Here is a 115,836-nt window from a genome sequence, read left to right as displayed (position 1 = left end):
CTCTTGTGATATAGGTTTGAATTTAGGGCTTAGCTTGCAAGGAGTTTGCATGTTCTCCCATTGTTCACAATCCAAAGATGTGCAGAAGACGACAATGGTTAGCCACTTCACTACTCTGAAAAGCACAAGACTGGTCACCGTGATTCAACTTGACAGCACTTACCCTAACTTCCCCCAAGAACCATGTTGTGCATGACCGTTCCAGTGCATGGCTCAGCAGATGTTCACCCATAGTTTGTCAAAAGTTGCACAAAGAACGAAAGAAACAAAAGACGGCTTTGGGGTAGGGGAATTGTGTTGCTCTGAGGTTGTGGCTCACTCTTGCACACATCTCTAACAGTAACAGGATCTACTTCCATCTGACACAGGGCAGCTCACATGGGCTCCAAAGATATGGCAAAACATGGAATCAATCCACATTAGCTGTAAGGTGATTACATCCATCTGCTCCCCAGTGGCAAGCTGCCTGTGTCAAGCTGAGACCTGACTTTATTGACCGACCGGCTCCACGTTACATCGCCGTGCCTTTGTTGATTAAACAGTACACCTGGAATATGTCGATAGCATCTCGGCACTGGTAAAACCGTGGCGTAGTGTCCAGGACCACCCGCTAAATCCACCGTTGACCATTCCCTACATACTGTTTAAGCACTTCATATGTCAAAGTTACTCTGGTCATTATACGGGTGTTATAATCCTCAAAGTGTCATGCATTACGTAATTTCAGAAATGTTAATATGAAATTATTTTGTGTGCTATTGTGCTGAATTGCTTCTGTGATGAGAGCGCTGTTAGAGTTGTTTGGTTGAGTGATGTGCTGAGCAGGTGTAGAGAAGGGTATAGTTATGAGAAGCTCTCCCGTGTCTCAGGGTGGTGTGATATTAGCTGCAGCTGGAGGGAAGGGGACGTTGGTGGATGGGGGCAGGATGTTCGGACTGCGGGAAGCAGGCTGCAGCTGGGTTACCTGGGAGGCTACCCCCCCAGCGGTGGTTCCTCTCCTCCCCGTGTGACCCTGACCGTGTATTTGTGGAGACGAGCCGCTCCCAGGGTGCGTCGGAAGGCGTGTAGAAACTAAATCGCAGCACAATGCACCTGTCTTTCCACTACCTGCCAGTCATGGGCTTTTCTGTCCATATGACTCATTGCACCTGCCTGATTTAGCCACCTGTTATTTTTTTTTCCCCTCCTAAAAGCTCAAGATCTCTGAACAATAGAGTGACTAAGTCTGATACACTGCAGTGAAATAAACTCAAATTGAACAATTTTCGTTAGTTACTTGCTAATTTGGTGTTTGATGCAAGTGGATTGAGCTTTACTTCTTTACTTAAAGTACAGTGAGCACATGTGCATCTGAAACTGCATGAATATGTGAAAGTGAATTCATTTTATGAATGTTTCATTTAACATGGGCGAAGTGGAATGCTGCAGAGGCCCAGCGCTGGAACTGGAGAGCTGAAAAATTGTATTGTCATTATTTTCTTGTTCAAAAGTTTGCCTTTCTTGCATTGAACTTCATGCAGGAGGTCCAGCTGAGCGGTTGGAAAGCACTGAACAGCATGCAGAATGCAGAGATCTACACAACATTCTTTACAGCCTCCTTACATTTTTTTGCTTATTTATTTAGCTGACACTTTCCTCCAAAGTGACAGTGTTAAGCTTCTTACAAATTTTGACCTGTTTATACAAGTTTTATTGTTAATGTTACATTTAGTGTACTTACTATGAATTAAAAATTTGGCCAAATAAATAATCCTAAAATTACACCAATATAACCAAGCTTATGATAAATATATTTTACTATGAAAATGCTTAAGAGGCCTATGACTCAACAGTATGTGTTACTAAGGTAAAATTTTTAACTTTACTGTAACCTCTAACCAGGTTAGGCTCTGGTTCGCCGCGACCCCGCTTGGGACAAGCGGCTTCAGACAGCGTGTGTGTGTGTGTGTGTGTGTGTGTGTGTGTGTGTGTGTGTGTGTGTGTGTGTGTGTGTGTGTGTGTGTAATCTCTTGACCTTGGGCCCTAGCTCTATGTATATGGACATAAAGTATTTGCAATCTCTCACTGTACTCTCTTTACCTCTATTTTATTGTAACCCTGTGCTATCAGATTTAAATTTAACCCTCCCCCACTCAAAAAAAAAAGTCTGTTCAGTTATAAAGCAAGGGTTTACATTAAATTTGTGTGTCAGCTGGTTAGCAAAACAGTAAGCTATATGATCTTTTAATATCCCCCATTATTCATGATTGGTGAATCATCATTGGAAGGATGACATTACAGTGAATGTATTGCTGTGGTTTAGCATTCTAAGCGTATCCAAATGATTGGGTAGTTTTTTTTTTTTTTTTTTTTTTTTGATTAGGTCAGACAAATAAGATGTGGTATTGTCTTTTTTAAAATGTAACAAAATGTTCAGTTAGCTAACAATATACATGAATTATTTAAACTGACACGCTTCTACGGTAACTGCCTACTCTGGCCCAGTATGATGCTTCATAAATCAAATCTAGACAGAAAACCATTTAAGGTATTTCTTTCCTCTTAGATGATTCCTCGTAGCAAATGAAAAATAATCACTTAAAAATGGTACACGGTAAAAAGGAAGAAAGATTACATGCTACGGGGAAAAAAAGACGCAGCATTCTCAGGCTAATGTTAGCTAACGCCCCGGCGTTGCCGTGAGCGCAAAGCTTTCCTCCCCTAGGAGATCAACCTAATTCGTGGAGCTGAAAAGCTGCGTTTGTTTCCTTTTTTGGTGCGCGTGTGTTGGTGTTTGCGGAGATCGCTGCTCAGATACAACAGCGTCTCCCTTCAGCGAGATGCTAACAGTGGGGTATTGATGTAAGCCTTGCATCTCTTTCCCCTCCTGATGTTTACCTCCGGCTGGAGCGCTGCGGACTCGGGCCGCGAGGTCTTCCCCGCAGAGCGCTCGTTCCACTTCGGCTGCTCCTATACATATGCATGGGATGCTGAGGGGACGCTGAGGGGACGCATGCTATGAGAGCACGAGCAGGGAAAGGTCAACTTTGAGGCGGTCGTTTTCGCTGTCGGGATCTGAGCAACGTGCACATGAGAAGCACCGTGCCTCCAGACAGGTATGGGAAGAGACAGCGCCTGGAGGCAGAGACGGGGGGTTTGAGCTACGGGCGTGTGCGCGCGCGTGGCATCCTTTCCACGAGACGGAGACACAAGGCATTAATGTGACGTCTAAATCTTAGTGACAAGTCTTTCCAAGAAACTGGGACTCTGGCGTCCTTTGAATTTCAGCGTCTTGCTCCAAATGCGCGGTCTCCCTCTCTCTCTGTTGCGTACTCCTCGTTGGTTGTTTGCGATCTCTCACTTTTTCCAAGTCTTCCTTTTCGCCCGACCGCTTTGCAGAGGCGCGGATGCGAGGACGGGAGCGCCGGGGAGCCGCAATCGCGCCCGCGGCCGTGCTCGGAGGTGCGGTTTTGCACCGCGAGTGTTTGCCGCTGCTTCCAGAGATGACCCGTAGCTAGGGTGGGTCAGGGGTCCCAGCGATTCAGAACTGCATTAAAGATGCCCCCCCGTCTCTGGTCAGCAGGGACCATATTGACTTGATTAGTTGCTAATTAACAATAGGCAGCCCAGCCAGGCGCAAGGGAGACGGCTCAATTAGTACAATGTCAGTGAATCTAATTTTCCCGGCTCTATCACACATCTATTCTCTAATGAATAAGGGTGAGCTGGAGGGATTCTTCCAAGGTGATCTGACAAATTCCAGAAGCCAAACAATCTGCGCCTTAATCTCCATTTAACAAAGCCGCTTTATTTACCTAACAAGCTGCCTAAGCTAATTTACACCCCGCTAGCAGCGGAGTAGCTGTCAACGCCATTTCTCCCGCTAAGCGGCTTGAGAGAGAAGACCCTCGGAAAGGGGAGGTAAGGCGTCAGGGTGCTCGTGTGACTCCGGTGCGGAAACGGGAAGTTTCCGGAACCGGTACGGGAAGCGGGTGTGCCGCGGTGTCCTGGATGGAAAGATCACGCCACTGTGGCTACCGTGCTCGCCGGTTTATTGCCACGTTCTCGCCACAGGCCAGCATTTCCGATGCCTGCCAGCGACATCTCCACGGTGACCTCCCGTGTGGGATGCGTTTATTAAATCTTCCGGACACTTTCATTTCGTTGATTGCGCGCCGCTGTAGCGAGAGACAAATTCTCACGATACTCGGTTTAAACGTGCGCTTCTCATCAGCACTTTTCCGTACAGATCTGAAGCACGAGAGCAGCAGAAGCCGACTCTCTAACTGTATTATTCATAACACAGGCCTCCTCCCTGAAACCGTGTCGACGCGTTACGTTTACCGCGTGACCCATTTTGCGAGACAGCAGGGTTTTGCGTAAAGCAGAAATTCCTGGAAAAAAAAAAACTGGTGACCAGCGCAAGAAACGACTGCAGATGGGCGTTCAAGGAAACGGGTATTTGGGGAAAATAACTGCTGAGAAACATGGCTCTGCTTCGGAGGTGGGAGAACAGAGGCCCTTTGTTTCGTGTTGTAATATTCAGTGATTCGTAAACACAGTTAATCGGAGTGTGTCGACCTCTGCGTCAACACAGTAATCTAATCAAAAAAGGCCTCTCTCCCCCCCAAATTGCACATCATTAAAATGATTCATGACGTGAGCTCAGCGGTAAAAGAGGGGAAAATACCCGGCGCGTCCGAAAGCCAGGGGGACGTGTCCCTCGGCTCCTTCTCCCGAGAACCGGGCTGGAGCTGGGAGCCAAGCGGGCTCGGGTGCAAACCATTATTAAAGACTTTAAGACGGGACCGAAAGTGCTGAGTGCGGAGCGGTGGAGCGCGATGCGCTGAAACGGCATGTGCTCTCAGCCTGAAAGAGTGTTTTCTTTAATTACAGCTGGTTTTGTGTATTTTCAGCACCGACACCCAGGAAGCCGCTTTCCTCGCTTCCTGATCGTTGGCTTCCTTCGTTCTTGGTCTGCGTACCTGACAGCGGTCAATAAAATGGGAAGCCTGAGCTGCCTTTTCCCACGACAAACACGCCTCAGCGTACCGCAAACTCCCGAAATCACCACAGGGACCTCGTGTTTGTGTACGCAAGATAATTTGCATATTTCGCACGCTTCCTTCGACGATAAACTCGCCATCTCATTAAGAAGGTATCATACCAACAGACAAAAAAACAACAGAAAACTCCTTCCATACACACACGTAATATCGGCACAGCTAATGGGAATGCAGTTCGTAATGATAAAATGTTTATTTCTTGTAGCTTTATTGTCAGATCATTAAGGTATTGAATGTTGTATAGGCTAAATTAGCCGGCAATTACAGTTCTTCAGGTTCCTTATTAGAAAAATGAGTGAATGCTCATTTACACACAATGCCATCAGTTCTTTTGTCAACTGTTAAACGCCATACGCTGATGCTTTGATAGGGTAATCCCATCACTGTACATTTGCAGCAGAATGTTCATTTTAACCAAATTTGGCAATGCTACATTCATGAATTGTGTCACTCTTCAGGTCCGAAGGACGGATTCCGCCACCGTGGTGCTCTGGGGCATCAGGAAATAGTTTGTGCATAAAGAAAGAACTCTACAAGTCCATTTCCTTTCGGGTCTTGTACCGCTGAGATTTTCACGTGTGAAATCGGCATTGGTAGGACAACAATGCTGTCCAAAAACCTTGTGTCAGGCAGGTAATGTCTGGCTGCACTGGACTGAGCGGAAGATAGAAACCAACACTGTAAGATATTTAGCTCACTCGTGACTGTGTTTGAACTTGGATTTTTCAACCTAAGGCGGCCATTTATTGTGGAAAAGCTTCCCGGTTTTGGCTTCAGCTCTTAAGAAAAAAATCAATCATGTACTCTTTATATTTTCAGTCTTTCGCTACGGAATGTAAATTCAATGTATTTGACCCTTAATTTTATTAAAGAATCTTTTTCATCATATTATAGGAAAAAGTGATCCCTGAGGTCACCGTACGGCTTAACGTGAAATATTATCTCTGCATCGTTTTTGATGCTTGCTGCAATAGTGCTATTGATCAGATGTTTTTCAGTTTGCGGTTTGAAGGGTGCCGATGACAGAAAATGGCTTTTAAGATGTCATGGAGACACCGATGACTTGTATTTGCCTGGAAAAAGCAGTTCATTGCTCTGCCATCTATTCCGAGCGTACGGGAGCGGCCCTGCTCGGCGGCGCCGAACAGCATCTCCGTGTAAAATACTCTTTTGCTTCTGACCTCATGGGATAATTGTAATCAATGGGAGTGGCCCTCATTCATTTCTGTCATCTCGTGAGCCTGGAAGGGTGCCATCGACCGCTGCCCATGAGTCCCTCCTCTCTGCAACTGGCACAGCTCCACCGGGACCCTATAAATATGTAATCCGACAGACTAATGAAGTCAATCAGTAGTGAAATGGGAGGGGAGACGGGGTGAATTGTTGTCACGCGTGTCCTCCATCCCATAAGTGACAACGAGGGCCGTCGAGATTAATGCCCGCATCGTGACGGAAAATTCCGTGGAGAACAGAGGTGACCGTCGCAGTGCGCATCGCACCGCCGCCTCTGCCTCAAGCCGTCTCCAGACACTTATCTTTAAATGGGACGCAACGCCGACCGGACAGATCTCAACCTTCGGCATGAACGAAAGGCACTATGTCGTGAAAATGTGCGCTATGTAAATTCCTGATAACGGAGCGAGAACGGATCGACGTGAAGCGGCACTGCTGCAGAGACTTACGCCGTGCGCCTTGGCACGTACCACGGCGCTCTGTAGCGTCTCGCCCTGCCCGCCCCGCCCCGAAGTCCACCATATTTTAACGTTATGCGCACATCAGGAAGACATAATTAACACGGGGTGCCACAAAAGGCCTTTCGCGGATTTGCGTCGCAGCACAGCTGCGAGCTGTTTGTCACATTGCCGTGGTTCGGTCTCAGGCCGTGGTGAAGCTGGTCCTCATTAGGTTGGCCGGTGGTGGACATCACTAACTGCTTTTCATCACCCCCTCCATCAGCAGTGTGGTAATAACAGGGCAAAGTGTGCCAGCAGTTACTGCCAGAGGCGTTTGAATCCTAGCCGGTCCAGACGGGACGGCGTTCCAGCTGGATAGGAGGCGTTCCCGTCCTACAGAGACAGTACAGCTCATTGGACTTTATCACACTGAGGTAATTGTGTCTTGAGTGACGGCTGCTGCTGGGTCCCGCCCGTCTAAAGCCGAACACCGGCCCTCGGCGGCGCACGGCTTTTATTCCTCTTTTGTTTGCTTTGAATTTATGAATCTCGATGGTTTTGCAGCTTTTTTTTTTTTTTTATGTTGCCTTTTGAGTGCAGGAGGCTCAGATTCTGCAACATGAACAGTTTTTCCTCCTGGCTGCTGAGGCTTATGTGTGGCAGCGGTTCAGGGCGAGCCTTTTAGCGATGAGCAGCCAAGGGGACTTGGAGCGAATCTGTTTGTTACTAATAAAAATTCCACTTTCTAGAGTACATTCGCTGGTAGCGAAATGATTGTTTCGTTTCAGTTTGAGTCTGAATACAAGCCGTCAATCATTTTTTGTTCAGCCGTCGTTCGATAGCGGCAGCATGTTTTCAATATTGAAAAGTGTGGAATGAAAACGACTGGGGGATTGAGGCTTACGATTCCGAAAATTTAAAAAGTGGCAAGCGTCACAGCTGTGATGGTGTGTTGTGATTAGCATGGGTGAAATTTAGTCTCCAGGCAGCTTTTATGATCACTAGAGGGAATGTCGTTGCTCTTCGGCGTACACCTGTGTGTATGCATGGTACGCACGGTGTGCTTCACCTCTACTCGTTGGCTTCTTTTAGTTTTCATATGAATCCTATACTGTGACCTGTTTCAAGATGGTCATTGTTCTAAGGCTGTCCCCCAACTGATCTCAGATCACCTCGTTCACATATTTCCTATAACTGAATTGTGCTGGCGGAGGCGCGGTGGCGCCGTGGGTTGGACCGGGTCCTGCTCTCCAGTGGGTCTGGGGTTCGAGTCCCGCTTGGGGTGCCTTGCGATGGACCGGCGTCCCGTCCTGGGTGTGTCCCCTCCCCCTTCGGCCTTACGCCCCGAGTTGCCGGGTTAGGCTCCGGCTCCCCGCGACCCCGTATGGGACAAGCGGTTCAGAAAGTGTGTGTGTGTGTGTGAATAGTGCTGAGGAACTAAATGCAATGATTAGACTTGTAATCTGTATCAGTATCTGTCCCTTCAGGCATCTTGTTTCTGCAAAAAGATCTAGTAATGATCCGCAGGCTTCACGTCTGCATCTTCGTGCGGTTTCTCATGCCCAAGAACAGTATGACTATTAATTATATCATCAAAATATAAGCTCTACATTCCATAGCCGTTAAAATAAGAGAACATTATATTTCGGTGGCCCAGTTCTGATCTGTTTTTACATTATTGTTTGGCATCCAGCCCTCCCTCCCCCACCATATTACCATTTTTTATACACCTCTTTTTACTGAACTTGAGGCTGGGCCAGATTAGGAAGTGAACTGCTGATCAATGGCTGTGTTTGTGAATTTCAATTATGAAAAGGACAGAAAAATGATCCAGGAATAAAAGAAATATGCCCTTTATGAGGGCTGAGTGATTTTGGATATTACTCCATTATACAACAGTTTTTCTTTTGTGCCGTGCAGGAAAATAATGTTCTCTCAGGTCGTACTTCTGTGTTTTAGTGTTTTTTAAAAACCCACGAAAAAAGCATTAATATATGAAAAATAGCTGCAATAGCAGCAATTTTGCAAATTACACTAGTAAACAAAAGAAATTAACCAGCTATTGGTGGGCTGCTTTACTGTCATATTCTGATTTGTGGGAAAAACTTCAGATGTACTGCGATAGCCTGGTCGTCAGAGGGCACATCTGTAATATGGAATGGAAATGAGGTACATTAATCAAACAAATGTGTCACGCTCAAATAGATTACGGGGGCCTTTTACGTGTCATTTGCGTTCTCGGTTCTCTTGTGCATCACAGACTGTACGTGTAACACAGACAAGGCCGGAAGATATGAGAAAGAGAAATTAGAAACAAGAAAACTGAGCGCTTTTTTTTTTCCCCCCCCCCAGAAAATTAAACGTTTAGTGTCTCAATAAAAAGTATGAGCGCTGACAGATAAAACAAAACATTCTAAATACGAATTGTTAATCGTATTCTGTATTCCTCTGGAGAATGAGATTTGCATAGAATTTAAATTTGAAATACAAAACAAAAACAAAATTTCGTGTATTCTTTTGGTTTCCTTTATTAGACCAGGAAAAAGGGGGGAAAAAAGGAAAACTTGGTGAAATGTAACAAATTGCCTAAACAGTGAGATGCTTTAGGTGAATCTGGAATATAAGGTATAGACTGTATTTTGCCTGCCAGTGGCCCTGATTAATTTGAAATTATGCATTGTTGTACTTGTGATCGTAGAATTTTTTTTTTTAATTTATTTATTTTTTTTTGTTCAAGTTGTGCAGGCCAATAAAGTGACTGATTTTATTCCAACTCATGTTTTCTATTGTCATACCGCATATTTCACAAACATGACATCCCGTACTCACCCATGTGACACATCTTTGACACTCCAATGTCCTGCTCACTCTGACGGAAAGCAGGCACGTAAAAAAAAAATCTAGCGGAGATAAATGCGTCCAATTTTTCAATTAAATCTTTTATACCTCGCCCAGGATAGAAACGTGGCATACGGAATTGGAGCGAATGGATTTCTGATGAACGTGAACAATAGGATGTCGGTGTACAAGAGACAAATCTCATGACCGTCTTTTGCTGCGTTTAAATCCCCAAAAGCACTCAGAAGTGTATTGTGCTCCAAGCCAGTGAGTTACATCATATGACTTAACCCACAAAGAAGAAGCGGGGGAGTGTTTTGTTAATTGAAGGTTTTTTGGTGACTTCTCCTCTCATCTCCTATGTGCTTGAAAAACGTGTACTATGTCGTCTGTTTAATCATTTAAAAAAAAAAAATAAAAAAAAACTCCTATGCAGTAATGTAATATATACTGGTTTATACGGGGGAATGTGACGCATCGGCTGTACTCTAGCATCACGTGTCTGCATCCAACTCTCTCCTTCTGTTCATCTAATGCACTTTTTGTCTTGTTCTTTGAGATGTACGTTGCTTTGGAAAAAAGCGTCAGCTAAATGAATATATGTAAATTGTGGTAAAGGTGTAAACTCGGCGCTGCTGAGAACATCTAGAATTTGACTTGTCCCAACACGAACAAAAAATCATATTAGGTCAATTACAATTTTAGGAGGCATACTAAATATCAAATTATATGGGGTATACAACTTAAATACCTTACCCATATTATAAATTACACCTATATTTATTCATATAGCAGACACTTTTCTCCAAACCAACTTCCAGTGAGCACTATTTAGTAGTATAAGCCCACAACTTTGTCACCCAAGGTGACTTACACTGCTAGATACATTACGCACAATGAATCTCTCTTCATGACTCACACTATGAGTGACTGTAGAGTCGCCAATCCAGCTGAGCAGCACGTCTTTTAACTGTGGGAGGAAACCAGAGCACCCAGAAGAATCCCACACAGACATGGGGTGAATATGCAAACTCCACACAGACTGAGCAAGGCTCGAACCCACATCCTCTTGCACCACCCAGGTGCTTTGAGACAGCAGCACTACTTATACTAAAATATTTACATTTATTAATTTAGCTGATGCTTTTCTCCAAAGCGGCAAAGTGTTAATCTATTTACAATCATTTACCCATGGGTAGTTTTACTGGAGCAATTTAGGGTAAAGTACCTTGCTCAAGGGTACTACAGCTGGAGGTGAGGCTCAAACCTGCAACTTTTGGGTCTAAAGGAAGCAGCTCTAACCACTGTGCCCCTATTTATAATGAATTACCAATTTATACCCTATCATTTGAGAGTGAGCACCATGTTCTAGGTATTTTAGGAAGGAGGCAGGAATGGAACAGAGATTCTTTGATTGCAAGGGGGTAACGCTAACCCCTACACTTCTTACTGCCCCATCTACTATGTTTAATAATACAGAACACAGGAGTGGTTTTAATGTGCAACGTGTTTACGTATCATGAACGATGTAACCTACCATAATACTGCTGAGTGTGTCCTGCTGTTGGCACGGTGAAGCGACGCCGTCAGCGCAGCGCCGTAAAACACGGTACAATTCCACCCCGGCCGCCGAGTGCGGCCGTGTCCGCTCCGAGCGCTTGCACCTGCCGGACCGCGACGGCGCCGGCCGCCCTCAAGATTGATTCCGCGGGCCCGTCTGAAATATGGCCTCGAGCACGTGGGGTTGACAGAGAGGAATTGGAACATTTGCAAGCCTGGTAATAAAGGCCTGATAACTCTCCATTTCCACGGCGAGGGTTAATTGCAGCAAAACAGATAAAGTGTAATAAATCGCCGAGCGTAATTGCGAGCGACGCGGCCGTGTCCTGTCCCTCATTCGTCTTGCGCGTTTGAAAAGGATAAGAGGGATAGCGAAGTCTTGCTGAAAAGCGTGTTTGTGTTGTCCGGAGCTTGTCTCGGCGTGAACTGACCGGTGGGCCGTCTGTACCTGTCGTGAACGGACTGAGCGTTGCCGCTCCAGCTGTATTCGGTGATGCTGTGATGCTGTGATTTCCCCCCCCCCCCCCCCACAATCGGGTGGTGGTGTATTTCATTAAAATTGCTCCAGTTGAGAAAAGAGAGAGGGGAAGAAAAAAAAAGTTGTATGGTAGAGAATTGTAAGTTTTACTGAAAAATGGTTTGTAAAAGAAGGAAAATAGATGTAATAACATTAAAAAGGACAGAGTGACGGGTAGTACCGGCGTCCCACAGGCCTTGGGTTCGAATCTGGCTCGGCGTATGTGGAGTTTGCGTTTCCTCCCGCAGTCCAAATACGTGAATTGGTGACTATAAATTGCCTGTAGTGTGTGTGTGGAGTGTGTGTAGCTCTCCTCGCTTTACCCCATGCGCTGTGCTTCCGGGATAGGCTCTGAACCAAGGCGACCCTACACTGCTTATCAATAATGAAACACAGTTATCAATAATGTATAGATGGAATATTACATGTACATTTATTCATTTAGCAGATGCTTTTCTCCAAAGCGATGTATGTCTCAGAGAAAATACAAATTGTGCGTTGTTGTTGTTGTTGTTATTAATAATAACAGTGATGATAATATTGATAATAATGTGATACAGGGGTTAAATTCAGCCATCACCCTTGTGCTGATCACTTCTACAAAACTCCTTCACCCTTTGTACCCAAAAACATGCTGTTACATTTATTCATTTAGTTTCTCCCAAGCGACTTATAATTATTTACCCATTTATAGAGCTGGGTAATTTTACCGGGGTAATTTAGGGTAAGTACCTCTACAGCAGGAGGCGGGAACAAACCTGTGACCTCTGGGTCTCAAGGCAGCAGCTCTAACCACTCTACTACCAGCTGTCCCCACACACGAGGCTATAAGATACCTACTGTAATTGGGCAAGGACCCAAGGAAGAATCGAGATGCTTAGCCGCACCCTCTGAATGTCAACGTCACGCTCGCCTGATTCCGGCAGCGGAAGACGGAGGGCCGGTTCCGGTGACGCGATGCCGGAAAGCAGGGCCGCGTCATCCGGGCTTCCGTCAGCGGGGGGACGCGGCGCCGCGGACGGGCCGGGGACGGGCCGGGGACGAGGGAGCCGGCCGGCGTCGCGCGCCGTAATAAATCGCCGGCGACGTTTTCACCGGAGTCGCATAAACACGTGCCCCGCGCCCACTGAATCATCTGTCCTGTGACTCAGTTTCAATAAGTGAACCACAATTTAGAAGTGGCAAACCGGAGGGGGCATATAGCTATATACCACTTCTCGTGTCACGACCCCCTTCTGTCCTAAGCTGTCCTTTAACAGTCGCTGCTTTATAGTCCTCCCACGCCTCCCTGTCCCAGCTCACCTTCCCCTCTCTCCGCTCTCCGCTCTCCGGCAGTAGACTCTGCACTCTGGCTCTGCGTTCAGCGGGGATTTGACTGTGCGCATGGCTGCTCAGCCTTATTGTATCATTCGTCAGAGAGACACGCTGTTGTTTTAGAGTTCTGCTGGGAGTCCTCTCTGTCTCTGCCCCCCCCGCTTCTTCCTTGTGCTCTTCCTCCATCCCTGCCTTCTATCCCCCCCCCGCTTCCTCCTTGTTCTCTGCCACTGCTTATGTTTGCCCTTCCCTGACACCTCCGCTATCTTCACATCCTCCTGCGCCATCCCCGCTCGCCCCACCCACGCGTCGGGTCCTCACGGTTCTCTCCTTGCCTTCCTGCTGCCGTTCTCATCGGTTCGCGCTCGCAATTTCCCCCCATCCCTCACTTCCTCCGTTTACCTTCTCTCCTACATTCCTGCCTACCACCCCGTTTCGCTGCCTCCCTCCTCCACATTTTCTCCTGTATTCCCGTCACCTCCTTCCACCGTCCTCTTTCTCCACGGTCTCTCCTACGTTCCTCATTGGAATCCTTCACACCCCCTCCTCCCCAATTCCTCCATCTCTCGCAGGCTTCCTCCCGTACGTGGCATGCCTGTTTTTCCTCTTTCCTTGCTTAGTTCTTTTCTCAGGACGTGAAAAATTGGAATCAAACTAGGAAGCCAACCAAGGGCTAATAGGAGAAGATGCTACAAATAAGCCAAACATGAGCTGGAAGTATTGAGAGTTAGTGCAGGTTTTTTTTAACACAATATTCTCCGTGGTGTGTGTGTGTGTGAGAGAGAGAGAAATTCTAGCTGCATCGCATGGGTCGGATTTGTTTATTTGAGCCGCCGGTGACGGCGGGTGCTACAGATACAGCGATCGTGATCGAGTGGGGTCGGCAGAGACTTGCACACTCGAGCGCTGCGGTCCTTTGCATGGAGACGGTGTGCTTTCCCAGACAGTTCCGAAACCAGACAGGGGAGGTCGGTGCTCAGCGTAGCGTCCTTGACACGCTCGGACTCACAACCTGGAGATTAAGGCCAATCTCCATCCATTGGCACAGTCCGTTCTGTTATCTTCATGCTCTTCCAGTCCAATATGTTTCATTTCGGTGTTCCGCCGCTCGGAACAGCGCGGCCAGCTCCGTTCTCGGCAACCTCCGCGTCCGTTAAGGATTAGCAAACCAGTGTAAAATATTTTCAGATAAATATTTTAGTTAAAGTCATTGACCGTTTTCATATGGCTTTCTAAAGTGTACATAAGTGTTACTTTGTTCAACATGACATTGATATATGATTTCCATTTAATATTTATTTGCTAAGAGGTTTCACTGGCTACCAGATTTCATCCGTTCAAAGAGCATCGCTCCCTTTTGACTTGTATATCAGGCTTTACTTTCAGTTTGGTGTGTGTGTGTGTGTGTGTGTGTGTGTGTGAGAGTGAGGTACTGTGCGGAAGGTCCGGAAGATGAATCCAGCCAGTAAGAGTCACTGACTCTTATGGCCACATCCATGCGTTAGCTGGTGAGAATTAGAGCCCCATCTGTAATATTGGTGATAACACTTGATCTGGGAGGACCCTGACCATGGTGTACTTCCAACTCCCCCACCCTCCCCGGGCTCTCCTGGTGGCAGAGAGTGACTTCTCCCACTGACAGATGATCAATGGAGAGGCTGACTTATCTTCATGGGTATTGATACTGAAGAAGAAAAATGCCTGAAGGCTGCATGGCATCAAGGTACCTGCTTGCTGCGCGTGATGATGTATGACTGAGGCTTCTGTGTTTATGGGCGATTGCTTTGACTTGCGTTGGATAGACTGACCCATGTGGCCTTGAAGTGCCTTGGCGCCACTTACTCGGTTCAATCAGCAGTCGTGGCGGGGGGCACAGTCATCCTGAAACTAATTTTCATCCCTTGATGAATGCCAACCAGCTCTTGGTAAAGCAAGCAATGTTCAATCATAGCACTGGAACGTAATGTGAGCCCGGTTGATTATGTTGTGCTTGGTGAGGGTGATGGAATGGGCAGCGGAGGGGAGATGGGCTCGGTGTCTCTGCGACAAGATATTCCCCCCCCCCCCCCCCCCGACTGCCAAGCAAGGCGTACGGAGACATGGCCTGTCTGCGCAGAGCGCACGTCACTGGGGAGCTGAGGGCAGCAGATTCCTGTACCGTTCACTGGCCTCGCTGGAATGATGCTGCTGACAATGACAGTGACAGGGGCTGCACATATGGCAAGGGCAGTGCTCCCAAACCTGAGCAAACAAGTGAAGACACACACAGGTTGAGCCCCCCCCCCCCCCCCCCCACATACAGAACCCCTGAAGTTCAGCATGAAATATTTCTGATGCTCACAATCTAAGACTTGTCGTCAGTTTTTACATCATGCAAAAAACTGCAGGCTGTCATAATATTCCAAATGATTACAAACTGCGTTTATTCGCTCAGGCAGAGTAACGCAAAATGAATCTTTGTTAAATGCATGTAAATTAAACTGTGATCTCTTCTGGTTAAACATGTTCTGAGGGCTTCTAAATTACAGCGAACAAACCCAATAAAAGCAAATTTGTTGAACTGCACAAAGTACGAGTGAATGCGGAATTATGCTAATGCGTCGATCTCGCGTTCCTGAAAATCCCGAGCAAGTTTCTGAAAATAAAGTAACATGTATTGAATCTAATATTTTCATTTACAGGTTGAGGGGAAAACCTTCGGGACTGATGTATCTGTTCGTTGAATTTCATTGCTTCATTACAGCTGAAAGTCGTCCTTTGAACAGACAGGAGTCTTATTCATATGTGCGACAGTCCTAAATTTTAACATAATCATCATGATGATTTATAAAACCAAAAAAAACTGTTAATTCAGTGGGGGGGCACGGTGGTGCAGCAGGTTTGTCCAGGTCCTGCTCTCTGGTGGGTCTGGGGTTCGAGTCCCGCTTGGGGTGCCTTGCGATGGACTGGCGTCCCGTCCTGGGTCCGTCCCCTCCCCCTCCGGCCTTGCGCCCTCTGTTGCCGGGTTAGGCTCCGGCTCACCGCGACCCTGCTTGGGACAAGTGGTTTCAGATTGAGTCGGGGAACAGTCGTGAGTGCAAACATCGCTGGGTTATGCGGATCTGCTACCGGTTATATTTACACGATATGATCGGAAACTGGCATTTTCCTACTCCATGGCAAAGGTAACTGCAGTTGACGTGATCTCGACAGACACCCTGAACCGTGCACCCGTTGGTGACCATGACCTCGTTCGTACGCTGCTCTTACTGTGGCACAAAATAGCGAGAAGCTTGGTTCGTGACAAGACAAGGGTTCCACCACACACCCCTACTCGCCTGCTATTCCCTCGCTCATTTTAATGTATTCATGCGAAGACTGTCATTTACACCAATGCTCCCTAGTCAGTAATAAATGAACCCGTATTGAACTAATTTGCTAAACGGTAGAAAAATCGCGTTCTTTCCACGTGCGGGAGCTCAGTGGCGCAATTTATTTTCCGCTTTTGTGTTTGGATTTCGCGGAGCTCCGACACCTCCTCCTTTTCAAACTGTGATATATCACTCGAATTATTCCAAAAAACAAAAACTGTTATTTGCACTAAAAGTTTACGACTGTGCCCTCAAGCTGTTGATTGATATCTTGAGACTTTCCTCCATGTAAGGCTGGTGGGGAAACGATCCCCTCGCAGCCAGGAGACCGCATCGCTCCAGCTGAATGAATCACTCTTTTATGTGTGAGTACACACATAGCTGGATGATGACCGTTTTTTTTTTTTTTTGTGAACGTACAGATTCTCGATTATGCGTCAGGCTAATAAGTGACGGTGTTCTTTACGCGACGTAGCAACCCTGGGCGACAAAGTGAACGATTCTGGATGTGGTGATTATTATTTTTCTCACCTCACGAGGTGTTATAGGGTTCCGCAAGAAGCCAGTTTCATTTGTCTTTTGAGAAATTAAGTGTAACCCCGGTGACCGAAGATCAGATGGTGCTTCTTTAGCTCAATAGGCCCATTTCAGCTCGGCGAACTTATTCGGGCAAAGCATCCGTTCCACAGCAGAAGGTGCGAGCTGCTTGTCCACTCCTCTGCAGGGCACTCTGGGTACTGCTGAGCTCCTGCAATGCATTACGAAGGAGAAGCGCAGTAGTCGAGGCACCGGTGGACCCCCCCCCCCTTGCATCCGCTCCCTGGGAAGCGCTCTGGCGGGGGGGCTGCCATGTGCCCATCTTACTGTCAGCACCGGACAGCTCCGGCTTCTGTCTCTGGGAGACGCATCCGGCTGTCAGATGACCTGCTAGCACGGCTCTCGCTGCACCCAGCGGTGATAGAAATATGAAATCTGTCAAGTTTATCTCTTTTCAGTCAAAAAGTAAAAAGAAAAAAAATCTGCCTCCCCCCCCCCCAGTTTCGGGAAAGGGTCCGTGGTATTTTTAGGGATCTTATTATGACGCTTTTGTTCGGATGGGAATTTAATTATTTAATAGATTGTACACTTAGATGTATGAGGTCATATAGCGCACATCGTATATTTAGCCCCTGGCGCAATTTCAACCTGGGATTAAAAAGCTCTCGATTGAGAGTTCTAATTTCCACGCTAAGTGTTAACTTAATCTGAAAATTGACTTTCTAAAATCCTAATGCTACTTTAAAGAGAATTTAAAAACTGTTTTGGGTAACTCTGGGGTGAGACATGAGTGTTTTGACAAAACCATTTGACATGGATACCTCCAATCCAGAAGAGAAGTATGGATATGATGATGACAATGATGAAATATGATGCACATTTTATGCAAGGCTGGCATACAGTAGGAGGATGCTGGAGTGACGCACTATAGGAGCTCACTATGGCTTTTCAGCTTGTTTAATCCTTTTTGGAGGCACTTTTTTATCTATGAACCCCTTGGTTTTTAGAGCACTGATCCCCTTTTCTGAAGTGCCTTCAGAAAAGATCAGGCTCCCCTGCATATTCCCCATGAAGATCTGACTAGAGGAAAGGGAGGAAAAACTAAACCCAGGTTTACTCTTATAACTCTCGCATTGTTTGCTATAGATATGGGATGTCTGTGTTGAGTTGCATGTTGGAGGGCCATTCTAACCCAACGTGCTTCAGCGAGGTGACATGTTTAGTACAACCTACATAACAAATGTGTCATTGACAGTTGAACTGAGCGAGGAAATGTTAACAGGCCAGTTCTTGGCTGAAGTTTCTGTGAATTGCAGAACGTTGCTCTTTGGTGCTAGAGGTCTCTGTCATGACCCTACCTTGGCTGTGTTTGTAGGAGAAGGTTATCCTGACCAGGAGAAGTATGGCCCTGCAGCTGTTTTTTTTCCAGGAGACAGAGAGGGAGAAAAACAAGGACCTAAGAAGAAACGCTGAAAGTTTTCGCTTTGTGAAAGTTGCCCTAAATATTTGTCATACAGGTTCTTTTCGATATATAGAACAGAGCCCAGCGTGAAGGACACCTTTGCATTACAGCTAAGATTCCAATGTCATTTCTAATCCGACGAGCCGTGAGCTTCATTACTGCAGAATGTGTAAATGGGCTTATATTGTGTAATCGCTGATGTTCAAAAAAATTAAAATGTCATCAGTGCTCCATAAATAATGACCCGGCAGCACGGATCCCGATGTCGCTGGAGTTGTGGGGGAAAAAAAAGTCGTGCTGAGATTTTTGGGGTGGAGCTTTCAATCACATCAGAGGGGATGGACTGAGCGCTCAATCTAAATCATGGTGTGTGCCGTGGCGTGAGATGGAACGGCTGAGGGACAGACTCCATTTGTCTCCTCTGATCACGGGAAAGTGATTCTAGCAAGCGGAAGGCAGGCTTACGCCTCTTAATGGGCTTACAAAAATTAAAATTCATGCCCGTTTTCAGTCGGCCTCTACGCGTCCCTGGTGTCTGTGTGCACCGCCAGACACTTGGACGGAAACGTTCAACTCCTCTACGACAGTCAGGTTTATCTCGGAAAAACGTGATGATCTGTCCCTTATGAGATCAGTGTCCGTAGAGGGACGGCCTGCATTAAGCAAGAGTCACCTTCCACCCACATTTCCATCTTGGACTGTCTGTCTACGACTCGTGATCCTCTTATACTCTTGGAACGCCTTACCAGTGACGCCGGTCTAATCCGGCCGAAGGGCTTGATCGGCGACCACTTGGGGCGTCACATGGGTAGATTTATTTATTTATTCATTTATTTACTTAGTGTAACGCTGATTCAAATGCCACTTCCTGGCCACTTTGGGAGGTTTCTTCCTCAGCAGCCATCATGACGTGTGTAAGATAAATGGAAGGCCATTGTGTACAACACACACACACACAGTGTTCCACCATTCTTCAAACTGTACTGAGTATGCCAGTCAGAGAGACCTTCACCACCTTAAAGTTTATTTGATCTGACTTTTTGTTTTCCTGTCATGCATTTATTAGCCGTATGTATTAATGTTTACTTTATTATATTGTGTTGTGCTTCGGAGACCCTGCACCGCATTTCTGTGGAAATGCCTTGTAAATGGAGCGATGCAAAAATAATTGAAGCGTATACCTGCATCAACTGTTACTGGCAAAGTGGTATCTTATAGAACAAACAGGAGGCTATGAATAATTATATGTATTAGCATGAGAAAGCTGAAAACTTTAGAGGGTGCCAGTCAACGTTATAGCACATACTGTCTTCCCATGCTGGGCACTATCCAGCTGTCCTTGGAATCGACTCCGCACGCTGAGTCAAGGTCTCTTGTTCTGAATTATACTGCGGAATTTAGCAATAAATGTCATATACCGGATAGGCAGAGATGACCTAAGCACATTGATCATGTCAGTGACAGCATTAATGAAAAATTTGAATTGTAATTCAAGGCGTGCTATATTACAGCCATTTTCAATTTCAAGTGATTAACATTTTTCCAATAATAAGCACCCCGGGGATTATACGCAGGGATACGGCAGTAAATTTGAAAGAGCCAGAACATAATGACGTAACTGAGAGAAAGGAATCTTCTTGCACTTTGCAGCATTTCTGGAAAAGGACCATACGGTCACGCTACTGGCTCGGCAGAGACAGGTAGGTGTCCGACGGAGCAGGTGGTGGAGTAGTTAGAGGTCGCCTAGGCGTCGAAGGACCTGGGTTGGAATCCCACCTAATGCTGCAGCACCCTTGAGCAAGGAAGTTACCCTGAAATGTCAGCATTAATTTACCCTGCTGTATAATTGGGTAAATAATTGTAACCATCTAGGTATACAGGTGTAACATTGTAGGTTGCTTTGGAGAAAGATAGATAAACTATTAATAATAAAAAGACTGAGGATGGACAGTTTGTCTAAATAACTTCCAAGCATGTCCTTGCAGCAATCCTGGAGAAGTGGCCAAATTGTCAAGTTTCTCCATAAATACTCCATAATGCTATTGAGTCATGTTTTTGTATAATACACTGCATGTCTTATTATTCATTCTTCTTTTATGGCACACCCAAAGATTTGCCATTTAGAAGTTATAGTTAACATTCAACTACCCTCCACAGGAATGAAGGGGTTACACCTTTATCAATCAGCTTCAGAGTATCTTCATTAATTTCCTCTTTTGGCTTTTGGGTGGTACCTTTCTTGCTCCTCCAACAAGTGGCCCCTCTTTTATACTATGAAAGGCAGGACCCTTTTTCCTGACATGCTGGAGCTATAAAATATGTTCCTCCATATTTGCAATGTCGTGGAATGTTCCACGATCTTCGAGAAAGCTGCGAGGAGCAGCGGGACCCGTAAGACGAGCCCTCGGGAAGAAGCAGAAAGGAGCACCTTCCCGCACGTGTCTCCGATTATTTCTTCTCAAATGCTTGCACCAGCGCACAACCAAGAACATTTCTTCTCCCTCTCCAGGCCACCTCCTTTATCAGCCATTTCCACCTTGCTGCATGAAGGACAAAATCGGATGATGTGTGTTGAAAGGTTATTTCTGCTCCTTTTAGCTGTGGGAGAGGGGGCGAGGGGGCGAGGGATGGGGGGGTTGTGTCGTCAGGCTAAATTCTGTTGTGCGCTATTACAAGGAGCACTAAAGTTGGGATCCCTGAGGGACATGGCTGATGAGATAGCGGAAGCCTCCATCAATCATCAGATAAAACAGAATCTACGTTGTGTGTTTTTGGCACAACGGGTCTGCTCAACAAGCAGAAAGTTTCCGGAGAAGTTACCAAGAAATTTACCTGGGAAAGGGGTCGTGCCACGTTCGCTTTCCCATCTGTTGTTCTACCGCGGTCCTGTTTTAATGATGATGGTTCATAGTAGGGAGCCCAAGAATAAACACAGCGTTGCAAGGTTATTTTTACTTTTAAAATTCAGCAGTCAAAAAAAAAAAAAAGAGGCATATTTACAACAGCAGACATCTTTTTTTTTTGGTATAATACAATTTGCTTAATTACTTTTAATTCAGTACTTTTCCATTTTATGTAAAATCAAACAAAAAAAAAAAAAAAAAGCTGTTCATGTACAGAAAGTTAAGAGTTGCCTAGACAGAACAACAGCTAAGGCACAGAGTTTCCCTGTGACAGAGGGAACATGGGAATTAAATGATTTTGTGCAACGCTTCCTCAACAAAATATTCCAGCAATGAGAACAATTTTGCATGACACTCTCCGAAAGGGAAATAACTACGAAAGCGAGTCGGCGACGTCCGGATTCCTCGCAGAGCTGTCAGTCTGTCTGAACGAATAACGTATCTCACACATCTTAATATACTAACGTGAGTCTTCAGCCCACGTTTGAATCGCATCGTCTCGTTCCTCGTCAATTAGTATTTACAATATCCCTCAAAACATTTTTTTCCCCCATTACAAAATAGTTGTTATATACATTTTACCCATGTATATCTCTTATGACAAAATAGTTATTTAACACAGTAACTCAGGTATTTCTTCAAAATAAGCGATATTCGGGACAATCGGAGAACGGAGGGCTGCCGCAATCCGAACCGCTTTCGTTGCGGCCTATTGCGGAACTCACCTCCGTTGGACTCTCGGGCATCGCCAACCGCCTCCGAGTTGCTCAGTAACACATCTCTCACACACGTGGGATTACTATCGATTCCCCTGGATAGATGACCTTTACGAAATAACAAGAATGGAAATGAGATGTTTCGTTCAGTTGCCCAGACTCAAAACATGTAAACAGCCCCGCGCAGCTAAATTCTTCCTGGGGCGCGTATCCTTTTGTTGTTCTCTCCGAGCGCGAGATTTTCCCACAGCGAAACGTGAGCGGAGAAAAATGAGGGAGCAGAAAGAGGTTTTGGACTAAGCGAGTCTGATGATTCATTGTGCCGCATCAAAGGATGTTAAGGATGACACAATCAAAAGCCCTCAGACGCATTTACTCCGGTCATTACAACGGTTTCCGCTGTTCACCTGCTAACGGAGATATTTCACACAATGCAAGGAGGGATTCCTTTCTTTTCCCCAAGAATCCCATCCGACAGCGAGGAATGTTCACGAGCTACGAGCGCTCCTCCTCGCTCTCCTGCTCTTGCGGAAATGCTCAGGTTCGCACAACTTCGGTGCTTTACCACACCGCGTTGCTCGCGCCCCCGGGACGCCCCAGCTCCGCGGGAACACGGACTCTCCCGTGTCGCAGTGGGCTCCCGCTGGTTGCTCGTCTGGCCCCCGCGCCCGCACGCAGGATCGCCTACGCTCGGCCTTGCGGCCAGACTTCCCCGAGCTCCGGTCCAAGGGAGGCCGCGAAGCGTGCGGGGGGCGAGCGGGAGCCTGCGTGGCGTGCAGGATGGCATGGGGAACGTGTCGTAGGAAGGGCTAAGCGTCTACTTGCGAGGTCCTCACGCTCTGGATATTTCATGGTTACTGGAGTTTGCCCGTGGGAGAGCGCAGAAAGCCCTGAACCATGTTCTGCCTTCAAACCCATAAAGCTTTGCACGACAAAAATCATGTCATGAAATATACGCAGATTATAGGTTACTGAATAAATACCGGATCTGTGCAGAGCAGATGGGTATGATCGACGCCTACTCTATTCAAGGCACACCTGCTAGAAATACAGCATATGTTTACGCAGAACTATTTAAAGACACTTTATATCTAATTAATAATTTTACCGGTTCAAGGTCAGGTGGCCGACTGAGGTCATACCAAGAATCTTGAGTTTCAGGGACGTATTTGCAGAAGAATCCTTTTTCTTCTCCCTGCCGGTGAGTTCCACCGGCGTCTACAGAGGTGCAGAGCGTAGAGAATCGGCTCCCTCACACCAGCAGAGCGCTGAAAGGTTATCGGTGTTGGAACCAACGACATGACATTTGTCTTTATCAGCTGACAGCTCAGGGCTCCCGCTAACGCCGCAGCCCGTTTCTATCCAACCCGAACCAAATAATTCAAACATACACTGTATCACAGCATCGAAATCGGAGTCACATTCCGGGACCAATGTTCATTTGTAAGAAATTCACAACACAACATTAAACTCCGTGTTATAGGTTTTTTTTTTCTTTTTTTTTCTTTTTTTTTTTTTGCTTGTTACTTGTTTGTTTTTAATTCTGAGATGATGGAACAATTGACATTTTTTCCCCAGCACTTAATTTACATGTGATGTACTCGTGAAACAGCCACTTCAATGACTAGACAAGAATACCTATGCTGACTGGACCACACCGACACAAAGGCATCTGCCTACATACAGAGTTTGGGGCAATGGCCTTTGTAAATAAAGGCAGTTCATTTACAAAAAAATATTCACCAAGCTGCAAAAGCAGCGTGTAGTCATTAGTCATTGACTAAATTATCTGTATTTATATATAAACTTATAAATAAATAGCTAACTTTTTACTCATTCCCTCCATACAGTTACTCCTTTAAAACTTTTCCCTATAGTTCGAAACAAAGGAGTACACAGTAACTAAAATCAAGATCTAAGGATTTTTCTTCCCGGAATACCAGCACAGCTGGCACATCTGCACTTCAAGTTTTGGGCAGTCTGCAAGAATGAAAGAAGAAAAAAAAAAAAATATATATATATATATAAACCCAACCCACTTCTGGAGACTCCTGGCACATTTGGGTTTATGGGTGTAGCACTTCAGTAAAAGGCTGGGTAGACTGCTAACCCATCTACGCACTCCAGACCTCGACGGTCACCAAGAAGTGCTGTGCTATGATCCCGCCACACACCTGTTGCCTGGTTCGTCGAGGCTTGGATCGGAGCTATTTCACTCGATCTGCGTCGCTGTTCTCGGCGTGTGACAGCAAGGCCAAATGGATTCCCTTTTGGTCCGCATATTCAGTGTCCGTTCATTGCTCTTGGGTGCACCAGCTTCGCATTCCCTCTTCCTTTGATTCAGTAGCAAACTCGGATGAGACATTCTGTCATGCTATATTTTTGTCTTATTCAGATACGCGAAATTAAGAATCTTAGAAAAAAAATAAATATCGGAAGGAAAACGGAACAAACCAAAAGAATAACAATCTGAAGACCTAAATTCATTGCTGTCTTTTCTTATGGGATGTTTTCTACCTCATTCATTCAAAAAATAATAAGTGTAATACTGTAATGCTCTTACGTTTACCAGCGATGAGGAAAAAAAATAAAAATTCTTCCATCGAAATATAAAATTAAAACTCAATGTACACAGTAATAGCAGGGGATCCTCCTGGCCGACAGAGGGCGCTACCTGATGCGTCCATCTGCTCGGGGTGGCCCCAGTTGGGATTTGGGATCAGGACTGAGTGAGCTCCACATGGTTTTGCTGCAGGCCTGCATGACGGGACAGGCGCCGGGCCCCGTCGTGCAAACGTCCACCGCGGACCAGGCCTCCCCCACCAGACCGTCCAGCCAGCGCTCCAGCTCGGCACCCGTGAGGGCGGCATTGCGCTTGGCTGCCTCCACCTGGCCCAGGTGTACAGGGATGTTGAGCACCGGGTTCAGGCCGTGGAAGCTCTGCTCCATGTAGCTGTTCTTGGCTGGACCGTTGTGGAGTTTTAGGGCATCGGCTGAGAGAGAGAGAGAGAGAGAGAGAGAGAGAGAGAGAGAGAGAGAGAGAGAGAGAGAGAGAGAGAGAGATTTGCTTTAAGCATTACAGATGGAGAGGCATAATAAGTTTGAAAATGGCCTCCTTCTTATCTGAGGCTTTAATTCCATTTTGTCATGCTGGAATTCAATAAAATAAAACGATCTATGGATGCCCCTGCTTCCTCCATTCTGGTCGACTGCCAGGCCTATAAAAGGCAGGTAAGGCAATATCAATCTGAATGAGAGCTGCACAATACTCCTGACTTCAGTAGAGTTTGGAAACGATGACTAGTTGTTCCTTCTTTTAGTCTTTTCAAAGCCAGACAAGGGGAGGGGAAAAAAAAAAAGAAAAGAAAAAAAAAGATGAGTGCGGGTCCACGGGAAGCAGAGGGTAATGAGCTGAAGGTAAAGATGTAAATTCCACAGCGCTCCTCACACCTACCGCTCAGCTGCGGCCCTCAGTGCGCTCATTGTGTGCCAGTGGCTCGTCTCCCACCTCGCGCCCCCGTGTTACCTGGCACGAGCACGCCTCCGTGTCCGCGTGCTGCAGCGATCCACCAGGCAGACCCGTTTCATCAACTTTTATTAGCTCTGCACGTCAGGGGTACACTTTACACGACACTTCAATGCTGCCCATGGATGTAAACCAGGTAAGGGCTGTTGTAAAGAGGCTCCAAGGCCTCCGGTGTGCAGACGGCGAAGACCGTCTCTCCGCATGTCTGCCGCTGCCACTCGGGCCCTCACGACAGAGCAGTGTTTCGCGGGCCAGCGCCGGGTCGCCAGGGAAACACAAGAGGCCTTTGAGGTCCCAGTAAGTGCGGCACACAAGAAACGTCATTGTTTAAATGAGCAAGAACAAAAAAAAAAAATCTGGCTGTGATTGTACACTGATGTCCACTGGAACAGCTGCCTGACATCTGGATTATGATGACTGGATTATGATACCCACTGGAACAGCTGGCCGCCAGCTGGATTATGTCTTCAGTCTTTGTTGACGCCATTTCTGCATTAAGTAAATGAACTGCACTGCTTGGACTAGATGTAGAGTCTCCCTACAGAGGCCCTCTGTGACACACTAGAAAGGCTACAAAAGCTGAGCTCCCACTGGTATTTGGACATTTATTTTTCTCTCATTGCTTTGGGAGTTTTTTTTTTTTCTTTTTCCTCTCCTCGCTTGCCACTTAGCTTTCTTATGTTTCAAAGCAGCTTTTCTGTCGCAGTGTTTTTCTTCCATCACTTACAATGTAACAGAAATTTTATCATTTCGAGTGTTTGCATTTTCCATTCAGCTTTGTTAGGTTAAACGTACTTTTGACGTTAGTTCGTACTATATGTCAGTTTTTAGAAAAATATTCCACATTCTTGAAATGAACAAATTTTGGCGAATTTTAGCACCGAATATTCCAGTACCTTTTAGGAACTGATGCTTTCTAGAATACTCCGGTACTCTCTAGCAAGCCCTGGTACCTTCTAGAATCTTCCAATGGCTGTAAAGTACCAGACTAAAAGTGACGGCATAGAATAACAACTAATCATAATCAACACAAATACCTACATAACCAAAACTTTGAAAAATTCTGTTGCTTTGTGTTATTGGTGAAGGTGTTCAACTGCTCAGCGCTCTGTGCCACTGTGCCTAACAGAGCTTAATAAACATAAACTGAATTAAAATATGAGTAAAGCAGCGAAAATATATTACCTGATTGGAAACATTTGCCACAAATGACACAATACTCTAATTCCCCTGCTCTTTCATAGTTTATACTCCACTTTTTTCCATAAGCACTTCAATGGTTGTCTTTAAGTGCTTCGGTCTGTTCGACGGGGCCATTAGTCACACGTCTGTAAAATTTGTACTCCAACATCCAGTTATATTATTTTAATTAAAGTATAGCAAATTGATGGATGACTAGACTAAATTAAAACCCAACAAAGCCTGACAAAAGGAGTAGTTTTTCTGCGGTCATTAAAAGGACCCGGTTTTATTTTGATCCGTTCATTCTCCGAGGCTGCTCCTTCCTTTATATTCTTCTGCTTTGCTCTGCGAAATGATCCCACTCGAAAGGCACTCACCAGTCGAGACGAGCGCGCATCGTGCCATTAGGACTGACTTTTTTTTTTTTTTTTTTTTTGGATTGAATCATGAACTGAATAGCAGATTTCAAATTATGCAGGTAATTTCCACACAGACACCTTTAATTGCAGTTCCTGTTGTGCAGCACATTTGAAACGAAACTGGAAAACTGTGGGGGGGGGGGGGGGGTCCGTGTGTTAATGCGCGTGTGTGTAGGACAATATGTGCATTCCTACATACTTTCGTGTGCGTGGGCTGTGCGCTCACCTTGGCGGATGGGCTGATGCTTGCCGTAGGCCAGCGGAGCGATGAGGAAGCGCGTCTCCGCTACGGGGCTCCAGTGGTGCAGTACGCGCACTGTCCACACGCCTGGACGCAGCGGCAGGTTCAGCGGCGGCCTGTAGTGGGTGAACTCGGCGCCGCCATCGATCAGGATGTCGTAGGTTGCGGCGATGACGTTGGTGGGGTCGATCCACACCACCGTCACCGTCACGTTGGGTCCCTTGCCCCACTTCTGCATTCCTATAGGCTCGTCCATCGGTCCCATCAGGCCCCCGAAGTTCCGGAACATCCGCTCTTTGGCATCCCAGTCCGTGCCAATCTGACGTCGAGAAAAAGGCAAACTCATTTCATGAAGAGCACGGACAACAGATACAGCGGCAGTCAAAAGCCTGAGCCCTGAAATTTACCCGAATGCCTCGTTTGTGAAGCTGTTACGCTTTTATTAAGGCGAAGAGGGATGGCTCTCCATAAGAATCCAAATTCTCAAAATATTAAGAGACTTTTTAAAAAAAATTTATTGTATTTACAGAAACTGATAAGGCACAAAACAGTGTGTACGGATTTAATAAAAAAAAAAAAAAAATCTGTGCTATCTATGCTATAGCCAATGGTTGTCCTGTAAGTACTCCAACATTTGACTGGTACTCCAGCTTGGCACACAGTAACTAAATAAAAACTGAACTGGAAAATTTGTACACACTGTTACCAGAGGGGTACTTTCACTTTGCGTATGAACAATGATTACTATAATTCCTTTTGTTCTAAGGTAATACCTTCATTAATGAATACAACGATGCTGTCCCGCTACTCCGCTAAACAAAAAGTCAAGTTCGCAGAAGACGCCCGCATTGTTAGGAACGCGCATTGAGACGTTCCCTGAAGTAGGCTCACCTGAGCTACTAGAGCAGGAAAAAACAGAGAACCTTTAACCCAAAATAAAAATAAAAAAAAAAAAAAAAAAAAAAAAAAAAAAAATTGTGTGATTGCGGCGCAACAAAAGACAGAGCCGATTCATCACTTTTACATTTTCACACACTGCGCCTACTTAATTTCCCAGTTATTATTCAGCGAAGTGCCGAGGTGCCAGGCGAACTGACGGGGCTTTTATGAGCGCGCAACATAAACATTATCGTCCCGGCGATTCCTATTGCTCTGCGCCGCAGAACCGCAAGAACCGTTATTACTGCGATTAACACTCGGACGCAGATGCGGAGAGAGGCCTCCTTTCCGAACCCCCGGCGGATCAGCATCAGACACATGCAATGTAAAAGATCTTGTCAGGTCAATGCGGACGGGTGGACCGCCGCAGCTCCGAGACAGATGGGGCAGCTGGGGCGAGAGTGCTGTCCGAGGCATTAAGAAACTCAAGCCGGGCGACGGCTTTCGAAGCTGATCACCGTCGCGCCGGATGATTAGCAGCATGCCAATCGATGCCTGCCTGTAAGAGCGCTATATAAAGCTGAGCGTGAAGTAAGAGACGGGCTTTATAAATAGGCTCGCATCCGATAAATCGGCACATGCCGACGAACGCGCCACGCAGCATTTCACGCCACGCTTCACGGGCCCGCCCCTGCTTTACGCTCCTGCTCCTTCGTACAGGATCTGGACGACGTGCACCCCAGCGCTCGGCTCCTCCGCCACCGGCCACCAAGGTGATACGGTCAGCTCGTTCTGTCCCTCAGGAGCGCTGAAGCCCTCACTGGGTTCTTGAAGGGTCTCAGAACTCATCTCTTCGAGAAACATTAATCTCCTGTTATCGAGTGCACTTTTCACTCTGAATTATTTGCAGACGTCTGCCAAGTGCACGCACGTAAAGTGAAACTACTCAGATGGACGCGCAAATACGCGCAGGACCCGACGGATGTCGTACGAACAACTGCGAGCATCATATGTAAAAAGCATCGAGGACGATATGTAGGCAGCTATCCATAATCCCATCACATCTCCCAAATATCAGGTGTCTAACCTCTCGCAGGCCTCGACCAGAAGGCAGTAATCCTTGTGCAAGTCAAGACTGGCTATCAGGAATTGTTGCGAGGATTAACGTGCAGCGTCCACGATTCCAGGATGGAACTCGTTCATTCCCGAATTTATCGACCGCGCCGTACGTGGAGATGGCCCTCCACCTCACATTAGAGCATTTCGTAGGCGCGGCCGCAGAAAGGGAGCGTTGGCCCTTGGGTTTGCCGCCGAAACAAAAGCGTGTTTGTAAGACAAGGTGTATTCCTTTGGGTTCGGCTACCACGCGGACTCGAGAACTTGTGGGAATTTCGTATCGGCAAACAGAGGTAATGAGGCTCGAGCGAAGGATTCCACGTGGGGGGAAGCTTATTGCCCTGTGCATAATAGCTTGCCCACCTGGAAGGGTGCCAGGCCATCTCCGGAATTATGGCCTTTTAAATCAGGGAAGTGACTGATCCAAGGTAAAGAAAAGCCTTGGACTGAGTCATGGGCCCGAAGGGAAGTGCCAGAGGTTTGTTTAAGGTCAGAAAACAAAGCTGTCAGAGATGACAGTTACAGCCTCATGCCAAAACAGACCTTCCTTCGCTGGACAGTGCCGTTGCTTACGTAACTGTGCTCTTCATGTCACCGTGAATCACAAATACTGCAAAAATATTGCACCCTTCAGACACTTCAGGTGTGACTGCTGGATACAGCCCGAAAAATAAGAGGCCAAAAAAGGAGAAAGCATCAGCTCCGATATAAAAAAAAAAGTGACATGTTAAATCCCGCGATCGTTCTTTAGAAGCCTATCTAAGGCGCCTTTTAAAAATTCGCCCTCACTCGGGTACTTTCTTTACTGGAGGTTGAGAGACAAGCGGAAATCATGGGCCAAATCAAGGTAGCGGATGCGGCCACGCAAGGAAAGAGCTTCTGAGCTCCTCGGCGATCAACGTGGGCTTAGTGCGCTCTGCTGGGGCCGGCTTCTCCGGTCAACCTGGCGCTCGGCCCTGCTTGGACCGCCCAGTACGGCATCCTTTGCAACCCATCCGGCCAGTCTGATCATCGCGGGCGTAAACAGCTCAAGCCACGGATGAGGTTCATTAGCAGTATGACTTTTATGGCTTCGATGCAACACCCGGTGGTTCTGCTTGGGGCCTTCTACTTGGGTCCTTGTTGGGGAAACATTTCACAAGAGGCCAGAAGGTTCTTCACAGCCCTGCCAAGTGTTGGGAACTCCATCAGTACTCCTTTGCCTCCCTCCCAAGCTCACTCTGAACGGGGCGGAAGCGCTAACATTCACAGCACCGCTTCCCAGCGGCTAAGAGCACATCCGCAGTCGCATCTCAGACCCAGGCAGCCGGTGACGACTTCTGACCAGCGCGTCTCGCACGTGGGCGGCGGCCAACCCCTGACGGACACGCCGCGCCGTCACGTTTCAAACCGCGCAAACAAACATTCTCACCAATCCTTTCCAGATGTCCAGGAGGGCAGACTGCTCGCAGATGGCCAGGTTAATAGGCACAGGATGTCAGTTTCAGCACAGTGGTTCAGCTCAAGATCTCCGAATCCCGCTAATGTGCGTCCAAAGCGGAGGCAGAATATAAATTTCTATAATACATCTGACACTGACATTTCAAATTATTCCGCCTGCCAGGGAGGGTGACTCAAGTGTGAAAAACAACAACGTCTCTCTTCCTTTTCGTTTAATTATTCCAATTTTAGATGCCGTTTCTTGCATGCTAAGGCACCGCTCTTGAAGATGCATTAGGGTGATGGAAGGAAAGATAGGCGGAACGATTTTCATACTAGAATGGCAAGAGATGACAAGAAAGGTCCAGTGCTGAAAGCACAATGAGGATGCATTTCAAACATGCAGATACAAGGAGGGAAAAGTAGTACTTTTCAGCGCGACGGGATTAATTCAGTAATGACAAGTCTTAAAGCGGCGATGTAGACCACACTTAGTAGACCGATGCTATTTTACGTTAGCTTTGTAGATGAGAAATGCTCAAATTTTACACACATTTACATTTTATTTATTTAGCTGACACTTCTCTGCACAATGACTCATGATGTTTAAAGACTTACAATGACTTACCCGTTTATACAACTGGGTAATTTTTATGGAGCAATTCAGGGTAAGTACCCTGGTCAAGGTTACTATAGCAGGAGGTGGAAGCTTTAACCACTAGACCACATACTGCCCCCAATAAAATCTAATACAGTCAGGGTTACGGTCGGACAATGACGAACTCCCAGGCTCTCGTGCTACAATCAACAGAGTGAGGTTACAAAGATCGTTTCTAACGCGTTTACCTCTGCAAACTGCAGCCGGTTGACACCGTTGTTGACCTGGTTGGCCATCTTGAAGACGTTCCTGGGCATGACCCAAGTCTCCAAAGTCTCCAGCTTACTGGTGGCCAAGTTGGTGGCGTGATGCCGCACCAGGTAGCCTTGGAATCGGTCAGACAGGAAGTACAGGTGGACAGACACCGGGTGGCCCATGGGAAAGAACCTGAGAAACACGAACAGAGCGTTTCCACGGGGTTAGGACGCCACGAATAACATATCAGGAGAGAGCAGGGATACGAGACGAGGATCCTTACTCGTCCGGGAACGCCGGATCTGCCCAGGCGTTCACGTAGAGCGTGATCTCAGTGCGGCTGAAACGCCGGGCATCCAGGGTGTGTTTTAACACAACTACCTCCACAGTGGACCCTTGTTCTTTGGCCTTTCGTGTTTAATGCTCGCTGGCAAGGCCGCGGTGAGGTACGGCGCCCCGTCACCGCCCGCCATCGCTGGCCGCCACTCTCTCGCACCCCACCCAGTGCCAGTCACATCCCCAGCCGATGACATCAGGAAACCTGGCACCCCGACCGTCTGGCAGCTTTCAGCACATAAGCCAGAACCCTGGAGTGTGTGAAGTAGACTAGCAAGCACACAAAAAAGGAACCGTCACAGCCAGACGCTCTCCAAAGCAAGAAACTCTCTCCAAGACTTGTAGCATTTGAAAAAGCAGAGGCGGTATTTACATTAGCACCACTGTCATTGCCCAGTTAACAAAAGTAAGCGCACTTACCCGCTAACCGCGCGACTCGGCGACACGCCATGTCTTAAGAGGTCCTATGACTGGTACCACTTCGGTTGCTTAATAACACATTATAAATTAAAGATAAGCGAAAGAGTTGCGAAATTAATAAAAAAATAAGATATTTTCAAATAGTGTGTAGAAATGTTAATGTCCTTTATTTATGATGTTATTATTTAAACGCGAACCGCACCGCGTATTTTATTGGAGGGTCTCGGAGATTTGGTCAAAGACGTGAGCATTAAGAAGCGTACTTCGGATCGCAGCCCCTCCATTGACCGCATACGATGTTAACCAGACAATGACTGTACGTGGAAAGAAAAAAGAAAAGACGTAAACTGCGCTAAGCGCTGTACTATTTGCAGGACACCATGCCTTTTATAATGATTGAAGATCCTAATATGCATGTAAATTAAACAGGCGATGAGAACGCTGACTTTGATACACAGCTGTGCATTCAGGGAGTTAATGTGATTAAATTAGCGATCGACTGACAGCGGTCTTTTGCCGGACAGCAAGCGCCATCCAGCTCCGGCGCGCCTAATCCCGAGCCTGCTTTATCCCTTTGCTAATTCAGTCACGCTGAGCTTCCTACACGACTATGCCTTTTTGCTTAAAACCAAGAGAGCAGCTCGTGCGTCCGCGCCGCCCCGTCGCGTCGCAGAGCCGCAGCGAGGCTGGGCGAAAGGACAGAGCGTCGTGCCGCCCGGCGCCTGGCATGTTGCTACACCGTGACGCTGCTACAGATGGCTGCCCTTCTGGGAGATCTCCAATGAGAGTCGCCGAAGATCCATCCCGCTGCGCCGGCGCTCTGACGGGGCCGCCGTGGTCCGAGGGCCCCGCGCACACAGAATCGTCAAGCAGCCGCGGCGGAAAGGGCCTCGCTCCGTGTCCGGGAGCCCGACGTGTGGTGGTGGTGGGGGGGTGGGGGCTGCCACGAAGACAGATGGACGGAATGCAAGCTGGGGGATGAAGGGGCCGGGGAGGCCTCCCAGAGAGCAGCCCGGAACCCAGAGCCCATCTCCCTCCTTCACACCCGCTCCCCTCAGAGCGCCAGCACTCAGCTCATCTGTATTCCCGGGCAGCCCGAATGCCGCCCGTCCCACCGCAGCTACCCTGACAAGCAGAACAGCAAATATTTACGCCGGTTGCCCCCCTCCTCCCCCAGCCCACCTCCAGCGGCCTCCCTGGGGAAAAGGCGAGCGCACGGGTTGCACAGAACGGATATTCAGCCCTGCCCTTCGGGCTCTCCAGACAGCTGTGAAGGACTCAAGTCTCCGTCTGTACAAAACGGCGTCCTTTCACAGCTGGCCGCCCTAAACACACACACCAGGGGCCCCAAACCACATTTAACAGCGCACACACATCCACACACAGACACGCACTCATGCATTCGCTCAGTTTAAACACGCCGGCCCCATGCCGTTTTAACTCTTGCAACTCAAGCCTGGACGACTTCGCTGTTAGGCAATTCAATTTATATACCGTTGTACATAATATGCGGTACACTCAAGAAGTTCCAAGACTGGCCGCCATCGATGTATGCTCGTTGCCTACAATGGTACGAGAGCTCTACCGTAACCACGGCAGTCTTGGAACTTACTGACTGTACCGCATAGATTGTTTACATCAAGTAAAGTTCACATGTGATCAACCTGCTGGTAACAAAGAGCACAAAGGGGGCTGTGCTCAGCGGGTACTGTGGCCGGCCGGTCGGCCGGCCCCGGGGCTCACCTGCAGCTGGCGTCACCGGGGTCCCCTTGAAGTGAGCCGGCGGCGTGGGAAAGGCCCATGCGGGCGAAGGCGTGGAAGTGGGTGAGCTGAGTGTCGGTCAGGCTGTGCACGCCGTCGGGCTCGTCGAACACGTTTTCCCAGTACGCCTTGTGGCCCGGGGTGTCCGGCGGCATGGCGCCAAACAGGAAGGCATCCAGCTGGTTGACTATCTCCTGGTTGACGCTGGCCTCGAACTTGCGTGCGAAGAAAGTGGGTCTGGCAGTTTGCTGTGGGGCGGGGAGACAGAGGCGGGGAGACGATTGAGAGATAGCGACTACCAAACAGACACGACAGTGTGGCGGATGGAAAGAGTCCCTCCAAGACAGCCTGGAGAAAGTTGAAATTGAGACAGACAGCTTACCGTCATCATATGAAGAACTGTGTTGAAATTTCTCGCCAGATATGTGTGAGTGAAGATAAAAATAAATCAAGGGTGGGGTGTGGTTGGGGGGGGGGGGGGGGGCGCGGCGGCGGCTGTGTGCTATCCCTGGCAGAATATAAGAATTGCATTTATTAGGTTCAGTCCTCTATTCCGCTGTCATCTACAGTGTGTCTGGTTGACAATAACAAGGTTGGGATAAAGAAAAAAGAAAAAAAAGAGGATGTGTGTGACAGAGCCAAATCACTGGTGGGGGAGGGGGGGGGGGGGGGGTACTTTAATGGCTGGCAAGCCCAAAATAGGTGTTTGAGAGGCTGCCTGAAATCTTGAAAAAAGACAGGAAGAATGAAGGAAGGACAGAAAAAGCAACGAGGGATTAACATCAAATTCGGCGAAGGGGGAACTTCAAAGTGTAAATAGAGAAACGCAGCTCAGGACTCCGCTCGTGCGGGAGAGGAAATGACGCGGAGAGACCGCGAGAGCCGTGTCCATCCCGCTCCGCCGATACCCGCCGCGCGTCCCGGGTTAAGGGGCGAGAGCGGCTTAGCGACGCGCCGGGCTGTCGTAGCGAATTTCAAGCATCTTTGTCACATTTGCTTCGTGCCCGCTTCGCAGATCCCCCTGCGAAAAGGGACCGTTATTAATAGGTGATGTGCTCAATTACAGCCGAGCTCTGCGCGGGACCGGCGAGGGCGGGGGCCCCGCTATGATAAATGGCGTCTCTGTGCCCTGGAGCAGCAGTCGCTGGGTCCGTGGTCCTCGGGAGCTCATGAAAACTAGCTGTTGTACGCTGCCCGGCACCTGGAAAAAAACAGCCCTTGTGCGGGAAAGGCATCCCGACCGCGAAACCATCTACCGCGAGCTTTTCCTTGGCACCCGCCGTCCAGCAAATTCCTAGGGTGCGGCGTGAGGTTTACTGACACATACACTGCGAAGAGACCAGATCAAGACTGCCAAAGAAGCCTTCTTCACTGCTCACAGTACCACACACACACACGTTGTCTGAAGCCACTTGTCCCAAGCGGGGTTGCGGCAAACCAGAGCCTAGCCCAGCAACACAGGGCGCAGGGAACACACCCAGGACGGGACGCCAGTCCATCCCAAGGCACCCCAAGCGGGACTCAAACCCCAGACCTGCCAGAGAGCGGGACCCAGCCAAACCCACTGCGCCACCGCACCCCCTGCTGACAGTACTAGCCCTGCTGAATTAATTCAGATGGAATAGAATAAAAAATTTTAAAAAAAAGGACAGTAATGAAGTGTTCATTTCTTTCAATGAACAGAATTCATAACAAAAGGGGGGGGGCAGTGGCACAGTGGTGAAGTGGGTTGGACCGGGCCCTGCTCTCCAGTGGGGTTCGAGTCCCGCTCTGGGTGCCTTGTGATGGACTGGCGTCCCGTCCTGGGTGCGTCCCCTCCCCCTCCGGCCTTGGGCCCTGTGTTGCCGGGTTAGGCTCCGGCTCCGGCTCCCCGTGACCCCAGATGGGACAAGTGGTTTCAGACGATGTGTGAATTCATAACTACTAATTATTCGGATCATCCATACGGCACAATTCGCTATCACATCAACTCCGTTACGTTTGGGCCGATGGTCATCGGCCTCTGCTTACGTATGTATGCAACATCATTTGGTCGTGAAGAGAATTTGGTCTTGCTGGAACTTTCACTGCTTACATTCATTCACTCCGCCGATGCTTTTCTCCAGAGCAACTTACAATTATTTATCTCTTCATACAGCTGAGCATTTTCTTTTTTTTTTTTCCCCCAGCGCAATTTAAGGTTAATACCTTGCTCAAGGGTCCTACAGCTGGAGGTGGGGTTCAAACCTGCGGGTCCAAGGCAGCGGCTCTGAGCTCTACGCCACCAGCCGTCACCCGTTTAAGGCACAGAGCTGTGCTGGGAAAGGCCGTCTTTCAGGAAGCGCACCGCCGCGGCTCCGGTTCGACCGTAAAATATCACGCCACCGTAGCGATCGCCGTGACAGTCAGATGACTCGCATCCACGGGACAGGCAGCCACACCAGCCGACGACGCGCTTCGAACGCTATGAGTGACGCTCGTCGTGATGCGGATCGGTGTTGACGACGACGACCGCTTAAGGCTGAAGTTGGGTTGTGCCACAAAGCGGCGCGGCGTTGCCCCGGGGACCCGCAGCCAACAGCTCCGCTCCAGATCGCTCCACGCTCGCAAAACAGCACTTTGTTTCAAAAGGCGACACGTCACGATGACGCTCTCCACGCTACCCGAGGAAGCGGATTAGGGGCCGTGCGGAACGCCGAGCCCGGGAAAGACGCGATGCTTTGCTGGCTCGACGTTCCAGCGCGTAAAGACGGTCATCGCAACGCTCTCCCTCGCCCTCCCTCGCCGCACGCGTCACGGTGATCGGAATCCTATTGATGAATTACCACCTTCCCGTCGATCCTCTTTAATACACACTGTTAATTACCGATCCCTCACACAGACGTACCTTGGGAGGCTCATCCATCACACAAATCCCAGCTCTCCATCCGGCCAATAATTTCGCAGGGTCGGCCGGGTCCCGCCGAGCTTCAGCTTGTTCCGCTTCGTTTCGGTCGGCGTTACATTTCCCTTACGGCGGGTAAACTCGCGATCGGGATGTAGGTCTATAGTGTCTCGTTTTAGCAGGAGACAATAAAATAATGAGCGACAGCACCGCTAGTGCTTCCCTGCTGTTTATTTCGCACTAGTCAGTCTTAGAGGTTGCCTACCGTGCGTTCGTCGCGCGCTTGTCCATTTTGAAGCGAGCGCTTACACGATCGCTTCGCGATTCCCACGAGAACCCCGTCCGGACCAGGGGAAGCGGCTCACCTGGAAGCGGTGGAAGTCCGGCGGCTTGAAGTCGTTGGGTGAGCAGCCGCACCAGTCCACGATGTGCTTGTACTGGCACTTGCAGCCGAGCTTGCGGTTCCAGTTGGTGATGCGCAGGTTGTTGTCCACCATGCTCCCGCAGTGGGGGCTGTTCTCCAGGACCGTGTGGAAGAACGACTAGGCGGCAGGGAGGAGAGGGGGCGGGTGACGTGCATAAAACGAAGACGGATGTTCTGCAAACTCGGTGCATCCTGCAGACCCGAGACGCGCGGCGACCGCCGCGAAATCCGAAGGCGGCAGAAACCGGAGTGACTTATTGCACTATGAGAGAACCCTTTATAAAAATGCCAGCGACAAATTCTGAAGCGTCGCCGATGACACAGCGGGGCTGTACGTAACGACAGGCCTACGGATGATGCACGATTGTCCCGCCGGGTTACCGGCCAAGTGCGAATTCCAAAGTTGCGCTAGTATTAAAGCACGGGGGGACGACAAACACCCGGATAACGTGCAATCGTCACCGTGCGAGCACTAAAGTCAACTGCGGATACTTTATGCCTGAGCTGCTCTTTATGCAAGAACCTGCGATTTGCAGCGATAGCAGGGCGGGCGACATCGCCACTACGCCTTTCGCGAAGCCCCCCCGTTAGGCTGAAATCACGTTCTGCGGACTCCGTTCGACCGCGCTCGGTCCTGCATCTGCAAAGGCTTCATTCCGTACGTCTGTCACGGGGTGTAGAGCAGCGGTTAGAGCCTTCACCTTGTAATCAAAGGGCGTGGGTTCAAATCCCACTCATACTGTAGTGCCCTTCAGAGAGGTACTCGCCCTGAATAGCTCCAGCAAAAGTTACCCAGCTGGAAAAATGGGTGCGTTATCGTGAGCGGCACGCTATACAAACAAAATGTTGTAAATCTGCCTTAGAAAGGAGTGTTGGCCTCATGAAAAACAGTTCAGCTATTGCCCGCTTATGACAAGTTCACAGATCCGGCATCGTCCCCCCCGTTTATTGCCAGCCGCCCTTCGCCGCTTCCGTGTGTATATGGGCTCAGAGTGGGTGCCGGGAGCAGCCCTCGTGCTGCCGTCTGGGCCTCACCTCAGCGGGGAGCAAGGTGTAGGAGTAGAAGCGCTTCATGCTGGTCACCAGGTCATCCTGGGAGTTGATGACGTAGTCCACGAACATGCGGTTCAGCAGGAACCAGTCGGAGCCCCCGTCCACCGTGACGCCCTCGGGGATCTTGCGGTCGCCCAGCCGCCACATGTGGGTGTCGCACTCGTAGAAGAGCCGGTCCAGGCCTTGTTTGCGTATGAACCTGGGGATGACGGATGCAAAAAGGCAGCTTACCCATAATGTCCTTAGTTTTATGGCAGTGGCATGACATATCACCTTTTCGTGATGCAGGGTCTTTAACTATAGGACAGTAGATAGCTAGTACTTAGAACTCTCTCCCACCGCAGTACTCACGATCGAGGCACTCACCATAAATGGATGGACGGAGGAACCCTGAGCAAGGCCCACCCGAACCCGCTCTCCCGACGGGGCACGGGGGAACCGGAGCCTAACCCGGCACACAAGGCGCAAGGCCGGAGGGGGAGGGGACGCACCCAGGACGGGACGCCAGTCCGTCGCAAGGCACCCCAAGCGGGACTCGAACCCCAGACCCACCGAAGAGCAGGACCTGGACCAACCCACCGAGCCACCGCACCCCCATTACTCACCATAAATAGTGCCAGTAAAAATTATACATCTGATTAATAATAATAAAAATACGACAGCTCCTTGTATACTTGATGTTAGACTACAGGGTATAGATAATTAGCTCTAGAATAAAACAACCTACAAAGAGAACAGACCTCATTCCATACTTAATTTAATTAATGCATTTAGGTGTTACGCTCACATATTACACAGAAGGGACTCGCGCGTTTTGCATTTCTGGTTAAATTGCAATATTTTTTTTTCCATTTAACGAAACATTTCTGGCGAATTTCGCAGAAGAGTTGAGCAAAGGACCCTATGCGGACCCGTCCAAATTCCTTCCGCAAGCCTGCTTCATCCGCTCTCCCGCGCGTCCAAGTGACGGAGCACTAAAGCCGCGTTCGTCGCAGCGCCACGCAGGGCCCAGAGAACCCGAGCGGCACCTCATTAGGAACGCGGGCTGTCCGCGATGGGACGGGCAGCCCGCGCCGGCGGCTCTTTGCTCTCCGACACGGGAAGGTTAATTAAACCGGCCACAGCCGGTCGGACGGCTCCGTCCCCAAGCTGGCTAAAGGGAAGCGGGGCGGAGAAGAATGACTTGGAAAATGTAACACAGCTCCACGTCGCAGTACCAGCGAAGTAGAGCGTCGCTCAATAGTATGAGTACACTTGGTGGAAACGAGTTTTTTGTTACAAAGCATTCGGTTAACACGTCTTCCCAGCTCTCCTGCGGCTATTCCCAGAGATTTAGGACACAGTAGACGGTTGCACCACAATGGAAGGGGGGGGGGAGGGCGACGGTGGGTGGCCAGCTGGTCTAGGTCAATCGGATTTATGTGGCTGTTGACCGCGACCCCCGAAAGGTTCATCTTCTCCAGTTTGCTGTCGACCTGCAGTTTGCTTTTCCTTCTCCTTTGTTGCCACCTGACCGGTTCATCAGCATAAGGGACACCCTTGAAGGCTGTATTTCTTAGATTTATTTGTTCATTTGTAGAACAGTTAGCTTACATCCTTATTATTATACTTCATATATTTATAACGGCTCGTCAATGTGTGTCATATATGGTGACAGTTTTAACCGTAACCTTGTGCTCTAATTTCCCTTCAGCACAGAGTGATATATCACAATAAACTGCACCGTATGTGAATTGCCTTGCCCACGTGTTGAAGTTTGTGAACACATCGCATTTTGGTTGGGGGGGGGGGAATCCCATTTTCCAGCACGTGTACTCAAACTTTTGACTTTGTATCAGCAATGTTAGCTAGTGAGCCGTGCGAGTCATTTCGCGCACGCTGTCATTGCGGCAGTTGAACACATCTTGTACTTTAACAAGATACATTTTCAAGGGTCACGTTTAACTAACACGGGGGGCGCGGTGGTGCAGCGGGTTCGGCCGAGTCCTGCTCTCCGGCGGGTCTGGGGTTCGAGTCCCGCTCGGGGTGCCTTGTGACGGATTGGCGTCCCGTCCTGGGTGCGTCCCCTCCCCCTCCGGTCTTGCGCCCTGTGTTGCCGGGTTAGGCTCCGGCTCCCCGCGACCCCGAATGGGACAAGCGGTTCAGATGGCGTGTGTGATGTTTAACTAAAATCGGCAATGATACGCTCATGAGCCGAATGCACCAAGAGCCACATCACCTGCAGTCACTGGCAACAGGAGCAAAGCATCTACTGAACCAGGCTGCACTTACACGCGTGTAGATTCTCAGTGATATTTTACATCAATCAATTTGGATGTATTCAAAAAAAGTATTCCTGGCATAAATGCAATCAGATCACTTTAGAGACAGTGCTGAAGTACAGTTACTTCATCTGTGAATTCTAATGAAGGACATGTACTCCCCTACAGTCCAACCATTTCATTAATATTACGTAGTCATTTAGGTGACACATTCCCACAAAGCTATTTTAGTTCTGTATACTACACTACTTCACAGTTATTTACTCATTTACAAAACTAGGTAAGTTACTGTACCATTGTAGGGTAAGAGCCTTGATCAAGGGTACAACAGCAACAGCGGGATTGGAACGCGAGTCGTATCAGTGCAAGGTGGCAGCTTCAACCACTACGCCACCCACTGGTGCATTATTGTCATAAAGTCATGAAGATGCTGGCAGGGTGGCACAGCAAGTAGCGCTGCTGTCTCACAGCGCCAGGGTGGTGCAAGAGGACATAGGTTCAATCCCCGCTCAGTCTGTGTGGGTTTCCTCTGGGTGCTCTGGTTTCCTCCCACAGTCCAAAGACATGCTGTTCTGGTTCCCCATAGTGTGTGAGTGACACAGAGTGAGTGTGTTCCACTGATGTATGGATGGGTGACCCATTGTAAGTAGTGTATCTTGCAGTGTAAGTCATCTTGGTGAATAAGGTGTGTGGGCTGATAACTCTATGTAGAGTTCATTGGAAGTCGCTTTATGCCAAATAAATAAATGTAAAAGTAAGACATGTGTTGGTTAGCGCCACAGACTATACATTCAACACATGAAAATGATGCGAACAACGTGCGTCACAGGTTAGATGTGCGGCTGACGTAACGGTTTCGTGTTTTCCGGCCTTCGGGCCCTTCTCGAGCGAGGGCCGAGTTTGCGCTCACCTGGCGTTGTCTCTTCCGTGAGACTTAATGAAGTTCATGTCTCGGTATTTGGACAGGAAGGCCACCAGCTGACTGTTGGTCCTGCAAACGAGGAAACAGCCGTCAGTCACGCTTACCTACGTCCGGCGACCGAGCTCAGAAAAGCCAATTAAAGAGAGGCCATAAGCCATCGCGAGCGGCGCGCTCTGGCCGGGCTTCCCTCCCTTCCTCCCTCGTACGGATCTACTTATTTATTTATTTATATAAGGCGGTTGCGTGCACCGCTACTAAGTTACAGTTTTTCCCCCGTATTTTACGCGCGGATGCGGCCTTTGTGCCGTTTCTCACAATGATGGCGAGCGACCCGCTTGCCGCCGGGTCACGCGCTCGCCCCGCAGACATTTCTCCTCTGCCTTTTTCAAAGGGAAACATTCACAATGGAGTGTTTCGGAAGGCCGGTACGGAGCAGGGAAGAGCCTGCCTGCAAGGCGGGGCCCGTTTTTTTTCGCGAAATGCACATTTTTCTTTCTAAAAGGGCATAAACTCTTAACAAAGGCAGACCGCCACTGAGTGCGTATTACCGTCGTTTCTCCACGGAGGAGCAATTCCTTGGCCGGGGGGGGGGGGGCTCGCTCCGAGATCCCGGCACCGAGCCCACCCGCACCGCCTCTCCGCGCACGCCGATGCGCAAGCTCGCAGTCGGAAGAATCCAGGTCAAGGGGTAGATTTGCCACCTGAGAGGCCTCCATGCGTACCGGTTCCATTTATTCGCCGTCCGCCCCGGGGTGGTGCGGTCAGTTGGGGGGGCGGGGGGGGGGGGTAGAAACCATGCATCCAGGAAATCCTGCACGAATCTGACCGGCTGCGCAGCCCATCCGACATGGGGAAACCTGCTGTAACCCATCGCTCCAGGTTGCGACGGCCGAGAGGAAGACGGAAGCGTCTCGCGCGTTGCTTTGTTTGGCACCGGACGTGAACTTTCGACCTCATTCTTTATAACTCTGATAATAATCTGGTCGAACCCCTGCTTTACTGCGCTCTGGAATCAATAAGGAGCCGCGGAGCTGAGAAATGGAAATCGCGCGCGATTTAATTAACGTCCGCAGCGGTACACTTCCGGGAAAAGTGGTAGTCGCGGCGAGAAGTAATCAATTGGATCCCCCTCCAGGTGTATGAACGTTCTACATTGCCTTTGTCACACGCCGTCCGTCGGATCGTGATGGAGAAAATAATTCTGGAACATATTAAAAAATATTGAAGTTGCAATAAAGGAATATCTCAGAAGACGTACAATAACGCCTCACAATAACGTAATTCTTGTGGCGGACGGACGTTCGATTTATAAATAATGCATTTTTAAATGGGATCATTTGGGTACCGAGCAGCTTGGGTGAACGACGGCCGCGCCGCCGGCTGCCTGCGGATTGGAGCCGATGTCACCTGCGCTCCGGCAGGGGGCGGCGGAGAGCGCGGCCTACGAATCCGGTTCCGGAAGGTCCAAACAGCAGCTGCCGTCGTTACTTATGGAGGGGGAGGGTGAGCGGGACGGTGGGGAAAGCCGCAGAGATCCCCCCGCAGAGAGCTCTGGGATGAAATGGGCACGTGAGCCATCCTTATATCACCTCATACAGAGCTTCGTCCGCCACCCCACCCCAGCCCAGCCCGCTCGACCCCACCCGCCTCACCTCATCCCGCCCCCCCCACCTTCGTGGCCCCGTTTCAGAGGAACCCATGCGGAAGGGCAGACGGAAGTCCAGGGAAAATAATGGGTCTACCCAGGGGGGCCCCGACCGCGACCGCGGAGCACGTTAACCATACCGCGCTCTCCAACTAGAATCCCAGCAACTACTTCGTACATTTATTCGCTTAGCGGACGCTTTACTCCGAAGAGGCTCAAGAGTGCAGAGAAGTGCAGCTCGCCAACAGAGGAAGAGCTTTAGACGCAGACGCGCGATTACTAAAGCACGGCGCGTTTGTCCAATACCGCTTTTCGTTTTTTGCCGGCTCGGGAAGCACGTTCGCATCTATTCGTTTAGCAGACGCTTTTCTTCAAGGCGACGTCGCTCTCAGAGAAAAATACAACGAGCGCATCCCATCATCAACAGAAGGAGCGGCGCGGAGATGACGTCGAGAAATAACGTAGCGCGCGTTTACGGAACCGCGAGGAGGGGGTCCGAAAGAGGCGCGTTCCGAGACTCTTCTGGACCCCGCTGTCGGCACGGGACGCGGCCGGCACCCCCGCGGTCGCGGCCCAGCCGAGCGCGTTTCTGCCCAGGTCCGCGGCTGCGCTAAAAAGCAGAGCGTAACTATCACGGCTGCGGCCTCCATTCGAACATCTTTTCTCATTAGCCGCGCTCGCGTCCCTTGCAATTAGGCTCTTTATAGTAAACCACGTGTAATTACCCCACACTGGGCTGTTTTTAAAGAAACCCGCTCACGAGTTACATCAAACAGAAACTCCAGTTACGACTTCACGCCGATTTCCCCTTTGTTTCCCAAGATGCGGGTCCAGTTTGAACGCGCGTACTCTCAGAACCGTACTGGAAGTGAGGGAAACAGAAAGCGAATATGAAGACATGGTATTTCGAGGGGCACTCCACTAGGCAGCGATCTCGAGATGTGGGGTGGGAAAGAAATAAAAAAAAAAAAAACCCCTCCGAAATTGGTTCCGTATGGAAAAGGAGCCCAAATATACACGTTCTGCACACGTTGCCCCAGTGCAAGGAAGTAATGTGGGAGGCCGGATTCAGACAGCTTCCGAGCCCCTTCCAAGCAGCACACGCTGATGCTGACACACACACACACACACACACACACACACACACACACACATCTGAACTCAGCATGTCGCACCACCGAAAGAGGAAACAAGCAGGTTGAAGTGACTTCCCCCGCAGTATGCTGGGAGATATAAAAAAAAAAAAAAAGAAATGAGACAAGCGAAGGAGAGAGAGCGGTTAGACGCTGCCGTGTATCAACCGCAATTTGCCTGCGTTTACATCCGACAACAGGGCCGACATCGCTCCGCTTCGCCGTTATCCCGCCAGGAGGCACGCTTTGCGGGCTCGCCCTGGCCGCTCCCGTGTCTCCCGCCATCCCGGTAGGTGGGCGGGATTCGCCTTGGCTTCGACAGTAGGCTCGGGCGGAATCCGCCCCCGCCCGAAGCCCGTCGGGGCTGCCGCCGGGCCTAGCCGCGGCTCCCGACGTGGACGTTTTTAATCGAGTCTCGCAGGCTGATACCGCGCCGAGCGGCCGTACATCTCGCAGCCACCAAAAGGAAGTTCTTTTCCGTTACTTCGGGTGTAAAGAGGAAGTCTGGGTGACGACGGGCCTTAAAGCTCCGCTTCAGCAACCCAGTTGCCTTAAGACGAAAGATGTAAATCGTTATTTCAGATACCATATTGCTCCCAATGATCCTGCAAACATGCAACTATGACTCAGCATGATATTCAACGGTGGGTTTTCACTGTGTTTTTTGGAAAGAAAAGCAGTACCAAAACTAGGCTGGGGTAAAATTAGGACAAATGGGGCTTTTGGAGTCAAGGGCAATATTGGTGTTGGCGATAGCCAGCTATGACCGACAATTTTTCCAAACACAAGTTTTATTTGAATGTTGGAACCAGAGAAAAACACCAAATTATGATAATCTACTGTGTTTTCATAAAGCCCACGAAGAAAAACAGGACAATTACCCACCCATGTGGATCGGGATTTAAACACGTGATGGACACACCTGCAAAATCTTTAGCGCTGTAGGCTACAGCCATCAACAGACAGTGGAACAATGGGCAACAGTTTTTTTTGTACCCCCAACAGTCTGAGGATTGGCTGTACCAATTCTTCATTAAATAAATAAATAAATAAATAAATAAATAGATAGGGAGTAAATTTTGGATCTAACTGACAGCCAAAATTTATTTACTAGTACCTCCTGCCTTTTATTTTCCTAAATCATAGGGAAAAACTGACACCATTACCATTACTTAATCACACTCCAGTTGATTGATCATGATCTCCAGTTGGCTGGAGTTGAGCATGGAAACGGAACAGCAGCTTTCCTTTTTTTCCCTTAAAACACTCCGAACCTCAATATATCGACTGAGAACAATTTACTAATCAATTAACCATGTAAACTATTCGATATGCTCACGAGAACAAACACTTTCAGGCCTCTCTTTATTAAGCAATTAACAGCTGCACTGATCTTTACTGTTGACTCGCTGTGAGCGTACAGTAATTCACCATGAGCTGTACAAATAAATGGACCCTCTTCCTAATACAAGAACAAATCCTAATTCCCAGATAACTGATTCCCTCTAGAGAGCAAAGCATAAAAAAAAAAAATTGTAAGAAGAGTGGAGCCAAGCAGAACTGTGAATCCTTTCCCAAACAACAGACGCATATAAAATGTTGATGACTTTCATGCTGTGATTGAAGAGTCTACCTTGGTACCATATAACAGGACATCAGCCCTTTAAAGTGAAATCCCATGCTCCGTGCCCCTTAACACAAATCCCTTTATTGCGTATCTGTTGTGATGAGCTCTGCCAGGGACTCTATAGCCAAAGTAAACAAAAGGGGGTGAACTGGGCATTTCTGGCATGTTCTCTACTCAAGTTGGGCTGCAGAATGAGAATGTCTTATAAGAACTTTATGAACCCGACGGATGCTTCGCCCCGTTAAAACCTTTCTAAGGCATGGACATGGTATCGCCATTTCACTGTGCTAAAGGCCTTCAGACAGTCAACAGCAATGACTGCATATTTGTATTTATATAGACGACCTTATATATTTTTACATAGTATCTGTATGACATGCAGGGTAGGTAGGGTTAGTGTCGTCGGGTTAAAGTGAAATCATGTGACTCGTGATTTTCAGAAGTGGTTCATCATTCCCTTCTTCTGCACATGTCTCTGGACTGCAGAAGGAAACGCACTTAAAATTGGGTAGAACATGCAAACAGACACCGAACTGGATTCAAACCCAGTTCTGACGTCACAGCCCAATCGTATGAAGTGTCGTCTTCTAATGCAGTTCTAGTAATTCCTTCACTTAATAAGAGTTACAGTTATTTTAAGTTCAGGAATAACAACAAGGGCTTTTGCCGTTGATGTAGTCTTGGTCTCGATATTCCATTTATTAGAGATATGACTAAATAAAAATGGGACTTTTGGATGCTTGTTACTTTAAGAATCGGAGACATAGCGGGTAAGCGCCAATATCTCAGGCTGACTTTTTTTTAAGCAACGACACTTTGGTGCGTTTACCTTATATCAGCTGTACAGCACTTTTTTGGGGAACCCTCAAACCCCGGAGACTTTCTATTCTTTCTTTTGGTTACTGTGTAATTGTAAGTTAAACCTTATAAACTAAGCTTTAAAAACTATTTTTTGCAGTGCGTCCTGTTATATAACTGATTAAATGATGCAAGCAGTGAATCAGTGCCTTTATAAACAAAAACCCTTCTACCGCCTTTACATGTAATAAAAGGCCTAGTTTTGGTTTATCAATTGTCTCATATATTTACTAGGTTGATATGAGATTTTTCCCAAATTTCTTAAGTGTGCTCTTTTTAGAGAGCAGAGATACTGGCACTTTGTCACACGCCGAACCTACATGCAGCTCTTACGATCGAACCCTCGGCACACTGGCCTTCCCTCAACCGATTTCATGCGCCATCGCCACACTGCATCCACAGCAACTCTTTTAATGACTGGCTTAAAATGTATATATCTCATCACGGATCCTGCAAAAAAATGCCTTGACCGTCTGCCCGACAACCCTTGGTCTTTTTAATGTTATTTATATTGTCTTTCGTATTTGTTCCGACCTTCCTTCAAATTCTATTTTTATTTGTGATCTTATGCCAAGCTCTGGAAGCACTACATCAGTGGGTCACTAATATGTATGCGCTCTGCATGTCTATCAATGAATATTTGTGCGAAAAAAAAAAAAAAGGAATATGGAATATGTCGTAAAAAGCGAGAGAGCAGCTTCTCAGTATATCCGCAGAGTTAATGTTTCCAAATGTTTTGGCTAGTGGCTGTTCTGTGTGTCACTGATGGTTAATGTATATTGTTTTCTTTGGCCTCTGGCCATCCTATAGAGTAAACCTCTGAGAATTATAACAGCCACAGTCTGCCAGTGTCCCTGCTATAATGAAGGTAAATGTCCACCTCCAAACAGTAGTCCATCCCCGTTTCCTAGTTCCTACCTGATCGGATAGTCAGCAGCACTAAGGTTGATGAAGAAGTCCCAGCTCCAGTCCCTCATGGCCAGCAGGTCCTTCATGCTGCGCAGGTACATGGTCAGCAGACTGGCACCACCCCAGATAGTTGACATACGCCAGGGCGTCACTCGCACGTTAGGGTACTGACTCGCGAGCGCCACCACCTGTCTATGCAGATAGTTTGAACGCTGCAGAGACACAAAGGGAGGAGAGGGTGAGCAGTGGGTTGCAACTTATAAATAAATGATAGAGAGATACAGAGATAGATTGATAGAGATTGTTGGATGGTTGGTTGGTTGGATGGTTGGTTGGATGGATGGTTGGTTGGTTGGATGGATGGTTGGATGGATGGATGGAGTTCCTGGCTAAGTGTGACTGACTAAACACAATACTATGAGTTGAGATGTGTACTATGATCACTATGCTGCTAAAATACAGTGCAGTCTGAAAATATGTGAACCCCTTGTGTCCTGTAGTTTTACTACAAAATGGTTATTTAATGGGAATCAGTCTTTCTCAATTGACAAGTAGGTGTGTATTTATCAATTCCACATGTCGGTTTACAGGAAATCATGTGTGCAGCAGAAAAACAGAAGTAGTGCAGGTGCAAAAAGTAAGTGAACCCCATGTTGCATTGGTTAAACCAGGTGGGTAAGTTGATTAAGGTGTGTAAATCAATCATTTTTCATTTTATAAGTTCAAGATTTAGACTAAGTTTATTTTGATATTTTACACAAGAATGATGAGAAGCCTTTTAGAGTTCACATACTTTCAAGCAGCCCTTGTACATGACCTTGGGATGCTGAGGCGATTCGCACGTATCGCGATCGAGCGAGAGGTACCTCGTCCACGTGGATGTAGTAGAAGTGAGATGTGTGGTAGATGGCTTTGAAGAGGCGTTGGAGTTGGCGCGAGGCACGGCCGTGGATCACCAGCATGAAGGCGATCTTCACGGGAGCAGACGGGGGGCGCTCCAACGAGTTCTCCTCCCACTGCACGTTCACGTTGGCCTTGCCTGAGTATGCAAAGGAGAAACCGGGATGAGCACCGACATGTCAGACAATCAATAAAATCAAGACGATACAAGTTATGTACGACTTTTTCAAACAAACTCGGCGCTCAGGTGGTTATGTCAAAGAAATTTAAAAAAAAAAAAACAAAAAAAAAAAAAAAATCAACCCTGATATACTTGTCCATCACTGTTTTCCATGATCTGCTGGGCAGTGTTGATACAAGACACACGAAAGAGGAAAACGGCTTTTTTGGCTCATATCGAAGAGCAGAAATGAATAACAAGCGACAATTTCTGCAACATGGTCTGTACCGACCACAAATAGCTCAGAGGCGACAAAAGGACAAGCGCAAATCTGTTCGGGCTTCTAAATATGCAGCGTGTATAAATAAAAGCAGTGCCCGCGCGCGCTGGCCACGGCAACCCCTGCAGGTTCTAAACAAGGACAAGGAGGGCACTTTTACTGGCGGTGGGCCGATCTAACGGGGAAATATACAATTACAGTGAGTTCACAGCTCAGCGGTGTCAGGCGGTACGCGTGCCGCTTGGCGGGACGGCACCCGGGCAGATAATGACTATAATTTGTGCGCTCATATAGGGGGTTTGTGATTCCCGGCCCCCGGCGGCCCCCGGCGGCCCCCGGCGACCACCGCGGCACTGTTTTTACAGCCCTGGTGGGGAGCAGCTCCGATGACGGCATCCCTCCCCTACGCCCCTGCTGTGACCCCAGGCCGGGATGCACGAGACGGCACTCCTTGGGGGAGGGTCATTCGCTTCCTTCTGCTACATCTGTCCATCTCCAGCTGGTCGGCTCCCGTACTTTCAGACGGTCTCATATCGGAAGGGGCGAACACCGGCCAACCCACGTTAACGCGATGAGGTCCCAACACCTTCCGGTGCCTATTTGCCCGATGGCGATAATTCTGTTTTATGATCTTCTGTAACAGGTATGATCACTATCTGGGAGACATAATTTGAAAACACGTTTTTTTTTTTTTTTTTTCCTATTTAAAAACTATTACCTCACGGTGTCCACCCCAGCCAGGACACACTTAGTGCACTTCGTATGTGTATATATAGCCTGCGCTGGACAGTTCTGTAGGCGTGGTGAAGATGTCGACTGCTGTGAAAGACACTGCTGAGACTGGAGCACATTTACCGTTAGGCTCAAGCTATGCAAGGAGGCTTCTGTGGGACTGTGTGTGTGTGTGTGTGTGTGTGTGTCAGTACTGCAGTGGGCCAGAGGGCCACCAAGACAAGTGCCTTCAACCTTTTCTCCAACACTCACCTTTCCCACCCCTCTTATTTGCCCGTGCCCGATTCCAGTGAATAATCAATTCGCAGCGGTTTCTCAATTGTTAATATCTGATGCTAATTTTAAATTAATATGCAATACAAAACACGGTAATTTAACTGCAATTACACCTCAGCTGAGTTTTAATAAAAAACAATGACTGACAAAAGCCTATTCCAAAAAAAGAAGAAACTTCTGGAGACATTTTTCAGGAACTTCTGACAACTCACATGACAAGTTGTGTCATGCAAAGCGTAAATATAGCTATAGGCTGTCATTACGCAGTGTACCTCGGGAGCGTCAGCTCTGAGCATCTTAAATGAGGGAATGTTCCGGTAAATGTCACCGCTACGGTGGATCTGTCAGCGTGGTGCAGAATAAGAAGCCGCAGGAGGATCACAAATGAAGGTAAAGAGCCAGAAAGTTGGGAGATGACCAAGCGGACAAAGGCAAACTGCAGTAAAATACTGCGTACTCTTTTTTTTAACGTGCAGATCTGAAGACAAACATAATACCTGTAATACAATCATAAACCGGCGTCACTAGGTTTTAGTCACAGGGTTAGGGTGAAGGATCTGGGTTCGGATCCCTGCTCCTCCTACTGCGACACCCTTGCTCAAGGTAAGGGCCCTGATTCGCGCCAGTAAAAATTACCCAGCTGTATGTATGGGTAAAACACTGTTGAGTATCTTATTACAGAAACGTATAGAAAAGCATCAGCTAAATAAATTAACAACAAATGATGAACAAGAGGAAGCCATAAACCGTCACCTTCACACGTCACAGTATCGACAGTTTGCGAAGAAACAACTTCTAGTTTGCCCATTTCTAACCATCGGTGTAATCTTCTCGTATTATGTAACAGAAACCCCCTTTTTTGGATTGAGCGTAATTTATTGTAAGGCGTAAAAACCGGACAGAACCGCGTCGCCCTGAGCTCGGACGAGCAGAAGACGCGCACATCGCTTGCTGCTCCTTCCCTACAGCGACCTGCATTAAGCATGAAGGACCCATAAAATAACCATAAAGTAAAATACGGTACGTCCCAGAGAACGGGATTAAAAGAGCAGGAGGCTGACCGATTTGCGAAGATCGTTCCTGACGTACGTGGAGGTAGGGCCGGAGGAGAGCAAACGTCTTGGACATCTGCGCGAATCTTCTAAAAGCACAAGTCATCTGCACACTTCCCTTAGTTAGGAACACTGGACCGAGTGCTGAATTTTGAATTTGTTTTGTCTGTTCAATTGAGTATGAGACTCGACGGTCCCTGCCGCGAACGCAGGGTGCGCGTCCCTCCAATGCGCTCGACCAAGCCCGTCTAACCTAAGGACCGGGCAGCATCTTCAAGATGACTTTAAAATTCTAAAGATGGCAAAACGCATCTAACCTCTGCAGCTCTCTGAACGCCACGCGTTTGCGGATACGAATCCAAGTGCGGCCTCGCGCGTTCGGCAGCTCTCCTTGGACTAGAGCAGCGTAGATGCACGTTTTCTACCCTCAGCTCGGGCAGGTGGCTGGATATACGGATGACTGTGAATGTGGAAAAAACGTATTACACTTCATTCGAGGACGCCATACGCAAGAACTACCATTTATATACATTAATGTATTTGTCAACTGATATATCACTTTTGGGGGCGCAGTAGCGCAGCGGGTTTGACCGGGTCCTGCTCTTCGGTGAGTCTGGGGTTCGAGTCCCGTTTGGGGTACCTTGCGATGGACCGGCATCCCGTCCTGGGTGCGTCCCTTCCCCCTCCAGCCTTGGGCCCTGTGTTGCTGGGTTAGGTGGTTTCAGACAATTTGTGTGTGTGTATATATCACTTTCAGCATCAAGACAGGGTTAGGCCATATTTTACATGAACACAAAGGCCAGTGACACTTTGAGGAAATGAAAGTGACATGATGTTAATGGTTCTTCATGTCAGCTGTCACGTAGTACGTCGGTACTATATCGTGTTTAAGTAACTGTTATATCACAAGTCTTAGCAAGATGCCCTGCACATAAAGAGAAGCCTTTCTCCTCTTCCGATGAGTACCTCCAGGTGCTCTGGTTTCCTCCCACAGTCCAAAGACAAGCCGTTCAGGTTCCCCCATAGTGTGTGAGTGACAGAGAGAGAGTGTTCCACTGATGTATGGATAAGTGACCTGTTGTAAGTAGTGTATCTAGTAGTGCAAGTCACCTTGGTCAATAAGGTGTGTGGGCTGATAACACTACATAGAGTTCATTGGAAGTCGCTTTGGAGAAAAGTGTCTGCTAAGTGAATAAATGCAAAGCTAAAAAACTAGTCAGGTTTTCTGTACTGACTTTTTTTTTCTGACAACGGAAATGGAGCAGCTCAGAGAGGAATAAATATTTACCTTCTCGTTTTTTTTTTTTTTTAAGTCAATAGTTAAAACAGGGCTGTCACACTGCTCATTATAAAAGCCTGCTGCAAGTGTGTCTCAGCTAAAGGCCTTTAATACTGAACATATTTACACGGAGCGCCGATGAATGAACAAGGGAGATTGGTGTACAAATAAAACTGAGGGTAACACTAGACGTAGTTAAAGTTTCTTCTTCTCGGTCTGTGACACAGCGCTGTCGGAAGGTTTGGGGGCAGCTGAATTTTCTGACATTAAGAAAGATTTAATTAAATCACATATTTGCCCTGCCCTGCCATGTTTTAACAATTGAGCGAATACACTTAAACAAATATTTACCTTCTCGTCTTTTTTTTCCCGAGCTGCGTTTAAATTAAACGCACTCAGAAACATACTTTAACATGCAAAGCAGCTACGGAAATTTACATAAAGGAAAGCGCAAGATAGGTCTTTTGTTGTTTTTAGGATAACACGCACGAAAAGTAACAAAGGCACCAAAAATAGCTTGTAAATATTCAAAAGCAAACATGAAAACAAAGCCTTTGAATAAATATTTCATGTTATTAAATTCAGTCACATCCTACATTCTAGTAAATTATTTTTTTTTTATGTTCATTTATTTTTTTCCCCCCGCCCGCAAACAAAACAAATGTGTTCATTAGAGAAAAAGAGCATTATACCTAATTGATGCAGTAAATACAGCAAGCCTTCAGAAATCTGGGGACGTGGGACACTCCGCAGCCCCAAAGCAGATGTGTGCTGCAAGTATTTGCCAGTGAGGGACTGTTAACGAGGTTCAGCGCTGAAGTAAAGATAATATCCAGATACCGAAACTGCGCATGTTCTCATTAGGAATAAAGCGAGAAGCATAATCAACTAGACTGCTTGGACAGGAGGCACCTCTCAGTTTCCATACAGCCTGAAACCTCTGGATCTCCACCTGAAGGTCAAGGCCTTGCTGGGATGAGCTACACTGAACACAATTTTTACATTTATTTATGCTTTTCTCCAAAGCAACTTACAACGTTAAGGTCACAATTATTACGTGCTTATAATCATTTACCCATTTATACAGCTGGGTAATTTTACTGGAGCAATTCAGGGTAAGTACCTTGCTCAAGGGTACTACAGCCAGAGGTGGGGCTCAAACCTGCGACCTTTGGGTCTAACCAGTATGCTACCAGCTGTCCCTTTCCCATATATAGAACAGAACTGGACCACAACGACACAGACAGAAATAGCAAAATGAGAAACTGCTAATACATGCAACACAGAAAGGTTACAACAGTTGGTAGAGTTGGTCATGTGGCACTATGAAGTTTTATAAAGTTGTCCGAATCTCGTAAAATTCATTTGGTCTGTTATGCAGGTTGAATACTGAAATTTTGTAGCGCAAGAAAGTTTGACAGCTTAACCGGGGCGCGCGGTGGCACAGCGCCTGGGTGGTGCGAGCAGACGTGGGTTCGATCCCCGCTCAGTCTGTCTGGAGTTGGCATGTTTCTCCCTGTTTCTGCATGGGTTTCCTCCTGGGGCTCTGGTTTCCTCCCACACTCCAAAGACAAGCTGTTCGGGTTCCCCCGTAGTGACAGAGTGTGTTCCACTGATGTACGGCTGAGTGACCCATTGTAAGTAGTGTATCTAGCAGTGTAAGTCACCACGGTGAATAAGGTGTACATTAGGTAAACATTACATAGAGTTCATTGGAAGTTGCTTTGGAGAAAAGCGTCTGCTAAGTGAATAAATATAATCAACCACATATTTGTAAAGGGAGCATCCGCTGTGGACCACAACCGTAAAATACATTTCTTTGCCAGAGTAATCAACATGCATTCGATGTATTTATCAAAAACCGTGTTTGGGATGTAATTTAAAAGGTATATTGAAGAAATCTGGAAGAGTTGAACGAACAGTGTTCCAGTAGGCTTGTATCTTATAACATTCCCAGAATAATGCATCAAGTGACGTTCATTTAACACGCAGCTGAGCTGTCCCCGAAAATATCCCTTAAAGATGTACCGGAGCTGTGTGAATAAACTTAAAATTTTGTTGATGGATGCTGAGAAAGGTGCAAAGACCTTCAGAAAGAGAGTTATACTACTTCCTTCCCTGACATATTAAAAATGCTTACTCTAAAGTATTCCCCCTCAGGCATTTATACCCCAAACACATTTCTAGTGCGCTGGACAAACACCAGCTGAGCGAGTACATCAAGCCTATGCTTCGAACACAAGGCACACAGCATAACCCAGTGTTTAGGGCAGATGTTCATCACACATTTAAAATGTACATTTAAAAAAAAAATGCATTGGAAGACATCCAGCAGTCACATTTCGTATAGTGACAACAGCAAATGGAAATACTTTACTAAGCTGTTAGGGAGTAATGGCAATATCGAAAGACAGATGGGATTCAGGTACTGTATGCATCGTTATTTGCTCATAATCCATCGTGCGGCAGCAGCTCTCTCAAATTACTGGCATGTAGCCACAGCACTATATGAAACCGAAAGCACGTGCCGATCTCGTAGCGAAAGCCCCTGAAAATACTTTCCCCTCTGCCCAACGCGCGGCCTTTCCGCCCTCGGCCGGGTAAGTGCTTCACCTCGAAGGGTTAAGTTCCATAATGAAAATTTCACGGGAGGATTCATCATGATTACCAAGACGTGATCGCAGAAAAAGGAAAAACGCTAAAAACACCATCAGACACTGAGTTTGTGTCTCTGAGTCATGCAGAAGCGCTGATTGAGAATAAACAGGTCAGACTTAAAGGCGTGAGCGAACATATTAACTCTCAAGTCCCGTTCGCGCCGACTGTGGAGGTGGAGGGTTCGTTTTCACGGAACTCGTAACGGGCACCGCGATGCATAACGGGATAGTTTGAAAGCATGAATTCTGCACATTGGTGTATGATGCAAAAAATACACCGGAAAAAGTATATATATATAACTCTTAGAGAGTTCACTGTGAACTTTCCTTCATGTACATACTGTACGTAACACCAATACGTAACTGGTAGCACCTCGAACGCAAGACAATAAAATCTGAGCGATAATGCAAACCACGTCCCGATGAGATTACTGAAGCTGGTGACGATTGAATTATTTTTAGACGTGTGGGGAAAGCAAGCAGCGAGAGGCACCGTAAGCTCAAACAAACATGAAAAATGCAGTGACTCGCAGTGATTGCGCTCAACACAAAGCTGTACAGCGGAACGAGGTACGATGTACCTACCCTCCAGGTGGCAGTAACGAGTGACCTTCTCCGGCATGAGCTGGCCCTCCTTGTGGCGGCAGTACACCTCTGCGATCTGCTGCCGACACTCCTTGGTCTTGGCGCGGGACAGAGCGGAAATAGCCTCCTTGCCTGCAATCTCGCACTTGGGAGGCTGGTTGTACTGGATCTCTTGGCCAGTGTTGGCTGTCCTCTTGCTCTGCTGGACGGGGTGGCTGCGGTCATCCTCCTGATGCGAGCGATGCGCCTGGGCCGTGCTGGGAGTCCTTCGATGACTAGCGTGCGTGCGGTTGAAGCCAAGCGATACCGGTGCCGCACCCTTGGCCAGGTCGTACTGGATGACCTCGTTGGAGCCCTTGAGAGGGCTCTGCTCGGCCAGCGCCTTCTCCTTTAGCCGCTCCTTGTGCTTGCCGGCCATCTGCCTCTGTGGCTGGGATCGCGCCCCAAAGTTACTGTTGTCAATGTTCTCAAAGTCTTTGGGCACAGAGTTCTCGTTGTTGCTGTCAACTCGTACTTTCTCCTTTGGCCGGTGCGAGCGGAAGCCATCCTGCAGAGGCGAAACAGGTTATCGCTGCACTTTTACACACATTACATGTAAAAGAAGAGCATCAATCCATCTAGGCAACAATGGGACGAAATCTGACTTCTGCGTTTGCACGTTCACCCCATGTTCACGTGGGGTTCCTCATGTAGCCAAAGGACATGCATTTCAAGCCAACTGGCAACTCAACGTTGCCGTAGTATCTGAACGTGTGAGTCAACGGGTGTGCGTCGCTGTCCTGTAATGGACCGATGTCCCATTTAGGCTGCACTCTGCCTTAAGCGCTAAGCTTCCTGGATAGGCTCCAGATCACCACAACCCTAAACCGCAAAATCGTTATTTATAATGGATGAAAGCACGGATGGAAGGACGGACGGACGATACTAAAGCAAGTCAGCATCTTGCTTATGCAAGTAGCACTTGGGTGCTCTCCTGACACCTAAAACATCATCGACCCCCCAGCAGCCCCAGCAGAAATGCTGGAATGAGGTGCACATTGCAGCCAAGCAACAGACAAAACGTCTAACAGAAAACAATCAACAAGCATGAAATTAAGTACACAAGGCCTTTACGACGTCGAATCTAGAGTTTGGCTCGGCTCGATGTTTTGTCCAATCTCGTCCGATGAGAGAGATTCTAATTAAGTTCCGTAATGGATTACCTGAGGACGAACGCAAAAGGAGGGAAGCGTGCGGTATTCATAAGCGGCTTGGACGACCGACCGTCTCCGGATCGGCCGGCACCGTGGCGGAGACGGTAAGATGCCGTGCGGACGGGAGGATGTGTGCTTGGGGAGGAGGAACCGCAAGGCAGAGGAACGGTGACATGTGGGGCAAAGCAGCCTCTCGCACCACCTCTGCTTCGATGGGCGGACGAGAAAGGCTGTCAAGCAAAGGCTGCGCGGGGAAACACCGCATTCAAAGAGATGAAGCGAGGAAGCGAAGCAGAGGGCGATACTCTGCTGTATGTATATTCTTGTTTAGATCAGCATTGGGCTTTGCCGTTTGCTCCACTCCCCCACCCACCCACGCAGGCTCCTACAGCGCTCGTTTCCTGCGGAGCCGGCGCCCCGGTCCTAACCCTACCCAAGTGTTTCCTCTTCTAGACCTGGCCCAGCCTCACGGCAGCAGACGCCTCGCTCCACCCGTCTGTTGAATACCGTCCTTCCACATTTACCGCACCCGAGGGAGTAAATGGATCCCGCCATTAACCGTGCACGTACCAACATGTGGGCGGCACAGCAGGTAGCGCCGGGGCCTCGCAGCTCCTGGGATATGGTTTCGAATCCGGCTTTGGCGGACCGCGTCCATACCCTTCCTTACCTCGGAGTCCACGGGTGGCCACCAAGAGTTAACTGCGACGCAGCGGCACTGACCCGACCAACCTACATGTGCCTCTCAGTCCTTCCCCAAACTAGTTTCAGGTTCTGATTTCTAACTTCACACAAACTCAAAATTCTGACGGATCCGGAAAATCTCGTTTCCAGCGCTCTTAACGTCGCGCGGATTCCGGCATTTCCTGCGGCGCTTTTGATTCATGCGCAGTCTGTCTGTGCCGCACTCCTCAGGTGCGACGAGTTCCACGCCCACAAAACGAGCGGCGAAGCGCGAAGATCTCGGGCGGCTGGGGAGATACTTTGCGCCTAATGAGTCCATCAAGCACGGCGCTGCGGTAAGTGATTCTCGCTCCTCGCACATTATTCCGAACGCAACATCGCTTAAACCGACGACAATTAGACATTCAATTTAACACGTGAAGTGAATGACAAACCCCATTCCCGTCCGTCTGAACCCGAACCCACATCATTTCCCCAAAACCAATTGGCTGAATTGCTTTAGTCATCAATTACGAAATTCTTGACCGGGCATAAACCTTGCAAACGTGAGCTTCTCGATCACTTAACGCAGGAGCCCGAGAGTCCTGAATGGAAGTAGGACGAGTGACTGCGGTGACAAGCGGGCAGCAGGTGGCGCAGTGGTTAGTGCTGCCGCCTTGCACTCGAAGGAACCGGGTTAATATCCCACATCCTGCTGTAGTACCGTCACGGACCCTGAATTGCTGCAGTAAAAAACACCCAGTGTGTAAATGGGTGAAAAACTGTTAACAAGTGAATGCTAAGTTGCTTTGTGGGGCGCAGTGGGTTGGACCAGGTCTTGCTCGCCGGTGGGTCTGGGGTTCGAATCCCGCTTGGGGTGCCTTGCAATGGACTGGCGTCCCATCCTCGGTGTGTCCCCTCCCCCTCCAGCCTTGCGCCCTGTGTTGCTGGGTTTGGCTCCGGTTCCCCGTGACCCCGTACGGGACAAGCGGTTCAGAAAGTGTCTAAGGTGCTTTGGGGGGCGCAGTGGGTTGGACCAGGTCCTGCTCTCCGATGGCTCTGGGGTTCGAGTCCCGCTAGGGGTGCCTTGCGATGGACTGGCGTGCCGTCCTGGGTGCGTCCCCTCCCCCGTCCAGCCTTTCGCCCCGTGTTGCCGGGTTAGGCTCCGGCTCCCCGTGACCCCGCCTAAGACGGTGTGTGTGCGTGCGTGCGCGCGCAAGTCGCTTCGGAGAAAAGAGCGTAAGCGCAGGTGGAAGCACAGAGGAACAGGAAGGAGCCACGATGAAGAGAGGAAGCGCATCGGCAGGGACGTGCTCGGAAACGCACACACGCACGCACACTCGCCCGCTTTTCTCTTCTATCACGCAAAGCGGTAGAAGAAACGGCCCCGGCAGTCCTTCCTTCCGCAAGCGCCGCGCCCCGACGGCGCCTCAATTAACATTCGTGTCCGGTGAAGAAGCAACACATTTCACAGCGGCGAGTTATACTGCTATGGATTAACTTTGAATTCCAGTCACAGTGAAAACGGTGCTAGTAAAAAAAGAAAAAAAAAAAAAAAAAAAGTAAGAGGGTGTGCAAGTCTTTTTTTTTTCCCTTCACCACTTCGCCCCTGTGCTCTTCCCCGCTTCGACCTGGTCCATTTTAAAGTCCTGTGGTAGGGGCTCTTTAATCTCCTGTCTGCTCAGTGCTCTATAGGGACAAAAAAGGGGCTTTTAAGAGGAAATTACAGTGCGTAGAATTAATAGCTTGAGAAACCACTGGAGGTGAGGTAGTCTGGCAGAGCGCAGACTATTGATCGCTCGCAGGGATCTGTCTTTTCCCAGAGTGCTTCGGGAGCCCGGCTCCGAGCGGCCCTGGCGCACGAACCCCCGTCGCTCTCCCTCCGCTCAGCGAGCTGGGGTGGGGTGGGGTGGGGGTGGGTAAGGGGGCAAGCAACCCCACCATCCATCACGGACAGGGGTGCACCGCCGACCGGCTTCCGCACTCATATTTTACCCCCCCCAACCCCACCCCCCCAGCATTTCCCTTCCCACTCTTTCCCCAACCCCTTGGTACCGTTCGAGAAGCGCCACAGATTATTTTCACCAAGTCTCATTTTCAGGCCCATTCCCACAGGGCTCGGGCTCAGATAAATCACACCACAGATAAAACACTTCAGCAAAACACCACAACCGCAGCGCCTCTCGCAGGGGGTGGGGTGGGGTGGGGGGGGAGCCGCTCACAGGGCTCTAATGCTGCACGCCCTCCCTGCGTGGCGGCCGGTTTGATTTGAGCGCTCCCCCGGGGATCGGTGCGGGGAAGGGGGGGCGTGGCTAACAGCTGTCACTCAGGTGCAGGGGGCGGAGCTCTCGAGGAACGCCCGACACAGCCGCCAGAGAAGGACGGCCGTCCTTCGTGGGGCTTTGCGGTCGCACCCACGGCACCTCGGAAAGAAAACGTCGGCGATCCTTTTGTCCACTTGTTAAAAAACACGTCAATTTACATATCGTACAGTTTAGCGTTACCTCTTTACAAAAAGGCCTTTCTTCTTACATTGTGTTCTGGTCAAGTTTGACCCATTTACATAGCGTATCACAAATATGGTTTATTTCACCTGGTTACCGTAAGGCTTCGCGACATCCTTCGTACCAGGTATCTGGAGAGAAAAAAAAAATAACGATCGCCAGTGTCACACGTTTGATGCTAATTTTGTACATCTTTGACGTGTCTTGCGAGATCTGACCGACGGCAGGAAATGAATGGGTGAAACTACAATAAAGAGAAAAGAGTGTCACGCGCCAGATCTGGGACTTTTCTCTCTCTCTCTCACACGCACACAGAGCGGCATCATTTCAGCTAAATGTCGTCTACAAGCCACAAACTCCACAAAGAAGTGCAGAACTTGTGAGACTGACTTGGATAGAAGTCGCTTGAAAGCGGTGACGCAACCCGAGTTAGTTGACCATCCGTCCTTTGCGCCGTTTCATAAACGATGACGGAGAGCTGCCCGATTCTGGTCAGGAAGACCAAAAATAGAAAGCTGTCTTTCTAACACAGCACAAGGGTTAAACAAACCGCGAGCCCACTTCCTTAACCGCTGGAGTGTTTGCCAGCTCAGCGGCAATAAAGAGTATCTCCCGTTGACCTCCGAGAGCTTCATTATTATTTGATGGGAAATAAATGGCCGCAGGGCAGCCGGTGCCGCCTGCCCGCGTCACGGCGGCAGCTGACGCCTCGCCGGGACCAGATGCGCGCAGCCCGCTCTCCTCGTTGTCCCCAAAGCCCCCCTGCAATCTGCTGTCTGTGAATATATTCAACAACAAGCGGCGGCGAAGGAAGCGCGAGAGCTGACCTTTGCGCCGCATCTACGGACAAGAGACGTCGAGAGCTCGCCAAAACTTTGCGCAAACAAAGCGGCGTAGATGGCGAACAATAGGACCGCCCTAGCCCCCCCCCCGAGAAACCCACCGGGGTCAGTATGCGGACGGCTCAAGGAGCCCGGCGACACGTGGCGCAGCGGTGACGTCGCACGCCTGGCGTGACCTCCAGATCCAGGCACCCCGCTGCCACCTGGCTTCCTTCACACAACCTTGGCTGGCCTGGTCATCCGGCTAATCGCAGCAATCCAAGGGCCTCGGAGCTGGCCGCCCCCCCCCCCAAACGGGATCCCCCACCCCGAATAGCCGGCCTTGTGCCGGACGTGACGGCTGCTGCCTGAGGAATAAACGCTGCCAGGAAGCCAGAGGATGATGCTTTGAAGGCGCACGTGCACTCGAGATCTCAGCGGTTCCGGCATGGGCCGTTCACGCCAGGAACGCTTCTACGAGCTACGCAGCTAGCGACCTTTCCGCTACCTTTGACCTCCGGGACCTCGTATCAATGAATCAATGCATAATTAAAGTTTAAACGCAAATGTCGAATTCAAGCCGGGCTTCATGCATCATCCCTCAGCTTTAACGATCCGTACAAGATGCCGTGTGAAGCGCCGGGGGAGGGGGAGGGGAAGGGCCCGCCCGGCGCTCTTTGTCACCGACTGTGGGAATGTGGGCCGGACGGCGGCCGCGGTCAATGAGCCTCCGGGCTTTGGTATGCGAGGAGGGCTGACGCCGTGCACCCTTTGCCCGGCTTTTCACAACACGGCTGAATGGAAACCTGTCAGTCACGGGGTCTGTGGTTTTGGGATCCATTGTCACCGAAAGCCCCCGTCCCCAAGCCACGGAGACAGCGCTGACACCAACCCCCCCCCATGCACGCTCACAAAGGGAGGAAATAAGGCAACACAGTTCAGCTCTCTCCTTTCCCATCTCCATCTGATCACACGATCCGAGACAGGCTGGCGTCCGGTTCGGGGTGCACCCCTCACTAGCCTAGTGCCGTCTGCTTTCAGGATAGGCTCCGGACCACCGTGACCCTGCCTTGGACAATGGACTCAAATCGATCGCACACACTAATGATCGTGAGTGAGATCAGCTGAGTCATCATAGTACAAATGGACAATGGACTATCAAAATTTAATTCAGTACAAATGGAAAGCCTGGAATCCCCCTGATGATATAAAATTGATATATATATATATATTAAATAAACTTTCCTGTTGAACCCCTGCTGTGTGGGGAGAACTAATCGGGACCGGATACCTCAAAGACAGCGAAGGGAATGAGACTCTTGCACTAATTCCAGCATATATGTCACATTATGATAGTATTTACTTGAGTGGCTAAGGGCTCTGTCGTGGTTTCTGAGAAATGGCTCGCAGTTGATTATGAGCTTAAAAATAGCCCGTTTTCACAGAGCAAGGCCACTTCCAAAAATATTCAGCTAAAAAAATTAATTAAAAAAAAAGACTGGGCTGCTTTTCCTGTATTTGGAAAGAAAAAAGTTTTGTTGCAATAAAATATGAAATATGCAGGACAATCATGACATAAGCAAAAAAAAAAAACAAAAAAAAAAAAAAGCCATTCCTGTATAACGACCTCCTTCAAAAGCCGGTTTTAAGGCAGGCGCGTCAATTGAGAAACAGGAATAACCTGACTACCACAAAGATAGAAACCAAGATACAGGAATGACTCACCCAAGGGGTTTCACCATGTCAAGATTTTATAATAAGACTTTTTTTTTTTTTTTTTTTTTAAAAGAGTAAGAGGATATTTTTAGTGCAGTGGGATTTTCTCATCTCTTAGCAATCAGGTCCTAACCCATGTGACACACAGTATGTGTCAGACACTGTACCGGCGACGCTCCAGATTTTACCATAGCTGCTCGTTCACTGGTCACTCAAAGGCACCGAAATTGAAACCGAAACACACGACACGTCTATTGTTCGCTGCACAGAATCACAAGAAAACACGCATGTATTAGAACTCCTGGGAAGTGCAGGCAAAGCACCCGGTCCTCTTTTACACCAACAAATAAGCGGGCCTGGACACACAAGGCAGCAGCCCTTTACCAGGGTGAGTACAGTACTGCGCGGCACTGATGTTTCCCTTCCTACTCTATAGAGTAGCTTAAACCGAGAGAACACACACACACACACACACACACACACACACACACACACACAGCCAACCCCAGGCCCTCCTCCCCCCACGAAAGGTTTTTTTTGGGTCAGCTTTGTGCCGTCATCTCTAAGGCAGGAGGACGGGGCGTGGAGGGCAGGGGGGAGCGGAGGAGCGGAGGAGCGCCGACGTTACCGTGTGCTCATGCCAGCACACGTGAAGGGGCTGTCCTAAGTCACCCTGCAGTTCCCACGTGGGAGCGCACGTCTTACTCCGTGTCACTGCCCATTAGCGCCCAGCGTTCCCGGCGCAGGCTTTAGCGTGATCCCGGAAACCGATCTCTAATCTGCACTTGGGAGAGCTCAGGTCACAACCAAGCAAAATCATATATATAGATATATCTATATATACTGGCTGCTTAGTAGAAACCCAGTTCCTCCTCTCAATGAGTTCTACACAGCTTTAGATTTCCACGATTTACAAGCTTACACAGATGGATTTCTTTCCTGGAGACCGAGCAACCTATTTAAGGGTACACCAGAAGGGCCCCTGCTGCGAGCAGCCTTTTGGTCACAAGTTCATGTTCTTTTGTATCCACTGTGACAACATGCTGCTGTTGCAGCAAAGTGTATTACTTAACTGGTCTGAAGTACATCTTCAAGCTACTCCAGCAGTTTTGTTCTTCTCGTACCGTTTGCCGAGTTGCCTTTAAGCAGCCTGCAGAACATTATCCGGTACTTCGCTCTGCGATCGATATTGTGCCGAGTAATAATTGTTTTCTCTTTATGGGTTTTACTGTTGCGTACGATGCCACCGCCGCACACGCGACTCTGCCACGCTAATACTGTAGCAATGCTCCGATCCATATTCGTGCCCGTTTCCATCACGTACCCTCCGATAGCGTGGTGCTCCACTGGACAGGGCTCAACGAGATGCTGGTAAAAAGAGAAGGCTGTGCCATTTCCGTCCCTTGCCATTCCAGCCAGGTGTCCTTCCCTCGCCCCCATCCAACTACCCAGGCAATGCTTGTTACATTAGGCACATCGAGAAGGGAGGGGTGATCGGGGGGGCGCGGTGGTGCAGCGGGCTTGGCCGGGCTATGCTTTCTGGCAGGCCTGGGGTTTGAGTCCCGCTTGGGGTGCCTTGTGATGGACTGGCATCCTGTCCTGGGTGTGTCCCCTCCCCCTCCAGCCTTGCGCCCTGTGTTGCCGGGTTAGGCTCCGGTTCACTGCGACCCTGCTCGGGACAAGCGACTGCAGACTGTGTGTGTGAGAAGGGAGGGGTGCGTGCCATGGCATTACAGATGGTAAAAAGAAGGCCATATTTAGCTCCTTAGAGAAGGTGGCACAAAATGGATTTACTTGTTAATACAATTCAGAAGAAAAAAAAATCCCTCATGCTAAAAAGTTCTGGTGAGCAGCTTCTAGCGATTTTGGGACAATTATATGAGTCATGCAGACAGGAAGGACAGCGCAGAAGGACATGGGACCATCAGCTGGCCTTTAGGTAACAACTGCACGAGGGAGAAGCCTGGGTTCGGCCAAGGACCTGGCCCAGGGATGGTTACAACGGTGGAGTGTCTGAGCGCACGTGAGCCCGCAATTTGAAGAAACACATTCTGGTTCTCCCCTTGGACAGCACCACAAGAGACACACAACTGCTGCCAAAGGGTGAGGCCATGCTCATCCTTTGCATCAGCTGATGGAACAAGAAGAGCAGATGGAGCTCTGCAGGTTGCATGGGGTAACGAGGAACATGGACATAGATGGAGCAGGGTGAACACAGAACGGTCAGCCTTTCCAGCCAGCAGTGTGATCTCGAGAATTCTGCCCTTTAATGGTTCTGATCTGACCAGATGTGGGTTAGAAGATTTGAATGGCACTGTGAGGTTCAAGTGTTTCTCATGGAGCCGAAGTTCACTGCCGAGGACGTGTTAACTCATTTCTTAGGCTGGCAGGCCTTTCAGAGTCTGCTTCTCCGTCGTACTCCCAAAGAATTGGTATCTACAGTGTTACATCTTGAAAGATGGTTCACAAAAAAAGAGTGAACCATGGATAAATAGAAGGATGGATATATGGATGGATCAATGGATATACAGTACCGATTAAAAGTTGGAGTACGTCTAGGGACTGGGTAACCTGGCCGATATTTGTATGGGCTGAAATAGGGAGAAAAGCAAAAGCGAAGCAACCCAAAAGGGTTCTATATTTATGGCGACTGCTGCAGAAGACCTGGGAAGAAATGGTGGTTCATCTACTGATCAAACTTCAGGAGCAAATGTGTCGGTTTCCAGCAAGTGTACTCAAACTTTTGAACGAGTGGAGAGATGCCTCCGTTATGCTAACCTGGTCGGGGCTGGGGAGGTACAGAGTTTCATCTGTGGAGTTCCCTCCCCCGTTCTCAGATGGCTCGCTGCAATCCCGCATGTGGCAATGGTGCACATGACTAATGGAAACATGTCTGTCTGACCAGTCTGCCCTGGCAGAAATTGGTCTCAAGCATAAACATTTCACAATACCTGCTGCCAGAGGCTTACCGAACGCTGTATTTTCAGAACTGAGACATGACGTGTAGGTAACATGAAAATACATTAACGGTTTGTCACTCATCCACTTCAGTATGTCTGAATAGGTCATTAAAAGGGCGTAAAGCAATATATTGAGTGTGACTGCAGAATGCAGATGTGCTTTGATTATTCTGACATTTCTCACTTTCACCAGGTGTACACCTCTTCATGTGTCATGTCTCCCCCCCACTGGAACGCGCCACCTGTCAATTCAAGCAGGCTTCTTTTGACAGCTCCGATGGTCCAGAACAGAGCCGCATTGATGGCCGATAGATCTCCAGCATCAGAGAGAGAACCATTCCACGCGCATCAATAAATCAGGGGTTGCCATCATAAATCTCACACCAGATCAATGGTCCACCTTACCAACCACTCAAGGTTGCTGTCCAACATACACGCAAAACAACGGCAGTCTGAACCCCTTACGGTTTATGCCAGTACACTATACATAAGCAAGCAAGTGTAAACACATTATGGAGCTTGACACTTCTTGACAAAGGTAATGCCAGCTTGCACTCAAATGCACTTGGGGGTTTGCAAACTTCTTTCATGGACTGAATCCAAGCTTCCCTCACAGTCTTCTTGCTTCACCCTTCTTGTTGCCATTTCCTTGGTATCGTTATACCTCTTCCTGGGATTAACGCTGCGTTACTTCCAACTTGAGGAACTCTTACCTCCTCTAGACAGTCAAGTTCAATCATCTCCTTGGTGCTCTGTCATGTATGTGAGGCCAAGGTTGACATGACGTTCGGCGCAGTTGCGGACACTCACGAGCTGTAAGAAACCGATCAGCTGAAAACAGTGATAGCGGTTTCGACTCCCGCTTCTGATTGCAACGTTTGCAGTTTCCATAGAACCCACACACACACACACACATTTTCAGAACCGCTTGTCCCATACGGGGTCACGGGGAACCGGAGCCCACCCGGCAACACAGGGCGTAAGGCCGGAGGGGGAGGGGACACACCCAGGACGGGACGCCAGTCCGTAGCAAGGCACCCCAAGCGGGACTCGAACCCCAGACCCACCGGAGAGCAGGACTGTGGTTCAACCCACTGCACCATCGCACCCCCCTCCATAGAACCCATAATTAACTATTCCTGTTCTCAAAAATCACAGGAATTCCCATCTGAAAACATTTGCATCGCATTGTTGGAATTTTGGCATCGAGCATGCAAGATCCTTTCAAACTCACACTGAGTGAGGGATCTTCGGATGGTCACATGGGTATCATGTGGCCTCAGCTGCCAGAGGCTGTATTGCCAAATGCTGGGTTGGCCAGCTGTTCCTGCACCTCAGGAGGGCTATAGCTGATGTCCCGAGTAGCACTAAGCACCTCTCCTCTCCAAAACAACCATGGCTTTTCATTTCAGCTAAGTGGCTCCTCGTTGCTAATCTCCACCATGATACAAGAAGAACTGTTTTAATGTAGGAGATGGACAGAACCTCAGCCACGTCTCTTTGCCACACATACCGAAAGTATCTCGCTTAGAAGCTGTTGGGAGAACTTTATACACATTACTGCACGTCTTCCTGAAATGCGAAGAGTGGCTTCCGGTCCGTAGTTGGTTGCCCATTCTGACGATCAGCCCTCGGCACCGCTGTGACGTCAATGTGCAGAACAGTGTTCTTGTGCTCACAGAAAGCCTTGGCTTGTGGTTCAACCACAACAAAACAACTCCCCACCCTAAGGCCATGTCAGCCCATCCTTAATCAACCAACAGAGTACACACAGTGTGGCGGAGGGAAGATCAGCGTGAGGTTGCGTCGCGGTATGCGTCACTCTCCGAAATGCCTTCTTGCCAACACAATGCCCTCCGCACCAAACTGGGATTCACTGATCGGTATCCAGAGCAAAAAAAGATGGACTCGCCTCAAAACGCTGAGCCATAACGTCCAGAGAGGCTAATAGAAGCAAAGCGTTCCAAGAACAGCCCGGTTGAGGCATCCCGGCAGTGCTGCAGGTCTGTAATTTGTTCACAGAAAGGTGATCGGGGCAGCGGCTAATGGAAGGCATCATTAAAGGCTCCCACGGGCAGGACTTCAAACAGGCCTAGAAATTGCGTGCATAATTAGCAGCCGTCCGTCAAAGGGGCCTCTAGGGATGCCTGCCTTGGACCGAAACGAGTGGCCCCTGCGGAGGTCCCCCTACCACCCTCAGCCCTGGTTAGCTATAGATGCCAGGCTCAGCACAAAAGCCTTCAAAATCATTATGTGGACTGATATACCGCTTCTAATGTAATAAATGATTCTTAACCCCACGCCAACAAAATCAAAAACATTCAGAAGTCAGTGACGAACAATTCCGGAATGGATTTTAGAGCTGACAAAAAGAAACTTTTTTTTTTGCGGTCTTCATACAGGTATGACTATGCTACTGGAGAGACTTTGCTCAAAAATTTCCCCACAAATTTACCAAAATGTTAAAGTGTGCGCACGCGTGCGCACACACACACACACACACACACACACACACACACACACACACACACACACTCACTCACTCACTCACTCACACAGAGAGAGGCACAAACAAAGAGCCAAGCTGGAGGAAAAGAAGAGACTTGAGTTTCATCCTTTCCATCTAAGCTCTCATTTTCCCTCCAAAATCACAACCCAGCGGAATTAAAGATGTCTTTGTGGTACCGGGCAATAAGCCCCGACTCTGTCAATGTGCTCCATGGTCAAAGTCAGCTGCATGCCCTGCCAAACCCGGTACTGCGTGTCAATGCGGGCCAAAATGACCCAAAATTCTGGAAATTTCTGCAATTTTTAAATTACTTTACAGCACCTACAATAAACGGGGATTGCCCCACTTCAGCGAAACACGGGGGGGGGTTGCAGAGATGATTCAGAGATTGTGTCATTGTGTGTTCCCATTAGCTGCACGTTTTAAGTCTTAAACTACAGTGCAGCACTCGCTGTGTCTAAAGCGCCCTGTGCCAAGCGTGCCTAATAGGCTAATTAAACTCACCGTGGGGAATAAATGCTGCCTAGCTGTCCGCCATTAGTCACACCTGGCACGGGAACGTCACCCAAGAGCAGCGCTTTGCCTCCCGGACACCCGGCGAACCACTGGGATTACGGGCACGCAGACACTCGAGCGTCTGCCGAAGAAACGAAGCAAACGAAAGAACCGAAGAGAAAAAGAGAGCGGCGGAGCAAGGAAGACAGCCAGTCGAGCTTGCGGGAAGACGGCCCGATAGGCACGTGGCTGAGCAAGTCCCAAGAGAGCCCCAGCAATCCCCCTCCCCGCTGACAGCTGATCTCCACAGCACGGGCGTTCCTGTCAATCCTCCGATAACCTCCCCCTCCCCTAACCCCTCACCCAGATGAGCGACTGACAGCCGAGTTGCGCGGAGTAGCAGCGGGGGTCCCGGCCACCGCGACGGTTTCTCCGCATGTCACCGTCACACCTCCCGAGTCAAGCGGGGTCCTCGGCAGCCACGGGTGGAACCACGTGCACATGAGGAGGCCGCGAAGGAAACGACGACACCGATAACCTGAAGTCTCCGTCCTAGATCTCTTTGAGCGGGTACCTCGGCGGTTTATGCAGCGCTGCCGTGCAATAAAGGGAGACGCGTCTGACGGAAACGCGTGCCCGCTTGACTCCGCTTCCCTAATCGTAAAGTCGGCAAGAAGCCGCGCCTACTTCTGCCAACAGCGGGATCCACGGCGCACGGACCTCCTTTGTTCTGCAAATAATCAACAAGCCACCAGACAGGATCCTTATGGTCTCTCTTTGCAAACATCCTGCTCGGCAAACAATTAAGCATGTTTCCCCCCATATGGAGCGCTGCCCGAGGGCTCCCGTTCTCCCTCTGTGGGTGGCTGCGCGCTCCTTGAGGCTCCATCCATAACGCTCCGCTCCTTTCCTCCAGTTCCCCCTTGACCCGCTGTTCTGCTTCCCCGTCCTCCCACGGCTTTCCGTAGAGCGCGCCGCAGGCGAGCTCTCGCTCCACCATGTGAGCTCACCCGCTTGCCGACACATGACACGCACTGCAGTCACGTATCTCCCAGGACGCTGCGCTCCCAGCTGCAGCCACGCGACCACCAGATTTCAGCACAAAAGCCCCGAACAGCAGCGAGTCAAAGAGACGAGATGTCCTCTACGCAGGATGGCTACAAGTCAACGAATTTTCCAGCGTCCGGGTCCCACGGCACCGGACTCCTATCCTGCATGTCTCATTTGTTCTTGTCTAAAGCGCTAGTTATTTCCTCCAATCTAGAAACCGATCAGACACCACATTTCTTTGCAGCAGATTAAGAGGCAGCCAGACCGAGCTGCTGCTCCGGTCTTGTCTTTTAATTCTGCCTCCCCCAGCTCAGTCTAACTGACATTTACTTAATTTGTCCCGTTCAGGTTTGAACATTTTAATTAGGTCACTCTAAATACTCCCACTCTCATCCTTTCAGAAGTTGGGTTTTCTGGCTTATCTCTCTGTTCCCACAAGCCATCCTTTTCTTGTCACAGCAGTGCTCTGGTTGATCTTTCACACAAAGTCTTTTAAAAAGGGGACAGAGGCTAAACAGGGGAATACATTTCCTCTGTATCACAATCTTATTCTGAGATTAAATCTTCCCAAAAAAAAAAACTTTCCTGTTGCTAGGCTGAGGTATCCCAAATCTCCGGAAAGCCTACTGAGATGACACAGCATCTCAACGATACGGCTTGCGGTGAAGGTTTTTGCCAGCTGAACCTACTGCTGGTAAACGTGCAATATACGCGATCCAGTAAAAATGTTAAAACCTAATCTTTACAGGTTTGGAAGCGCCCACCCAGAAGACTATCTGACAGTCATAAACGAGTGCGGTGGGGTTTTCTCTGGAACCGCTCGGTGTTCCAAACACTGCGAACCAACCTGATGGTTCAGTAGGCTGGCTCTGCTCCAGGAGCCGTGGATTTAAAAAAAAAATGCGTGTGCAGCAGTTTAGAAGAATCTGGAGGTTCCTTCCTGTACACATCTCAACCAGAGGCGCAACACCTTCCACAGTGAGAGCAGATGCAATAAAAAGACCCTCTACAGTACGAAACGGAAGGGAGAGGCGACTCCATAATAGAGATCAGACGCCCACCACAGTACTCTTCCTGTTTTGGGTAGTAATGGGCCCAAATGGAAAGTACCACAGCTCAGCTTCCTACACATCTGCAGACATCCACAAACATCCACGTCTGCCAACCTGCCTTGGTCTGAATCTGCAGGCCTTCTGCCTGCCTGCCATCTCCATCCTTGGGATCCACCGCATTTCCATCATATGGCGAACACTGAACTGATCGCATCCACAGCCAGGCAGCAGTCTAACGGGCTCACATTTTCCAACTGTGTGTCAGTGACTCAACCATTTATAACTGCTGGAAAAGGGTTTAGTGAACACGCAGCAAACTGCAGGAGATGTACCGAATGCATTAGAGACAGGAAATGAGCTGTATCATGCTGTGGTGCTTCTGAACACATGGCAGGAAGGTAACAAACTGCACAACGTTGGGGCTATACCGGACACACTGCAGTTGCGTGACCTTTCACAGTGGCTCCACTCCACAACAATCTAACACTCGCGCACTACTAAACACAGTGAAGCTCAGATCTCCTCGACTGAGTCAGCAAAGGCATCAGCCGCCGGGTCACACACCCTTCTAGTCTTCGGAGTTGTCCGAGACCCGCTCCCTGCACTCTCGGTATTCACAAAGTTTAATCGGCACAAAAGTAATTAAATCCAGAGCAGACAAGGAAAGAGAAGCAGTGGATAGATGTGTAGACTCAGCTATCACAGCTGAAACATGTAGTTACAAGGGAGGAAGGAGGATTAGTTTTAATTTGAAAGAAGAACATGATGTGGAGAGCCACACTTAAAATGCTCCAAAGCTGTTTTCATTTGAAATTTATGAAAAGTATAAAGCAAATGAAGGACACATTGACTCCTTCACTTCATGGGGCTGGGGACTTGATGTTCGAGGGCACCTCCACATTGTGCTCCATCTGACGAGTGGAAGTCACCTCGGGAAGACCTGGGTGATCCATGCATTAAGCAAAACCCTCTTCTCATTGGCTCGCGTAGGTCAACGTTGAGCTTTTTCCATAGATGGTGAGGAAACTGCTCATCACCATGGGATTACAGATGAGCAAGTTCTCTGAAGGTCTCACCACCCCTCACAGCTCCCTTTGAACCAAATGCAAATCTGAGTCTTTGGCTTCACTGTCACCATCAGAGTGGTTTGGAAAGTGCTGATCAAGTAGGGCAGATGCCCAACATAGTGGAGCCAGACATTGAGTCAGAGCTTTTACTGCCCCCACCTAACTGCAGCAGCTATGAGTTGGGATGTTTTAGCTCCAGTGCAAGGCTACATTGGTCATTCTCGAAGAAGAAACCTTGGAACTCAATTTTGCTGAAACCAGTGGCTTGGCAGGAGAGGGAAACCGTCAGCAGCCGTAACAGCAAACAGCAGGGTGCGGCATTACTTTTACAGGCATGGCCGCCATCGGTCGTAAATACCTGCAAACGGTAACCATAACCATCTGTCGGAAAAGCGGTCTCATTGCACCTTTATGAAAGGGCCATTAATACAACTGAATGGAAGCAGTATTAGAAGTAATGAATAAAATAACTGTTATCATCATTATGGTAATGACTGCATTGCGCTCTTGCTATTGTTATTTCCTGGTTGTTTACTTCTTTACCTATGGTACGTTTTTAAAAGCAAAAACATGCGTTATGATTTATAAAAAGTTAATATTACAAAGTTTAAATAATTCATACTGTAATTAAGATCCTAACAATTTAAACAGACGAAAAAAATGCAACGATTTCACCAGAAAACAGCAGAAAAACATTTGGGGGAAGAAGTAAGCATTATCCTCCCTCCTGCTGTAGTACCATTATTCATGGTACTTACCCTGAAATGATACAGTAAAAATTCCCTGCTGTATAAATGGGTGCATAACTGTAAAGCTGATTATCTAACACTGTAATGTGTCAGGAAAATGAACAGAAAATAAATAATTACAAAATTATTTTTATAAGACCAAGATTATTTTGATCAGCACTTAAATAACAGGAGTATCATTTGAACCAGCGACAGCCTCGTGTATAGTAACTAACCCTTAAATACACTACAGTAAAATCTTAATGGGGGGGTGGGAAGGAAAAAAAAAAAAGAAAAAAAAAAACTGTTCATACAGTTTTTCACAGCGAAAAATTCACATGCTGTAGAAGAATGATCTCCAAACCTTCTCGAAGAATTGCATTGTTGCACATGCACCTACTCAGCAAATATTTCTTCTGACATCCTTGGTTCCACCACCCACTACCTGGATGAGGAGTGACTCCTTCCTGTACACTAAACAAATTTTTTTCTCTCCTTTTCTTCTTTTTTTTTTAAAAGAAAAAGTTTCAGAGGAGTGGAGGTGGTCACACATACCCGTCTACATTTTCCATTCTCACCCATATGACTCAACCGTCGCAAGAACGTTTACCAAGACGTTAGCTTACGGATTTACAAGAAATATAACAACACCTCTGAGTCTTACATTATGAAATTTAACATTTTATGAAAGTATAAAAATTACTTGGCATTTAGTGGGCGCTTCTCAGAAAACAATTTCTGGGCAATAATAGAAGACGTACAAAAGTGTCCCCTCTGGATTGCTATTATTCCGATATACAACAGCACAGGAGAAACGCGGAAGGCATCACAAAGGGAGAAATTTGCACTGGTGCCTTTAAAAAGGGTGCTTGGCTTCGCTGGTGAAAAAACAACAATTGCGTATTGTTAAAAACATTCTGGTACGGCATTACAAACACGGCACTGGAAACCGCAACAGGTCACTGATTTGTCTAATAACTCGACGCTATGGAATCGGAGCTCTCATGGGCGTAGTTCAAGTGCGTACGAGCACATTTACACAGCCGCCTACCCCCACCTCATCCCACCCCACTACACACACACACAAATACACACACGCTCCCACTTCGCCCCGCCGCAGAAGGCCTGAGCATCACATATTTGGCAGTCATTCGCTCTCTCGCCATCCTCAATGGGGCCTTTCAGCATGCTTCAGAGAAGCACAGAGCCCCTTCTTGTGAATCAGGTGTGTATATACGTGTCTGTGTGTGCAGTCAAGGTCCCAGATGCATTCGAGATGTGTGGCGTACAGAATCCCCCGTTTGTCGAAGGTGTAATTCTGTGCACGTCATCATTGTAATGGAGGGTCTCGCAACAGATGTGCTTCCAAACTGAAACACTCTACCAGGAAAACTGAAAATATCCTCACTTTCCCTTCTCTTCTTTGACTTGGCCTTCTTTCTAGAATATGATTACTTAATATTTGTCTTTAAATCCCATAACCTGCTCTGCTCCCGGGCTTTTAGGCTTGCGACGACAACTTCACAGCGAAACCGTCATGATTTACTCGTAGTTAAAAGAAATTAGGATAAATAAAATCAGGGGGCAAAAATCTGAGGAAAAAAGCATCATTATCACACTGCTCAATTACAGCACAATTTCCGAGCAGCAGACCTCTGCAGGGCTTCTTGTTGAGTACTGATTTATAAGCTATTTCACCGTGCAGGATCGTGGAGGCAGGCGATGATGGAAGAAAAAAAGAAAAAAAAAAAAAAAAAAAAAATCCTGCTCAGTTCAAAAGAAGGAGGAAACAAAGGCGTGATGAAGAGAAGAGGAGAAGGCAGATTTAGTAAGCAGACCACTCCGGATCGTGTCAGTTGCTGTCTGTCCTTGGAGAAGAGAGCGCCTCAGGCCATGAGCTCTCCACGATGGACATCACACTGCAGGTCATTACGGCTATCTGGAAGGTGCTCCACCGTCCCCATTGTGCGACTCTTTCTATTTCATATTATATATCCTGCCTCTGTCTGCATGTGCAGCAGCACAAATGAGAGCCCTGAAACATCATAAAGATATCAAAAACCTCCTTTAAATCCAGGACTGATGTCCGTCACAGCGTTGATGCTACACCCCAAGTGACCTCCAGCGGTCCAGATTCTCATCTCCGCGGGGGGCCCCAGAGCAAACGAGGCCGGTTTACCCCGATCCGAATAACAACGTACCTCCACCCCTCCTGCCGTCACACCGCTTCCACTTGGTATTTTCCATCAGGACGAGGCAGCCGAGAAACCGAAGAGGAATCCAACTGTACTGGCGCAGGGATTATGATAAAAAATTCCTTATACATACACCGAATGTATAACATTGTATCCTCTTTGGTAGACGCTAACAGTGCGCAATGATACGGGAGATTACATTTAAAAAAAAAAAAAAAAAACGGGTAAGCCGTGAGCGTTTAATTCTGTCGTAAAGCCACATTAGCGGAGCAGGAATGCGGCAAAGCGCCCCCGAGAAGCGCCAAGCTGCGAGCGGGAGGCCTCCTCGTACTCTTCCAGAGGTGCCGCACTGGAAGGCGGCCATCTCCACACTGGGAGTCCGCTGGGAAAGGAACGCAGATGACGGCGAAGAGTTAAAGCGGGATTCGTCAGCGCTGCGCTAAGTAGCCTAAAAACCTATGGGATTGGAGGGGATTACGCCAGGGATTTGAGTAGATGTCGGATTTAAGGATAAAAAAAATAAATAAAAGAAAATGTACAGCTCTCTTGTAGTATGTCACCGTACTCTTGCTCCCCAGCAGAAACAATATCTTGATATAATTTGCACTGCAGTCCCATAAAGATCCGGTGTACATCACTATGGGTTGGACAGCGCACCTCTTCCAAAGGGACAAGCTCACTGCGACCCGTCTCCTTGCTTTCCCACCCTTCCAGACAACTCCTTATCAGGGTCACAGGGAATATAGACAGAAGAACAGGATTATGCCCCAAAGGATGGCCTGGTGCCCAGGCTACAGTTTGAAGAGAAAAAAAAAAAAAGGGGGAATAAATAACCCAAGTCACAGCCATCATTTCCAGAGATTTCGAGGGGGCGGAAGATGTTAGAAGAACTCAGCCTGGAGATATTCATAAGCAGAAACAAGAAAGTTAAAGATTTCCCAAGCCTTCAGTTGTGCAACGCTAACCTAAGAAGAGCTATTATGACAATCACATTAGACATCATATAATTACACTTAATCTTGAAAAAACACAGAAAGAAAATGCTCCATGCTTTATTATTCACTTAATTTCATTTCAAAGGTCAGAAGCTGAATGACAAGTAACACTCATTTGGTTAATAGTTAAATGCCTTTGTTAAAAGTTTCATTTTCGAACCGTTTGATTTCATGGTTTGATCTTTTCCCGTTTGATCGCTGCAGCTTTTGTTCATTTCTCATGGGACGATGTCGCGTCAACTACAATGCTGTACTTCATCTTTGACTGTCACATGTGATCGCTACCCTGCAGCCATCTTCCCTGTGCAGTTACATATTACATCATGCATATTATACATATTACGGCACATACTTACAGACCAGTCACACGGTTCTATAATAAGTGCGAATATGCAGTCAGCAACATGGAATATAAACTGTATTAGCATAAATATACTGTGGTTTTGTGTCACTTTGCAGGCAAGGCATGAGCAACAATAAAAATACAAAAAAAAAGTAATACTGGTAAAATCAATATTGAAGGTGAAGAAAACACAGGAGAAAGGCAACAATTAAACACTTTCATGCAACAACGGCAAGAGCAGAATTATTAACAGTCGCTCATTTAAATATTAGTCACATGACCAAGATTAAAGATGCAATACTCAGCATGGAATATAAAGTGTAACCTGAAATTTGACAGCTGGTGGCATAGTGGTTAGTGCTACTACCTTTGGATCCAAAGGTTGCAGGTTCGATCCCCACCGTAGTACCCTTGCGCAAGGTACTTACCCTAAATTATTCCAGCAAAATTACCCAATTGTACACATGCACATTTTCAGAACTGCTTGCCCTATACAGGATTGTGGGAAACCAGAGCCTAAGTAGCAACTCAGGGCGTAAGGGGGAGGGGACACACCCAGGACGGGATGCCCCAAGCGGGACCCAGACCCACCAGAGAGGAGGACCTGATCCAACCCACCGTGCCCCCCCCCCCCCCCAATTGTATAAATGTAATAATTGTGAGCTCCAACTAATTGTAACCTTAACACTGTAAGTGACTGGAGAAAAGCATCAGCTAAACGAATACATGTAAGTCCCCCTTGGGTTTCCCTGCAAGAAAAAGCTGTGGAGGAAGATCAAGACCGAGTGTGATGGAATTTACACATCCAGGGTGGGAAAGGATTCTCCCCAATATCCCAAACCAGGTGTTCCTGTGCCACGGAGCAACCTACTGCGTATACGTTGACACCCTCCAGTAACACCCGCAAGGTTCACGCTGAAAGGGAGAAAAGCGCAACATATTTCGTGCCAGGCCAAATGAATTCAAATTCTGCACGCTTAGTCAATGTGTTCAGCGTTTGCTTTTTAAGAGCTCGTACAAATGTCACCGAAAAGGTACCGCGGCACACAGCACATCTTCGGCGCCACGTGTTTCGGACCGACCCCTTTAGAGAGAAGTCGTCCAGCAGAGGAGCCGGTTTTATTACTCGACGCTTCACGTACTTCATCATCCCTTCAACGGCTGGTTCATTTTGACCTCGCGGAAAGATCCGACCGTTTCGGCGACGTCCGTCTGTTTATCGCGCATCTCCGAAACGCTCGCTTCCCGAGCGCTCGGAGCGGCAGCGGCGTGCGGATCGGCGCCACGTCTCCGGCCCACGGGACCTCCGGGAGGACGGCGGACACGCTTGCGCCTCCGCGCTCCGAGGTTTCCGCTCGCCGAGCCGCCACGCGTTTGTTTAGGTTAGACATTTCCGACCGGTGAAGACACAAAGGCCGTTCACGCGACCGTGCCGAGAGGACCGGGTGGCCCACGCCGACCCACGCGCGGCGCTCTTTCCGACTCCAAGTTAACCGAAGCGGATGGCTCCGGCGGTTATGTAAATGCTTCCATGCAGACGCTGCAGCTCACATTACTCCTCTAACTCCTGGACCTTCATGACATCGACAAACCCCTGAAGGGAATACTTGACATCTACTGTACTTTTACTAAAGTATTTTAGAGCATATACCTTTTATTTAACAAACTGCATGAAACAAGGACATACTGACAGTGAAGTAGCGCACCACCTATTTGGTTATTCATGTCCCGAAAGAGAAACAAGCCCTTGATACGAGCTAATGTAGTCCGACGCGGTCCAACGGGGGCGGCAGATACAGCGCTGGCTAGAGCTGCTGCCTTTGGACCTGGAGGACCTACTCCCACCTCCTGCTGTAGTACTTTCCCTAAAATTGCTCCAGTAAAAATAACCCAGCTGTATGTATGGGCAGGTCGCTGTCGGGCGCTCCGGAGAAAAGCATCAGCTAAATGAACAAAAATGTAAATGTCTCCAAGACATAATTAACACAAACGTGCTTCGAACGTGGCTTAGTCAATACGAGTCATACCTCCTGAGCTCCAGCATGCAAAGTACAGAGGAAGGGGCTATGGAAATGCTCCGGGCTCCGATGGCACCGGGCTCAGGCCGGACTAACACAAGCCGCTGCGGGGGGTAGCTTTGGGTCGAGAGGGGGTAGGGTTACAGGAGTGGATTTGAACCGCCGCGTTGAAATTCCCCATGAACTATAGTGGGGACACCTTAACACCCCCCCTCCCCCCCAACACACACACGAGGGGGGTGCCCTCAGTTTGCACTGCTGCTCAGCACATGGAATTGTCAATTCTCTGCTCCCAGACTGCAGCCCTGCAGCTCACAGCAATGGACACTGAGTGGGGGGGTCCGCACATTCACTGGCTGCCAGAGTCACTAACTGTCCTAAAGTGTTCCCGGCGTCACTCATCGTGACGACTTCACCGCACCCCCCGCAGAAGACAAGAAGCCAGAGCAGGGCTACATAAAGAAGTAAACAAAACGATGACATCCACTCTTTGCAGGTGGAACCTCTGAGGAGCTCCAGCAGGTGGGAAGGTGGTGCATAATCATCTCGGGTATAACCCTGGCACAACAGGATGTTTAATGTTGCCATGGAGATGAGGCACAGGGTTGGTCATAGGGCAGCTGAGCTCAAAGGTGTCAGAGAAGAAAGAAGTGCAAATTAGTCATGCACAAAAGAGCCGTCAAACCACGGGGGCAGAAACCCCCAGTGGAAATCGGTAAATAATGCTGTAAATCATTCTGACATGATGCCCTAGTAGTTACATTGTTTGACATTAACTTCCCTCTTGAAATATTACTGCCACGATTCTTATAGATCATGCGTAGAGAACGTACTCCTTGACTTTACCACTGGTGGAAGGATATGTTTGTGGATTAAAAAATAAAAAACTACAAACATTTGAAAAAACTCTTCTGGAGAACAGAAATAATAATCATTCAAGTCACTTTACATATAGTTATATTTTGAAATGGCTTATAAATTAATCATTACTAATAAAACCCAGACTCAACATCTGCTCCAAAGAAATCCAATACCCACACACACACACATTGTCTGAACCGCTTGTCCCATACGGGGTCGCAGGGAGCTGGAGCCTAACCCGGCAACACAGGGCGCAAGACTGGAGGGGGCGGGGACACACCCAGGGCGGGACGCCAGTCCATCGCAAGGCACGCCAAGTGGGACTCGAACCCCAGACCCACCGGAGAGCACCACCACGCTCCCCTCAAACCAATATCCTTCCCAGAAATTCTTTTAAAAAAAAGTAAACAGACTTTCCTTTACACTTTCTACAAAATTACTGCATTGCTATGCTATGACATTAATTGCGGCATTTTCACTTCCCGTTTGTTTTGCTTACGTTTTATGCAGATTTCAAAGCACTTGGCATGCAGTGCACCACCTGGGCGGCGAAGGCTCGCCACTAAGAACCCACGGGGGGGGCAGAGGTTAATGGAGACCATTATATGGCGGCGACGGTGCTCTGGTTCGAGAAGCGGGTCTGGAATTTGACCAAGGACTGGAGCAGTCCCCGGTCTCTCGAAAAAAGCACGGACACATCTCCTCGAACCCCAACAATTTCCGCCTTTGTACGGCCAACCCCGGATGCTCACGTCTCCTAACCGAGCGGGCGTCCGGCCGAGCGCGACACACCGTAATAGTGTGCGGGGTCGTCCAATGTCCTAAATTGCATAATGCGTCATCTTCAGGCACACCGGCGACACTTCTCCGTATTGGCAGCCGGCGATTTATGTAAAGAAATTCACGTCGGGGGCCTTGTTCAAGAAGCCAAGGATTTGACCTCGCGACCCTCTGCTCGGGAGCCCACACGCTTGAGCGCTATTTGAAAGCGCTCCAGTTGTCATTACCGGGGAAGATAAATGACATTGGAAGCCGTGCCCCTGCCGGCGCGCTCTCCAGTTACCGTTCGTACGTGTTCGGGAACGCCACGCAACAGCGCAGCGGAAGGGGTGCGCGACCCATTTAATGAGCAGACCGAATTACGAAAGCGCGCGCGCGCGGTCCGCGGGAGGTCGCGCGCTGCTCCTACAGTCCGGGAGAGGCTGCCGTTACGTAAGCGCTTAACCGAAGGAGGAAACGCACGGCACTTTATCCGGAGGTCACGTACCATGACGAGGGCTTGCCGTGCATTTTCGGAAGGCTACCGCCACGCGGGAGACACGTTACGGTACTCCCTTTTTTTTTTTTTACAGCGGTGGTAAACAACTCCGTAAACACTGTTTATCTATTCTGCTTTTGCTGCAGAATCAAGATGGAAGAGTTCAATTTTCTTTAGTGGCGGGAAAAAAAAAAAAAAGGCCGTGTTTACCACTGCTTTCGGGCGAGAAGGTATTCAATCTTCGTTCGGAAATAAGCGAGTTAAGCGTACCCGCTCATCGCTCATTTTTTCCCGGCCTCGCCGGACGGGGCACGTGGAGACATGCCGTGTGACCAGGGACAGGCCAGGTAGGGGCGAGCGCCCCGGCGATTCCGTTTGAGCGGCGGGAATCGGGGCGGCGCTCGCACGGGCCATGTGAGTCAGCGCGGAGATGAGAGCGGAGCGCCGTGAATCACCCCGTGCCGTGGTGGTGGCACGCGGCAATAGCGGCACAGACGGAGGGAGGGTCCGGCACAGGGCCGGGAGCGTGCCGAGAGGCACTCCTCATCATCGCCAGGCTCTCTTACTTCTGCCTGGCCAAACACACACACACACACAGAGCCCTCGGCTTCACATTTGCCTGGCATTTAATGACAAAGGCAACGACGCCGACACGTGTCCCGCATCACCGCCGAACAGGCAGGGCGCCGATCATTTCAAAGTGCCGATAAGAGAAAGATCAATCGCGCGAAAGACGCGCCGCCTCGCGCACTTCACGGCCTCCTCACGTTCTCCACTCCAGAGCTCCGGCTACAGAAGTTTGCCATTACCGTCGAGACATGCTGAATCAGGGCAAAGTATGAAAATTCATTTTCACGGGGAAATACCAGAGCGTACCTGCCGTAAGGTGACGGAGACGAGCTTCGCCGCTTACGCGCTGTGCTGAAATAGAATGTGACGGTACATGTTGACATATGTGCGGCGATGACACGAAACGTACGTAACATATGCAGGCGACACCTGGCTAATATCTGCTAAGTGGCGTTTTCATCATTATTGCAGTCGCAGGTTTGCGGATATGGTATTTGCGCTGTATGGGGAGTCGGCAGTTTAACATCTGTCACCTTTCAGCGTTTGAAATAGGAAAATCGTTCGATACAATTTGCAATCATGCACTAAAACTTGTGTTTTTAACAGAAGAAGCTGCAGAAATTTACAAGGGAGATTATTTATTCTTAATCTTTTTTAAACTGACAACAGAACAGGGCCTGGATAACAAGAATCAGTAAAAAAAATTAAATCATTTAAAAAACACACACACACACACACACACACACACACACACACACAGTCTGAACCGCTTGTCCCATAGGGGGTCACGGGGAGCCGGAGCCTAACCCGGCAACACAGGGCGCAAGGCTGGAGGGGGAGGGGGACACACCCAGGACAGGACGCCAGTCCATCGCAAGGCACCCCAAGCACCACTCAAACCCCAGACCCACCAGAGAGCACGACCCGGTCAAACCCGCTGCACCACCGTGCCCCCCCTTATATTTTTTTTTAAAAAAAGAAAAAATATTATATATATATATATATATATATATATATATATATATATATATATATATATATATATATATATATTATGTATATATGCGCACACACACAGTATATATAAAGCAATCAAATGATATCACATAGGTCAAATGTTACGTTTTCAGTAGCATTCAAAAAAACTCAACCACATATTTCTAGATGAATAGTCTGGCACTGATCACAGCAATAAAAAAAAAACATTTCCTTGCCAAATGCGCACCAGTAATCAACATATGTTTTGTATCTTTATCAAAACAACATTCGGGCTGCGATTCAAGAGGCACGTAGGAGACGAGCGAAGGAGACGTGTTGAACAGACGACTATTTTTCGGCTTTGCCTCCGTGCACAAAGGGGGACTGAGGCCGCCGCCGTCCGAAATCGCAGAGGTGAACCGGTGATGGAGTGGCCAGGTGGAGAGCAAGCGGAAGCAGGACTTGCACAGAGCGGACCATTCAGTGCTGGCTTCCTGAGCGCTCGCCGCAAAGAGGAACCTTCGACGGAACGCCGAAAACAGAGCGGGACTTGTGGACCAAGAGTGCACAACGGGCTTTGTGTGTTTCTCTACACAGCGTATTTGCAGACCTTCTGGGGACATTTCAGAGGAACTGTTCCTCATGACCGCAGTAAAAGCTGAATTACTGACCTTTTAGGGGCATTCCAACTCCCAACAACACAGACTATATCCCCTTTTTAAAAATTATTCAGCTTAAAAAAAGTTCTCTTCTTTTTAAATGTTATTTTGTAATCATAAGACAATTAAAGGTACAGTAACACATTTATTTCGAATTTATTAATTTAGCGGACTCCTTTGTCCAACGCACCTTAGAAAGCGTAATATAAAAAGCTACTGCCAATGACTTACCAACGTATGCAGCTGGGTCATTTTTCCTTTATCAGTTTACCTGATCGATGGTACTGACTCAGGAGTGTGAATTCAGAGCAAAACCACTTCCCCTTTCAACACAGTAGGACATCATATTCATGGAAGATCGTAATCATATTTGCTTTTATTTATATTGTTTTAGTTGTATTTATTCAGAGTATAATGTCTTACTCAAATAAGTGTTTTATGTGCAGGGTTTTCTTTTATTCTGCATTACATAAGAATAAGATGTATTTAAAGTATTGTCCTGTATGGTATCTACTGCCCGTCGCAGCTTGGATCAAAAGATCACTATTGAAATAGTTTTAATTTCGCCCGTCAGGTAAATCTTACCAGGTGGTTTGGTGAGGCTTATTAGGGTGGGAGTCAACGGGAAATGGCACAACCAGCAAAGCAGGTGTGTGTGGGGCTACGAGACTGGTATCTCACACCAATTTTTCATGGACGGCCGCGGCCGACAGCCAGGTAGAGGTACACGGGTACAGGAACACTGCCCCCCCCGACCGCAGTTTCGCAGGCACTGTGCACCTTGCTGTGTCCGAGGAACAGGCACAGAGAACACACACTCATCTCACAGCACTAACAAAGCAACAGGAGGCTTGTCAGGGACCTCGCAAGAGAGAACACCCATTCGCTCCTCTCAATAGCTGGCGAAAAGAATTCCTGGGAGGTGTTATCTAGAGCTGCGTTGTCACGGCTGAAATCTGATGCGGAAGTCAAATCTCAAACTCATACAAGGACACATGCACCTCTAACCTCCCACGGCATTTTAAAAAGGATGAAATAAGCCTGCTCTCTCACAACCTTGAACCTTATTTTTTAATCACTCAAGATGGATATCAGGATGGCCAGGAATTCTGTTGATATGTTAATAATTTGGTTCATTGCACAGTGGCGCAGCGGGTAGTGGTGCCACCTCTCAGCTTCTGAGCTGTTTGGGGCCTGGGTCCGAATGTAAGTCGTCTGTGCGGAGTTTGCATGTTCCGCCCGTGCTTGCATGGGTTTCCTCTGTGTGCTCTGGTTTCCTCCCACAGTCCAAAGTCCCACAGTTCAGGTGAACTGGCCACTCTTAAATTGCCCGTAGTGTGTGAATGCATGAGTGTGTGGATGACACTGTGTGTGTGGCTACCCTGTGATGGACTGGCTGGCTGCATCCCACTTAGTCCAAGATAGGCTCCAGTCTGCCATGACCCTCACCACGACTAATATCTATGGAAAGTGAGTGAGTGAATGTTAATAATTCCGCCACATCTAACAGACCGTTTGGAAGCATGAAAGTGGGAAAACCAGCGGTACTTATATTTTTGGGCTACAAACCCAGCGTTCACTTTTGTGTCATTACTGTGTGATTTTCCTTTAAAATGTTAAGTTTAGTGGGGCTACATGTACACTTGTGTCTCTTATACAGCTTATCTTCAAGTTTCTGGAACATTTGCTGAAACCTACATGATCACAAGCAGAAATTGCAAACGCACTCAGCAAGAAGTGGAGTGGGATTGAAACCCACGACCCTACAGCTATAAAGCCACACTGCTACCTTCCATAAACAATATCATATACTCTTAACATCACCACAGCAAAGTAACAGAGTGACAATTACATTACCCTAACATTTTATTGTAATCACAAATATGACTACTTTCTGTTGTATATTTTGCAAATACAATTTGTATATATACTGTGTTTTAACGTAACTTATGACACTCTCAGCACTGCATTTTCTGAAGCTGCGCTAAAGATTTTCACTCTTCTCTACATGTTATGTTGACGATGATGTGACAATAAAGCTTGATTTGATTTGATTTTTGCTGATGAGGGGGGCGCGGTGGGTTTGACCAGGTCCTGCTCTCCGGTGTGTCTGGGGTTCGAGTCCCACTTGGGGTGCCTTGCGACGGACTGGCATCCCGTCCTGGGTGTGTCCCCTCCCCCTCCGGCCTTACGCCCTGTGCTGCCGGGTTAGGCTCCGGTTCCCCGCAACCCTGTATGGGACAAGCGGTTTCAGAAAATGTGTGCGTGAAATGTGTGTGTTTTTTGCCGATACCAATTTTTTTCAGTACCGGTAACCTGTCAGCCTTTACTTTTAAATATTAAAGAACATTTCACGTGAATGTGTCAGATGCCTCTGACCAGGTAGTAACAGGAGTAGAAGAACAAGCTGCAAAATGCTCTCTCATGCCATGGTTTTCAGTGTTTAAAAACCTCACTCCAGGGCAATAGACTTAGTTCTATTGTCTTAATTTACTTGTTATACTTCTGCCTTTCTAGCAACTAAGCATCTATTTACCGCATGCATGCTACCCTCAGCGCTTCAGTTTAAGGACAGCAGGTAGTACAGTGGTCAAGGGTGCAGACTTGTTATGTAAAAGCTGTAGATTCAAGTGCCAGGAGGAAGAAAGCTCCAGTACCCTTGAGCAAAGTACTTAACCTGAATTGCATCAGTGTTAAAAAAAAAAAAAAAAAAAAAAAAAAAAAAAAAGCATTAAAAATGAGCAAAATCTGAATTTGTTTCAGATAAAAGCGTGGGCAGGGTAACCAAATAGTAATAATAAATGAACCCACGCGCAGATTCCTCAGCATCACGGAAAGAGAGCAGCAAGAGGAGACAAAGCTGAAATAACCTGTCCGTCACAAGGCTCTGCTCTAATCGAGTCGGGTCCTGATCGCCAAAGCAGCCACCCGCCCAAACCCTGAGCGACACATTACACTACATACGTGTTCCCAAAGGTCACGGGAAAAGCAGCAGTGCAGGATTCCATGTTGTCTGACGGATTTAGGAAATAGGCTTTGACAGAAGGAATATGCTGATGGTTGCCCACAACCACACAGATTATACTAATTCAGACCCAGTCAGACCCAAAACGCTACACTCTCTGGCTCAAGCGAGAGAGTTCGGGCACCGGCACCAGATCCTATCAATTCCGCCACTTGCTGTCCTTGAAGCGACTTTCCACGAATCACCTATTTCGCAGCCCGTGGATTAGATTTTGGGAATCGCAGCACAATATCACACTCGATTTTTTTTTTTTTTTTTTGTTTGTTTGTTTGTTTCCACTGTGAAAACTGTAATCACCATATTGCCGTGCTGTCTACTTCATAACTGTTAAGCATCGGCATCTTGAAGGGAAAAGATTACTATTTCATTTTCATAAAACAAAGTAAGTGGGCAAATCAATACTCAAGAAGGCTGAATTATTTCAATTTTTTCACTTAATTAAAAGTATACCTTGTGTAGGCAGTGCTGTCATTATAGCATGAGAAGACATCTAAACTACAAAACAAAAATAACTCTAAACAGACATTCAGGAATTTTATTTTAAATGGTACAAACTGATATTCCTTCTTTTACAACTGTAACTGAAGGTGGCTGTAATACACTTTTCATACCTGTTAAGAAAAATGTTAAACACACGCATACTATAAAAGATGCCAATAACAATTTACTTCACATTTATTGCCACAACAGAAGAAGAACGAAATTCAATTTCTGTAAGCGATGGTTTTATATTGCAAAAATAATCTCAACACATCTGCATTCCAGTTATAACTAATGGGCTACCCATCTGCACATAAAATACACACACGCTGTCTGAAACTGTTTCTCCTGAGTTGGGTCATGGCAAACTGGAGCCTAACCTGGCAACACAGGGCATAAGGCTGGAGGGGGAGGGGACACACCCCGGGCGGGACGCCAGTCCATTGCAAGGCACCCCAAACGGGACTCGAACCTCCGACCCACCAGAGAGTGGGACCTGGCCAAACCTGCTGTGCCACCGCTCCCCCATGTAAAAATACAGTGTGTGTGTATAGAGAGAGAGAGCGAGAGAGTACACCGCTTCAACCATTTTCACACTGCACTGACACAGCAGGGTGTTTCAGTCAGAAGAACATCTAACATGTCTTTAAGTGCAAGTCTTCACAGTCTTTGGGAAGTGTTACCTGGGTTAACAGCAAAAACACGGGCAGAGGTTCGTCACTGAACTTGGGCAAGAGGAGGATTACAAGTGCTCCTACTTCATCTCTTGTCCAGGCAAACATAGGCATTTAAGGTCACTGGAGATTAGAGCCTTGGATGTGATTTGGACACGAACTGCCTGCTTCTTTCCCCCACAACCCGTGCCCGCCTGGCCGAGAGGCCTGTTTTTCTTCATTTCATTTCATTCCATTCCACGTAGAGGTGTTTCCACCCGCTTCTGCTCACACACTTCTCTGCATAACTTCCTTCTCAGACTCCGAAGGCGAGGCTCCCAAGGCGTTCCGCTCTTTCTTCAGTTTCACCCTCCCCAGAAATCACTAACATTCTTTTGCCCAATTTTCAAATTCTCTTTAAGAATCTTATGGGACAGTTACATTCACCACAATGGTCCGCTTTGTTACAGCTGGGCTGTTTCAATGGTTCACATTTTCTTCCACCTGGTATTTTCTGAAGTTGTCAGTCAGTCAGCACAGTGAGTCTCTGCATTGATACAATGTAACTGCTTCCTTCTTTAATGTTCATTCCTTCGCGTCTCATTGCTGTGTTTGTTTGCATAGAACAACGTGAATATAGAGAGCAGCGCACATCGGTGTGGCTCATATGACACAGCGATCGGATGATATTTTACTATGAAACTAAGTCTTTATTTATAGCTGATCTTTACCGCTTGGTCAAATCATGTTCGGGAATTAAAAAAGAGCCACAAAAGACTTGTCATCATTCGTGTCAGCCCGTCTTACAAAAGAGTCTTTTAACATTGTTACGTTATTACATGCGAGAAATTTACACCGGCGTGTCTTCACACACAGGACCCCCCGCAAAGACACAATGTGTTTATATTTTGTCACCGCCAAACGGTCACAAATCGGCAAAGGAAGAATAAATATGCCGCCGAAACGTCACAAATAGGCTGTTCGTGTTGCCTCGTGAAGCAGATGAGCCGCGATTTAAGCCCAGTCGCGGCGGAATAATAAGAATTCCGTGAAAACGCATTCGTAATTGTGGATCCAGCACAGCTCCGCGCGCCGCGTGTCCGCGAGACCGCATCGTCGCCGCGCGCGCCTCCCGCGAGCCGCGCACACCGTCACACTGTCACACTGACTGTAGGCTACAGTGTAGCCGCTCGCGCGGCTCCTGCTTCAGCCCGAGCGCGAGCCCCTGCACCAAAGACATGGGATGTCACACGTAGGAGAAGCACATGTGGACGCGCTGCGCAGTGCTATTAGGAGCGCGCGCGCGCGTGTGTGTGTGTGTGTGTGTGTGTGTGTGTGTGTGTGTGTGTGTGTGTGTGTGTGTGTGTGTGTGTGTGAGAGAAAGAGATGCTCCCGTCCAGCCAGCTCCTACCGGCTGCTGTCTGTGTCCATCGGCTCCCTGTCCGAACGCCGGCTGCCGCTGCCGGATGCCGCTCTTCCGCACCTCGCTGCCGGCGTTCCGCTTATCCCTGAGCCTGGAGCCTCCGCCGCCGCCGCCTCCGCCTCCGCCGCCACCGCCACCGCCGTCCCCCCGGTCCCCGTCTCCCGAGTCCAGGCTGCTGAAGTTCCACACGATGAGCGTCTGCACGAGCAGCACGGTGAGCGCAGCGATGAGCGCGGAGCGGGAGCGACGAGCCAGCCTGCGAGCGCACGGTGCATTCACCATCTTCACACGCGCTGAATGGAGCCGAGCGATGCGGGACCGTCGGCTTTGTGGCTCCGCGTCGGCGGGAGGAGGCGGACGGTACAGCTCTGGGGCAGCAGCAGCAACAGCAGCAGCAGCGGGAGAGGGGGAGAGGGGGAGGGGCAGGGGCAGGGGCAGGGGGAGGGGGAAGGGGAGGGGGAAGAGGAGGGGGAGGGGAGGGGAGGAGGGAGGCGCTCGCGCGGAACACGGAGCCCCCGTGTGGTGGAAACGCCGCTGACAGGAGCTCTTCCGGAGCTCTTCCAAAGCTCTGGAACCTGAATGGATTCGAGCGTGTTGTACAGCGGGGCGCCTTATAGCGGGGTCGCCGTATAGCGGGGCACCGTATAGCGGGGCACCTTATTATAGCGGGTCGTCGTATAGCGGGGCGCCTTATAGCGGGGTCGTCGTATAGCGGGGCACCTTATAGCGGGACGTCGTACAGCGGGGCGCCTTATAGCGGGGTCGCCGTATAGCGGGACACCGTATAGCGGGGTCGGGGTCGTCGTCTAGCGGGTCGCCGTATAACGGGGCACCGCTCCGTTCAACAGTTTGCACAGCTGAAGTGTTACTTGTGGGGGAAATACATTAAAGATCTATTACTGTAATGGATGTTAAAGAATACATTTATAAGTGAAAGCCAGAAAGCCAGGGTCAGTTTTTGGTATGTGTACGTTTCAGGCTCTTTCACTCAGAAATGTGCAAAAAAAAAAGAGTAAAGGTCAATTGAATTATGTCAGTTGTGATTAATGGAGAACGCAGTGAAACAGACTTTCTTGAGGAATGCATAGAAATTCAGGGGTTATGTTTCTGAAATGAAATTTTGAAGTTTTCGTTGCATTACATTTCTGTTTTACTACCCTTTCCCTTATTTTCCCTTATTTTTAATTTAGTAGGCCCGAGGCACTGTGCCTACAGTGTCTAATGGGAAATCAGGCACTTGTTATACTCACTGTCCAAAGATATGTTTCAGGTGAATTATTGCCTTGTGTGTGTGTGTGTGTGTGTGTGTGTGTGTGTGTGTGTGTGTGTGTGTGTGTGTGTGTGTGTGTGATTGCCCTGCGATGGACTAGCCTGCTGTCTGTGATGTACCCTGCCTCACACCATATGCTTCAGGGATAAGCTCAGAACCACTGTGACCATGCATTGGACATGAAGTTATTATTATTATTATTATTATTATTATTATTAATGACAGGGAGGTAAAAACAAGTTTTTTGTTATCTAATGGAAAATAACATAGTCCGAATACGGTGCAGCTTGGCAAACTCAAACTTCATGAGTCCAGTAAGTTTTTCTTTCTTAATATGAATGCCACAGATGAATATACAGCAGCACTTTGGCAACATATTTAGAAAATTGCGCGCACAAGAGATCCTCAAGAGCAGTGTTGCGGTAATAAATCATAGCACTTCTGACAGGGATTAATGACACAAAGGCAGCATAGATCACTGACACCATGGCAGTGGCACAGAAAGGAAATTGCTAATTTTTATCTGAAACACGTATTCCAATATTAAATGTCAACTAGATGCAATATAATGAGGGAAGAGACAATGTGTTTGAGGCAAAACTTTTTATTGTTTACCCAAGTGGTGGATCAGGGCATGTATGTGTAACATGAATGTCCCTGGTTAAAGGATCTGGCAAACTGTCCATATATGCAAATCAGAAACAAACAAACAAAAAAAACTGTACAAGTAAATAAATGTCCAGCTATACCTTCTTCAGACCCAGCCAATCATTTCTGTCTACTCTAGTGGACACGTTTGCATATTTCATATCCAAAACAGTACATGCTCTATAGAAAACATGTTTTTTAAATGGAACCACATATTTGGGAGTTGGCTTCTGCACTTTCTTGGAAATCCTGACATGAATATGGAAGCGTAATCATTCATGAGCTGCTATGGAAACCACTTTAAAGAGATGTGTGAAAACAGCTATCTACGCAACCAAGATTGGATGTCGGTGTCTGCCGCTGTTTGACCAAGACTAGGAACACGGGTCCTGCGGTTTGGAATTTAGCGATATTCTAACTCAGCCTCCGAGTCCCAACTGAAGCACTGTGGTCGTGGACAGGCACTGTGGTAGTACACATACCTCTAGTGAGAAACTTGCAGACCATCTCAGTATGTTGCATGTGGCTCATAAAAGGGACTGTCACCGAGCCAGTGAACACTGAGCAGGTTATTTGCATCGTCGGATTTTCTTGCTTGGGTGACATTATTTGACGGTGTCAGACCGTCTCTCTGAAATGAGCCAGTGTGCACTTCCAGTGCCCTAGTGAGCAAAATAAAAGGACACCACCAGCCATCTCAGTTGCAAGGTATCATAATTACCAATGTCACCTTGCTACCGAGAGCTGACTTGCAGCAACACTTGAGTAATTAGCTAAGAGTGTAATATTAACACATGAAAGTATTGGCCAAAATAAAACAAGTGTAAAGACACTGCTGGCAACTTAAGAATTTAGATCTAATCACACTGGAAATGGCAGATATTGCTTTCTGAAGTCTGAATCTGATAATCTTCTGTGGGTTTTAACCACAGAATAATGTAACTAAACCATCATCGCCATCTCAAAGATTTATGTTTCACTTAATGTATTTTTATGGTACAGTAGTGTCTCACTGCCTTCTGGATTCCAGCATTTGCTGGGGTAGGGGTTCTTCCACTGTCTAAATCTTTATACCTTAATTCTTTAAAATATGCAGAAGTTGAGGAATTAGGGAGCTTGGTCTATAGGTGAACAGGGTGTTATTTTACAGGATGTTTAAATGAAAAATCGGAATGAAAAGACGAAGGGCCTAATTCATAAATGGAATATATGGAAATGGGTCTTTCGGGAAAGGAGTGTCTCCCACCAATTGTTGCTATGTTGTGGGGCTCACAGTGGGGCTCTGGATGTTGTGGCTGAATGGTTAGTGTACCCTCCTCCATTGCTGTTGCGCAGTACACAGGTGGGATAATGTGTTATTGCACGTTTTCACCAGTTGCATAGGAGGGTGCTCCCTGCTGAGTTTAAGCACAGCCGCAGATCCTTCGGGACCCCCGTTAGTCTCTTGAACAATACACTGATGGGCTGTGTGCACGTTATAATAAGCCAGTTCTTCAGGGGTTTGCAGGTTGACCAGTGAAGTCTTTAACCGTGAGCTCCATTATGTAACCTCTTTCCCCCCAGGGTCAAATAAAATGGGAAGCCCTGCAATAACAGAAATGCTTATGAAAGTTTTGACTAAAATGATTTTTTAAGACGAAATGCATGCTATTATTTTTATTAGTGGAATGCATACGAATAAACTGACTGGCTCTTACCGCCTTGTTTTCCAGGTGCATGTTATCCAAACTGCGTCGCGGAAAATGACTGTCCCGAATCCCACCAGGACAGCTGAAAAAGCTGTTCAACAAAACACATAATGCATCTCATATTAGCTGAATGCAGACGGAATAATACTTTTCTGTGCCGATATACAGAAACGGATCATTATACGGCGCTTTGATGCGTATATATGTGTGCAGCGGTCTATTGAAAAAATGATGTAGGACAGATTGAAAATTTTGAAAAAAATGCATCTGAATTGGTTTTGGTAGTCCAACGCCACTAAGTAGAATATAATGTAACCCTTCCCAGCCAATAAATCTGTGATCTGCAAAGATTCATTTTCTCTTAAGGGTCAAATCTACAGTCAAGTCTTGTTAATGTTCAAGATCAGCCTGTAATGGGCTCCTGTACAGAAAAAAAAAAAAACTGCTACAACACCCTATGCACAGTTTGGAAGTTTTCTCGGTACACAACAGCGAATCAGTGCGATTAAAACATAAGCATAAGAGTTCTTGAAAAAGTGGTCATACAAGCAATCAGGCACACATTTGCTCAGCTCATTTTTCATGAATGAGGCCTAAAAGATGTAGTTTTACTTGAATTGCAGTGAACAAAGATATTATGAAGCTGCCTTCAAGGCCAATCTTCATGTTAGTTTGGGTCAACAGCCCAGAAAACAATTATTTCTTGTGCGTTAGACAAGTCTTTGTCCTGCGCTCAGAGCAGTACTATAGTACTGGAGAGATGTGCCGGGGTTGGTGGAGGTGCTGGGGGGGGGGGGTACCCATTCCCTCGGTTAGAAAAAGAGCCAAACCAGTCTAGTTGTCAGAGCCCATTGCAAAGAACATAAAACACTTTTAGAGCGGAGAGATCTTACTCATCGAAAGACAATGCCATGCTGCATGAATCATAGGCCCATGTAGAATTGTTTCATGCCACTTTACATTTAGATTAAAGCACCAGTGTGATTAATAAGGTAGTGTTTCTGTGGGCGAACTGGGCCATTCTCTTCTCAAATGGCCATTCTCAAGCTGACAGGGATGTTTCTCCAGCACTCGGAGTGCTGCGTTTGAATTCAAAATACCTTAACTGCCATTGAAGTTAAGTTCTGGAGATATTTGCATATTCTGTTTACAGTGCGTGAACATTGTGCGAGGAGAGGACAAGAGAGCTCCTGTGGCAGAAAGAACGCATCAGCTCTCATTAGCCGGCCACTCTGTTCCCTGCAGCCTTTTGCAGCCGGACATCCAAAATGGCCATCCTCCAGTGCCAAATGATAAATTTAATTAGAGCAGATAACTCTGTCAGTCACTTCTGTCACACACGGAGATGTTTCGCTTCTGATCATGGTGCTCTCAGCAACATCTCCAGGGCTGCTTGTCTACAGAGCACTTTAAAGGGGTGAGCATGACTGGTGCTGCCTTGGGCTTTCAACTACAGACCTCTTCAGTTTGCATAAAATTATTTTTCCTTGCTAAAAATAAATCCCAAAGCAGGCCACTGACATAGACTGGTCAGGTTGCTCTTGAAAACAATAGAGCTGCGGAGAAAGACTCACTTTCAGGGAAGGGATGGAGATGCTTGTGAGACTAGTGTCAATATGAAACAACCAGGAGTGCATCCATCTCACTACCTGTATATAAATAAGGGAATGTGTTACAGTTCTTTTTTTTTTCTGTTAAAACACTGAGGAATATTAGAAAAATGTTGTGGTTCTTTCTGCAAAATAAAGGAAAAGTTATTCGACCTCAAGAGTGCAAGTATCCATCACCAGCTCAGGAATAAACTAACAGATCTTTACATAAGTCTACAGCTCTTACTATATAGACCTCTGCCAAATTCAATACGTTTTCATGTTTAGGCAGGTGCATTAGTGAGATAAAATTATTTGTCACTGACGTTCCTAAATATACTCACAAACTTGGTCTATGAACTAACTATAGAAATGTCCATCGTACGTATTGCATTTCAAAAAGTTGTGCAGCTGACACATGATTTACAGCCTTTAACTTTAACTTATTTGTTTTTGTGTCAACATTTTGCTAAAAATAAGTTTTTTTTTTAAGTTATAGTATGTTTTTGTTGGATAAAACTTAAAAATGAAATCTAGCTAATGTATTTTAATTTGCTCTAAAATGTGATATTGCAATATTATAAGTAGCACATTAACTGCTATATAAAACTAAATTGCACCACCATTTAAATCTAGACTGATTAGAACACATCTTCAAAATAAATAAATCAAATTATTGAGACATTGCCTACAGTAGAGCACATCTTGTGAGTTTTTGCATCATCTGAATTATTCTTCCCCAGTAATGTAGTGCCCTTTAAAGCATAAGGCTATATTAAATAAAATACTTTATTCTTTTTATCTTTCATAGCTTTCATTTTTATTTCCACAACCTAGAATGAGGATGTCTTTTGAATCAGTCTTTCTCTTGCTTTTGCATTGCAAGTCCCACTTAAATTTACATATTAATGGCTGATGCCCTCTCAGCCATGCAAAGTTGAAAAGACAACAATAAGCTGTACCGATGTACTCTGTGCTGCGTGCATTTTCCACAGACATTCCTTACAAATCTGAATGCTCGCAAAATATTTGCTTTAAGTGAGTCTGATTCTCGGGCCTTCCTCTGTTAACAGTTGAGAGAAATGTCTCAAAGCAAGAAAGGAAGAGCTGTTTGAAGCCTGGAAACTTTTTATTTTCACACAACAGTAGAGGAGCCATCGATAAGTACGACTTCTTAGCACACGACACGCTCTCTGTTGTTTGGTTATGCAAAGTTTGTGTTGCTTTTTAGGTGTCTATGTTCTCTGAATTTTCCCCATGACCGTAGCGTAATCCGGTGGTGTCCTAACCCCTCGGCTGCGACAAACCTAAACAAAATTTACATTGATTGAAAATAAATGCGATACAACAACTTTTTTTGCCACCGGTGATCCCCTAACTGAAATGTAATAGATTTTGTGGAAGAATATGTCAGCAAAGAATTCACCTTGTCAAATCATTGTGATGGCTGGTCCAGAACAATGTCTTTGCTTCATTTCACATCTCTTTCCGTACTCTTCGAAGGAGGCAAACAGTCAATAAAGAGTAGTGCAAAGGCTAGAAGCAGGACAATGTAAGTGTTTTAATTTCAGAAATTACAGTAAAACTTCATGACATGCTTAATTTTTAATACAATTGATTGATTGATTGATTGACTTTACCAAGCAGTTTACCAAGCTTTTAGAAGTTTAACACTTCACTCATTAATACTTGAACAATTAGCAATTACTGAATTAGTTCAAGGATTAAACAGCAGGCCTCCTTCTACAAAAGTCCAGACTTTCAACTACTATACTAATGTTATCTGCTACCTGTGGTGCACATCCAACAGTGAGCTTCCAATTGTTCAATTAATTTATTTTAGAATTGCTCTGTATAGAATTGTTCTGTTCGTAACAAAAACGAACTCAAAAGTCTAACATATAATAGCATAGCTGTGTTACACATAAGAATGATGTGGGCGCACCTTAATGGAACACGTCTAATTACCAAAGATAATATTTCAACGTTGCGGAATTTTGCTGGCAATGTTTATTTAAACTGATTTTCTTTCTTTACCGTGTTAGATCAAGGACATTCCCTCAAATTTGCCCAGTGGCGTGCTTCTGTTGGTGTGTGATGAGGACATGTTTCCCTTGTTCTCGGTTCTGCATCACTGCACTTGGCTTTAGTCATTCCTACTTTTTTCTTTTTCCCCAACAGGTAAAAGAGCAATTTACATTGGCAAATGGTTTCATCTGCCTTGATCTGATTCATAACACCAAGTGTGAAAGTGAATCCTGCCTCAGTTAAATTGCATTGTGGAGACACGACCTTCAGGCTAGGCTGTGATTGCAGGGTCAGTTCATACCTATGGCGATGCAAAGGTCATGGTGGCAGATATTTAGCTACTTTATAAAACAGTTTTACCTAGTTTTCAAGATGTCAGACTGGAGGGTTTGACCTTTCAAACATGGATTTTGTCCCTATTAACACATTTCATTGCTGGAAACATTAATTGATTAAATTGGAAGTATGTGCAAAATGGTGAAATGTATTACAGCCCAATTGCAGCTCATCTCTCTCTGATGGTGGACACAGGTTCTGCTGGATTTCGTTCTAACAGAATTCTTATTTTATAGCTTTGGTTCTGATTTTCAGTGAATGTGCCACATGATTCAAATTATGTTCACTGAATGCATTAAATATCAATACTTTTAAATTAAATTAATATTGGATAAAATCATAACTGAAGATGTTTAGAAATGGTTTTATTTTTGCCCCAGAATGAATAATAAAAAACATTTCCATTAGTCAGTAACTTCATATAGTACTTGTAACAGTTTTCAAACATTTTATTTGGTTTGCAAATGTTGTTCTTTAGTGAGTAACTAGTGCATTCAGTTGAACACGGTTTGAATGGTGTCACACATTTAGTAAATATCCTACTGAAGGCTGAGTAATTAAGAGCTCAGCTGGAATGAAAACCATCGTACCCTGTAGTTTGCAGGAACCACGGTTTTCAATCCCTGTTCTAAATGAGATACTCAACTATTGACTTCCCTTATTTCATTAAGCCAGCACAGTTTTCATCACCAAGCTCATCATCATGAACTTTTAAAATTTTTACTAGACACATACATTTCCTGCTCTATGTAATTTTGACAGTAGAAAAAAATGCATCATACCAAGTCATTTGTCTGTTTGATTGCCATTCCTTCATGTCAAAGCACAACCGTTTCATTACCGCTAGTTATAGTTCCATACAATAAAAAATATTCAATAGATTAAAAAGCGTTAATATTTTTGTAAGTGTATCTCTAAATTATTTTTTCTGTATGTATGACCTCATATGACTGATAAACTTCGTTTCATATTTGTATTTCTGTAATAAATGAGAAAGCAACTACGCTAATAATGTGTTGCTTTATAAGATGGCCATTTGCCCTCAGGCATCAACAGAAAAAGCAATGACTTTTTAGACTTATGATGCAGTGCAGTTAACACCTAGGTAAATATGCTTTTCTTTTGCAACATAAGGTATCAGCCTTGACACTCTAATAAAGGTCTAATAAGGGTCTCATAACATCTCAAATTTGATAAAGGCATCCTTTGACAATTAACCTGAGAATGTGTGTCTGCGAGCAAACAGATCACATTAATAAAGGCCGGGCTACCCTGAGATGCGTGGTCATGACAACGGAAGGCTCTTTGCTCTGCAAACTGAGCTATGTCGTACGCCCCTAATCAACACGTAGCTTTGCTTGAAGAATTGTGGTAGGAAAATATTTAAGTCACTAAAAGGTCTGCTTACTCTCGCCAATATATAAGAAATACTGTGTACTAAGACAAGATTGCATTGATTTATAAGTTCTGTAGTCCTTAAAACCCAGCAATGAGTTATCTGTATACATGTGACATTGACACATTTTATTATCCTGTACTGTCTATATGAAAACCTAGATGGACTAGTCAAAGAAATCTATCAGCTTTTATTTTATGACCAAGTCTTCTGTGCTCTTGTAAACACCATTTGTTCTTAACGCTAGTTTTATTGAGTCTGAAGCAGCTGTTTTGTAGCTTTTTATACTTACAAAGCACAACGTGATATCTGACAAACGAGCAATGACACGACACGATGAGGTACTGCAGCCATCCCGCACTTTGCATAGTGAAATTATAAGTCCCATTTAGTATTTGGCAGTAGCTGGCAGTTTTGTCAAAATTGTGATGGACACATATGTCATTGTTAAATGTCCTTCAAAGGCTAGAAGCAATGTTAATAAGGTTTGGACCCAAGCCTCTGCTTACCGCCATGGCTCCATGTTTTGGAGCCAGATGTTCCATCCAAGTCCCGCAGAGGACAAAGACTCAGTGTGTCCACCTTTGCTGTTCCATCTTAGTAGAGCTGGGCGGAAGAAATAGACTGTCATCAATGTGGTCACCTTGAAGTATACTGGCTTTATAAAGTATATGCAGGACAGTGGTAAGAGAATATAACAGATTTTACGGAACGATGCATTAACAGAGAGTACCGCAGTTCGGCAGACCATCATTAAAGCTACTTGGAATTTATCATGTTTTAAAGGATTGTGTTACTTTGGGAGACATGTTTACTTTCAAAAAGACCTTCCTGGAAATCTTGCAAAGCCAGAAGCAAAACCAGATTTGATTGTTCCTTTCTGTAAATACGAATACAGGGTTTTGGCCCAAGGTCCTGCTCTTCAAAGGCAATAGTTATTACTAGTCCTGCGATGAAGATGACAGAAATGTCACCCTACATATGTGTCCATCTCCATGCCTTCCATGACATGCACATACAAGAGCTACTGCATGGACATAAGAAGGACTGGAGAAGCTGCTGACTCACACTCTGTCGTCGTTCCATAAATCCAAACATTGGATATTCAGCCTGATGAGCTGCAGAGGCAGGGAAGGGAATTAATTACCTGTGGGTGATATCTCCCTCCCTCGTTAAGCTGCTATCTTCAGAACAGGCAAATTGACATTCACAGATACCACGATGAGTTGTGTGCATCTGCGTGTGTGTTTGTTTGTTTGTGTTTGTGTATTTGGGAGGTGGAAGGCAAAGAAGAGGGTACAGATTCTTGAAAATCATGTTTATCCCTTGGGGACTTTCCAAAGAAGTACTCTGCTCTCCACATCCCTGGTGGGCAACAAAAACAGATATGAAAAGTAACCTGACAGATGGAACTGCTATATGTTAATAAAGCGTGGTAATTTTATGGGTCTCACCTTCATATACTTTCACTGAAGAAACATATAAACCAGGACACTTGGATCCAGACCAGTATCAGCTGAATAGTAAGACGGTAAGATTTATTCACACGTGAAGGGCCATGATTCATGTGTAAGTTATTATTTTATCCAACAACTGCAGAGCTAAAGTCATGTTCCATGACAGCCCCGTCAGTAACCTTGACCTGAGATTTTATGAGGGTTTCATCTCACTTGTCACATGGGTGGATCTCTATAAATCAATGTGATATTGATTTTCCTGAGCCATTTCAGGCAGTCGTGTCCATCCTTCATGTCTTAAAATGCTCTGGGATAAGTTATCTACAGAGAAATTTTAGTCCTTCTTAAAATACCAAAGTGTTGCATAACTGGGTGTTTTTAAAGATATCCAAACGTATGTTTGCTGACCAAACTGTAAGGTTACAGAAGACTAAATGCATTTCCAATAGTCTCTTATTATACAAATGTGTCTTTTACTTCCTTTGTATAGATGCCAGATTGGTTACCACATTATATTTAGAAAGAGAAAAAAATTGTAATTTTGACAAGCTGAAAAACACAATTTACCGTATTACCTTAATCCTCTGAGCAGGTTAGCCGTAAGCCTGTCTCTGTTTCCTTCAGCTCTTTCTCTCATTTTGCTCTGAATCACTCAGCATGCTGTCCTGAGGACCAGCTGGCTAACTGCACCTCCTTGTGTGTCGACACCGTGAGATCCTTGATGTCTCTGCTTTAGTCTTGCTCCAGCTGCAGGCTTTCTGCTCGGTCTAGCTCTCCTAGGGCCTGCAGTCTTGGGCCCAAGAGAATCTTTACCTTCAAGGTCACAAGAAAGACATTGATTGCCAGCATACTGTCCCTGCAAAGAAATCAAACCTTGTTAAAACAGTTCAAAAAGGCAAGAACAATAGATTAAGGGGTGAAGAGGCCTTCCTTTTAGGGATCAATGGTTCAACATGGCAGGACTGATCAATTAAACTGCCCTTTAGCTGCCTTGACAAATTTGCATTAATACTTAAAAAATAGTTTCATTTCATTCAAGGGGGGCGCAGCGGGTTTGGCCTGTGCCTGCTCTCTGGTGGGTCTGGGGTTCGAGTCCCACTTTGGGTACTTTGTGACAAACTGGCATCCCGTCCTGGGAGTGTCCCCTCCCCCCTCCAGCCTTGTGCCCTGTGTTGCTGGGTTAGGCTCCAGATTGGCACAACCCCACTTGGGGACAAGCAGCTTCAGTGAATGTGTGTGTGTGTGTGTGTGTAGTTTCATTCAGTATGCATAGCAAAGTGCCAAAATTATTTAAGCATTAAAACATTAATTATACTGAACTTTGTATGCTGTTTCCTTTTTTCACAAGGAGAATTTTTGGAACTAAGGACTTTCTTCATTGACAGACTGGTGGACAACCAACACTGGTAAAGCATTATCTGCATGTTTAAGTGTTTGAGTGTTGTGACCTGGCTTTCCAGTGAACTGACAATGAGACTTCCTTAACAGGTGCCTAAAAACTATTTTTATTCAAATTACGGAGGCAGTTAGCAAGAAGAATGACTGAAAGGATTTGTCTTCAGTGAAGTGGTTGTGTATAATGTATTAAAATGGGTTGCAATTATTCTAAAAAATGTCACATTTTACAAGTCAATATAATTACACTCTTGCGGCAGCACGGCTTGTCTCTGACCTGCCTAAACATTCATTACACCTCTCCTCCCTTCGCTGGGTAGCAATTGAAGCATGGTTCAAGTTCAGCACCCAGGTACTGACTTTCTAGGCAGTTAGAAGCACAACCCCATCTTACCTGTAGACTTTCATCAAATCAAACAAGCCATCAGGATCTCTGTGATTGGCATCTGCATCTAGTTTGTCTGACTGTCCCATCCCTGAATGGTAAAACCCAGTGGTACAACCATGTCTGTTTTTGACCTCAGCCCCGAAAGGAACTGTCAATTCTTTTCAGTCGAGATTTCGGAAACCATTCATTCTTAAAAAGAAAAGTTTGCTGTAGATAATCTGTCCTGCTTTGGTACCTAACATGATATTGTACATCCATGGTGGCACTTGACATATCTTATGATTCTTGAGGTAAAGTAGTAGTGTCACTATATATTACTTTGTGACATTACCTGTCAAAATGATACAATCAAGAACACAGTCAAGACTAGGGAATATAGGCCTTATGAAGAGCTTTTGTTATAAAACAACATTTATTGCCTTTTTACTGAAAATGAAACTGCATTTAATTAATTCTATTTGCCGTACCTATTAGCATGTTCATGCCTTTTCTTATTTTATTCTCTTTGCCTTTGTACGCTCTGAATCCGTAAGCTGCTTTAGAGAAAAGCATGTGTTAAATAAATAAATGTAAATGTAAATGTTGCATGAAATCTGAGCTCAACAGATAACTGATAGCTACCGGTTGCATGTGAATTTTTCCCTCCTGTTGTAAGATTCTGGGCAGATGTTATTTCATCTGCTTTTCAAAGAAAAATAGAGGCAGATGAATATAAATTCAGTTCTGTGCATGTTAATGGACTATGATTGCTTGACCCAACAATACAACAACTAGTAAGTTTGACTAGAAGTGCAAACTGATCCTCATAATTAGCTGAGACGAGGAGCTCTCTTAGTAACATGTAAAACTGTTGTCTTTCTCCATAAAGGCATTGTCACACCCCAGATGCAAGCAACTGGGGGGAATCAGCAAGGCAGAGTATAAAGGGCGCCACACCACCGCTCTCAGGTTGTGGAATCTCCACGAGACAACTTTTTCCTCTGCATTCTCAACCTGCTACCTCGCCTTCGCCAACCTTCACCTTGTGTTCCTTCCTCATTATGCCAGCCTGACTCCTTGTCCCCTTAGTCCTGTTCCCCTTGGCTCTGACCATTGCTCACCACTTCGACTTCAACCTCGGATCGAAGAACGACGTTCGTGCCTCAATTCTTTGACCCACGCCTGTCACCGACCACAATTGTTGCATTGCCCTTCAGATTTCTAATAACAAGATCCCGCTTTTGGGCCCTACCTCCAGGTCTCTTGCCCATATGCATAACAGATATAGTATTAATCAAACAAGGTGCTTGCATTTCCCTTGTATTGGACATCCTGGCTGCAGTTCGGTAAAAAAAAACACTTAGCACACCAGCTACGTGTACTACATAAGCTGCTGCAAAACGTGCAGTATACACTCATGGAAAAAATTTTATCTTTTTTATTTACATGCTTATATGGGTGGTACATTCGTTGTAGGCCAGGTATGTCAAACTTTAGATCTGGAGAAGAGAAACAATACTTTGTTTTTTGTCCCAGCTATGCTCTGAAATAAATATTTTCACTGAGCTGCTTGTTGAATGTTTCAAAAGATTGAAATCATGCGGAACTGAATGATTTTGAGAACTACTTTTCAGTATGTTAATTTACAATGGATTAAACTGTTATCAGGCAACTGCTATATTCACAATTTTCTTACCTAACTGCATTTTCTTATTCTAGTTTCTTCTTTTTTAAGGCTTACAAAAAAGCTCACATTAATCAATTAACCTTTTAAAGCTATAGCTTTCTTAATTGATATAGTGCATAAAACTGTCCAAGTAATCACTGATTCATCAGAATAATGAACTGTATTATTCATGTAGGCTGGAAAAATATTTTTAAAAGCACTGAAATGCTTAGCATAACACCATTAAAAAATTATAGCATTCCCTCACTTAGCATAAGCTGATTTCGAATTTGCGATTAATTCATCAGTTCAATTAAAGGTTAATTAATTAACAGCTCATATGGAACAAAAGCTAGTATCCACAGGGAATTGATATTGACACCTTTAGCCAACGAAACAGATGAAGGGATCACAGTCTGAAAGTGATGGTCAAAAATGTACAAATTAATTAAAAAAAATTAAATACAATGAGTGAACATAATAGGGACTGGAGACTTGTTCATAATTTGATTTGTTGATCAACAAATTTGGAATTTAACCTTTCTATATGCAAATAATATGAAAAATATGGTAGCATGGGCACAAGCGATGTTTGCAGTTTTCCCAGCTTCTTCGATTTTAATATTTCTACTTTTGTTTGCATAGTATTTGTACACGTTTCTTCCAGCACTATCAGTGCTTTTCAGACAAGAAACAAACAGCTGCATTGGTAAACACAAAACAGCGGAAAAGAAACATGCCACAATGATAAGAACATGAAATTGGATCCACTGGAACCACTGGCAAACACCGAGGTTGCTGGAAATGCTGGCAAACACCATTTATAGTGCCTCAGGTGAAATTATGAATATGGCCAAATTATGAATTTCTGCTACTACTTTTTGAAGGAAAAACAAAAAAACATGAGCCAGCTTGAAAGGAGCTGGAGGGCCTGCCACCGAGTGACACTGGTGTTTGTTGCACAGATCTCCCAGGGTGCAGCTCAAAGAGCCTGACGGAAAGCCTCATGGACACCGGCTCTGATTATCCTGTGCTTCAGCAGTATGGTGAGGGCCCTTGTGGTGAATCTGTGTGACAGGTATGTCTATGGCTGCTTCCTGCTCATCTTCCCCGTGGGATCTCGTAGCCACAAACCCAAGAACTGGCGTCTGCCACATCCAATTTGCATACTCGCATAATAAACATCTCTTTTACTTATCCACCCCCCCGATTCTGGAGATGTTGTTCTTTCAACATCTGTAAATTCTCTGTGGGTGATTGCCTCTCTGGAACTGTTTTTCTAACTGTCATTGCTGAATTTTTGTAGAACATCTCAGCTCTGTAACAGGTTAGTAAGGCTCACATGTGGTGTATTTGCAGATCAGGCAGAAGGTGGGTTTGGCGCCCAGCCTCACGCTCGACCTGTGGGTGCAGCCATCCTCCGTCAGGAGCTGCCACAACTTCTGCGACTCGTCTCCGTCTTGCAGGAACATCATCTCCCTGGCAACCGTCAGCATCTGCCCGCTTGACGACAGCGTAACCATGACAAGGAAACACAGAGAAACAAAAATAATTAGATCCAATTTACTAACACTTGATAGTTCTGAGCAAATCGAACAGCACAAATAGTCACTACATGACAACTCCTGGTTCCTGAAACATCTCCAGCACAATTATGCATGAGAAAACAATGGCAATAAACCTCATTTACACTGTCACCAGCATGTTGTAGTAATTGCTTCTTATGTGATAATCTTGTTCCCACGTCAAATTAAAATTAAGCAGGCTACACACTCATGGAAATCTAATCCCATCTCTCTAAGACTAACTGCCTCTTACATATAAATGAAAACAAATTCCTTAGCATTTTATAGATGCTGTGCACTCCAGAAGAACAGGCAAGTACACCATTATTGGCTTATTCTCCATCATACATTGTATGGCAGGTTTTTAATAATGCACATTATATTCTATATTCAGAAGCAATTTCCTTAGTACTCAATAAAATGGACTTTCTCAAGACCAAGGTCTCATCATATCGTAATTGCAGGTGTCAGTAGCAGGCAATGAGAACAGCAATGGGTGGTAAGGGTGCCCCCTCAGACAGCGAAAACAGTGGGTTTAGCTTTAATGAGCCGAACGCAGGGGCATGTAGCCTGGCGGAGGAGACCTGCTGTTGCGCTGGCAGACTTCCCGGGCATTGACACTGGCCTTGTAGCAGTCTCTTTGTGCCTCCTCATCCCACTGACTCTCCTCTTCCGCTCCATGCCACACTGATAAAGGACAGCGGTATCTCGGTTGCAAATGGAAGCAGCAGGTGTCGAAAGAAAAAAGCACGCATTACAACAAATAGGTTGCAGTAGAATATCCTTGTAATTATATTATTTATTCATTTAACTAATTCTTTTCCCCAGTGCAGCTTATAAAGCTACTTGACAGTTTTTCATCCGTTGATACGACTCGATAATTTCTATTGAAACATTCGAGGGGACAATTGTGATCACACGTGCTACAGCAGGAGTGTTCTTTGAACCCAGCTCCTTTAATAGCAAGGCGATGCTTTAACCACCATGTCGCCTCGAGCCCCCACGGTGTTCTTTTTATTTATCTGCTCGATGAAGTAGGATAGAATTTAAAAATTAAAAAAAAAAAAACGCTTTTCATATTTTCATGTGGAGTCTACTGCGGAACAGTCATTGCCGATATAACTCAGATATTTTCCTTTAAGAGCGTAGAAGAAGTGTCTCACTGGTCACTCCTGCTGCGTGTTTCGCTGTAGCAGCTCGCAGTTCTCCCTGTCCTCCCCGTCTCTCTTTGGACAAGCGCTCTTACAAATGGCCAAAACACATTTTATGCTGCACGGGAGAATAAACACGTTCACTTTGTGAAAAGCAAAAGAGCACTTTGAAACCGTCACAGAGCAGCACAACGCCAGCGCTGTCAAGGTCTTCCTGTCCTTAGTCTATCCTTAGCTACAGGACATTCCCTCGTCCTGCTGTCTGATGAGATTAATAATGCTAACTGTGCAAATCCCCTTAAGGATTTTCATGACTGCGAGCAAACTGAGGCAAAAACACTACAAGTGTAGATGAGAGGCGGACATGACTCTTGCAGACATGGCGCCAGCAAGTCAGTGGCTACAACAGACCTCTAAATCCAAAAACCAGCAGGCATCTTAACACGATGACTCAGGGGCCAACATAAACAACAATGACTGTCACAACTCCCTACATTAGACCGCTGTTACTCGGCTAACTCAAGCAAATGGCTTGTACGCCTCGTTTTCCTAAATTTCAAGGACTGCCACAATGAGTAGCGTTAGCAGCGTAGCCAGATTCGTGCTTAAGGAGTGTTGTTTTAATAGAAGACTTCTCTCAGCCACATGCTCGCAGAAGAAGTTAAGTGAAGTTAAGTGTGTCTTATTAACATGTTGTTGTTGCTGACTTTGAAGCAAGGTAATGACACAAACATCACTCAAAATCAAATTACCGGGCCCCGCAGACAACTCTCTCTGAGACTCAATAGCGTATTAAACGATTGAGGGTAAATGTACTGTGAAACCAATGGAGCAGCTTGGAAAACTAATGCGGTCTGCAAATGGCTGAAACGAATCAGGAGTCCTTCTCTCAGAGGGCCACAGAGGAAGGGAGAGATGTGGGTAACGTGGCATCGGCCATGCCGGTGGCACGGAAACTCTGCCTTTTTCACTGTTGATACGAAAAGACATTTAGAAGTGTGCGAGCAAGAGTAACGGAGAGGGCGTAGCGCTTCACAGTCCTTCTGCTATAATGAGAACATCTGGCTGTTTTGAAAAACATGATAGGTTAGATGCTGTGCAATCTAGCAATCTGTGGCATGTGTGTGTGTGTGTGTGTGTGTGTGTGTGTGTGTGTGTGTGTGTGTGTGAAAGCAAATATCTTGCATTAAGCTGTAAAAGTGCTGTGTGTTTAGACATCTTTTACAGTATCTTAAAATACTGCCATGGATGTTAGAAAGATTTTTCGCTGGGCTTTTGATTCGTTCTAGAAAATCACTGACTCACAAGTAGCCCAAATTCCAAGGTTCCCCAGTGACACCAAAAACTCATTCCTGTATGGCATTCTTTTGTAGATGTGTGTGGGTCCCAGGGATGTACGTGTCACTTTTAATTATTTTCAATTTAGCCAGTGCATTGAATTACAGACACAAACAGCATTCCCTTACAAGCAATAAAACCCTGAGTAAGCAGTGGCTTTTGAGTGCCAGGGTCCCCCTGGGAGACCAGAGGGAGACAGAGTGAGAGCGCAAACACTGCCAGCCAGCCAGCCAGCCAGCCAGCCAGCCAGGCAGCCTTCCGCAGAGGACAAACCTGATCACAGAACAAGACACAATGACAATTTGGAAGCTTCCGGCGCCTTGGGGTAAAGAGTTGGGCGTGCTTGTACAGATCTTTGTACGTAGATTAGCTGTGCCTCCCCAGAAAATTTAGGCTTCCCTGGGAACATGATCAGTGACCGCTTAATAATGCTATCACTGTCACATCCAAAATTAATACACTGAAGGCACGTCCAAAGTGTTTGTAGGCTCCTTAAGAATAATGCGCCGTAAAATGGTAGGGTAATTTACAAAACTGGCCCTATTATTATCCCTAAACAGGATGCCAGTCACCATTAAGACCACCAACCTTCTGTGATTCTCTGAAAAACCATTAAGTCTGGAGCACATATATGGCAGGAAGGTGGGACAAACCTTTATTCGAAGGGGTATGGAGTCATTCTGTAGTTCTACACCAAGAGCACAACTTCTACTCTGATTCAGACTGTAAAAGAAACATAAAAGTCAGAGAGGTCTCCTACTGTCCAGTTTTACACAGTGCTTGCAGCCCTTTCTGAATATCAACCAGCAGAACAGATGGTAATTCGACAATTATGCGGCACCTGAGTGCTTTTGCTATATGCGAAGAAATTACCTTAGCTAAAATGGAAAAAATTAAAGAAAAAAACATGGTGTCCAGGATTATAGGCGTTCTGCTGCCAAGAAGACAGCAAGCCAGGGTTGACCGTGACAAACCGGAAAAATGGATGTGCTACACGGAGACGGTAGAGTCTGAGCACCTAGAAGCAAAAATGTAGTGATTGTTACATGTAGCGGAGCTTAAGAGCATTGACTATATCCTTGTTGTGTATGTTGTGGTTGTTGGTCAAGCTCAGTTCTGATTTTCCAATACACCTTTTAGAGATCACAGAGCAGTACAGAAAAGTTTTTGTTTTGGTCTTGAGAAAGAGGTACGATACCTGTTTCTTAACATGTACACATATTTTAATATCTCTGAACGCAGGCCAGCAGGTAGCATGTTGGCTATAGCTGCTGCTTGTGGATTAAGAGAAACAGGTATGAATTCCACCTCGTATTGTAGTACCTGTTAGAACAAGGTACCTTCCCCAGTGTGCTCCAGTTAAAATTACACAACTGTAAAAAGTGATAAATTATTGTGTTATGTCTTGAAAAAAAGCATCAGTTAACGGAATAAATGCACATTACATTTACATTTACATTTATTCATTTAGCAGACGCTTTTCTCCAAAGCGACGTACAGCTCATGTAATAGTACTGTGAATTCAGACGTGCCGACATGTTAACCATGTACCTTTTAAACACAAATTCGACATTTGTCAAAAACACTTTACCTTCAGTACATTATGTAAGGGGAATTTTTTTTGCACAGTAATCGATATTTATTTGAGACACTCTGTAATGACATTTACTTGCTTACATTAAACAAAAGAAATGAATAACAACAATGATAGTAATATTATTATTTACATTTATTCACTTAGCAGACACTTTTACTGACTTACAATGAACTCTATGTAGTGTTATGAGCCCACACACCTTATTCACCAAGGTGACTTACACTGCTAAATACATTACTTACACTGGGACACTCATCCATAAATCAGTGAAACACACTCTCTCTGTGTCACTCACACACTATGGGGGAACCTGAACAGCATGTCTTTGGACTGTGGGAGGAAACCCATGCAGACACAGGGAGGAAACTCCACACAGACTGAGCAGGGATCAAACCCACGTTCTCTCACACCACCCAGGCACTGTGAGATAGCAGCGCTACTTGCTGTGCCACCACGCCGCCCAAATTTCTGTTATTATTATTATTATTATTATTATTATTATTATTATTATTATTTATTATTATTATTATTATTATTATTTTAGTAATTCAGAGAACAACAGATCCTGTGTCAGCAGTCTCTTCTGCATTTCTCAGTAGTTTTTAGAAAAGATTCTATAGCTAGCTGTATCTAATATAAAATATGAAAAGCTATCATTACTGTATTACTCACCATTGCAGAATTGTTCTAGACCTAGAGCAGTGATGGCTCTTGTTTATTAGAGATATAAAATATTGTACTTTGGGCAGAAAGGTGGCAGTAATAGCATTACCATTGTATGGATGTCGGAACCGAGTCCACATTCCTGGGAACAGGACAGACATTATCTTTATGAGACACTGTAGCCGCAGGCAAGTGTCATCAAGAGTAATAACCTCCAAATTCCCATCAACCTCCACTAGATTAGGATACTTCAGCATTGTGGAGAGCAAGCACTCTCACCAAAACATGAGCAAGCCTGTGATTAGCTGATTCCCAAAGACCGGTTCATTCAGCACTCAAATTATTCAGTGGGGACAGAGGACTCCAAATGAAATCGCAATTAATCGCTGGCAACACAATTAATGAGACGTATAAAAAAGGAGTGAATTGCAGCTTCGAGAGTGCTTGTTAGATGTTGGCGAGTACCGTAAGCCAAAGGACTCCGATTCTTTGGATAAAATGTAAACAGCAGGCTCTTGTGGAGACACATATCTGAGGAGTATCTGGACAGGTGATGGGATTATACATGGCACAGCCTTTGAAGGAGTACTTGAACCACAGTGAATGGGTTACACACAATGTAGCCTTTGCATCGCTTGATCCTGCAGGTGTGTATGGGCGTGCAGTCATGATCACGTCTTCGCGTTCAACTAAAAAAATGTCTCATTTCTGCCTATACACTCATTCACAGTGCCACGGACCAGAAAAACAGAAGTTATATACATGTCAAAACAAGTCTCGCAAAAGTCACAAGAACTCATGTTTACTGAGAGATCCTGCGGTCACAGGCATTCAAACACAAACCAGCGCGGTTTTGTTTTTTAATGCAATTAGTACAAACAATAATCTCAATGGGAGGGAATGAACATGGTTTAATTAGTGTTCACCATGTGCTACAATAAACGATCAGACAGCTGATTTCTCTGGGAGATATTCTGTGGCTGATAAAGTGACTGAAAGGGACTACAGCTCCACATGTCTAATTGTGGTTAGAAGAAAGCGATAGAATAGCTCAAGAGACAGAGGCGGAGATGAGGCATTGCGGATATGTGCATGCGGACAGGGTCTACGTAATGTTTCATGACAAAATGGACTTAGTCCAGGTGAATGATTCATTTGACAGCCCTCAGGTATTTGTGCAGAACTGGAGGTTGGAAGGCAAAAAATGGCAATGAGGTCTTCAAGGAAGCTGCCTGTTGTGGACTTTGGGAGAAGTGCAACGAAGTTTCGAAAATACACGACAACGTGCTCTTCAGCACATGTACCCCCTCTGTTAAAAATCATAGCACCTCCGAAAGACTCTCCACCTCAGCCTCCTCCACCTTCTTCTCTCTTGGAAAAAAAAAAATCCATAAAAAACCCTAAACCCAGACACAGCAGGAGGGGCATTCAGAAGGAAGGCCTTGGATAGCGGAGGTTTAAGTACAAGTGAGCTCTCTCAGCAGGGGTACGCAGAAACAGGCACGCATCCTTGTGGAGTGTTTACCGGCGCTTTTACCACCACTCTTTTTCAATTTTCCACACTAATGTTTACATCAATTTTCCTGACTTTCTCATTTTTATGAGTGCAGTCTACAGAGTATGATTTTCCTTTCTCAGGTCTGTTGCCCCCCATTTGTGTTTTGATGACAAGCTTTCCATTGCCACTCATGCAGCGAGCGGCACCGCCGATGACTTTTTTCCACTGAAAGAGGCTCAGACATCAGTTCTGATTAACTATTTCCAATCAGAAATGGAAATTGCTTTGACAGATGGGACCAGTGAGTGTTGGAATCTTTTAAATGTCATTAGGGATTTCCTCTCTGTTGAGGTGTCAGTGAACTAATGGAAGTGTCAGATGCTCAAAGCTTTCATGTAGGGAAAGTGACCAGCCTGGAAATAAACCCTTGCGAGTTTATGTTATCACAGGAAGCTGCCATTAGAGCATGAAGATCTTGTCAAATTTCACTGGGATCAACAGGGATCACAGCAGATCACTGGGATCTTCCCTGTCAGAGGACAGTTTTCCTGGTCCAAATATGGCAGTGTGGGATCAACAGTTAAAATTACTTCCAAGATTAAACAAACATACAATATACTTTTACTATAATTTTGCTCAACCTTACATCTTCCAACTGAGTAGATATGTTTTTGATCTTGTTTTTTTAATTAATTAATTTATTTATTTATTTGCTGATGTTACCCTTGATCACTTACATGTAGGAGATAATTTTAGGGAAAATGATTATCCTTTGGTTTTTTATTACTGAAAATTCCTTTAAAGTACATTCATTTTACAAAGATAAGACACAGAAACTCTGTTAAAGGCCGGAATGATCTTAACGATTGCAGTGTGAAAGGACAGAAACCTTTTCAGTGATTTCATAAAGTAATGGAGAATTAAGGCACCATATCTGACAAACTTTTTTAATATTTTGATGTTTACAGTTAGAACATAAGGAATAAGTTTCACCTAAAAATAGCATACTGTATATGTACAGTCATGCCACAATATATTAAATAGTTAACACTGTGATAATTTAGCATTACATCAAATATTATGAAGAACTCATTCTCATGGTGTAATGCTTTCAGATATGTTCCATATTACAGTGTATGGGGAAAAATCTTTCAGTGATTCATGGTTGAATTGGAAGGTCTGGATTAACTGTGTTTGGATTAACTATTACTTTGAATCATTACTCCATCAATCACTGCTCAAGATACATAAGTGTTGGAGTGCTATGTCCAAGCAATTGTATTTTGTAAAAAAATCACTCAACAAATAACAATTATTAACTCACTTATCTTGTCAGAATGAGATAGGATAACAATTTATCCATCATAAGATACAACAAAAACATCTCGAGCTGCCGACTATTGGAGTTGCATAAGTGGCATTTTCTGCGTCACTTAGAATGGTTTTCCGTTTATTCAGAAAAGGTATGCAGACCAGAGAGGTATTGTTTCACAGTTGTCCTCATCACTGTCAAATCTGGCATGGTAAAACATGTTTATTTATGGTAAAACATGTCTATTAAGCCAGTGTCACACTCAGTGAATGACAAACAAATCTTTTTTCACTGATAACTGATATAACTGAATTGGTTTGTGCAACTGAATCAGCAGTTGATTTTGTTTATCAAATCAGATAACAAATAACATTTAAGAAAAAGCAGAGTTTGGCTTGGCAAAGTGCAAGAAAATCCTTTGATTTAGGTTGGGTTTTGTGCTTGTGGTTGAGACTTCCCTGTCAGTAAGCCTGTCATGGTCAACCCACACGGAGATTCCATTGCCTTACTTCACATTTCTACAGCTGATACCCTACGTTCAGATGAATGAAACTGTGGCATAGTAGACATAGTGACATAGACAGAAAAAGTCTAATGCCACATTGCCAGGGAGATGGCCCAGATATCACCCACCTGAATCGCAGAAGCCAAGTAGGAGAAGAAATGAGGTGAAAGACCTTCTTGTGGCATTTGGCTGACATTTCATTGGTCTGGAACTGGCATCGAGACACAACAACTTTGTGTTTAGTTTCACTGGCCTTTTTGGCCTGATCATTCAGAGGTCTCTTTTAACGTCTTTGTTCAAATATGGGCTTTCACAGAGTGACATAAACTGGTGGGTTTCTGGGAACCATAAACCATATCAATAACACAACCCCATACAAAAACAAAAAAAAAACACAACATATCGCTATAGTACAGGTATCATATAAGTTGCCATGAGCGCTTCAAGAAATCATATGTTTTCATTTCCACTAGAGGCTGAGCTGCCTGCCTTTAGACTGTTCCTAGCTGCAGCTGCACACAATGGACTTCTCTCAATCAAAAGTTGCAGCAAGGTGAATTGAGAATGTTTGACTGCTTGTTTTTGTCAGTAATTCATTATTTATAGTGTTCAGAAGCAGCAACAAAAAATGAGTATTAAAAAAAAACTAAACCTTTGTTATTTTGCACTGTGGAAAAACAGCCAAGGCTCAGAAGGAACATGCTTGAACCGATAAAAAAGCGTTAATTCAGAAAATCATCTGCAGTTAGAATGGTAACCTTTAGAGACTATGAAATTCCTTTCATTTCGGTGGCATAGAACGTATTGGGTGTTTTGTCCATACTCTTGCTTTCTGGATATCACAAAACCATATGAGCATTTTCAGGTAATGTCCAAGGAGAGCGGAAGACTTAGTGCAGCCCAAACACAGCTGGTATGAAGACAACAAGAACACTTTATGCTGAAGGCAGTTTCTGTGATCCACTGAGGATTGCAGTGCCCTAGTAGAAAGTAGTCAGGCCAAATGTAATTATTATTATTATTATTTAAATATAAACAGGATCTTCCAGTATGACGACAGAGTTCAGAAAAACTGAAATTATGATTTTACTTATGATTTCCGTTGTGCTTTCATATGCTTCTGTCATTCAGAATCATTACGGTGCAACACAACAGCTGTGTCTCATTTACTTAAAAAAGATTCTTGTTTCCTAGCTCAGAATAACTTAACGAAATCAAATTTACATCATGAGTATCAAAACACCAAATGCAAATACAATAATTATTCTAACTTCTGAAGCCAAGGGTCACAAAGTGCCTTCACTGCTGCCATCATGGCTTCTCTGTCTTTATTCTACACATTTACTTTGTTACAGCAATAGAAAATAGAATATTTAAAAAAAGACACAGCCTTTGATTGTGAGGGTAATTTATACCTTGTGAAATGTTCCAATGTGAAAATAGGGAAATAAGACTGGTTCTCAGGCACAAAAACATTTTTTTTTCACAACAATATCTCAGCTAATGAATTGTGTGAAATTAAACTTGTATTATCACAATAAATTGTAGCGATAACCCACAAAGATTACTTTTATTATGATGGAAAGTGTTCAAAGGAGAAATAAACTGAAATCAGTTGAAATAAGTATCAAATTTAACGAAACATGTTGTCAAATAACTTACCATAAAAGCCATCGTTATATGTGATTTTAAAGGATTCTGCGGATAATTGGTTATAACATTCACAATGCTTCTTCAAGAATATTATGCATTATTTTATGACCAAATAAAGCAAATTAAACCAGTTAATTTCCAGTTAATGAATGCATACATGCAATGCGGTTTCAGCATTATCAATCATTTTCCATTGACTCATTCATATTCATTGACTTTCCATGATCAATACATTACATCAATACATGTTCAGGAGTCAAGGAGAACAGGAGTAGACTGACCATATAAGTTTTAATAGGCCTGATAATGAAGTTTGTGAGTGATCAGGTGTGAAAACTAACTCAGAATGAGCAGCCAAGCAAAATCTAAGGGCCAGTTAATAAGACTTAGAACAGTTAACTTCAGAACTTTAAAATGTAATATTAAAGGAGATATAATGTGGGGTATAATTTGAAGGGTGTCAATAAAATTGGTCTTCAGATCTGTCAATTCAAGTAAATGGTCATCATTATTTATCTCGTCCAAATATGCATAAAACTTATTTTCCATGTTGTTTGCCTGATGAGAGACTGCAATCAAATTAAATTAATTCACCATGGAAAAGTATGCTTTGAGAATATATATATATGTACTTTTGGCCACTTTACAAATGGAATAATTGATGGAAACATTGCTATTAATAATTCAAATTAATAACAGAAATAAATAATCTGGATGTCTGATGTCTGAACATTTATTCCTGTCCTTTTTTCTGTTTTTTCACAAATTATAAAACATATTATTATTTGCTTGGCCTGATGTTTAGTACTTAGAAAGAATGTAGGTTTTTGCTGCAGTTGGAGCGTTTGACAGTTTATTGCTATTATTATTACTAATGCTGCTTGTTACATATTTTCCTTCACTTTTATGTTAAAAACTCAGAGGCAGCCTGCTGAGAAAGGATGGGTGGTATACACAGATAAACGGAACTGAATTATAATATCAATATAAATATTTATTATTTAGTTCAGCAACTGATGTAAACTATCTGGGAATACTATGCGATGATGTAAATATACATGCAACCGTATAATATACACCACAATCTTTAATGCTTGGTAATTAACAATGAAAAGACTATATTATAAGTAACTGAAGCACACAGATTTTTTTTTTCTAGTAAACAGAAGTTCTAACTGGCTTAGAACTCAGAGAAAATAGTGAGAAAAAAATAGCTACAGTAAATATCTAGGCAGGGTATAGTACGCAATTGTTTTAATTTTTATTTTGTGGTTAGCAATGGGTGGCTTTAAGGTAATTTTTACGCCTGACTCTTCACCATTCTGTTATCATAATGAACTTAAGCAGTTACTTCCTTCGGCTTCATTGGCACCAGTGGTTCACAATGCGGTTAAAGTAGGAATTGAGTCATTGACCTTATTAAACAGTTGAGAGCTCTATTCTAACAAGAAAGCAAGGACAAGAAGAGGTTGTTAGAACAGCAAATAAAAAATCTTAACTCTAATTGTTTGAACAGCCTTCCCCACACTGTGGGTTTCGTATCATTCGTTATTTTATCACCCTTTACTTGTAAGTGTGGCATTTTCATCCCACTGACAGAAGCGTAAGTCCACAGATTTCCACTCAGTCTTGGAAAACTGATTCTCACATTCAAAAAGCAGCCAGCGACAACCCCCTCTTCCTCACATGAGTGTCTCCATCAAATTCATATACTCACAAATGTGTGACAGCAGCATATGATTTTTCCATTTCCTTATGCCAAAGCTAGATTCATCATGGTTCCCTGGGGTTTGAAAAAAACATGTTTTTTACAAAAGAAAAGATGAGATATTTTTGGTTTGATTTCATAATTAGCCATTTTGGGTGTGACTATCAATTAGATGTCTTTGTGTGGGATTTTTAATCTATAAAAGGCATCTCTGGTTTGGAAACCAATTTACTGACATCCCCAGTCGCTTCATAAATATGTCTGCGGTTTGTTTATTTTCCAACTGGATTTACAGCTTATTCCAAAATCACATGCTAAGGGAGAAAAAAGAAACAATGAAAAACACGTTAAAAACAAGTTAAGCAGTCTGAGCCTTCTTTTTCATTAGGTGTCACATTTTTTAATCTTTTTTAATCTTGTTTATCATCTGACTTGAAGGAACAGGGGGATGGGGAACGATCTGAGCTAATATTCCTTCTCTGCTAATATTTGCAGATGAGACTGCACCGTTGGTTTCAACGAGTCACGGCTGGTGGAAAAACAAAGTTGCGGTCAAAGTGTGCAGAAATTTTTTTTCCCTGGAGAGGCAAGTCAACGTTGTCTGAGCACTTTAAGAAAGATTTGCATTGTCATATTCTTCACTTACAGTAGCAGCAGCTGTTGTGAAAGGCCAGTAAGATGCAGAACACAAGTCATTGCTGCAGAGGAGAAGGTGCGGGCTGCTCTGTCTCAGTCTAAAAGGCAACGATTAGAGGTGACCAGCTGCAAGGACATCAGAAAATTCTGGAGAAAAAGAGGGACTGGTGGGGGGTGGTGGACAAAAGGTGCTGCCGGAAAGCCGGAGGAGCCTGCAGCACGCTGGCACATGTTGCTCTGCTTTCCTCCCAGGCAGCCTGCGGCTACTTGTGATCTCTGCCCTGGTTCTTCAGAAAAGCACTGCAGAGAAGGTGGAGCAGGGAGGCGACGAGGGGGCTGGGAGGGAGCGTGTACGGGATGCAGATCCATACAAAGACCCCACCCCGGGGTACCTCCCGCTGCTGCTTGCTGCGCTCCCTGCCCCATTCATTGCGGTTCATGATGGGGTAGGGGGTTCTAGCCTCATGAAAG

At 46.4% G+C, this 115,836-nt stretch overlaps 1 protein-coding gene across 1 annotated transcript; it reads right to left on the bottom strand.

Moving 5' to 3' along the window:
- Positions 1–22,640: 22,640 nt before the first annotated feature.
- Positions 22,641–88,275, bottom strand: xylt1 (xylosyltransferase I). Its single transcript, XM_029246844.1, has 11 exons — positions 87,888–88,275; positions 55,684–56,230; positions 48,629–48,801; positions 47,772–47,974; positions 41,579–41,659; positions 38,390–38,606; positions 37,296–37,472; positions 34,050–34,315; positions 31,544–31,742; positions 27,269–27,602; positions 22,641–24,908 (listed from the first exon to the last, which is right to left on the bottom strand). The coding sequence occupies exons 1-11, from the start codon at positions 88,179–88,181 to the stop codon at positions 24,586–24,588; spliced, it is 2,814 nt and encodes a 937-aa protein (XP_029102677.1). The 5' UTR covers positions 88,182–88,275; the 3' UTR covers positions 22,641–24,585.
- Positions 88,276–115,836: the final 27,561 nt, after the last annotated feature.

The sequence above is a fragment of the Scleropages formosus genome, chromosome 20, assembly GCF_900964775.1.
Source record: "Scleropages formosus chromosome 20, fSclFor1.1, whole genome shotgun sequence".
Classification (NCBI taxonomy): Eukaryota; Metazoa; Chordata; class Actinopteri; order Osteoglossiformes; family Osteoglossidae; genus Scleropages; species Scleropages formosus.
This window is presented reverse-complemented; position numbering and strand designations above follow the sequence as displayed.

Bases quoted from the DNA above. Each gene is read 5' to 3' on its own strand.
- xylt1 (XM_029246844.1), bottom strand. From the start codon at position 88,181: ATGGTGAATGCACCGTGCGCTCGCAGGCTGGCTCGTCGCTCCCGCTCC. The intron at 31,743-34,049 runs GTGAGCCCCGGG...CGTGTTTCTCAG, and splicing joins CCCGGTGACGCCAGCTGCAG to GTTCTTTCCCATGGGCCACC. The intron at 27,603-31,543 runs GTAAACGCGTTA...TCTCGACGTCAG, and splicing joins ACCGGCTGCAGTTTGCAGAG to ATTGGCACGGACTGGGATGC.